Source organism: Eumetopias jubatus, unplaced genomic scaffold (assembly GCF_037043125.1).
Source record: "Eumetopias jubatus isolate StellerSeaLion01/CBP00866 unplaced genomic scaffold, mEumJub1_p1.0 scaffold_12, whole genome shotgun sequence".
NCBI classification, from domain to species: Eukaryota; Metazoa; Chordata; class Mammalia; order Carnivora; family Otariidae; genus Eumetopias; species Eumetopias jubatus.
Window position 1 is genome coordinate 103877759 of NW_028274818.1, and position 134911 is coordinate 104012669.

General features: G+C 52.0%; 9 protein-coding genes and 2 long non-coding RNA genes across 20 annotated transcripts; 6 read left to right on the forward strand and 5 right to left on the reverse strand.

The window, feature by feature from the left end:
- The first annotated feature begins 1750 nt into the window (after positions 1–1750).
- ACTL6B (actin like 6B) lies at positions 1751–13429 on the forward strand. Of its 2 annotated transcripts, none has more exons than XM_088017179.1 (14): positions 1751–1775; positions 2241–2317; positions 2522–2687; positions 2967–3067; positions 7896–7993; positions 8681–8775; positions 8852–8958; positions 9607–9696; positions 9852–9913; positions 10030–10144; positions 10287–10367; positions 10464–10565; positions 10634–10837; positions 13349–13429. In XM_088017179.1, the coding sequence occupies exons 1-14, from the start codon at positions 1751–1753 to the stop codon at positions 13427–13429; spliced, it is 1404 nt and encodes a 467-aa protein (XP_087873305.1). The 2 variants fall into 2 exon arrangements, with proteins under 2 accessions (XP_087873305.1, XP_027966103.1); XM_028110302.1 differs by having other exon boundaries at positions 10464–10559; positions 10751–10837.
- A 1927-nt stretch (positions 13430–15356) lies between these two features.
- On the forward strand, positions 15357–29554 carry TFR2 (transferrin receptor 2). The gene is made up of 18 exons (XM_028110085.2): positions 15357–15389; positions 15635–15884; positions 15986–16172; positions 21211–21351; positions 21429–21540; positions 21647–21769; positions 22167–22283; positions 22416–22555; positions 22834–22997; positions 23810–23929; positions 24455–24537; positions 24616–24679; positions 24778–24845; positions 24929–25005; positions 25092–25176; positions 25265–25492; positions 25798–25938; positions 28796–29554. The coding sequence occupies exons 1-18, from the start codon at positions 15357–15359 to the stop codon at positions 29078–29080; spliced, it is 2418 nt and encodes an 805-aa protein (XP_027965886.1). The 3' UTR covers positions 29081–29554.
- Positions 29555–32009: 2455 nt separating this feature from the next.
- Positions 32010–34636, reverse strand: MOSPD3 (motile sperm domain containing 3). 4 transcript variants are annotated; one of them, XM_028110150.2, is made up of 6 exons: positions 34553–34636; positions 33811–34074; positions 33508–33583; positions 33044–33273; positions 32330–32405; positions 32010–32228 (listed from the first exon to the last, which is right to left on the reverse strand). In XM_028110150.2, exons 2-6 carry the CDS (start codon positions 34010–34012, stop codon positions 32030–32032), a joined length of 783 nt encoding a protein of 260 aa, XP_027965951.2. In that variant the 5' UTR covers positions 34013–34074; positions 34553–34636; the 3' UTR covers positions 32010–32029. The 4 variants fall into 4 exon arrangements, with proteins under 4 accessions (XP_027965951.2, XP_027965948.2, XP_087872794.1 ...); XM_028110147.2 differs by having other exon boundaries at positions 32330–32494; XM_088016668.1 differs by lacking the exon at positions 34553–34636 and adding an exon at positions 34462–34542.
- A 2315-nt stretch (positions 34637–36951) lies between these two features.
- On the reverse strand, positions 36952–42026 carry PCOLCE (procollagen C-endopeptidase enhancer). Its single transcript, XM_088017180.1, is given in 13 exon segments — positions 36952–37193; positions 37328–37345; positions 37348–37374; positions 37377–37464; positions 37466–37497; positions 37617–37694; positions 37955–38185; positions 38494–38629; positions 39144–39268; positions 39888–39962; positions 40181–40439; positions 40878–40986; positions 41833–42026. Coding segments are annotated over 13 exon segments (1437 nt in total). The 5' UTR covers positions 41925–42026; the 3' UTR covers positions 36952–37026.
- Positions 42027–42999: 973 nt separating this feature from the next.
- FBXO24 (F-box protein 24) lies at positions 43000–50357 on the reverse strand. Its single transcript, XM_028110006.2, has 10 exons — positions 50301–50357; positions 50099–50197; positions 49816–49999; positions 48638–48876; positions 48149–48383; positions 47156–47314; positions 46765–46886; positions 46358–46489; positions 43965–44135; positions 43000–43629 (listed from the first exon to the last, which is right to left on the reverse strand). Exons 1-10 carry the CDS (start codon positions 50355–50357, stop codon positions 43267–43269), a joined length of 1761 nt encoding a protein of 586 aa, XP_027965807.1. The 3' UTR covers positions 43000–43266.
- Positions 50358–52908: 2551 nt separating this feature from the next.
- Positions 52909–63973, forward strand: LRCH4 (leucine rich repeats and calponin homology domain containing 4). 3 transcript variants are annotated; one of them, XM_028110138.2, is made up of 18 exons: positions 52909–53178; positions 56728–56872; positions 57013–57139; positions 57303–57408; positions 59211–59347; positions 59493–59608; positions 59750–59849; positions 60082–60172; positions 60263–60339; positions 60450–60511; positions 60621–60755; positions 60891–60959; positions 61053–61156; positions 61290–61373; positions 61820–61905; positions 62081–62218; positions 62317–62394; positions 62697–63713. In XM_028110138.2, the coding sequence occupies exons 1-18, from the start codon at positions 52959–52961 to the stop codon at positions 62892–62894; spliced, it is 2073 nt and encodes a 690-aa protein (XP_027965939.1). In that variant the 5' UTR covers positions 52909–52958; the 3' UTR covers positions 62895–63713. The 3 variants fall into 3 exon arrangements, with proteins under 3 accessions (XP_027965939.1, XP_027965940.1, XP_087872795.1); XM_028110139.2 differs by lacking the exon at positions 62697–63713 and adding an exon at positions 63720–63973 and having other exon boundaries at positions 52910–53178; XM_088016669.1 differs by lacking the exon at positions 52909–53178 and adding an exon at positions 53966–54101.
- Positions 63967–68250, forward strand: SAP25 (Sin3A associated protein 25). 3 transcript variants are annotated; one of them, XM_088016671.1, is made up of 7 exons: positions 63967–64374; positions 64693–64973; positions 65080–65186; positions 65284–65437; positions 65558–65655; positions 66381–66475; positions 66992–68250. In XM_088016671.1, the coding sequence occupies exons 1-6, from the start codon at positions 64160–64162 to the stop codon at positions 66471–66473; spliced, it is 948 nt and encodes a 315-aa protein (XP_087872797.1). In that variant the 5' UTR covers positions 63967–64159; the 3' UTR covers positions 66474–66475; positions 66992–68250. The 3 variants fall into 3 exon arrangements, with proteins under 3 accessions (XP_087872797.1, XP_027965947.1, XP_027965946.1); XM_028110146.2 differs by lacking the exons at positions 66381–66475; positions 66992–68250 and adding an exon at positions 65739–66332 and having other exon boundaries at positions 64545–64697; positions 64873–64973; XM_028110145.2 differs by lacking the exons at positions 66381–66475; positions 66992–68250 and adding an exon at positions 65739–66323.
- Positions 66207–69081, reverse strand: LOC114214389 (uncharacterized). The gene is made up of 3 exons (XM_088016670.1): positions 68386–69081; positions 67025–68163; positions 66207–66669 (listed from the first exon to the last, which is right to left on the reverse strand). The coding sequence occupies exons 1-3, from the start codon at positions 68780–68782 to the stop codon at positions 66607–66609; spliced, it is 1599 nt and encodes a 532-aa protein (XP_087872796.1). The 5' UTR covers positions 68783–69081; the 3' UTR covers positions 66207–66606.
- Positions 69082–70027: 946 nt separating this feature from the next.
- Positions 70028–88931, forward strand: LOC114214474 (uncharacterized). Its single transcript, XR_003610425.2, has 7 exons — positions 70028–70853; positions 71322–71596; positions 72414–72623; positions 76536–77991; positions 83439–83528; positions 83807–85594; positions 87622–88931. It is a non-coding gene; the product is annotated as an uncharacterized LOC114214474 (long non-coding RNA).
- Positions 72899–95410, reverse strand: AGFG2 (ArfGAP with FG repeats 2). Of its 2 annotated transcripts, XM_028110140.2 has the most exons (13): positions 95049–95410; positions 86601–86694; positions 85461–85576; positions 84206–84359; positions 83450–83615; positions 82621–82746; positions 81864–81896; positions 76850–76970; positions 76596–76678; positions 76330–76413; positions 74873–75001; positions 74412–74497; positions 72899–74104 (listed from the first exon to the last, which is right to left on the reverse strand). In XM_028110140.2, the coding sequence occupies exons 1-13, from the start codon at positions 95267–95269 to the stop codon at positions 74045–74047; spliced, it is 1473 nt and encodes a 490-aa protein (XP_027965941.1). In that variant the 5' UTR covers positions 95270–95410; the 3' UTR covers positions 72899–74044. The 2 variants fall into 2 exon arrangements, with proteins under 2 accessions (XP_027965941.1, XP_027965943.1); XM_028110142.2 differs by lacking the exon at positions 81864–81896.
- Positions 94985–96213, forward strand: LOC114214476 (uncharacterized). The gene is made up of 3 exons (XR_003610428.2): positions 94985–95449; positions 95570–95661; positions 96156–96213. It is a non-coding gene; the product is annotated as an uncharacterized LOC114214476 (long non-coding RNA).
- The last annotated feature ends 38698 nt before the right edge of the window (positions 96214–134911 follow it).

Consider the following 134911-nt stretch of genomic DNA (forward strand, 5'->3'; position numbering starts at 1 on the left):
GGAAACCCCTGTGAAATCTAGGGTCCGGATCCATGATCAGTAAGGTTTCTCCTGGCTTGGGGCAGTCTCTGAATCTGAGACCCTTGACTGGGTAAAGGGATGGGTGATGGAGAAGTGAAGTTTTGTCATTAAATGTCAACAAAAGGAAAGATGCAGGCCACGAATAGAATCACTTTCCACTCCAGTGTCCCTGTGAGCCTCACCTCAGCAATAATAATAATAACAATAATAATTGTGTAAGATAAAGAAATGCAGGTGCCAAGAGGTCAAGGGGCTCATCTGGTCATCCAGGTCTCATCTATAGAGGCCATGACTAAGTCACTCAGGAATATTTCAGTTTCCCAGTAGAGTCAGCTCTCTCCCCTACAGCTCACCTCTCCCACTTAAGCCCGGAGGCCTCCAGTCTGAGGTGCTAGGCCTGGACTCCCAACCAACCTTGGGCATGTGAAATGCCAATGGTGCCAATGGGTAATCAATGAGCCACCTTAAACCATCCGTCCTTTGGGTGGGGACAGGTGAAGTCTCTTCCAGAGTCGGCATCTGGTGAGCAAACTACTGGAGCATTGGCTGTCACAAGGTACCCTCTTCCTTTGCCATCCATGGTCTTTTTGGGGGGGGGCGGGGCTGAAACCAGCCATCCATGGTCTTAACGCTCCCCCCACCCTCAGCAAGTAGGTGGGAGTGCCCTCAAAACAAACATATTCATATGCATATACGTACACACACGCACACATGCACACGCACACATATCCTGACACACATAAGCCCATACATACAGGCACACACCTATGCACATGCTCACAAAGGAGTCTCTCAGCTAAGCCAGGCTGTCAGAGATGCTCCTTCCCCTTTGCTATTAAAACTGCTGTGGAGGTGGTGGCAGGCCAGGAAAAGAGCTGGGGAGAAATAATGAGGAAAGGAAGCTAAAGATGGGTTAGCTGAGCACAAGTACACGCGTATGTATAGGACCCACGCACCGGGGATGGGAGAGGAAAAGAGGGGCCATTAGAAAGACAAGGGTGGTTGGGGCGCCTGGGTGGCTCAGTCGTTAAGCGTCTACCTTCCGCTCGGGTCATGATCGAGCCCCGCATCGGGCTCCCTGCTAGGCGGACAGCCTGCTTCTCCCCCTACCACTCCCCCTGCTTGTTCTCCCTCTCTCACTGTCTCTCTCTCCGTCAAATAAATAAAATGTTAAAAAAAAAAAAAAGCGGTGGAAAGAAACAGGGAGAAGATGGAGACACACCCCCTCCTGTACTTCTTCTTCCCTTCTTCCTTTCCCTCCTTCGCCCGGTGATTTCATTCAGGCTTCAGTATGGCAGAACCTTGCTCAGGAGCCTGAGCATGGACAACTCCAGGGCTATGGTGCCCTCTCCTCGACCCCATTTAAAAAAGTAAGGGAGCAGGGGCCCCATCAGCCATCCTGCGGCGTCCTGGTCTCCAGATGGGCAAGGTTTCCATCTCTTTTGTACGCCTGCTCTCCACCTGGCTATCCCTGAGGGTCAGTCTCAAAGTCCTTGCTATCCTCCCCCAAATCTTAAAGTTGCGGTGTCTGCCCCTTTAAAGCAGCAGCCCCCGGTCAGGTTATTGTCTAGCCTTGCAGCCAATCGGCGGCGCCATTGGGGGCGGGGGATCCGGCCTCCTGATTGGCCACCGCGCGCCCCGCCCCGCTCGGGATCCCCGGAGCTGTCCGGCCGCCTCGGTGCTGATCCCGCCGCCGCCCACGGGCCGTGAGCAGAGCTGAGAGGGCATTATGAGCGGGGGCGTCTACGGCGGAGGTGAGCTAGCCTCGGGCTTCAGGCTCCCCAGCCTGTAGCGGCCTCACCGGCAGCCCTGCACCCCGAACCCGCGCGACCTAAGCTCTGGGCACCCCAGGGCCTGTCACCCCGGCGCTCGAACGGGTTTGGGTCCTGCGCCACTCCTACCTTGGTCCTCCCAGGTCGGTCGGTCGCTTGCGCGCCCTGGGCTCACTCTCCACCATCCAACTCACCTCCTCCCGCCCCCCCCCCACCGGCCCCTTCTTTCCCGGCAAGGAGAGTGGCCTGAATAAGGCCACCGGGCAAGAAGGGACGCTGGAGGCTTGATCCCCACTCCCAGAACCCCGGACTCCAGGCCGAGCTCCCACCTGCCCCGGCAAGCGTTGAAGGTGGCGAGACTGTGGCTCTGCCCTGACCTCCTCTTGGAGCTATCCAGGGGGAGAGAGTTTGGGAGAAGTCCCCTCACACACCTGTCTCCCCGCACAGATGAGGTGGGGGCGCTGGTCTTTGACATTGGCTCCTTCTCTGTCCGCGCTGGGTACGCTGGGGAGGACTGCCCCAAGGTGAGCCTTCCAGCCCCGACCCCAAGTCCTAGGGGCTCCGGACTCCTCTCAAGGCTTCCCAGTGACCCAGGGTTCTCACAACACAGAGAGCAGCTCTGCAGAGCGGGAATGTGGGAGTAAACCCAGGGGCGGGCTGAGGGCCTTGCTATGGGCCTGGACAGGGGCAGGAGGTTGATCCCTCTTCCTGCCCGTGCCCCCCTCCAGGCTGACTTCCCCACCACGGTGGGGCTGCTGGCCGCGGAGGAGGGGGGCGGGCTGGAGTTGGAGGGGGAGAAAGAGAAGAAAGGGAAGATCTTCCACATCGACACCAACGCCCTGCATGTGCCTCGGGATGGAGCAGAGGTCATGTCGCCCCTCAAGAATGGCATGAGTAAGGAGCCCCCACCCACCGTCTCCCGCCACAGACCCGGAGCCCACACACCACAACCCGGGACACATCACCCCACACCCATGGAGTCTACCTTGCAGCTGCCCACAGCTGCCTGGTTCCCAGCCCAGGGTCCCGACAGATACCTAGGAAGGGGGGATTTCTGCTGGAACTGATCTCACTTCCCCTCCCCTGGACTTGGCCTCCCTCCTTGCTTTGCTTCCTGTCCCTGGACCCCTGCCGGCCCACCCTCATCTCTCCATGCTTGTCTCCTGGCCCCAGTTGAGGACTGGGAATGCTTCCGTGCCATCCTGGATCACACCTACAGTAAACACGTCAAGTCCGAGCCCAACCTGCACCCAGTGCTCATGTCTGAGGCCCCGGTAAGTGCCTCACCCAAACCCTAGTCCTGCCCCAGGGGCTCCCTGCCTCCTTTCTGCCATTCACTTCTCCCCTGAAAGCATCTGCCATCCATCACTCCAACTTAACTTTTCAGACTTTTCTTCCAACTCCACCATCTTCAAGCACTTTTTTTTCCTCCCTGGCTTTAGTCTCTCTCCCTCTCCCTCCTCCTGTTTTATCCATTCATATCTTTTGCCCATTCGGGCTTACCCACTGCTGTCCCCCCCCGCCCCCAAAGTCCTTTTTGGACCTTTTAACTTAAAATTTTTGTCAATGTTATATATGCACATAACCAATTTGCTTTATAAAGTATGTTAACAAAAAACTGCCATTCATATTCTCTTCCTTCCATTCCCCTTTTCCAGAGGCAACTGCTTTTCTTTTAGATAAGTTTTGTCATGTTCTTCCATATCTCTGAATATCATACTCAAAATGCTACTTATGGATTTTTGGGGTTTAGGCATTGATTTCCCACCGTAGAAAATAAACATTGAGGGGCACCTGGGTGGCTCACTCGGTAGAATGTTGGGACTCTTGATTTCAGCTGAGGTCATGATCTCAGGGTCATGAGATGGAGCCCCACCTGGGGCTTCATGCTGAACTGGAGCCTGCTTGGGATTCTCTCTCTCCCTTACCCTCTGCTCCTCCCCTGCCTCGTGCACGTACACTCTCTGAAAGAAAGAAAGAAAGAAAACATTGAGCTCTCTTTCCTCCTGCAGCTCACACCACACACTTCCCTCATTCCCCAACTTTAAATACAGTTGTATTTTAGATTTTTAAAAAAATCATTATTCAGTATTTACACTCTTATGTTTATATATGCTAATCAGGTCTGAGGCAGGCAATAAACTACAGTCACTTTTCTTTCCTGCACAGCTGTTTTCCCTAGAACTGAAAATTGTGCTGGTTTTTATTTTGCTTAGCTTTCTATTTACTTAATAATATGACCCTAAGTTATTCATCTGTTTATTACTCATCTGCTTATGTTAGCTATATCCTTTCTCAAAACATTAACTCCATTAGGTATTCTGTCAATTTCATCTTCTTGAAGAAATCTCTCCAAAGACCCACTGATTTGCTCCACTTTGGACTTTTTGCCTTCTACACAGAGGACACAGCTCTCATCCTGACATCTCTCTTCACCATCATCTTAAAGCATCCCTTCACCTCTCTCCTATGCTGGAAGTCCTATTTCTTGTATCTCATTACTCCTTTTCTTGATGTACTCCCTTGTTTTCCTGGAGCACATCCTCCAGTAACTTTCTTAGAAAGCTCATGAGAAGTAAACATTTTTAAGACCTTGCATGGCTGACCCTGATCGATAACTTAGCTAGGTATAACATTCCAGATTGGAAATCGTTTTTCTTTAAAATCTTGAAGGTACTTTTCCATTGTCTTCCAGCATCTACTGTTGCCATCTAGAAGGCAGAGCTATCTAATTCCTGATCTTTTGGTGTAATGTTTTTCTTTGTGAAAGTTTATAGAATTTTCACTTTGTCCGGGGCACCTGGGTGGCTCAGTCGTTAAGCGTCTGCCTTCGGCTCGGGTCATGATCCCAGGGTCCTGGGATCAAGCCCCACATTGGGTTCCCTGCTCGGCAGGAAGCCTGCTTCTCCCTCTCCCACTCCCCCTGCTTGTGTTCCCTCTCTCGCTGTGTCTCTCTCTGTCAAATAAATAAATAAATAATCTTTAAAAAAAAAAAGAATTTTCACTTTGTCCTCAGTGTTATATAATTTCTGAATATTGTATTGTTTAATATTCATCCATTGCTCTAGACACTCAATATGTCCCTTCAATCTGAAAACCTATGTCTTTCAATTCTGTGAAAAAATAAGTCAGTAATTATTTGATTAAATAGTTTTAATTACTTATTTGATGATTTATTTCTCTCAATAATCTGTTCTCTCTTTTGGAAAATATTATTTGGGTTTTGCACCTCCTGAACAGGTCCTCTCATTTTCTTATTTTTTTCTTATGTTTTCCTTCCTTTTCTCTTTTCCTCTAATTACCAAGATTTTCCCTCAACTTAATTTTTCAACCCTTCTATTGAGTTTTTCATCTCTCCTCCTGTATTTTCAATTTCCAAGAGCTCTTTTTTGTTCCATGAATGTTACTTTTTAGGACATCCAATCCTTTCTTCATGGGTGCAATATCATCCGTTATCTCACTCAGAATATTATTAGTTTTGTTTCTGTTTTTGGAAGTTTTCATGTCCCTGCATGATCTCTGTTCTTCCAAATTGCCTTTTTCCCCCCTGCCCTTTTTTGGGGGAGTCTCTATCTCCTTTTTGAGGCTTTTCTCAGATTTCTGAGGAATCCTTGTTGTCTGCTTATGTTTGCAAGTGGTGGACTGAAACACTGTTTGGAAGCTGTGTGGGACGGGGCACTCGTTGACTGTGGTGGTAAAGGATGTTGCTATAGGATGACCTGCCTGGGATGATTGTTAGGCAGCCTCTGATAATTGGCATCTTTAGATCTCTGATGTAACCCACAGGGAAGACTTGTACCCTACATAGAGGCCTGGTCACCCCCTTTCTGGGAGCCAAGTGAGGGAATAGGGCTGAGGTTCTCACCATTTAATATGCATGGAATCACTTACTTCTCCTGTTTTAAGTATAGTGTCTTCACTCCTGACAGTGTCAAGTGTCCCACCAGTCCAGAGACCCTCAGTTTTACTCTAGGGAATAAACTTCCCGTCTTCTGCAGAGGTTGGGGTGGGTAATAACCCAGTGACATGGAACTGGGAGTTTCAGGAGCCGTCACCTGAATAGCTTTAAACAATCTTATTTTAGCTTTCCCTTAACCTTAACTGCCAGAGGTACCCGAAACTACCAGTTGCTGAGCCCTCTGAGGATTCTGCAGTTTGACACAGGCTGTTCCTGGCTTTTTCCACTACCAGCTTAGAAGTCAGTGTTTTTGAATCTGTTAAGTCGGTTACCACTCAACTATCTGATTTCCAACCTTCAAAACTATGTTACTGTTTTCTCCTTCCTTATTATTCCCAAACCTTGAGGGTGTCTGTCTATCTCTCCCTCTCTCTCTTTTTTGAGTTAAAATTCACACAACATAAAATTTAACTTTTTTAATGTTAACAATGTGGTGGCGTGTAATACATTCAGTGTTGTGTAGCCATCATCTTTATCTAGTTCCCCAACATTTTCATCACCTCAAAAGAAAGTACGTTTTCATTAACCAGTTTCTTTCTACTCTCCCTGCCCTTGGCAACCATCAGTCTGCTTTCTGTCTCAATGAATGTATCTATTCTGGATCTTTCTTATAAGTGGAATCATACAACATGTGACTTATGTCTGTATTCTTTCACTTAGCATATTTTCAAGGTTCATCCATGCTGTAGCATTTATCAATATTTTATTCTGTTTCATGGCTGAGTAACATTCCATTGTATGGATATACCACAATTTGTTTTTCCAATTTATCCATTCATGGATTTTTGGGTTGTTTCCATGTTTGGCTATTGTGGATAGTGCTGTTATGAATAGTTGTGTATATGGATTTATTTCAGTACCTGTTTTCAGTTCTTTTGGTTATATAACTAGGAGTGGAATTGCTGGGTCATATGGTAATTCTATGTTTAACTTTTTGAGGAACTACTGATTGTTTTCCACAGTGGCTGAACAATTTCACCTTCCCACCAGCAATGTACAAGGGTTTCAGTTTTTCTATATCCTTTTTTTTCTTGATTATTATCAACACTCTAGTGAGTATGAAGTGGTATCTCATTGTGCTTTCGAATTGCCTATCCCTAATGGCTAACAATGTTGAGCATCTTCTCATGTGCTGGTTGGCTTTTGTGGCTTTATGTCTTTTTTTTTTTTTTAAGATTTACTTATTTATTTTAGAGAGACAGAGAGAGCACAAGCAGGAGGGGCAGAGAGAGAGGGAGAAAGAATCTCAAGCTGACTCTGTGCTGATTACAGAGCCTGATGAGGGGCTCAATCTCACAACCATATCACGACCTGAGCCAAAACCAAGAGTCAGACGCTTAACCGACTGCACCACCCTGGAGCCACCCCCTGTTTTAAAAAAGTAACCTCTGTGCCCAATGTGGGGCTCGAACTCTTGACTCCAAGATGAAGAGTTGCATGCTCTTCCAACTGAGCCAGCCAGGCATCATGGGTTTATGTCTTCTTTTGATTGCCATCCTTTTTTAAAGATTTTATTTATTTATTTGAGAGAGAGAGAGACAGAGAAAGAGAGAGCACGAGTTGGGGGGAGACGCAGAGGAAGAAGCAGATTCCCCACTGAGCGGGGAGCCTGATGCAGGGCTCAATCCCAGGACTCTGAGATCATGACCTGAGCTAAAGGCAGACGCTTAACCAACGGAGCCACCCAGGTGCTCCTAAATTACCCCTTTATTATACTTTTGCTGGGATCTTGGAAGAGGATAAAATTGGATGTTTGTATTCAATCCACAATTTCTACCAGAAATCCTCTTCCCAGCTTTCTTGCCTTTGAGATGATTAAAATGAGGAAGAGGGATAAACTCCTTTCAGTAGCCCGAAGTATATACTGTACAATAAAGAACGGTGGGCCAGCAGTCAAGAGACTGTGACTCTACCAAGCTCTACCAAGGGCTTTGTGTGTGAATGTGGTCAAGTCACTCTCCCTCTCTGAGTTTGGATTTCCTTAGCTGGGTTTGGATTGTAATCTTTAACGTTCTTCATAGTTCTCACATTCTTAAGGTCTGTGTGGATCAAGAGACCTGACCTCTGTCCCCAGTCCAAGTTGTGTGTGTGTGTGTCTGTGCCTCTCCCTTTTTGAATCCTCCCCTCCTGCACTTTCTCCCCAGTGGAACACACGGGCCAAGCGGGAGAAGCTGACAGAGCTGATGTTCGAGCAGTACAACATTCCTGCCTTCTTCTTATGCAAGACAGCCGTGCTCACCGCGTATGCTCTGGCTTGAGCAGCTCTGGCTGGGTGGAGGGCCAGGGTGGGGTTTGTGGTGTGCCAAGCTGGAGGCTGGACCTGATTCTGTAGAGATCACTGTCCTGGATGGGTAGACACCCACCCTGTGCCCCATTAGTGCAGAGGGGCCCCTGTGGGCTAAGTGCTTTTGACCCTGGGGTGGCCAGATCAGCAGCTCTTTCCTAGTCCTTGGATCAGGATGAACGGGATGGGGGGTGGGAGGGGTGGGTGGGGGGGGAGAGTAGAACCATGTAGATAGCAGGGGCTGGGACGGGAGAGAACAGGGAGGAATATAGAACACTGAGGAGTTTCCTCCCCAAGCAGCCAATCAGCATTCATTTTTTAAGGATCTGCCTTGCATTGACCCCTGTGCTAGGCTCTCGGGCAATATGGCCCCTCATTTCAAGGGGCCCACAGAGCACTGAACCAAGACTAAAGAGAAACTGGGAGCTCAGAAGGAAGGAAAAAGAGGAAGAAGCTGTGATTCAGACAGGGAAGAAGAGACAGGGGTCTCAGGAACCTTTCTCCAGTGATGGGTCATAAACCAGAATGAGAGATCAGCAGACTGTGGATAGGCTGGACCAGGAGAGCAGAGTGACCGGGCCAGACCCCAGTCCCAGTCCCCTCACTTGCTGCCGCTGTCTCTTTGACCTACCCATCCCACGCCAGCTTTGCAAACGGACGTTCCACGGGCCTGGTGCTGGACAGTGGGGCCACCCACACCACAGCCATCCCAGTACATGACGGCTACGTCCTGCAGCAAGGTGGGGCCTCGACCGGGGTCCCGGATGCCTTGGGGGGAGGGGAGGGACCAGCCCCTAACGCCCTGTCCCTTTCCAGGCATTGTCAAGTCACCCCTGGCAGGAGATTTCATCTCTATGCAGTGCCGGGAACTCTTCCAGGAAATGGCCATTGACATCATCCCGCCTTACATGATTGCAGCCAAGGTGGGGCTTCCAGGGAGTCTTGGGCACTCACCCTATGACTATTGACCCACGGACCCTCTAGATATCAGAGAGGGGAGCAGCAGGGTCCCCAGAGGACCCTCGGTCCAGTTCCTTAATTTACAATCGGACAGGCTGAAGGACGTGGCCAAGGTCATATGGGCAGCTGGTAGGAGGATGTATGGGGGCCAGTGCGATAGACCCAGGTTCAAGGTCTGCCTCTGCTATGTGAGAGCTGTGTGACCTAGAGCAGGAGATCGAAGCTCCCCGCACCTCAGTTTCTTCCCCTGCAAAGTGGAAAAACAGCATACAGGGTTGCTGTGAGTGTTGAGACACTGCATGCAAGCGTCCACCCTGGACCCCCATGTGGAACATGGCTGCTTCTTTAAGGTTCTCGTCTCCCAGTGTATTCCCTATGCCCTCCGCTTCCTCTGGCTGGGGCCTTTCAGATCAGCTGTACCTGCTGCATGAGTGGTGGACATAGGGACAGGCTCTCCCCATTCTCTCCTTTGACAGGGAAGGAGAGACCCCTTTTGTGGGCAACAGAGCAGAGAACCCAGTGCCTGTTAGCTGCAGGAGCACAGGTGTGGTCAGGGTGGGCTGGGCAGGGGTGGAGTGGGGAAGGGTGCTCATAGGCTTTGTGCCCCACAGGAACCTGTTCGGGAGGGCGCCCCTCCAAACTGGAAGAAGAAGGAGAAGCTACCCCAGGTTTCCAAGTCCTGGCATAACTACATGTGCAATGTGAGGAGAGAGTCCCCCGAAACAGCCTCGGCCCCTCCCCAGCTCCTAGTCCCCTGCCATGAGTAGAGGGGAAGGGACAGAGAGGCCCTGCAGGTGCGCAGCTTGGGGGTGCTGTGGAGGGAGCCCAGGCCCTCACTAGCTCCCTGGGTCCTCAGGAGGTGATTCAGGACTTCCAGGCCTCGGTGCTGCAGGTCTCAGACTCTCCCTACGATGAGCAGTAAGTGGAGCCCACGGCCCAGGGGTGGGAAAGAGGGCAGGCCTGGGACTCTGGGGGTAGCTCTGGCCCTCTGTGAGCACCCCCAGGCAGAGTCTCTCTCTCTCTCTCCTGGGCAGGGTGGCCGCGCAGATGCCCACAGTGCACTACGAAATGCCCAACGGCTACAACACAGACTATGGGGCTGAGCGGCTCCGCATTCCTGAGGGCCTGTTTGACCCCTCCAATGTCAAGGTTGGCCTGCGTGGAGGGTATCGAGGTGGGGGCTGGTTGGATTTCCCAGATGCCAGCGTGTGGGGGTGGGGGGCTGGGAAGGATCCCTGGGGTCTGGGGAGAGAGGGCAGAGGCCCACAACCCAGGTCACCTTTCTCGGCAGGGCCTGTCGGGGAACACCATGCTTGGTGTGGGCCACGTGGTGACCACCAGCATCGGCATGTGTGACATCGACATCCGCCCGGTGAGGCCCGAGCCTGTGTCTGGGCAAAGGGGCCCAGGAGCAGTGGGGAGATGGGGAGGGGCTGTGCCCTGAAGGCACACTCCTCTCTGCTGTCAGGGCTTGTATGGCAGTGTCATTGTCACGGGCGGGAACACGCTGCTCCAGGGCTTCACGGACAGGCTCAATCGAGAGCTTTCCCAGAAGACCCCGCCGGTAGGAGCCCACCCCGACCAGGGTCCTGGCTTAGCTCTTCAGGACCCAGTCCTTCCTCCTTCCCCAACGGCAAGCCTTCGGGCCACCAGAGCAGACCCCTCCCCCTGTGGCTTCCCAGTCTTCCCCACTTCCAGCCCTGTCCCTTCCCAGAACCCAGGTGTCTGCTTCCCCCAGCCCCTCTTTCCCCCCAGAGCATGCGGCTGAAGCTCATCGCCAGCAACAGCACCATGGAGCGCAAGTTCAGCCCCTGGATCGGGGGCTCCATCTTGGCCTCACTGGTGAGAGGGAAGGGGCCTTGGCCTGGCACTGACTGTGGGAAAGAGGCAGACCCACACAGCCCCATCCCCTTGCCCGCCGCCTCCTTATTCATTCATTCAACAAACATTTATTTTTGAGAAAGAGCAGTCAGTGCTTCCAGAAGGGTGAATAAGCCATCGGGACAAATCAGGGGGCAGGAGGACAGGAAGCTGGAGAGATTGGTTGGGTGAGGCACCCGCTGTGCTTAGCAGAGGGGAGACACTGAAGGTTTGGGGCGAGGAAGTGATGTGACAGTCCCAGACATGTTTGGGAAGCCTACGTCAGGAACGAGTCTTTGGAGATCAGGGTGTGAGCTGGACACGGGAGGACCTTGGGAGGAGGCTCCTTCCATTGTCCCAGAGTCCCAGAGTGAGCAGCAGTGAGGATGGGGTGGTGGGCAAGAGGCAGATAGAGAAGGAGGCAGGCTCTTTCTGGAGCAGTAGCTGGAGTTTTGTCTGGGCCTGCTGCTGGGCACAGGCAAGATGCTGAGCAGGGAACTGGAGATGCAAACTTTATCTCACAGGTGTAGGTCACACGGAGGGAACAGTGGGGCTATGACAGAGCAGGAAGGTCATCTCCTAGAAGGACAGCCCCCGAGGAGACAGAAACAAGGGTCAGAAATGCAGGAAGCTGACGGTGTGAAGTTAGCTGGGGGCTGGGAACCTGTCAGCCGCCCAGTTCCTGTGGGCCCACCTGCATGCCCGACATAGTCCCCGCTCCAGGAGCAGGCCCAGTCCAGAGGCTGAGAGCATTAAACAGGAAGTCACCACAAAGTGTGGGGGGTGTTCCTTCAAGGGAGGACCTGATCTAGTTCAAGGGTCACGAAGGGCCTCCTAAGGAGCATTCAAGCTGAGATGGAAGACTGAGTAAGAACTCTTGAGGCAAAGAGGGAGGGAAGGTGCCTGGGCCATGGAGAGAGGCAGGCGAGACCAAAGGCAATGGACAGACGTGGACCCGAGGTCAGGAAGCTCACTGGGGCGGTAGAGTGGAGGGTGGCTTGACCGGGGCTGCTGTGGTCTCCACTGTGACTGGGGCTTGACAGAGGAGTGGGTATCAGGCTGTGGAACCGGGAGCTCATCAGGGGCCCAACGGACAGAATGTGGACAGCTTTTGGCTACAAGAAGTTAGAGAGGAGTCCAGGACAATGCCCAGGATGTTAGCTCCTGGCAGCTATATCCAACAGGAATGTAATGCGAGCCACATATACAACTTTAAATTTTCTAGTAGCTGTATTTTAAAAGAGCCCCAAGAATCAGGTGAAATTAAGTTTAAAGAATATACTTCATTTGGGGCGCCTGGCTGGCTCAGTTGGTAGGGCATGAGACTCTTGACCTCGGGGTTGTGAGTTCGAGCCCCATATTGGGTGTAGAGATTACTTAAAAATTGAGTCAGCCAGACGCCCCTACTTAAAAATAAAATCATAAAAAAAAGAATGCACTTTATTTAATTCAATATATCCAAAATATTATCATTTCAATGTGTGATCAATATAAAAATGAGATTTTTACATTCTCTTTCCTGGACTTAGTCTTCAGTATCCGTTGTGTGTTTTTTAACTGTAGAGCACATCTCAGTTCCGACTAGCCACACTTCAAGTGCTCTAGGACCACTATATTGGCCAGTGCTAATATAGAAGGTAAGAAAGACCACCGAAGCAGCTTTGGGCTAGGCCTGGGGGAGCTCAGTGGTGGACATGCTGAGTTTGCGGTCCTGAGGGACTCCGAAGGCTGTGTCCAAAAGACAGCTGAGTATTTGGGTCTAGTATTCAGCTTCAGAAACGGGAGATTGAGGGAGGAGTAGGGTTTTAGTGCATGAGCAAAAGTCCCAGGAGTGGATGAGCTGGTTCAGGAAGGCTTGAACTGTGAGCCCAGGAGACAAACAGGGACAGTACCAGGGGCACAGGCACTAGCTTTCAGGCAGAGATTAAGCAACCATCAAAGAAAAGGGAAAGTCTGAGATGCCCAGCACAAGAGACCCTCAAGGGGCAAGGTTCAAGGTGGGGAGTGGCGTGCAGAGTGAAGACAACTCCCATCCAGAAGTTAGGTGGTACAGGAATGGTGAGGGTAGAGGAAAGATTCTTCTTGGGAATGTGGGAGACTGGACAAGTTTATAAGGTCTGATGGAGTGATAGGTGCAGGAGGAATTGGGGGAGGGAGGTTGGGAGGCCAGGCTGGCTGGCCTGAGGCTGTAAGCTCCACTACCCAGCTCTAGCCCAGCGCCTGGCCCAGGGCAGACAGATGTGCAATAAATACTTGTTGAATGAATGAATCAACGTCGTGATTGAACGACTGGAGCAGGGGTATTCACCCTCTGAATATGACGGAGGGCTGGGAGGCTCCGGGAGGTCGCTGCGGAAGGGATTGGGCGAGGGTCGGAGGGCAGGGGGAGGTTTTCCGAGGGGCTGGGCCTGCACGGGTGGAATGTGGGGAGGCGCGACCACCCCGCTTCCTCCAGGACCCTCCTGATGGCCTCTGTCGTGCCCCCGCCCCCAGGGCACTTTCCAGCAGATGTGGATCTCCAAGCAGGAATATGAGGAGGGAGGGAAGCAGTGCGTGGAGCGGAAGTGCCCCTGAGGGCACCCCTCAGCACCCACACGCCAGGCCGCCGCGCTGGGGTAGGGGACGCCAAAAGGCGGGGAGAGGGTTTCCCGGCTCGGCCTCGGCTCGGCCTCCGCCAGCGCAGATCGAAGCCCCCACCCCCATGCCCTCGTGTCTCCCCCTCCCCTCTCGTCCGCTTAGATTGTGATGTTTCTGGGTTGAAAGGAGTAAAAATGTTTTAAGGAAAAAAAAGTTTGGCCTCCTTGGTGGGGGGCGGGAGTGGGGCAGGGGCCTGGGGGGAGGCGAGGGGAGGGCCACACCTACGTCCCTGGGTGATCCCACGGTGGACGCCGGGGCAAAGTCTGCGGGCCGGGGCAGAGCCACAGAAGCCTCAGGTTTCAAAGGGGCGGCGACCCGGGGAGGATCACGCAGCGAGGATCCGGCAGAGGCCCGCGAGAAGGCCCCCCGCTAGGAGCGGAGTTGGGGCGGGAAGGGGGTGCTGGAGACCCGATCCCCGGGCAGGGGTGGGCGGGGCCTCAGGTGGGAGGCGGTGCCTAAGCCTCAGCGAAACGGCTCTCAGGTGAGCCCGGCTGCGCCGCGTCTTCTTTCTTTGGGTTCTTGGCACTGGCGAGAATGGGGCGGGGACTGGGGCACTGGTGCGCCCCAGCAGCTCTGAGTTTCTCTCCCAATTTGGGTAGGAGCTGAGGTTTCCCAAGGGAGACCTGACATGGGGCCCCTGAGCCCTTCTCTTTCAGAGCTACTCGTCTGGGCGTCCTCCGTAGGGCTTGGGGACCTGCACCCCCGCTTAGTAAAACTTAGCCGTTTGTGCCTGTGATGTGTTCCTGGGGTGCCCAGACCCAAGAGAGGTGGAAGTCAAGTCGTCCCGTCACCAAAGGGACGCAGGTGCCCAGAGAAGACCATGAGTTGTTTTTTTTTTTTCTTTTAAAGATTTTATTTATTTATTTGAGAGGGAGAGAATGAGAGACAGAGAGCCCAAGAGGGAAGAGGGTCAGAGGGAGAAGCAGACTCCCCGCCGAGCAGGGAGCCCGATGCGGGACTCGATCCCGGGACTCCAGGATCATGACCTGAGCCGAAGGCAGTCGCTCAACCAACTGAGCCACCCAGGCGCCCAGACCATGAGTTGTTGAAGGTCATCCGACTCTGGCCAGGCCTTGACCAGGGCTCTTTCCGTCAATGCCTGGTGGGCCTCGACCCCGCAGCTCCAGGAGAACCCCAACATGGAGCACTCGCTGGTCCCGCTTAACCATATGCTTCCACCCAATGCCCCTCCCTCCCCAGAAGTTAATAGGAGCCTGAGACCCACTTTTCGTCCTGATTGCAATGAGACAGGCATCTACATGGCCAGACCAACCCGCCCCGCCCCCCCCGCCCCCCCCCCCCAGGTCACACCACTGTGGCAACTTCAGTTTAGGATCGCTTGGGGGCAGGTGTCAGAACCAGGAACCAATGTGTTACAAGGCCTGGCTGGGCACTCACTGGTGGGCCTGCAAGCCGGATGACTTGAGGGGGGGCGAGGTTTTTGTGGTGCGGAGCTGAGGAAGGGGTCCCCAAGGACACTGGGAGGGGTGGAAGCAGGAGAGGGCATCCTTATCTTTTGCCCTCCCCGGCCGTCAGCCCCCCTCCCCCACCCATGACGGGAACTGGGAGGCCAAAGTCTGCCCCAAGGTCAAAAAATTGATTGTTTTGCAGGGAGGGGACAGGAGTGAGACTGCAGAGGGATTTGCAAGGGAGGGCACAGCCCCTCGTCCTCCAGCCTGGGCTGGGGGTTCCTACCGGGAAGGCTGGACTGAGGCCAGGACTGTGCCCCCACCCTTTCGGGGGGAGAAGAACGGCCTGGGCTCAGGCTGCCTGCCAGGGCTGATAAGGGGCCCTCCTGGGGCTCCCACAAACGGTTTATCACTGTGGGGGGAACAGCCTGCAGGGCTCAGGAGGGGGCACGAGCATGGAGCGACTTTGGGGTCTACTTCAGAGAACGGTAAGACCAAGTGGGGTCGGGGGGACACTTTAGGCCTTCTCTCTGGGTCCTTCAGCCCCCTCCCAAACCCCAAGGCTGGCCCCTCCGCTTCCCACCTCCATCTCTCCCCTCCAGCTTGCCTCTCAGGACCCTTTCTTTCTCTTGCCTGGTGCTCCTTTGGCACTCCAGAGTCACCGTTGTGCCCAGATCCTGCCCCATCCCCCATGCCTCTTTCCCCAGTCTCATGCCCACCGTGCCCCCCGCAGCAAAGGTTGTCCCCACGACCCTCTCAGACCATCTACAAGCGTGTGGAGGGCACCCAGCAGTGGCGGCTGGAGGAGGAAGAGGAAGACAGGGAGGAGGGGGCTGAGCCAGCAGCCCACTTCTGCCCCATGGAGCTGAGGGGCCCTGACCTGGGCTCTCGAGCAGGGAGGCAAAACCTCGGACTCTGGGCAGCAACAGGACGAAGGGCTGCCCCTTACCTGGTCCTGACGGCCCTGCTGATCTTCACTGGGGGTGAGAGTCTTCCCACCCCCACCAGTGGAAGGCCTGGGTTGGGGGGATTTATGGAGTCCAGAGTGGGGCACAAGGAGAATCTCCACCTTGCCATCCCTCAGCTTTCCTTCTGGGCTATGTGGCCTTCCGAGGGTCCTGCCAGGCATGTGGGGATGACGTGTTGGTGGTCAGTGAAGACATAAACTATGAGCCGGGCCCGGACTCCCACCAGGGCACATTGTACTGGAGCGACCTCCAGGCCATGTTCCTGCGGCTCCTGGGGGAGGGGCACCTGGAGGACACCATCAGGTAAGGATCAGCCTGCCCCCTTGCCGGCCCTTGAAAACCCTCATCCACTCGCTTGGACTCAGAGTCCTTTCCTCTCCTCCCAGGACCCTGATGTGGGGTCCCTTCTGAGTCCTTCCACTTGCCTCCCTGGCCTCCCTGTTTGATGGTCCTGGGAAGGATGTCAGGCATTTGGACCTGAGGGGAGGGAGGGTGTTCCAGAGATAAGACAGCAGAGGGCTTGGGGTCTGAACGTGGCACTTGGGAGATGCGGGAGCTGACTGTCTTGAGTGAGAGCAGAGGGGTCCAGTATCCAGACAGGAGGTGGGATGGATCCAGAAAAGTCCTGAATGCCACATCACGGAGCTTGGATTTTGACGTGCGACTGCGGTGAGATTGGGGGGGTGGGGGGGTGGGCACTGAGAAGGGACATTTTAAGAAATCAGAAAAAGAACAAGCAAGCAAATGCATTTGTGAGCACAGACCACCCCCCTCCATCTGCATTATGAGAGATGCCAGCCAGACACAGACCTGCAGGCCCAGAGCCTGGAGCACAGCACAAGCAGGTCGGGGTTTCTCTTGTTTTACTGAGGTCACTTTCCCCATTGGGAAGCAGCTACCCAGGTAGGTCCAGAGAAGAGGTGGGGCCACCAGTAGCCCTCTCTTGGGTCAGGAATAGTGTCTCAGTGGATTCCCCTGGGTTTTCTAAGTAGAAGGTCACATAAGTTATAGACAGTGAGAGATACGTAGCTTCTTTCTCAGTGCTTAGACCCTTTATGTCATTTTCATTGCTTTATATTATTAGAGAGGACATGAATTAAAAAAAAATGTAAAAGGTAATGATGACAGCAGATAGGCCTATCTCCTGACTTGCGTAGGAATGTTTTTTTTTTTTTTTAAAGATTTTATTTATTTATTTGAGAGACAGAGAGAATGAGAGAAAGCACATGAGATGGGGGGAGGGTCAGAGGGAGAAGCAGACTCCCTGCTGAGCAGGGAGCCCGATGTGGGACTCGATCCAGGGACTCCAGGATCATGACCTGAGCTGAAGGCAGTCGCTTAACCAACTGAGCCACCCAGGCGCCCGCGTAGGAATGTTTTTATACAGCTTTGTTATTGAGTGTGAACTTTGCTATAGACTCTGGATAGTTTTTTTTTTTTAAGATTTTATTTATTTATTTGAGAGAGAGAGAATGAGAGATAGAGAGCACGAGAGGGAAGAAAAGAGGGTCAGAGGGAGAAGCAGACTCCCTGCTGAGCAGGGAGCCCGACGCGGGACTCGATCCCGGGACTCCAGGATCATGACCTGAGCCGAAGGCAGCCGCTCAACCAACTGAGCCACCCACGCGCCCCTGTCACCTGATTTTTCTGCTTTAATTTGTGTCTGTATGTTTTTAGTTTTGTTTCTGTAGTAATTGGTATTGATAGATTTTCTTGTCTTCGTGGGATCGATTCGAAACTTGATCGAGGCGTATTATTACTCTTTGGCTACACTGCTGGGTCCACCTTGCCCAAAGACCTTACATCTGTGGCATCAACAACATGCTGGCCTTCTTATTTTCTTGAGCCACACTCGGTCATCTGGGTACAGGCTGAGCAGGTGGATGGTTTGTCAGGTCCCACGGTGAGGTGCGGCACTGGGGATGCCATCAGAGGGCAGGGAGGCAAGAGGGTGATGGTGGGGGGAGTGAGCAGTGAAGTGATGCACGACTCCAGGGTGGATGGAGAAGGAAGGAATGGAACTGTCAGGAGCACTCAGTGTGGTTGAAGAGCAGGCGTAGTGGGGGGTCAAGAAGCAAGCTGGAACCTGGAAAGATCTAGTCAGAGAGTGGGATATTGGAACTTTTAAGATTTATCTGATCAGCTGTGTCCTTTTTATCTGGATGTGTCCAGCACCTAGCACAGTGCCTGGCATTTAGTTGGTGTTCAATAAATCCCCAGTGGATAAAGATTCCGGAGATGGGGGCACCTGGGTGGCTCAGATGGTTGAATGTCTGCCTTCGGCTCAGGTCATGGTCCCAGGGTCCTGGGATTGAGTCCCGCGTCGGGCTCCCTGCTCCTTGGGAGCCTGCTTCTCCCTCTGCCTCTCTCTCTCTCTCTCTCTTTCTGTCTTTCATGAATAAATAAAATCTTTAAAAAAAAAAAAAGATTCCGGAGATGGAATTCTGGGTAACGCCAAGACCAGTGGGGGTGTGGTGAGGGAAGTGAGCAGCTGGACTCAGTGACACTGATGAGGTCATTCATTCATTTATCCACCAAATACCTTTGAGCACCTACTATGTGGCAGGTGCTTGGCTAGGTAGGTGGGGGCGATAGGGCAGAGAACAAAAGTCTGGGCCTTGTCCTTATAGAGCTTACAGTCTATGGGGAGAATCAATATTGAACTAATAATCACATTCACGACACATATTTATTACTAGGAACACTGTTTTGAAGGAAAAGTAAAAGATGTGGGGAATGAGTATAACCAGGGGGACCTGACTTAGATTGGGGGCCAGGGAAGGCTTCCTTGATGAAGTGATGAACTGAAGGCTGAGGGGTGAGTCGTTCACAGGCAAAGAGAAGGTGGAAAAGCATTTCAGGTCAGAGAACAGCAAGGGCAAATGGTCTGGGGTGGGAAATGGTGGCCTATTGGAGGAAGAGAGGCAGGTCCATGTGGTTGTCTGAAGGAGAGCAGAGGGGTCCAGTATCCAGATAGGCAGTGGAACAGACCCAGAGAAGTCTTGAATGCCACATGATGGAGCTTGGATTTTGACCCATGACCCCGGGGAGCTGTAGTGTCAAGGTGGATACGGCCGAGGCCATAAAAGGCCTTAATGGCTACACAAACTGCTTTGGATTTTATTCTAAGAGGGAAGAGAGAAATGAAGAATTTAAAACAATAGAGAATCATGATCAGATGTAGGGGGAGGGTTTTGTTTTGTTTTTTAAGTTTGGTGCAAAGAACAGAGTTTATGATACTCCTGACGCGGTAGTTCAGTGTCTCAGTTGAAGGGCTTTTTTTTTTTTTTTTTTTAAGATTTTATTTATTTATTTGAGAGAGAGAGAGAGCATATGAGGGGGGGGTCAGAGGGAGAAGCAGACTCCCTGCTGAGCAGGGAGCCCGATGTGGGACTCGATCCCGGGACTCCAGGATCATGACCTGAGCCGAAGGCAGTCGCCCAACCAACTGAGCCACCCAGGTGCCCCTGGTTTTGTTTTTTAAAGATTTTATTTTCAAGTTATCTCTACACCCAAAGTGAGGCTCAAACTTACAACCCTGAGATCAGGAGTCACATGCTCCACTGACTGAGCCAGCCAGGCGCCCCAGTGAAGGGCTTTTTTATTTAATTTCCCTCCCTAGCCCTGAGCACTTTTTCCCATCCCCTCCCCCAGAAGCACATCAAATGTATTGTCAGGGGGCGCCTGGGTGGCTCAGTCAGTTAAACGTCTGCCTTCGGCTCAGGTCATGATCCCATAGTCCTGGGATCGAGTCCCGCATCGGGCTCCCTGCTCCGCGGGAAGCCTGCTTCTCCCTCTCCCACTCCCCCTGCTTGTGTTCCCTCTCTTGCTGTGTCTCTCTCTGTCAAATAAATAAATAAAATCTTAAAAAAAAATGTATTGTCAGGCACAGGAATCCACAGTGTGCATCATCCATTTTACGAACACACTGACACATGCAGTTTCTTTTTTTTTTTAGATTTTATTTATTAATTTATTTTTAAAGATTTTATTTATTTATTTGAGAGAGAGAGGGAGAGCATGAGCATGGGCATGGGCAGAGGGAGAGGGAAAAGCAGACTCCCCACTGAGCAGGGAGCTCGAGGAGGGGCTCAATCCCAGGACCCCAGGACCCCAGGATCATGACCTGAGCCAAAGGCAGCAGCTTAACGGACTGAGCCACCCAGGCACCCGGACAGGTGCAGTTTCAAATAAATGCTCACTCTCCTGGATCGGGACAGGAGAGGGCCACAGGAACGGTACTGAGAAAGCCACAGTGACCATGGAGTACTGGGGTGCAGGGGTCTTCTTGAGAGCTGAGGGGTGGAGGCTGAGACTAAGGCGCACCCTGCACTTGGATTTTGAAGTGGTGACACAGTGAGGGGACCATGGTGTGGAGAGGAAAATGCTAAACCAGATGCCAAAGTCCTTGATGACAGCAGACAAGTGACCAACTGGCTGGAAAAGGGGCAGAGGAGGGGAGAGCTGGATGGCACAGGCTTCAACGGAAGTGAGGTTTACCGGAGGAGAAAAGGGCAGGAATTCCAACAGTGGAGCCGGGAGCCTTCCCCCGCTCCAAGCCCAGGTAGTATGAGAACCTGAGTTCTCTCCTGAGCTCGAGAGCCCCATAGGAGACCTGGCCTCTCAAGGGACATCTTGGGTTTCCGCCAAGGCAAAAGGTGGAGGGGTATTCAATGAGGATGTGGAGGAGGGAGGAGTCTGCCTTGGAGAGGGCACAAGTGAAGCCCTTTGGCAGGGAGGCCATGTGGGTGCAGCCTGTGGCGGGGTGAGATGGAAGAACAGGGGGAGCTCAGGGGACAAAAGGCTCAGTTAGGTGGTGACTATGGAAGAAGACAGGGTGAGGTCTCCAAGACAAGGGACCCCGCGATCATATCAGTAACCATAGTGTAAGATGTCTCCGTGAGGCGCAGCTGCAGGACGGGGCAGATGGAGGGCCGCCTCTGCCCACTTAGTCCTGTGGAAGAAAAGCGCTTCCATGCGTGGGGCAGAGCACAGGCCTGGGTGCGTGCGTGTGTGTGTGTGTGTGTGTGTGTGTGTGTGTGCGCGCGCGCGTGTGCGCGCGCGCGCAGGCAGTAGATAGATTGGTGAGTTGGGCCTGGACCAGGAAAAACCTAAGGGATGGTGGGCAGGATACCGCGCTATCGGAAACTAAGGCTTTAAGCAGGAGGCGGCGGCCTTAGTGACAGCCCGGGTGGTGACTGGATGGATGGTGATGGCAGGGGTCAGGGAGAGACTTAGGAGCCCCTCACCGTCCAGGGCCCAGGGCGACCCCTCCCTCTTCTCCAGGCGCCCAGAAGTCCCTCTCGCCTTCCGCGCCCCAATCCCACCTCTTCCCGTTCAGGCAAACCAGCCTTCGGAAAAGGATGGCCGGCTCAGCCGGGATGGCCGCTCTGGCTCAGGACGTCCGGGGGGCGCTCTCGAGCCAAAAGCTGGACCACGTGTGGATGGACACGCACTACGTGGGGCTGCAGTTTCCGGACCCGTGAGTGCGCGGGGGGCGCGCTAGGGGCGCGCGGGGGGCGCGCGGGGTGGGGGGCGCTCACCACCTCTGTTCCTCAGGGCTCATCCCAATACCCTGCACTGGGTCGGTGAGGCTGGGAAGCTCGGGGAGCCCCTGCCGCTGGAGGACCACGACGTCTACTGTCCCTACAGCGCCACGGGCAACGCCACGGTGAGAGCCCCCTGTCCCGCCCCCAGGACGGGGGCAGCGAGCGCCCTTTCCCGGGTGGCGGAGGAGGGACCCGGAGGGCACGCCTCACCGGTCTCTCCATCCCCAGGGAGAGCTGGTGTACGCCCACTACGGGCGGCCGGAGGACCTGCAGGACCTGCGGGCCCGGGGCGTGGAGCCGGCGGGGCGCCTCCTGCTGGTGCGCTTGGGGGAGATCAGCTTCGCCCAAAAGGTGAGGGTCCCTGGATGGGGGGGTGGCGTGGAACCGGGAGGGTGCGGGGCCGGGGAATGCGAGGATAGGATAGCGGCAGATGGGAAGCGTCTAGGAGGCTGTCGGAGAGAGAAGAGAAAGAACCAAGTGGGTCGTGAGAAAATGCTGGCGGGAAACAAAATCGGGAGGTTGGGATGGGGGACGAACACGGAGGAATGCAGAGGACGGTGGGGTTTGAGGGATGCCAAGGCACTGGGGGAAGGCGGGAAGATGGGGGTCAGGTGGTGCCCACAGCCTTGCTGTGACTCCATGAAAGCGGAGTGGAAGTAAGTGCGACTTCACTTTTCCTTGCTTCTCCTGCCCTTACAAATCAGTTTTCTCTGGGAAAAGGAGTCTGTTAGCCACTTCCCTTCCCCAGGTGGCCAGTGCCCAGGACTTTGGGGCCCGAGGAGTGCTCATATACCCCGATCCAGCCGACTTCTCCCAGGATCCACACAAGCTTGGCCTGTCCAGCCACAGAGCTGTGTACGGACATGTGAGTCTGGGAGCAGCCAGCAGTGGATTCTTGGGGGCCCCAGAATTGGACCTCCTTGTCTGGGATGGGGCCGGTAAGCTAGTCTTCGGAGCCCAGCTCACAGCTTCGGTGTGGACACCCCTTTCCTCACAGGTGCACCTGGGAACTGGGGACCCCTACACGCCTGGCTTCCCTTCCTTTAATCAAACCCAGTTCCCTCCAGTCCAGTCCTCCGGCCTCCCTAACATCCCCGCCCAGCCTATCAGTGCGGACATTGCCTCCCTCCTGCTGAGGTGAGGGGCCTGTGGGGGCCGGGGGGGGGGGGGAAGGGAGATGTAGCTAGCCTGTAAAGTGCTTTTGGGTGAACTAGGAAAAGACGGATCTTCTGAATGGGCCCAGCCTCACTTTGAGCAGGACACAACCTGCACAACTGTCCAAGGCAGCAGGCAGAGTGCAGAAGTAGACCTGGAGCCAGAAGGTGGGAGGGAAAGAGCAAAGAGGGATCTCTGGGCTCTTTTATAGCCTGGGCCTCTCTGCCACTTCTGACCCTTTCTGCCCCACCTCTCTCCAGGAAGCTCCAAGGCCCTGTGGCTCCCCAGGAATGGCAGGGGCGCCTCCCAGGCTCCCCTTATCGCCTGGGCCCTGGGCCAGGCTTGCACCTTGGGGTCAACAACCACAGGGTCTCCACCCCCATCAGCAACATCTTTGGCTGCATCGAGGGCCGCTCAGAGCCAGGTGTGCCAGCTTGCCCAGCGTCACCCGCAGCCAGCAGGAGGGGAGCCGCCACTCATGAACCCTGGCTAGAGATGGGGCTGGAGCAGGAGGCCCGGGGGAGTGGGCAAGAGTGGTGCCCAGTGGAGGGGGTGGCAGGGCTGAGCCAGGGAGGGAGGCTGGCAAGTTGAGGCTGATCTGGGACTGAGGGGGGATGGCAGTGAGTAGATCCCATGGTCAGATCTGTCCAGAGACAGGATGGGTGGTTTGGCACAGTAGTGAGTTCCCTAGCACCGGAGGTGAGCAAGCATGAGTTGGGTGATACAGCATGAATGGGAGTTCTGATGAGATAGATGAACCTTTCAAGCCTAACTAGACACGGATAGCAGTGGGCAGTCAAGGTGGGTTCTTGAGCCGAAGAGTGTGGTACCTAGAAGCACTGAGGGAGAGACACGGGGGGGCCCGTGATGCAGCTCAGAGGAGAATGCTGGAGAAGGGGTGGGGGTGGATTAGAGAGAAGCATGAAGGAGGAAAACCTGTCAGGACTTGTGCGGGACATGGCTGACCAGAGAGGTGATGGAATCCAGCATGAGGCCAGGCACCCCGCTGAAGGAGCAGGCCATCCAGGCAGGGCCGAGGGGAAGAGGGGCACCCTCCTGCAGGACAGCAAGGATCGCAGGGCTGGGGCTGCAGAGATGGGAGGGGCTGGAAGGTGGAGAGTGGTGGGGGCGGGGCTGGGAAATGGAGGTGAGGCCCCGGGAGCACGCAGCCTCCCAGGTGGTCTCTAGGTACTGCCAGTGTAAGAACATGGACCCCAAGAACCTCCCCTCCCGCAGATCACTATGTTGTCATCGGGGCGCAGAGGGATGCGTGGGGCCCAGGAGCGGCCAAGTCCGCTGTGGGGACGGCCATATTGCTGGAGCTGGTGCGGACCTTTTCCTCCATGGTGAGCAATGGTAAGGTCAGGGCCTGGGCCGGGCAGCTGGGGCTGTGGCCCGAGCCAGCACAGGGCACAGAGGCGGTCAAGAGCGCAGGCTAGCGGGCGGCCACGCAGACCTGGGCTCCAGACCCGGCTTCCTCGTGTCCCAGCTGCACGGCCCCGGGCAAGTCGCTTTATCTCTGTTTCCTCATCCAAATATGAGAGTAGAGTTGGCCCTTGAGCAGCGCCAGGGTTAGGGGCGCCGACTTCTCTGCTCAGTTGAAAATCTGCATGTAAGTGGACCCCAGCAGTTCAAACCCACGTTCAAGGGTCAGCTGTAGTAATAAGTCCTTGGTCTGAGTGCAGCATTAAGCAGGAGACTCCATGTGAAAGCAAGCTCCATCACTGTGATAGTGGAGTCAGGGCAGACCGGGTGAGCTGGGCCGGGCCGGGGGCTTGGTGGGAAGGACGGAGAGAGCCCAGGGCCGCAGAACAGAAGACAAAGATGGGTCTTTGCTTGGCCTCCAGAGGAGCCCATCCTCCTGACCCTCTCTGCTTCCAGGCTTCCAGCCCCGAAGGAGTCTTCTCTTCATCAGCTGGGACGGAGGTGACTTTGGGAGTGTGGGCTCCACAGAGTGGCTGGAGGTAATGTGGGGTCCAGGGCAGGGAGTCAGGCAGTGGGAAGAGGTGGGGGGTTTTAAACTCCACATCTCTCACCTACAGGGCTACCTCAGCGTGCTGCACCTCAAAGCCGTGGTCTATGTGAGCCTGGACAATGCAGTGCTGGGTGAGTGCGGGTGGTGCCACCTGCTGGGGCCCCTCTGGTGCACCCTGGCCGCGGGGCCCAGCTTTGAGTCTGGCATCCCTTCTCCTCCCCCTCTGCAGGAGACGACAAGTTCCATGCCAAGACCAGCCCCCTTCTAATCAGCCTCATAGAGAACATCCTGAAGCAGGCAAGAGGCTGGCCAGGGGCAGGGGATGAAGGGAAGCTGGTGGCGGCCAGAGCCTGACTGGTGCCCCCTACCCTGTCCCCCAGGTGGATTCTCCTAACCGCAGTGGGCAGACCCTCTATGAGCAGGTGGTGTTCAACAATCACAGCTGGGATGCTGAAGTGTAAGTTGGGGCCAGGAGGGAGGGAGGGAGGACAGCTGTGGGGGGGGAGCCGAACCCACAGAGCCCTCCCACCTGCCCACTCCCAGGATCCGGCCACTGCCCATGGACAGCAGTGCCTATTCCTTCACGGCCTTTGCGGGGGTCCCTGCCGTTGAGTTCTCCTTCTTGGAGGTGAGACTTCCTGGCCCTGCCCCAGAGCAGCAGCCCCTCCGCCTGTCTGCACCGCGCCCCTGCGCCAGCCTGCGCCCTGTCCCGGCAGGATGGACAGGCGTACCCGTTCCTGCACACGAAGGACGACACATACGAGAACCTACACAGGGTGCTGCGGGGCCGCCTGCCCGCCGTGGCCCAGGCTGTGGCCCAGCTTGCTGGGCAGATCCTCATCCGGCTCAGCCACGATCACCTGCTGCCTCTGGACTTCGGCCGCTACGGGGACGTGGTCCTCAGGCACATCGGCAGCCTCAACGAGTTCTCTGGGGACCTGAAGGTCCAAGATACCAACCCTGCTCCTGGCTCCTGGGGGTGGGGGGCGCTATATCCCCTCAAAGTGTCGCCCAGTCCAGAGGTCTGGCCCCTCCTCCCCACAGTCCTTAGGGTCTAGTCCCCTCTGGCAACCTGGCCCCTTGACTTCTGCCTTAGGACCCAGCTGGTACCCTCCCAAACGCCCAGGTCTTCTTCCCTCTCCCAGCATCCCGTCCCCCTATAGCCCCTCCTCCTGCCAGCCCTGGGCTCCCAGCCTCGGCCGGGGTCCTGGCCCCTGTGACCGGCCCCAGCCTGCATCTCCACCCCCAGGCCCGCGGGCTGACCCTCCAGTGGGTGTACTCGGCGCGGGGGGACTATATCCGGGCGGCGGAGAAGCTGCGAAAGGAGATCTACAGCTCGGAGGAGAGCGACGAGCGGCTGATGCGCATGTACAACGTGCGCATCATGCGGGTGAGGCCCCGCCCCCTAACCCGCGTCCTCCTCCGGTGGCTGAAGCCGCCAGGCCTGTCCCGGGCGCTGTACCCTGTCTCCGCCTTTACTTCGCCCCTGTCCTCCGGCTCCCTGTCCTGGACTCAGCGCGCACACACCGGCTAGGCTGGAGCGACCACTGAGACAGGCCCCGCAAAGTGATAAAACTGACAGGGAGGGCCCGCTGCTGGGCCGACCGCCTGGCAGACCACGTGGCAGAGCTGGGACACCCTCCCCCCCCCACAGAGCCCTCCACTGCCTCCTCACCCTTCTGGAGGGGAAAAGCTTGTACACGATTGTCCACAGTACAAGAGGCCCAAGCTTATGGCCCAGGAGGGGCAAAGGCTTAAGAAATTCAGAGCAAGGAGAGCTCTCTTCCTTGTAATAAGGTGGTTGAAACCCAGAGAAGCTGCCTGGGGGAGGTGTCATGTAAAGTTGTATACAAGACCTTAGTCCTTGGCCCATTCCTCCTGCTTATTTTTTTTTTTTTCCTCCTGCTTAGTTTCGAATACTTTGCAACCCACATTCCATCTCCTGTTCCAAGCCCTCCACTTCCTTCCAATTCTTTCCTCCAAGGACTCAACCTGGCCACTGATTTTGGGAAATGGGCTAAGTAGGGACTGTGGGTGTGGGGATAAGTCTACAGGGCGAAATTAGAAACAGGACCATCCTCTGTGAGTGTAGGCTGGACAGGGAACCCATAGTGTATGCACGAGCATGGTTTTGGAACATGTCTGCCCCCTTTTTTTTCCTCCTTGAGTCCCTGCCTGTTTCCCTTGGCATCGCTCATTCCTACTTTCTGTTCACAAACCCCCCCCCCTTGCTCTTTCATCCTTGCTCCTTTTTCCTGATCCCCCTCATTCTCCTCTCTCTGCAGTTCCCTCTTCCTCCCCCACTTCCTGACCTCTCCATCTCTCCCTCCCTTTGCCCCCTCCACTGAGACACCGGTGATCCTGCAGGTGAGACAAGAGGTTGGGCCTGGTTCATTCTCATTCACAGATCTTGCTTTAAGCCCTGCTGTCCCAGACTCCAGGAACACAAAAATGTACTCCCCTCACCCAACCCCCTAAGTTGCCACATGCCTCCCCCCACCACCCCCAGGGAATAAAGGGCATCTGTGCGTAAGGGGCATGATTCAGACTCAGGGCTGGAGAGTAAAAGATTCCAGACTTCAGAACCAGCAGCACAGCGCTGGGCCAGACCCAGGGAACTTTGTGGCTCTAGACCAGGGGTTGGCAAACGATAGCCAGTGGGCCAAACTTGGCCTGCTGCCTGTTTCTGCGAATGAAGTTTTATGGAAACACGGCCATGCTCATTGATTTTCATATTGTCTATGGCTGCTTTGGGGCCAGCTGTGGCGACCAAGTTGTGTTTGCAACAGAAAAAAAGACAAAAATATTTACTACCTGGCTTTTTGCAGAAAAAGTTTGCTAACCCCAGCTTTAGACCATGACGTTGGTCTTGAAGAATGGACAGAACTTGGGCTGGTGCAAAGAAAAGACATTTCAGAGTGGAGAGACCCAGAGTAAGGGTGTGGTGGGAAGTAGGCGTGGCTGTCCTTGGGAGTAGGGTGTGGACCCGCAGAGCCAGAGCAGAAGCCTGGGGAGAAGCAGAGGGGAGAGGGGCACCAAACAGTGGGCTAGAGATCACCTATGGGGAGCCCTGAATGCCAGGATGAGAAGTTTGGATTTTTAGGGTCTGGGCATCAAGGAAATTAGGAAGGTGTTTGAGCAGGGAGGTGGTGTGGGCGAAGTGGAGTTTTAGGAAGGATTTGGCCAGAGTGTGAATGGTGAAGAGGGAATTGAAGTTAGCGAAGACCGAGCTCTGGATGAGAGTGGCAGAGGCCACCTGTGGATGAGGGGACTGGAATGAAGTGAGACATTTGGAAGGAAAATGGACAGACGGGGTGTTGAGGGAAGAGGAGGAGGAAAACCATAGCAGCTGCCATTTACCAAGGGCTGTGTGTGAGGCTGGTAAGATGCCCTCTTACCCAGTGGGGAGGTTCGGAAGGGTGGAGAGCAAGATTCCAGTGGATAATTTGTCAAGCAGGCTTGGCAGTCATCCCCACGAGGTCCTGACTGCAGCCAGGGACATGGATGAGCCTTTGGAGTGAAAGATGGAGGACTGGAAAAGATACGAGCCTAGAGATTCCAGTGTTGCCGGGGAGGCACCCCCACACAACGGTCATTAAAAAGTTCCCCAAGTGATTCTAATACGCAGCCAGGCTTGAAAACAACTGGAGTGTAGGTGAGGAGAACAGAGGGTGGAGGTCGAGCCTTGGGCCTGCCCAAAGGTGGGAGCAGAAGGAACCAGAGAGGGTGGAAGGAAGGTGGGAGAATCGGGCTAGTAGAGTTGCCATCTCAGGAAAGATGAACAGCATCTGAGTTATGCAGGGAGGACAGAGAGTCAGGCACTTCATTAGGACTGGCCGGTCCCTTTGACCTTTGACTCCGGGCTGTGGACATTGGTGGTGGTGAGGGGGGGTGCGTGGGGGTGTAGGAGAGTGAGGAACAGCAGGACCATAGACTGTTCTTTGAGGCTTCAGCCGGGTAAGTGACTAGGTGAAGAGGGAAGACTGGGGAGACGTGGTTGCAGGCTTGGAGGCTCAAAGCTTAGAAAGAACGGGATGGAACCCAGAACACAGCAGGAGGACGCATCCTACCCAGCTGCTGGTGACGTCAAACAATGGCGGCTCCCGATTGGGTAGCCGAAGGGAGGTGGGGCTTAAGGCAGCTGCTCTGCAATGGACGCTAGGCGAGGACCAGGTAAGGAATTGCAGTTCCGGCCCGCGCTCCCGGCGGAGCCCCCCCACCCCGACCTGATCCCCTTTTTGGCGCAGGTGGAGTTCTACTTCCTGTCCCAGTACGTGTCGCCGGCCGACTCCCCGTTCCGCCACATTTTCCTGGGCCGCGGAGACCACACGCTGGGCGCGCTGCTCGACCACGTGCGGCTGCTGCGCTCGGGCGGCTCGGGAGACCCAGGGGCCGCCGCCTCCCGGGTGGCTCCCGGCCTGGGCTTCCAGGAGGGCCGCTTCCGACGCCAGCTGGCCCTTCTCACCTGGACGCTGCAGGGGGCCGCCAACGCACTTAGCGGGGATGTCTGGAACATCGATAACAACTTCTGAGGTCCGCGGGGCGGGGGGGGCGGGTGTTGGCATATGCCCGGAGCTCCTGTTCTCCCGTTAGAGTGATTTCTGGGTGATGGAGGTGCCTAGTACCAACCTGTCGTTGCTGACCGATCTCTCATTAGCCCTTCCCATCTCTGCAAGGGGCCCAGCCAAGAAGCCAGCGCAGACATCCACACCCGGGCCCTGCAGTGTAGGTGTAGGTGAGCGGTGTCTTCCACAGTGGGCCGGCCATACTGTCAGCCAATCTGAGAGCACCCGCTTCCTCATCACACAGCCCCTTACCCTTCGGGAAAGGGGTGCCCCACACCTAGTGATGCCTCTGGAAGGTTTCCTAGGCCCTGGGACGTGGCCAGCCCCCTTGGTGGGAGAATGGCTGGAACCATAGCCTATAGCCCCAACAGGTGGTCTGTGGCGGGAGGGCCTGGGGTTTGGACCTCAATAAACCACCTGGTGGCATCTGTTGTTTATAAACACCTTTATGCTTCTTCCTTACCCTCAGTCATCCCTCCCTTAAGAGGGGCAGAAGGGCCAGAGAAGATACAAGTAGCAATGCTGTCTCTCCACATCTGAGGGGGCTGCGGCCTCCTCACTCTCACTCCCAGGGCAACTGCATAAATCCTAGGGCTGGGCTTTGGGGTACTGGGTCCTCTTTTGCTCCCAATATGGCATGACAGGTCCTACCCTGGTTCCAGGATGAAACTCTGCCTCTCGCCCTGCCCCCTCCTTGAGGCCCCTCTGAGCCTGACTGGGTTCTCAGGAGCCCGGACCAGGGTCAGAAACCTCCTCAACTATTTCCTTCTCTGACATACTGTTCAGAACACATTTCCCAAAGTGGTTTCCCAAATTGGTTTCTCAGCCCTTCACTTTGTCCATTTGCTCCTTGTAGCACACAGAATAATGGTCTGGAAAAAGATGTTCACGCCCTAATCCCCGAAACCTGTGAGTGAATGTTACCTTACACAACAAAAAGGACATTTTGGATGTGATTAAATTGAGGATCTTGAGATGGGGAGTGTTTTGAGCTGAAATATACCGCGCCCCCCCCCCCAATCCATCTGTTGAAGCCTGACTGTCAGTACCTCAGAGTCTGTATCTGGAGATCGGGCCTTAAGTTCAGATGAGGCCAGTAGGGTGAGCCTAATCCAATCTGATCAGCGTCCTTCTAAGAAAATTCGACACAAGGGTGTCTGGCTGGCTCAGTCAGTTAGATGTCGGACTCGACCTCAGCTCAGGTCTTGATCTCAGGATCCTGAGTTCGAGCCCTACACTGGGCTCTGCACTGGGTGTGGAGCCTACTTAAAAAATAAATAAATAGGGGCACCTGGGTGGCTCAGTTTGTTAAGTGTCTGCCTTCGGCTCAGGTCATGGTCCCAGGGTCCTGGGATCGAGCCCCGCATCGGGCTCCCTGCTCCGCGGGAAGCCTGCTTCTCCCTCTCCCACTCCCCCTGCTTGTGTTCCTGCTCTCACTATGTCTCTCTCTGTCAAATAAATAAACAAAATCTTTAAAAAATAGTAATAAAATAAGTAAATAAGTAAGTAAATGGGGGCACCTGGGTGGCTCAGTCAGTTGAGCGTCTGCCTTCAGCTTATGATCTCAGGGTCCTGGGTTTGAGCCCCACATCAGGCTCCCTGCTCGGTGGGGGGCCTGCTTCTCCCTCTCCCTCTCTCTGCCACTCCCCCTGCTTGTGCTCTCTCTCTCAAGTAAATAAAATCTTAAAAAAAAAAAAAAAAAGGACAGAGAGAGACACCAGGGATGTGTATGCACAGGGCAGCCACAGAAGCTTCAGGGGAAATCCAATCTGTTGACACCTTAATCTTGAACATCTAGCTTCTAGAACTGTGAGAAAATTAATTTTGGCCATTTAAGCCTCCCCACCCTTCTGTGCAGCCCTACCAAACTAATAGGGAGATTATCCTGGACTGGGGGAGGGGGGACGTGTAATCACTAGGGTCCTTTCAAAAGGAGCAGAGGTGGATAATGGAGATGTGACAGCAGAAGCAGAGAACAGACTGAGTCTTATCTTGCTGATTTTTGTCCCCAGTCAACAACCTGCCAGTGTCACTGGCTGCCCCCTTCCTTTCTTCTCCCTTGCCCTGCATCTGAAAAAGGGCTGGACACATACCTTTCGAGGATCCTCTCCTTTTCCTGTGCCTTAGTTTCTCCTGCCTGGTTAAGTTGAGGTAATGTCAGGCAATGCCATTTCCCCCAATCTTGGCAGGGGACGTTGGTGTTTCTGATGCACTGGAGCTGAAGTCTTTTTTTCTTTTTTTAAAGATTTTATTTATTTATTTGAGAGAGAGAATGAGATAGAGAGCATGAGAGGGGGGAAGGTCAGAGGGAGAAGCAGACTCCTTGCCGAGCAGGGAGCCCGATGCGGGACTCGATCCCGGGACTCCAGGATCATGACCTGAGCCGAAGGCAGTCCGCCCAAACAACTGAGCCACCCAGGCGCCCGAGCTGAAGTCTTAAAGGCAGAGACAAAATAAGGCAGATAAAGGGCCAAAAAGCAGAAAAGGATTCTGGGTATTGGAAGCATCTAGGTAACCCTGGCAAGAGGCTCTGATGGCTCAAGACTATGAGACTGGATGTCTGCAGTAGGCGGGATCAGGCAGGATTTATTTGTTTCTCTGTGGTTTAAGTACATCAGTTTAGGGGTAGGACCCTATGTGGGGGGCTAAAGGGGCCCTTAAAAATCTGCTTGCCCAATTCCCTCATTTTAGAGGTGGAACTAGAACCTCAGAGAAATTCAGTGACTTGCTCAAGGTCACACAGTTTTCCTGGTGTGGCACCAGGACCAGAACCCAGGTCTTCTGTATCCTCACTGGGCCCCTTGACTGCCCCCCCATTCCTGGGTCCCCCTGCGGCTGGGAGGAGGAACTGGAGGAAAGAAGTGGGAAGAAAGGGGCTGCTCCCTCCATTTCTCAGTTTAATTTTAAAAATTTATTTTATTCAATTTGGAAAATGAATACAAATCCCTGGGTGCCTGGGGGAGGGCGGCTGGGCAGGAGGAAGAGGAGGAGGAACTGAGGTGAGGCATGAGCATCAGAGTGGCTGTCTTGTGTGCACGTCCAAGTCCCTGCCCCAGGAGGTGGGGGGAGGTTGAGCAGGGAGCTCAGGTCCGAAGGAACACCATGGTGAGGAGTCCTGGAGAGGGGAGAGAGGACAGCAAGCTGGTGGTGAGCAGCGCTGGGGCTCTGCTGGCCTTCCTCCTAGGCTCCCGCGCCCCTGGCCACTACTGTGCTCACCCAAGATGTACGCTGCCACCAACTTCTGTCCCAGGGAGACGTGCAGGATTTGGGGCAGCTGGCTGCCAAGCTCGTCCTGGAGTGGGAGCAGCAGGAAGGCCACAGAGACTATGCCCGTCAGCAAGAAGAGGAGGAAGGAGCTGGTGGCCAGTTGTGGGGGGTGGTCTGGGAAACAAGGCTCATCAGGAGCTCCACCCCCCTCCTGCCCAGCCCAGGGTCCTCCAGGGAGGAAGCTGAAGATGGGAGGTGTATTTTTATTGCCCTCCAGGGGGCATACTGCAAGTGTCCCCTCCTCCCTGGAGCCTCTGTCCCCACGGCCACGAGAGACCCTTCCCCCTCCGGTCCCTCAGCACTTTTTTCTCTTCACCCTGCCTTCAGTATTGGCTCCTGTGTACATGTCCATCGGGCAAGGGACTCTCTCTCCCATATGCAGCCCACAACTTGGTATGGGTTTCTTATGGAACTGAGCTGAGCTGGTACATGATGGGAAGTACTGAAGTTAGAGCTAAGGAAGAACTTTTCCCTCTAGGCAGAAGCCAGAAACCAGGGAAACTACAAAGTCTGCTTTTTTGCCTAACCTGATATAAAATCTGAACTCCTAGGAATGCTTCTACCAAAAAGCAAAAGACAGAACCAGAAGACCCCTTCATCTCCAACTGAGCGCATCTCTAGAGTAATGCTCAATAACTCAAGAATTCCCATCCCCCAACTCACTCTCTGGGAAGTGTCTGGCCGTGGGTGGTGCTGTCCAGGAAGGAGGCCCTGGGTGGGGCGTTGGGTCAGGCTGTCCCTGAAGCTCAAGGGGGTAGGCTGGGGCCCTCAGAACCGAGGTGATGTCCTTGCGCCCCACCACTCGACCCTCAGCTCCCTCCTCAGACAGCTCAATGCGGAAGCGGTCCTGGACGTCATAGTGGCTGGGAATGGGGGCCACGTGGCGAATCACACTGGTCCCAAAATAGGGGAGAGAGACCCATTGAGAGGAGGTGAGTAACAGGCAGTGATCCAAGTGGATCCAGGCCCCGCCTCCCAGGAGCCTTTCCCTTAGGGATGTAGACAGAGGTGGGGAAAAAGGTTGCCAAGAACCAGGTCTGAGCCCTGTTGACACGGGCATGGTAATTCAGAACAAAGGTGGCAGCGACCCCTGGCTTCCCGGAGTCCCCTCCACCCTCCTCACTCACATGTCAATGCAGGATTGAGGTTTCACATATCCTTCTGCGTCAAACACCGTGTATTTCGCAGGTGCTGTGCACAGGACTGAGGGGTAAAGGCACACACAGACCCGACTATTGCTTCAGAGACAAGTTTGCCGGTGGAGGGACATTAGACTCCCCCTTCCCTTCTACCCCAGGGCTGGACATGACTCTTCCAGTCCGCCAAGGTTGGCTATCTGACCCCACTCATCTCACTCCTCCAGCCCACACAGCCCCGCGGTGTCCTGCCGCCAGACCCAGATCCCTGGCATGAGGCACCCATCCCTTCACCTCGGAAGCGAAGCGCAGCTCCCGTGGGGTTATAGAGGGTCAGCAGCTGCCGGGGTCCGCTCCGCTGGTCCGCCCTGAATACTAGGTCCGGGGGAAAGACGAGGACCGGGACAAGTCCCGAGGGAGGAGGGGCGCCCCGGGACCCCCGCCCAGGAGCCCCCGGGCCCACCAGCTCCTGGTCCTCGGGCGCCCCACGGCGCATGCAGGCTGTGGACGGTGGACATACGAGGGCAGAGCTCAGGGGACAGGGCCTGGAGTCTAGAGCTGGGGGACGACAGGGGAGAAAGGGATCGGAATGAGATCGGGGGGCAGGGCCTGGTCTGATGCTGCCGCCGCTGCGTCGGAACCCCGCTAGATGAGGCTCCCGCAGACCAGGCCCAAGCCCCCCAAGCCCTTCCCTTCTCCAGCTCTGCCCGGGGTCCCTTTGGGCCCCGCCCCAAGCCCGACCTCATGGTCACGCCCACCCCATAAACCCTGCCCCTAGCTGCTCCCAACCCGGGCCTTGTCTCCAGGCCCGGCTCCCGATCTCCAAAAGCCCCGCCCGCCCCACCGCAGGGCCCGCCCCTTCCGGGCGTCCCTGCTCTCCGGCCAGACCCCGCCTGCCTCAGCGTCCCCCTCCGGAACCGCCCCTTCTCCAATCTCTCCAGAGACCTTTATCTGTGCCTCCAACCTCTCCCTGAGCTCGGCGAGCAGCTTCTTCGTGCCTCAGCCTGCGAACGGCCGCTCGCGCTGTGAGGCTTACCTTCTCGTCACTGCACCTGCCCATCAACTTTTGGCCGGACCGAGGCTGCCATCTTCCCGAGAGACCATTTCTACACTTCCGCCGTACGGCCTCTGTCATTGGCTAGGGCGGCCTCGTTTCCGCCGTCAGTTTACGCCGATTGGTGAGTTTAAAGACGTGATTGGCTTGATCCCAGTGGCGTAAAACTTTACGGGCGACTCCGGCCAGAAAGCTCTGCTCTGAGTAACTCCGGGGGACCGGCGGAGGCTGGGAGCTGGGTCTGTTCCTCCCCGCTCCCCACTGTTCCTCCCCACTCCAAGTCACTAGAATCACATCGCAAAGGGAAGCCCTCTTTCTCTATTTTAGTCCCAGGCTCTCCTAGAAGCCTCTGCAGCAATCATAGCAGTTTTCCATAGTACTAGTTGGGAGGTTGCTTCCAGTTGGACTAGGATTGAGGCAGGGAAACTGCAGGGACCCCATGAAAAAGAGCCGGGTTTTTTGTTTTGTTTTGTTTGTTTTTAAGATTTATTAGAGAGACAGCACGAGCGGGAGGGGCAAAGGGAGAGAGACTCCTGAAGCGTACTCCCCGCTGAGCGGAGAGCCTGTTGCCGGGTGAGGCGGGGCTCTATCCCAGGACTCAGATCATGGCCTGAGCCAAAATCAAAATCAGGCGCCCCCAAAGCCATTTTTTCCCCTTTGCTTCTTTTCCAGCTGCTTTTCTTGCTAGGACCTGCACCCCCCACCCCACTCTACACATGCCTCCTGATACAAAAAGCATATGTCCTCCTTGTGAGGAACAAAGAGGTAAGCCTCTTTGGAGGCTTCCAGTACAATAGGTGATACCTAGGGAATGACCTGACAGAACCACCATCATGTGCCTATTTCAGACCACTGGCACTGGATATCTCCAGGCCAAGACCCCCTGGCTTCAGGGAATGAGTGACTTATGAAGGACACCTGGACCCTATCCTTGTTCTGACTAGTTCCTGGATGCCTGAGAGGACACGTGCACCAGACCCCAAGAAAAGACGAGACTCATGCTCTTTTCCTCTCCAAGTCTCCAGAACGCTCAGTCCATCTCTCTCTCTCTCTCTGTATATATGTACATATTGGCTCTCCGCACCCAACCTGCCTGCATCAGGATCTCAGCCCACGGCTCCTCTCCTGAGTCTCCCTTTCCTGCATGGGACTCAGAAATCACTCACATTTGCACAAAGAAGTAGGAGTTACCAACCCTGCCACTTGCATCATCCCACTGAATCTTCGACTCCTTTCACAAAAGAAGTGGCCTCGGCAAGGTGAAGGATCTCACCCAAGCCACACAACTGGTTAGCAGTAGAGCAAAAACAAAGTTCATCTTATCCCAAAGCCCCCCCCAGCAAATGTAGAAACCCCTTTATCCTTTTAGGCTTTTGTTTTCTTGATAGCACAGCTTCATTTGACACCGTGTTTATTTTATTATTTACATGCTCCAGTAGAATGTACTTTCCTCCCCACAAGAGCAGAAACTTTGCTTTGTTTTCTGGTTCATTCCAAAGTGCCTGACATTTGGAATGAACAAATGAGTGACTAGGAGTGAACTTTGAGCTGAGATCCGATTGACGTTAGGAAGCAAGCCATTAAAAATCAGTGGAGAGCATCCTGGATGGAGGGGTAGCTAAGGCAAAGCCCCAAAGCAGGAGGGTCCTAGAAATGCCAAGGAGCCGCCGAGACGGGATGGAACGGCACTTGCACGGGAGACAACAGTGAGAGATGACATAAGGTGGGAAGGTTGGATGCAGGTCACCTAGAGCCTGAGTCTGCAGTAGGACTTTGGATTTTATTCTGAGACGGACGTGAAACTATGGGAGAGGTTTTCTTTATTTCTTTTTTTTTTAACAGCTTTATTGAGATATCTTAGACATATAAAAATTGTATATATTTAAGCTGTACAACTTGAGGGGCGCCTGGGTGGCTCGGTCAGTTAAGTGTTTGACTTCGGCGCAGGTGGTGATCTCAGGGTCCTGGGATCTAGCCCTGCATCGGGCTCCCCACTTGGGGGACGGGGGAGGGCAGTTTGCTTGTCCCTCTCCCTCTGCCCCTCCCCCTACTTGTGCTCTCTTTCTCAAAGAAAATCTTTAAAAAAACAAAAGGTGTACGATATTTGGATTTATGTACACATTGTGAAAAGATCACCACAGTCAAGCTAATTAACACATCTGACACCTCTACGTAGTTCGATTGTGTGTGTGTATGTGTGTGTGTGTGTGTGTGTGTGTGTGTGTGTGTGTTGAGAATAAGGGAGAGTTTTGAGTAAAGGGGTGACAAGGTCTTACATTCTTAAAAGATTGCTCTGTATACTAAACATCTGCTGAGTTTAACGAATGAATGAAATCTCCTAGATGGGCACCCCCAGACCATAGAAATGGAGATGTGACCCCTTCCTCAGTCAAGAAACATTTATTTGGATCAGAAAGGAGTCTCTAGGCTCTGGGCTGGGAAGGCCGGCAGGGGTTTCAGGCCTGGGACCCAGCAGCCCGAACAGGCTGGGAGGGGCACTTCCTCTTGCTGAGGTTGGTGAGGATCTGGTCCTGGTTGGACCGGTAGAGCACCACAAAGCTCTCTGCAGGAAGGACAGGCCCTCTGTTCTCTTCCACCTGGCCCATCATCAGATAACTGGCTCCTGGGGGAGGAGAAGGAGGGAGCGAGAGTGTGTTATGGAGACCTTGTAGACGCACCTACCTCCTTGTCAGAGTCCTTCAGATTCTATCATTTTCATGAGGCTACGTCCTCTCCCCATTTTGCCACATCCGTTACCTTTCTTCATGGGGGGCACTGCTTGCAGGGCACATAAAACTTCAGGGGGTGTCAGTGAGTGGAGACGGCAGGTCCAGGCCTCCGGTTTTATAAGCACCAATGAGACTGACAGTGACAGTGAGGCCCTCTCCTGGGCCCCCGAACCATGGACTTCACTGTTGCGGTCACCACTGTGAGAGAACGGGGGTGAGAGGTGAGGAGACAGGAGGCCAGCTCAGGGCTGGAGCCAGGAGGGGGACTTTGAGCACAGGAGAGGAGGTTGGAGCTGTTGGCAGGGGGGGCTTCTTACCCAGGCTGCTGGAACAGAAGTTGCTCTGCAAGGTGCCTGTGCGGCGGCATTGCTTAGGGCAGGACACAGCGGGCACGTCTAGGAGGGAGAGAAGGTGCTGTTTGTGGAGGGGGACCCACCCAGCAGGTAGGAAGGGCCACTTTCCTCATAACAACTTCACTGATTTCAATTCATTCAGAGCTCCATCCAGCGTTGGGCCCCAGCACCCAGTACCAGACCTCAGTACAGAGCACCAGTGAGTGATGTATGAATGAATGAATGAATGAGTTTGGAAAGGAGGTCTCTTTGAAACACTCTCTTCAGTCTGTGTTCCCCTTCCTTCCCCTTCCCAGACTCACTGGGGGCCCCCGGAGTTGCCTGGGCCTCAGAGGAGGCCTTCGGTTTTTCCGCAGACGGGAGTCCGGGCTTGGGGAGCGCGGTACCCGGCCGGGCATCCTCCCCCTGGCTCCGGGCCTGCCCTTCAGCACCTCGCGGCAGGGTCTTGTAGGAGGCGGAGAAGCCATCCGCCGTGACACTGAGGTCAGAGACGAACTGGACGAGGAGCTCGTTCCCTTCGGAGGAGATGGGACTGCAGGTGGCGGGGCACCGGGGGAAGCGTCAGGGGGGGCTTGTCATCTCCGCCCTGGCTTGGCTGTAGCAGCTTCCTGACTTTGCAGGACCTACTCGCCTCTCGATCCGTGGACCCGTCCTGGTGCCAAGCCAGGTCTCTTGCCTGGTCCCGTACTTGTTCCGCCCACCCGTTTGGGGCTCACGGGTTCAGATCCCGCCTCTTCAGCTAGGCCTGGCCTCTCCCCACCCCCACCCCCACTCCCTTCCCTAGAAAGGCGGAGACGCCCGGACCCACCAACCCCCCCCCCCCCGGTCTGTCCCCTCACCCCCGGGGCCGTGTCGCCGCAGAACTTCCCCAGCCTTTTGGCGTCATCGCTCACGGCTCCGTTGAACACGCTGACCGAGTCGTAGCGGCAGTAGGTGTCCGGCTCCAGGTCAAACTTCCCGAAGGTCAGCGAGATCACCTGTCCGCCGGAAGAGAGGAGGCTGCGCGGCGGGACCCCGGGCGGCTCGAGGGCGCGGAAGCCCTGCATCCCTGGCCTCCTCCGGAAGCCCGGAAGCTTGCGGCAGCCTCCTCTCCCCCCTCCCGTGTCCCCCGGAGCCCCCTCTTAAAGCATTCACACCACCGCTCCGAGGGTCACACGCCCAGGGGAACCCTTCGGCAGCATCTTCCGTCTTGGGCAAGGTCTAGTCCAGGCTCACGCTCGAGGAACAGACCCAGCATCACCTCCAGCGCCACCACATACACACACAAAACACCGTTTATAGATCAGCATTGTGTACCTCGCTCTCGTAAGACTCGTCACAGGTGTGATTTTACATTTTTTGTTTGAGTGCAAGCAGTTCTGGGTCTGTTTTTGCTCCCTAGCGCGAGCTCAATGGTCGGGACATTAGCAGATGGTCAGTAAATCTTTGCTGGCTGCATGCTGGAGAACGCCGCCTGGGTCCCCGAGGGCAGCCCGGGCAGGGGGTCGGTACCTGGTCCGGGGGCGCGATGATGTGCCAGGAACAGCTGATGCCCGGGGGGTAATCGGACTCGGGCCAGTTGGGCGTGGTCAGGGTTCCCTGGGCCTTCTCCAGCCGCCCCCCGCAAAATTGGTGCTCTGGGGAGGGGAGAAAGGAGTGGGGGTGGGAGGCGGTGGAGACCCTCCGTCAGCTCGAAGAGAGCTCTAGGCTGGAAGCCTGTGCTGGAAGCTCGGACGTCTGGGTCTCAGCATGAGGGGACGAGAAGAGGGGTAGGGAAGGGGGAGGTGTGGTTAGCAGAGAGGGGGCTTGGAGGAGCAGGGCTCAGGGGAGTCTTGGACCTCCGGCGCCCAGGCAGGCGGTGGAAGGGGGAGGAGGCATTGGCTGGACACGCTCCCTTCTCTCCCCTCCCCCTGACCCGCGACCACACCGCTCCTCTTCCCCTGGGAGATCCCATCTCCCCGGTCCGGCGGAAGAGTCCCCTTTGCAGGCTGGGGAAGCCCTCACGTTGTGAGGGTGCCCTCAAATTGGGGCACAGCCCCAGAGGCCTCTTTGGGGAGGTCTCTGCCTTAAACATTAAAATGTTTCATGGGGAGACTTCGGCCGCCAGGAGGGGGTGATGGGACCGCAATCGGGAGCCCCGGGCTGGGTGTAGGGTGCTCCGGGTCGGGGGAACCTAGTCCCCCAGCCCGGGGGTGCCCGCCCCCTCACGCCCGTCTGAGGGAGCCCGATTGCGGACGGGGGCGGGCAGTTACTCACCGTCCCAGTAACCCCAGGCCGCCCATTCCACCCGCGGGTCGGTGACCCATTTCCGCCTCGCGCCTGGGGGGGGGCCTGGAAGAGGGGGTGGGTGGGAGCGGGAGGGGGGGAGAGAAGACGGGGAGGAGGGACTGAAGGGGCAGTTAGTGAGGAAAAAGGGTAAGGGAGGTAATGGGGGCCCTAGGCTCTCGGGCGCGGGGTTTGGCTCGGGGTGGAGGTTAAGGCTGGGGGCGGGGCCTGCGCCGGGGGCGGGGCCAGGGGAGGGGGGAAGGCGGAGGTGAGGGAGGTCTCACCAGTGCCTGAGGTGGCCCTCCCGCTGTACCAGAGCAGGAAGCCTCGTCCTCCCGTGCCCTCGTCCGCCGTCATTCTTAGGGTCACCTGGTTGCCGGGGGCGACCAAGGGCGCAGGCCGGAAGGTCCCGCAGAAGCGTCCAAGCCGCTGGCCCGAGGTTCCAGACCCGACAAAGACCTCCAGGGCATCATAACGGCAGGCCGAGTGCTGCTCCAAGTCGAAGACGCGGAAGGAAAGGGACACAGTCTGGCCCTCAGGGACCTGAAGGCGGGGACAGCGAAGAGGACCTGCAAAGTCAGGCCACACAAAACCCAGGCGGAGGGTACTTCTCTTTCCCCAAGCATCTCATACAGAAACCCGGCCAGAACAGGAAGGGACCCCATCAGAGTGCAGAGCAGAGGGCCTGGGCCCCGCAGCAGCTTGTGGCTTGCGCAGGGGACAAGACCTGAGGGCAGGAATGGGGTTCGGAGTGGACGAGCGGGCCCTGAGTTAAGGAAGGTGTGAGGACACGTTGCCACGTGTTATTGTGGGCACTGCCGCCCTCAGTGACCAGAGGGGACGGGCTTGGACTTCCCTGGGAGAAGGGGTGGTGCAGGGACCGGAGTGGGGAGCAGGGGGTCGGTCGGCAGACTGGGTTCCCTTAGCAGTCAGGCCTGGGAGACTTCAACAAGGGGGTAGTGATCAGAAGGGCCTTCTCACCGTTATTGTCCAGATGCACTCCTTATTGGGGGGGTAGAGGTTGGGGAAACCCTCACTTGCCACGTAACCTGACTCCCCGGTCACATCCCCTCCACACAGGAACACGGGTCTGGAGAACAGGAGAGGGGTCAGCCATGAGTGAAGGAGAGCTTGGGAAGGATAGGGTACTGAGGATGGGGGGGGCAGGGAGGGAAGCCAGGGGGATGGAGGAGGAAGGCCTAGGGGATCTGGGGCAGCCTCAGCCAGCCAGACCTGGATTGAGAGGATTAGGAACAAGTGGGGCCAGCAATTTGGCTGTCTCCAACACCCCTAAATCCCCACCCCCACCCCAACAGGAATTCCCGGAATCCTCCCCGGGCTGTTCCTCACTCTCCCCCCTCGCCCTGCCTGGCAGTCGGGGACAGGAGCCGCCTAACTACTTCCAGATGTGGACACAGCCACGAGGCCATGGGGGGGGAGGGGGCGGAGAGATGAGCAGCAGCAATGATGGCCCTCACGTTGAACCTGGAGACCAGATTTCCCCAGCTCCCAACCTTTGCCCTGCTCCTGTTCCTGCTAAATACTTGAGTATCTGACTCCCAAGTCTCCCACTCGCTCCCCCCTCCCCCCCCACCTCTAATTCCCTCCTGGAATCCAGATGTCCAGCTACCAGGCAAGTTCAGGGTCTTGGTGCTCTCAGGTTCCACGGGGGGCCAAGGGTCTGGGTGGATGGGGAGACTTAGGGGACAGGGGACAAAGGGTGGAGGAACGGTGGGGGGGGGGCAGTGGTGACCCGCAGAAGATTGTGGTCTTGCAGTAGGGAGGGAGAACTTGGGGGCTAGGGAAGACTTGGGGCTGCAGGAGATCTGGGGGTGGTGTGTTAGTGAAGGAATCCACAGGATCCACAGGCAAAACCCCCAGGAATCAGGGCTTTTGACGCTCACTCAAGCTATCTGGAAGGTGCCAAGAGACCTACCTGGTATAGTTGGGGGTCTGGCCCTGGGCGAAAGGTAGCAGGGCCCAGGCAGTGAGGACCCCCAAGAGGGAGGCTGTGGCAGCAGGCAGCATGGCCGGGGGGGAGAGGCGCTGGGGTCCTCGAGGCGGCAGCTGAGTTTAGCGGCGGCAGCAGCCGGGATAATCAGTGCCAGATGAGGCGGCCTCGGGTGTGTGGGCGTGGGGACTGGCCAGTGGGGCGGGCGGTGGGGAAGGCGGGACAGGGAGAGTTTAGTCGGGACAGTGGTGAGTCCAGGGGCCTCTCTACATCCAGGACACATAAATATTGACCTAAGGAGGGGGTGGAGCAATGAAGGGCAGAGGGAGCATCGACCCTCAGCCATAATGCAGGCATCAAGTACTGTCATCTGGAAGCCCACTCTGCCGGGTGCCCGAACATCCTGCGAACAGCCTCTGGTCCTTCCTCATGATCATCCCCATGTCTGCCTCCTCAGCACCCACAGGAAGTCCTTCCTTGACCCCCCAACATCCAGTCACTCACCCCTTCCTAACTCCCCCCCCCCCCACCGCCACCGCTCCAGCTTATTTTCCACTTCAAGTTTCTACTGTCTTCTGCCCATCCCTGGGCCAGACCAGGCCAAGGAGAAAATTCTTTCTGCTCACCCATTTTTCTCTCCCAAATATTTGGAGGCATGGGAGTGGGCTAGGGAGGCATGGTATGTGGATAAAGGGAGCCTCCCCCTCATTGAGGAAGAAGAAGATGGAGGAGAAAGTGAGGGAAAGGGACAGCACGTGAGACTAGAGCTGGAAGGTAAATGGGAGGAGGGGAAGAGGGGGCTGACTCCGCAGGGACCGAGGGAAATGGGTAGGAAGCTCTGTGAGGTCAGAAGCAAGTGGCCTCCTCAGGATGGGAGTAAGTCTGAGGGACAGAGGATCCGAGTAAGAGAACCAAGTAGCGTATGTTGACTGCATTGTTCCAGAAGGTGGGGCTTGGACTTCCAAGTCTAGAAGCCTGGGCCAGTCTTGGGAGTGGGAGGGGAAAGCAAACAGAGATTTAGGGGGTCAGGTCCGCCGCAGCACCTGAATGCTTGAGCCGCTTCTGCCCCGCCCACCCCCGGCCCCTCTCCTGCCCTCTGTTGCCCACCGAGCCAGGCATTGGGCCCCCGTTCCCTGCCCCATTTTCCTCCCAGGCCCCAGGGCTCCAAACCGGGCCTCACTTCAGCCTTTTATTCTATTTGTCCATCAAATCTCTTGTCCATGATAGATTGGGGGCCCCTCCTGGGCAGCCCCCCGAACAATCTTACAAAACAGTTCCCGGTTCATCCTGGCACGTCTAGCAATCTCCACCCCACCCCCCCATGTGCACATGCAGTGTTTACTGCTACCACCCCATTTCTCCTTAGCTCCTGGCCCAGGGCCAGACTCTCCCTCCAGGGGTGAGATTAGGAGAGGGGGGTCAGCTCTCAGGGGTTGGGGGGCCTGAGCCAACCCCCGCAGCAGTCCTCTGCAGCAGGTCCAAGGCCTCCCAAAAGAAATCCTTCTGTGCGGCCATCAAGGGCATCCAGCCCACGATCTCCTTCATCTTTTCCATGCGATCCTGCAATGTGGGGCAACTGTGGATCTGGTTGAGGTACTCCTCACAGGCCTGGGCCGCCCCCCCAGGGTCCTGGGATGCTCCGGCCCCCAGGCTGGGCTCGGGGGTCCCCACCACCCTGCTGGCTGGAAGGTCCCGATAGGTGGGGTGGTGCTCGATGTCATGGCTGGACAGCATGTAGAGACACTCTCTGGTAGAGCAGAGGGAACAGGCACACAAAGGGACCTTGGAGGAGAGAAGGGGCGTGGCTGAGTGGGGCCTTTACTGAGGGGCTCCCAGGAAGCCCCAGCTGTTGTGTTCTTCCCTCTCAGACCAGCCCCGAGCCAGCAAATGAGCTCGGACTGGCCAAGCCCCAAGGTTGTGTGAGGTCAGAGAGGGCCAGCAGGGTCTGCTAAGGGAGAGAGCCAGGAGCCGTGGTGTGGGGCTGGGAAGGGAGGCAGGTGGTGCTGGGACGATGGGGCCCCCGGGTTCCTGCAGGAGCCCCGGCTACGTTGCTATGCCACCTCGCTCTAATTGCTCCTGCCCTCCCTGGTTGCCTGCTTGTCGGACAGTGCTCTGACCTTGACGTGGAGCTTCACGAAGGAGGCACTCCCCTTAGGCCAGCCAGGGAGGCGGCCCCCAGCCCCACAGCCGCAGCCCAGCAGCTCCTTGCTGAAGTCCGAGCCCTGGCTCAGCACCAGGGAGTGGTTGAGGCCACACCACAGGGCAATGGGGCGTTGCAGATAATGCACCTGAGGACACAGAGCCAGGATCCCTAAGGTGGGAACGCCAAGGACCTGGGGGCCCGGATAGGACAGGAAGGCCCAGGGAAGGATCTAGGGAAACGAGGAGAGGAAAGCGAAGGGACTCAGCACCCCCCCCACCCCACCTGCCACCCAGCCAGGAGGGAGACCAGCAGCAATCTCCCCCTCCTTGGTTCTCCTGCAGCCCCAGTCGGACTGCACGGGGTCTAGCACTTCTGCTGGTTCCTCGTCTTTGCTCCCCAGAAAACAGGCTACTGGTCTGAGCCCAGCGTCGGCTATCTGCTCCCTCATTGTCACCCCAGGCCTGTGCCAGGCCAGCCTCTCATCCTGCCTTCCAGCCCGGGGAGGAGGGCTATCCTTCCTCTTCCCAAAGCTGAAAGACCCCCTCCCTGTGCAATTCCAGGTCGGGCCCCAGGAAGGACTTTCCTTCCACTTACTCCTCCCTTCTCTCTCCAGCATGTTCAACTTGTCCTATCGCTCTCTTTCAAACTAGCGACCCTATTTTGAAAAACAACATTGCCACCTGATTCCTGCGGCTTCCGATGGCTGTCTTTTAGGCAGCAGAACTGGTTACATGACCAGTCTGGGGCTGACCCCATTCTTGTTCTCACCACAGCCGGGCTTTCTCTGCTTACTAAGCTACTGACATGTTCTCTCCAAATGCACTTGACCTCCCGGCTGCCAAATCCCAGGGCCTCTCCTGCACACTTCCTCCTGAGATCATGAGGGCTTTAATTTTGAAGATACAGGTTAAGTAATTTAGGGTCATCATAGAAAAATTATAAAATATTGGCGAGCAAAGATTAATTTAAAAATCACTGGCAAGGGGCGCCTGGGTGGCTCAGTCGGTTAAGCACCCAGACTCTTAATATTGGCTCAGGTGTTAATCTCAGGGTCGTGAGTTCGAGCTCCGTGTTGGGCTCCATGCTGGGTATGGAACCTACTAAAAAAAAAAAAAAAAAAAAAATCACTGGGAATCCCACCACCTACTGTGAATATCTTGCTGGATATTCTTCTTCACTGCTGCTTGTGTGTGTGTGTGTATGTGTACATATGTATAAATTGTATATATATATTTTTAAATTGTATATTTTTAAACAAAAATGGGATTGTATTATATAAAATAATTTCACACTTTTTTTTTCACCGAAAAATATGGCCTGACCATCTTTCTGTGTCAGTAAGTATAGTCCTGCATTATCTGTCACCATGAGTCACCCCCTCCTGTTTGAAACTCTCTGAGCCCACGGCTTCTGGGATTTGGCATCTGAGGGTGTGCCCCTCCGGTCTCAGAGACGGCCTTTTCATTCCCTCTGCCTACAACATCGGCTCCTGCCCGGGCTTTGCTCCTCTATCCCTACTTCTGTCCATGTCAGCCTTGTTCTGACATGGAATCTAATGGCAAGGAGACATTTCCACTTTAGAAAAAGTCCAAATTCATGCCCTGCCTCTTCCCTCAAGCCAGCCTCCCTTCCACATTCGTAGGCATGCCATCTTTCTTCAAGGGGTCTCGCGCCAGAGCCCCTTTTGTCCTCAGGGCCTTCTCCTCACATCTCAGCAGGGCCTGTTCATTTCCTTCCAAAACATCTCCGGGATCCATTCTTTTGGGCCCTCACTGCCCCCGGCTCTTGTCTCAAGTGCTGTTGGGGCTCCACAGTCTCCCAGTGGGCTTCTCATTCCGCAGCCTCCTGTTCTCAGTCATCCGTGGGGGTTACGTTCTGCTCCCGAAACCTGCAGTGACTCTTTCCCAAAGCTATGCTTCTCCGGGCTCACCCCCACCTGCACCGCCTCATATCTACCGGTTTCTGAAACACCGTCTCTGCTTTAGGTATGTGCCAGCTGCATTGTCGTCCCCACTATGCAGAATGCCTCTCCCTGTGCCCACCCGAATCCGATCTCAGCCACCAGGACCTGATCACATCTCACCTCTTCTGGTTAGACCAGCCCCCCCACCCCACCCCCCACCCCGGTCTCCCTGCTTCACTGAATTCCTATTGCACTTACAGCAAGCACTGCACAGAACGGACCTCATAGTGCCAACCCTGGGAAAGACATGCACCAGTAGTACCACAGGCCTTACGCACTGGTTGGCTTAACTTCCCCAGGGAGTAAGGAGTGGATTCTAAAGAGAGTGGAGAATCGGAGAGATCCGGGGGTTAGGGAATTGGAGGAAGGGGGTCCGGATGAGAGTAACTGAGAAACAGTCTCACCTGTGTGGGTTCCCCTCGGTCCATTCTGTCCCCTGTTCCCAGCTGCCCGTATCTGTTATTTCCCTGCATGAAGAGTCGGCCAAATTCATCCACCAGGCCAAGGTGATTGTAGCCAAGAGCGCAAAATAGGACCTAAGAAGTAAGAAAGAGGAGGTGGGCATTCAGTTCCCTCCAGAGGAACCCTGAGCTCCGGAATCTCCCAGGTGCTAACCTGCCATTCCCAGCTGACTTCTTTTGGCCTTGCTCGCTGGCCTTGCCCGCTGCCTCGCCCCTCTCTCTGGGTCCCCTGTCCCTCCCTGAGCAATCATTTGATCCCTGCTCATATTTCAGACCTCTGGTACCTTTCAAACCCTAACCCACCCCCCTCTGCCCACCCCCTGGTCTGCCCCATTCCTCCAGTATCCTACCTTGGCAGGCAGTGAGAGAGCAAGTGGCATCTGCTGGTCCAGGGGGTCAAAGGCTTGAAGGGTCCCAAAGAGATCACGATACACCCCTGGGGTATGCACCTCAAAATACACTCCCCCCTGGTCTGGGGGGTCAGGAGCCCTCAGCTCAGCAGCTTTGGGCACCTATTTCCTAGAGCTAAGGCCCTACCTGGGATAAAAGCTGTAAGACCCGGGGTGTCTCACACCCACTAGCAATACACCAGCTATGATATCTGGGGACCTAAACTCATCTTTTCACTAGGATGCCCGAGAGGGTCCACCACAGAGCTGGAGTAAGTATCAGGGGGCGCTGTCCATATCTGGAAGGTCTGTTTAAGACCAGGGTCTGGGGAAGAAGGAAGGTGGTCCTTACCTGTGATGTAGAGAGTACTGCTCTGGTTGGAAGCCATGCCGGCCACACGAAGGTGAGGCAGGCAACGGGACACCTTCCTCAGGGCCAGCTGAACTGTGTAGGAGCGCGGCTGGTCCAGCTGGGTTTCATTCACTACCAAAGAGTAGATCTTTCCTTCCTCTGGGAGATGGGGAGAGGCAGATAATTATGTGGGGGAGGGGACCCCCCCCAATATCCACATTAAGTTCCCAGTAGACCCTCTAAGCCATACGGATGAAACATTTACTGCCCTGGAGTGGGGCTGGAAGAAAAAGGGTAGAAATGGAATAAGGGAAGAGTGACCTTGAGTTGTCCAAACTCTAGCCCTTTACCACCAAAAATAAATCAGGGAAGTCCTTGGGTATGAAAGACGAGTGGAGAGAACACCTAATAGTCAGATTTGGCAGAATCCAATTGGAGTGTTAGGAAGAATGATGCTGACAAATCGGGGCCCTGCCTGGCATGAAGAAGTCCAGAGGGTCTCAAGCTTGGGAGTGTGGTCAAATAAGGGGGACAGGGGCACGAGTCTGGCTCAGTCAGAAGAGTTTGTGACTCTTGATCTCGGGGTTGTGAGTTTGAGCCCCACATTCGGTGTAGAGATTGCTTAAATAAATAAAACAAAAACTTAAATATATATATGTATATATATATATATATGACAATGAGCAAGTTGGGGGGGGAAATTTGGGGAATTAAGTGTAGTGTCTAACAGGGAGGTTACAAAAGTTAGAATTTTTAAAAACTGGCCTTCCACTAGAACAGTGGTTTCTAAACTATTTTTTGCAGCAGCGCCCTTTACTCATATGAAACACACAGAATCTTAGATGAGGAGACAGACAAAAAAGCAAAGCTCTTGGGTTTGAGAGCAGGATGAGTTGACTTGCAGAAACCCATGTGAGAGCCCTCCCCCTCCCCTGCAGCAGGTCCCGAAGAATCTGTAGAAAGCAATTTGCAAACCACTGCTCTGGGCCACACCTGTGAGAAGCAACAGAGCCCGCTGGGTCTCCTGACCGACCAGCACGATCTGTTTGAAGCTCATGGAGTGGTGGAAGGTCATCTTGAAGACCCGCTGCCCACTGGACTGCAGATAGACCTCGACACAGTCACAGGCCCGGCTGCCAGTTGTGCCTACCACACCTGGCTGCTCCCGAGTGGCCAATACATAGAGGTATTTACGGTAAACTGTGTCACATCTTGGGTCCGAGGCAAACTGTAGGAAGAGATGAAGGTGTCTGGGATCTAGGCCTTGGAGTGGAATGAGGCTGGGCCAACGGGATCCTGGGGTGAGAGATGAGGTACTTGGGTTCAGGGCTGGGAAACGAGGACTTGTTTCTCAGTTCCTGGGACAGGAGGGCAACTGTCCCAAGGAGAATATCTCAGGGCTGGTGTGGGCCCTGGGTCCCCCCCGCCCCCCCGCCTTCGCAGGAGGGGTGGGGTCTCGGCTGCCAGGGCTCTGCTACTCACATCCTTGGCTCCGCGACACAACACAACATAGCGGCAGGCTCGCTTCCACTGGATCTGGCCAAGGGTAGAGGAGACCAGGGCATTTTTGAGAAAGAAGAGGGTCCCCACGTAGTCAAGAATGAAGACGTGGTCCTTGGTGGGCAAGAAGCGGCGGTAGCCATGGGCTAGCAGGGGGGCTACACTCTTGCTGAGACAGCGGCGGCGGCCCCCAAATGCCTGGAAATACAGGCCCTTCGTGTCTGGAGAAGGGAAGGAGATGGAAGGCTCAAGGGGTCAGGATGGCACAAGGGAGAGGAATCAGAGCTTGGGCAGACTAGATTTCTTGGGTAGCATGGTATTTAGCAGCTCCCGTACCTAAGACTGGGGAACAGACCCCTTCTAAAGGACACTGGAAAGCTCAGAGGACATCTTTAATAATCCCCATGCCTGAACTTGAGTTCTCTGTCCCCCTCTGCCCCTCAGCCCAGGGCACTACACATGCTTTTAAGTGAGTGCTTCTTCAGTCCAACCTTGCATCAGAGACATCAGGGGGAAAATAATACATAGAAAAGCTGCAAAAAGAGGACTGAAAAAGGATGACTGAGAAAGGCCAGTAACCCCCCTCACCCCTTGCTCTGGATCTGCTATCTGGATCAGATCTGGATCTCCCTTAATCTCAAGTACTTGGATAGGGGCTCCCTGGGAATGGTTTAGAGCATGTTTCTCAGCCTGGGGTGATTCTGTCCCTCAGGTAACACTGACTGTCACAACTGGGGGGAGGTTTGCTCCTGGCATCCGGTGGGTGGAGGCCAGGGATGCTGCTAAATATCCTGCAATGCACAGGACAGCCCCCCCACTCCAAATAACTATTTGGCCCCAAATGGCAACAGTGATGAGGTTGAGAAACCCTGGTTTAGAGGAGGAAAAACTCCAGGTTTGGGGAGTGGAGGAGGTGTCCGGGATTTGGACAGAGACTTTGAGTATGGAGGGAGGTTTGTCATGGATGCTAGTAATGCGGGTCCATCAGAGGGTGGAGCTAGAGGCTTGCAGGGGTGGAGGGCGTATGTTTTGAATCTCTTCCAGAGAAAGGGGCCCCGGAAGTTTGGCCGGGAATGCTGAGGCAACTCTAGGGAACTGGAGGGACCCCAGAATAAGGTAGGACAGAGGCAAAGAGAAGGGGAGTTTCTGGGGAGGTGTACAGTTAAGAATGGCAGCTCTCTTCCAGGGCCGGACCCCAGAACCCTGCTCTCGTAGGCGAGGACTGAGCCTGCGACAGATGCGTCTCCACACGCCCTCGGCATCGCACACTTCGTGGAAGTAGTGGCAGGTCTGGCCCAGAGCGACCACATCTCTGACTGGGAGGAATGAGATGATATGCTCCACCTGGGGGGCAGGAGGGAGGAAGCAGGGATCACCGGGGCCCCTCAGCGCTCTGGCCCCCTGTCTTTTACTCTTAATACCACCTCCCTGCGGAGGACTCACCAGCTCTGGGGGGAACAGCTGAACAGAAATAGGGTTCCCTCTCCCCTTCTTCTCTTCACCCCCAGGCTCTGGGCCACATGAAGGGCAGCTCCGCTTCACCTACCCAAGGAGAATGGGGAGCACAGGGGTTCCATGAGAGTCAGGCCTCTTTTGCTCCCTTCTCTCAGCCTGTGTTTCATTAGCTACTTTCTTGGGGGCTCACAGCTCTGTCTTCCAGCTCCGTGTCCTCAAATCCTCCCATCTTTCTCTCTAGGTCCATGGGACACCCCTCCCTATCTGCCGTGTTCCTTGGTCCACCGGCTCCAAAGAACCCCCCCCCCCCCCCCCCCCCCGCCGATCTCTGGCTGCCATCTTCTTGTCCTTCCCTTGGCTTGCTCGCCCCTCACCCGGAGCCCCTCCTCCCGTCCGCACAGCCCGGTGACTTTTTGCAGCTTTTGTCTCCGGCTTCTCCTCACCATCCTGACTGCCCCCTCCCTGCTCCTGCCCTCATCTCTCCGGGCCCCTTGGCCCCCCCGTAGTCAGCTCCCTGGCCCCCGTCCCTGCTGCCTTCCCCACACCATGTCCCCCGCCTGGGCTTGGGGGACCTCTGGGGCCCCTCTGCCTCCTAGGCCCCTCCCCCATGGAGTCTGGGAAGACAAACCTCTCTGTGACCTCACTGCCCAGCCACTGTGACCTATTTTCCCCAACCTGGCCTGGGATTTTCTCTTAGACAGCTCCTGGGTTCTAGCTCAGCTCTAGCCACCCAATGGCTCATGGGATATGCATTTTACAGGAGAGAGAAAGTGTGAACTACTGGTAGATGAGGCCTTTCCTTTTGGGGAGTAGTTGTGAGGTTCCTCCAGTTGAGGCCCTTTTAGCACTAACTCTACTAGAGAAACACTGGTGAATTCTTCTATCTCAGCAGGCTAGGGTCTCCAGGGGATTTGTAGTCCACGAGTATAAACTCAAAAAAAAAAAAAAAGTATAAACTCAGTTTGACAGGTGAGGGGGGGAATGGTGACCCTGCTAGACTCTCCTACAGGAGAGCATGCACCAGATGAAAGTGGGAATAATTCACAAATTCTTTAGTCTCATAAAGCACACTCAAAAGCAGATTTCCTGGACAGTAACATCAATGCCTGTATGAAGGACAACCTATCAAGGTGGCAGAAAGGGACAGAATTACTCTGAACCTTGGGGTATCTCCCAGAGTCTAAGCTTTTAACGTAGTCTTATGGGGGGAGAGGGGTGCCACGTACGAGCAACAGCAGGATTTGGGAGTGTGTCTGTCTAGGTAGGACCAAAGGATCTACACCAATAAATCCAAGGAGTAACCGGGTCTTCCAGGAGCTCAAAGCTATCCAGTCCTGGACAACCAGCACTCAGCTGCCTAGTACTACTGAATTTATAGCGCTAGCTAATCGTCAACCACCCAAACTCCCTTATTCATGGTGAGTAGTAAACAACTAGTTTGAGACACCGTGGATGGAATTTTAATCATTCAGTAAATGTTTAGGAATGTCAACATTTGAGATGTGATTTGTAAGAAACTTAAAGTGGTTTGCGTTCAGGCAACTCTGACCATAGTACATGGACTATGTTATGCCACCTAAGAGGATGCTGAGATCTCTCAGCAGACAGAAAAAGGATCGTCGGCTTCCTCTGGTGTCTGGGTCCCCTTTGATCCACTCCATTTCAGCTCAGGAGGCGAAGAAAAGGGTGCAGATAGAAAAAGCCCACCACAGAAGCTGCTGGGAAACGGTGGGAAACCGGGCTTCTAGAGCAAGCGGTCAGTAACTTGCGGTTTGCTCTTGCCAACCCATCAACTTCTCTCCGCCTCAGTTTCCTCATTCGTAAAACGGAGGGCTTCTTCTGGAGGGCACGGTCCCTTCTGGACTAACACCCACCCCCACCCACCCCCCCGGCTCGTCATCACAGTTCCCGTCCAGGCGCGCTCTTCGGGGCGGGCTGGCCAGCCGGGCGGCAGCTCTGAGGGCTCTCCGGTCTCCCGTAACCCTTCCTCCAGGAGCTGAGCTGCGCATCTCCGGTCTCTGGGAAGCCCCCCGCCCGCCGGGGCTCCGGACACCGCCGCAGGGCCTCAGCCTCCGCAGCCGGAAAGGCCTCCACGGTCCCTTCGGATGTCAACGACCCGCTGCGCACTGGCCTCAGGCGTCGCCTGGCCCCCACCCCGGCCTCCCTCGCGCCCTCAAAGCGGGCTCGCTCCCTAACATTTCCAGGTCGTACGCGCCACTCCAGCCCCTACGCTGTTCCACCGGCGCGCAGCGCTCACATTCTTTACCTCAAAGTTCTAGCTCACCCGCCTGCTCCTAGGCGAAGGGACCGCCTTCTCGCCCATGCTATTGGTAGGTACAGCCGTCCCTCAGAGAAGAGGCCGGGCCAGGTTCCCTCCGGAGGATCTAATTGGCCTTCTCGACAGTCACTCGCCTGTATCTGGCTTGCGATTGGCCTCCGTTGGAAGAAAACCAGGAGCCCCGGCTTGCGGTCACTCGGCCTCTATCCCTTCTAGCGGAGGGCTGGCGTCCCCGTCTCCTAGTTAGACCTGATTGGCTCCATCCCCAGCCCTAAGCATTGCGATTGGATGCGGCTGCGCGGGGCGGGCCGGCCTGAAGCGTCGGCCGTTGGCGAGCGCTCCATTCTAGCCCCCTCCCTTCTGTCGCCTCACTCCGGCGCTGGAGTCTCCACCCCCCCCGGCGGGTTCTGATTAGCCACTTCCGACGCGTCTCGGGGCCGCGATTGGTCCGCCGGGTCCCTGAGCCCGTCTCCCCCCCCGTTGAAGCGACTACGGCGGCTCCAAGGAGGGGGAGGGGGTGGGAGGGACGGCCGGTCCCGTCAGTCAGGCAGCGGGAGCCGCCGGGAGCGGATGGCGGCGGCGGTAGCGGCCCCACTCGCCGCCGGGGGTGAGGAGGCGGCGGCCACGACCTCTGTTCCAGGGTCTCCGGGTCTGCCCGGGAGCCGCAGTGCAGAGAGGGCCCTAGAGGAGGCCGTGGCCACCGGGACCCTGAACCTATCTAACCGGCGCTTGAAGCACTTCCCCCGGGGCGCGGCCCGCAGCTACGACCTGTCAGACATCACCCAGGCTGGTGAGTGCACCCGGCCCGGTACCCGGCAGGGACCCTCATTTGCATAGCCCCGCCCCTGGCTCGTTTCTCGCCGGGCTCGAGAGTCTAGCCCGCCCCTTCACCTGACCGTCGGGGTTCTCGACCCCGCCGATTTGCATAAGCCTGCTACCTCCCCCTCCCCACTTTGAGAACTACCAGACAATGAACACATTTCTCGTTTGCACGGAATGCCCGGCGCCCCGGCCGCGCGTTGTGAGAATTCCCCGTCTTCTGCTTCTCTTTATTTGCATATCTGCGCACCTGTAGAATGGTCCCGCCCCTCACCTGGTTGACTCATTTGCGTGACCTCTTCAACCTCGGTTCTGATCGTTCCTTAAAGCAGCCCCCACGATCCCCTCTGAGGACTCCTTTCTCTTCCTCCACTTCGTCTCCCAGCTCTTTCCTCCCCGTTCCACCGAGACCCGAGCAGCCTTAGGCCCCCCCCCCTTCCCTAGGATTTGCCCCTAACAACCTGGTGTTTCTGTTTACTGGGCTTGTTGTCCCGCCCCCTAAGGTCGCTGGCCCTCTCCACTCTTCACTCAGCTAGCCTATGGGAAAGAAGCAAATCTTCCCCCTCCCCTAACGCTGTTCTCCTCGAGCTCTTCCACCTATTACCCTTGACCCCCGTATCCGAGACTCCTCCTCCTCCTTGCGTCTGTGAGGTCACTATGGAGCCTGTGACCTCATAGGGACCCTAGAATTCCCATTTCCGCTTCTGCTTTCCCAAGGGGGAGGGACTTGAGGCAGTTGCTGAAAGGAAGGAAATCTTATCTCCTGGCTAGGAGTGCTGGGAAGCTAGAGACTGTCCCACTGCCTGTCCACTCCCCCACTCACAGATCCCTCTAAGCATGCTCCCTCCTTCCTGGCGTCTTGCTGCCAGGGTGTGGGGGACTCTACCATGACAGGTGAGTCAGGCCTCAGCTGCTCAGGAGGCAACAACCTATGACCTTGGGCTGGCAGCTGGGGGGTGGAGATTGGGAGTGAGGAGGAGGACTGCATTCCCGAAGCCCCACCCTAGCCTAGCCCAGCGTGGGACTTGGGGCTGGGTGAGCGTCCTCCCGTCCTCCGGATGACACTGCTCTGCGACAGCCTGTATTTCTTCTCCAGCAGGTGCCCCCTCACCTGCAAACACTCAAGTGGGCACAGGCACTCTCTTTCCTCCACTGTTCTGGGGAGGACCAGTTTAAACCTCTCCACTTTTCTTGGGCTGCTGGGTAAACGCACTTGCCCACCATGCAGTGAGTGATTTCAGGGAACGGGTGAGCCCCAGGAGCCATTCGTCTCCCTCTCAGTCTCCCCCAGCCGCCTAACCCCCAAGCTCCAGATTGACCTCAGCAGCTGTGTGACACTCGCCCGTCTGTTCCTTTCCCCTCCCCCTTGCTTGTTTTTTGACAAAGACCAAATGTTATTCTTTACTTCCTTAGGGCTCTGCCTCTGTGAGTGGACTCCTGGGGGAAACTACCAAGAACTCCCTGGCCCCTCCCAGCTCCTGCCCCCTCCCACCCCCCTCCACCAGCATTCCGGCTCAGGGTGCAGGCAGTTCTGAGTGAGCTTGTGTGTTGAGGCGGGAAAATCCCAGCTTCCTGAGGACCTCTTCCTGTCCTGCTCTCCACGCAGAAACCCTGAGTCCTTTCTGGGCCCAGGTTGTAGGCCAGGTGGAATCTGTCTCATCCAGAACGTTCTCCTCTGACCCCTCTCCCCAAGCAGAATGCTTATAGTTTGGGGTGGAAAAGGGAAGTGACAGTCAGTGTTGCCCATACCCTGTGCTCTACACCTCCTTGCCCTCCAACCCAGACTAAACACTTCAACACTCTGCCACATTATTTTGAGCCCTATCCTGCTTTCCCAACTCTTTCTGACCCATTGTTTGCCCTGCATATTTCCTATTGCACAGGTCTCTGATATCCCCTGGACTCTGTTCCTTGGGGCCCCTGAAAGTAGGATGAATCCTGAGATGGCGGGGAGGGGCGGCTCTCGCAAAGGAGAAGTGCAGCTCATTCTCTTACAGACCACATCCTGTGCCTCCTGTGCCCTGCCTCCTCCAGCCTGGGCTCCCTTCCGCTCCTAGCTTTTGCCCCCACCACTGCTTAGCCCATCTTGTCCTCCACCCCCTTCATCCACAGCACGCGCGCGCGCACACACACACACACGCACATTTGTAGATGCCGGGAGAGCAGGCAGGTGGAGGGCCAACGTAGGAGGACTGCATCTGGCCGTCTCACCCTCTCCGGAACTTGGTCTTCTCCCTTGACTGGTCTTCTCTCTCTGCATACCAGGGCTGTGAGCAGAGAGGGAGATAAAAGGAGGCCTGGTACATCAGGCTATCATCCGCCCTGGTAAACATAGGGCCCACCAGAGACGGAACCTGACAGATCGTTTCTACTCCGTTTCCTGTCATGAGACTCATTTCCTTTGGGGATATACCCCAGCTTCCCTCCCATCAGCTTTTGCTCACCCCTTCCTGGGGAGGGCTGCCTAAGAAGCTCACCCAAGTTCTATTGCCAGGGACATCCCCCTGCAGGCCCTGGGCCCCTCCCAGTGCAGGCGAGGAGAGAAAACAGAGACCCAGGCTTGCAGAGCTCTGAGCGGTTAGTGTCCCCAGACTGGCGGAAACCCCAGAGGCCTGACTCCTTTCACTGGAGTGGCAAGCGACCGCTTGAGATAAGGGGTGGTCATAGGCTTTACCCTCCCTACTTCCCTCCCCGCTTCTCACCCACACCAAGACACCGGCAAAAGAGCTGAGTGCCTAAAGCCCGGGTCAGTAAGAGAGGAAGGAGAGAAAGGCCGGTGGGGCTGGAAAAGGGTGGGAAGGAGGCTGGTCCTGAAGAAGGTGTATCCGGATGGGAGGGACCTGAGGACTCCAGCTTCCACCTCCAGCTTGGTCAGCTCGCCTTCCCCTCCTGGTCCTTGGGAGTCTATTCCTTCACAGACCCTTGGACCTGGCTTGCTGATCCCAGGGGCTGATGAAGAACCGTTGTCCAGTGTGTCAGGAGCCTCACTTATTCTCGAGAGCCAGACTCTAATGACCCTTGGCTTCTTCCCTGTGTTGAAAAGAGGTTGAGGCTGGGGACAAGGCCCCCAAGGAGGGACGGAAGAGGGATGAGCTATTTCAGTGGTCTCCCCGGGGGGCTTACCACATTCTTATCTCGAGCCTCCCGGCCCATTACTTTGCTGTTTTCTTTGGAGCCCCAGCCTTCTCCATAGAACAGCAGTAAGCACAAGAGTTCTAGAAGCCAGTCACCCTTTCCAGGGTAGTCCTTCATTTGTGTATTTGAAGGTGGTGGTCATGGTTTGTCCTCCTAAGTCTGAGCTTCTCCAGCCCAGTGACCCTACGGCCTTTGCTGTCCTGGTAATGCTTGGAATGTGCTCGGTTTTGCAGAAAGCTTCTCTCCAAGGAGCCCAGGTTTATAGGCCTGATTCTTTAGGTCCAGTGGGGAGGCGGACAGCTGGGCAGCTGGCTCTAGGAAAGTTCAGGGCCCTGCTGTCCAGGGCTGGGCCTGTCCACAGCTCTCCCCTGACACTTGCTTCTAGACCTGTCCCGGAACCGGTTCCCTGAGGTGCCGGAGGCAGCATGCCAGCTGGTGTCCCTGGAGGGCCTGAGCCTCTACCACAATTGCCTGAGATGCCTGAACCCAGCCTTGGGGAATCTCACAGCCCTTACCTACCTCAACCTCAGGTAGGGAGGCACGGCCAGGCAGGGGCAGGGAGGGGTGGGAGCCCCAAGTCCCAGCACACGGTACCCCGAGTGCTCCTCCCAGAACCCTGAAAAGAGGAGTGCCCTGGGGACTGAGCCCCATGCTTTTCTCCCTTCCATAGCCGAAACCAGCTGTCATCACTGCCACCCTACATCTGCCAGCTGCCCCTGAGGGTGCTCATTGTCAGCAACAACAAACTGGGAGCCCTGCCTCCCGACATCAGCGCCTTGGGAAGCCTGCGGCAGCTTGTGAGCACAGGGAGCAGAGCAAGAAGAGGGGCTGTTGAGCCAGGCACCAGGGGCCTTTGGGGAGTTTGGGGAGGGGGGGACCAAAGGAGGTGGCCAGAGACCGGAGGCAGTTTCTGATGCCCCTGGTCTCGTGGCTCCTGCCCTACTTCTTTCCTCATTGCAGGATGTGAGCGGCAATGAGTTGCAGGCCCTCCCGGCAGAGCTGTGTAGCCTCCCTTCCCTGCGGGACCTCAGTGTGCGCAGGAACCAGCTCAGCACCCTGCCCGATGGTGAGGAGAATGAAGATCTGGGGGTGTGTGTGTGTGGGGGGGGGAGTGTGTATGTCTACACTGGAGAAGTCGCAAAGACTCTTCACAGAACATCACTGTCCAGGTGCCCAGGGTTTTGCAGTGTATAAAACAAACTAAATTATTTGTGCTTGACCAGCAACCCTCTGAGGCTGGCAAGTCATAGGTTATTAGCTCTATTTTCACAAATGAGGAGCAAGGCACAGAAAGGAGAGTGGGTAAGTGTGTTGGCACCCTGTAGAATTCCAAGGTTGCAAGGGGCCTTTGGGATCACCCAGGGTCATCACTCACCCAGTGGGAGCTCTCGGGCACCTGAGTCAGATGATGCCCTATGCCTCCTCCCCCAAAGATTCTGAGTCAGTGGAGCCATGAGCTGGAGCCCAAGCAGCCCCCAACCCCATTTTAACGAGGTAATTGTGATCTACTCCGACATTTGATAGTCTCTGCTCCAAAGTGGGCCCCCCCTTCCCTTATTCAGCCAGCACCGTTGTGTGCGTCCTGTGTTTTAGGTGGGGGTCAGGTAGATGTGAGTGATGTCACTCCCACCAGGGGCCAACTCTGAAAATGTATGGGCTTCATGGGGAGAGACAAGTGGAGGGACGTGCTAGAACGGGGCACGGGAAGAGCTGCGGGAGCCGGAGGGAGGCATCTGCTCGGGGAGCTTGAGGAAGACTTTGCCCCAGAGGCGTGGCAGGCGCTGACCTGTGAAGGAAAGTTCTCCTTCCTTCTGCATCCCAGGCAGAGGAAGCCCATGTGCAAAAAAGCATGTGGGTGGGAGCCAGGGCCAGGTGGGAAGAACCGGAGCCATGCTCATCTCGGTTTTAAAGAACAAGAGAGGGGAGTCAGGTGGTCACCCATTTTCTCTGGGCTCCCCCTAGTCCTACTTTGGCCCCTTTTCCTTCTAAGTCGGTAGCAGTGTAAACAAGCATTTGATCAGGGTGCTCTCTGGGCCATAAGAGAGACCCTAGCAAAATGCCCTGGGGACACAGAGGAAGGAGCAGTGAATTCCAACCTGAGTGTCTGCAAAGATTTCGTGGAGGAGGCAACACTTGAGCTGAACTTTGAAAGATGGTCACAAAAATGAGTGTCCCAGCTGAGCAAACAGCATGTGGAAAGGTCCAGAAGCCGAGGGGTTGGAGGTTGTCTGATGTGGTGTGAGGGTGGGTAGTGAGATGGGAAATGTGGATCAAGCCAGATCATGAACACCTTGACCGTGCTGGGCCAGGGAGTGGTGAGTGTTATTCTGTGTCTCTAGTCATCACTCATCCAACTGTGCATGTTTGAGAAGTAGAAAAAGGCACCCTTTCCTGTGGGTGGGCACAACCTTGCCTGGGGTGGGAAGGGCTCAGCTAGTAAAGTTCGGGCGGGATTGCAGGCCCCTCCTGCCTAGGTGCCTTTGTGCAGGGCACAGTCCGCTCACCCTCAGCAGCCTCGGCTGCAAGTCATGGAGGGTGTTTGAGCCGTGCAATGTCGCAGTTTGGTTTGGGTCTCGTGATAGTCACTTGGGCATGAAGGAACGGTTGAAGTATGGAGTGGGCAGGGTGGGGCAGGGGAGAGAAGCACATGAGATGGGCAGGAGCTCAGGGAGGGGAGGCCTGGAGGTGGGCCCGATTTGAGCAGGAAGGGAAGCGGGGAGGTTGTTCCTGGGGAGTGCCCTCAGCCAGCCAGGCCAGAGAATGTGGTGGACCCAAGGGTGGCAAGTGGGCCAGAACAGAGGGCAGAGGAAGTGAGCACAAGGCCCCACCCTTGGGCAGGTTCCTGACTCTTACCTCACCCACCCCCAGAGCTGGGGGATCTTCCTCTTGTCCGCCTGGATTTCTCCTGTAACCGTGTCTCCCGCATCCCGGTCTCCTTCTGCCGCCTCAGGCACCTGCAGGTCATTCTGCTGGACAGCAACCCCCTGCAGAGCCCACCGGCTCAGGTGAGGGGTGGATTTGGGCTGGACCATGGGGACAGGGCTGAGAATGGGTAGGAGTTGGGAGGTGAGTCCCTTTAGTAGCCAAGCAGGATCTGGGGAAGCCCCCTTCGCTTCCCTTAACCCCTACCATGTGCCTCCTTATACCTAGATCTGCCTGAAGGGAAAACTTCACATCTTCAAGTACTTGTCAACAGAAGCTGGGCGGCGCGGGGCGTCTGCACTGGGGGACCTGGCCCCTTCCCGCCCCCCGAGTTTCAGTCCCTGGTAAGTCCCAAGTGGGAAGGAAGGAAGCCCCTGGTTACTGACTGCCCCTTCCTGGCAGCACGGACTCCATGGTTTTCGGTGGGAAGATGAGAGGGGTTGCTGCCCGGTACTGGACTGACCAGCTCTCCCTGGCGGCACCAGCCCTGCTGAGGACTTGTTTCCGGGACGTCGGTACGATGGCGGGCTAGACTCGGGCTTCCACAGCGTTGACAGTGGCAGCAAGAGGTGGTCTGGAAATGAGGTAAGGGCCTCCTTTCCACGAGACATTGGGGGGTCTCGGCCCCCGGGGGGAGAACCTCTGAGTCAGGTGCTTGGTGCCACTGAATATCAGAGTGACATTGGTGTCTAGAGTGGTCTTCTTCCCTTGCCCGGGTATCTCAGGGAGGGGCTGGCTCAGCAGCAGACCCCAAGGGCATGAACCCCATGAACCCCCAGCACCACAGAGCAGCTCTCTCCCATTTTTGCATTTCTAGTCAACAGATGAATTTTCGGAGTTGTCCTTCCGGATCTCGGAGCTGGCCCGGGAGCCTCGGGGGCCCAGGGAGCGGAGGGAGGATGGCTCTGGTGAGTGGTGGGGTCAGGGTAAGGGGGCTGGGGTCATGGACGAGTGCCTGGAGGCCCCCAGTGCTTGCTGACATGCCCTGGCCTCCCCAGCTGACGGAGACCCTGAGCAGATTGACTTCATTGACAGCCACGTGCCTGCGGAGGACGAGGAGCGAGGCGCTGCTGAGGTGAGGGTCCCAGGGCCGCTGCACATGCCCTGGGGGGGGGGGGGGAGCCAGCGCAGGCTTGGGGGCGGGGGGGGGACCCTCCCTCGACCCCTCTGCTGCTCTTCCCTTAGGAGCAGCGCCCGCCAGAATTAAGCCCTGCGGCAGGGGACGCCGAGAAGGCATCCAGCAGCAGGTACCCCAGAGCCCCCTGAGCCAGCACCTCCTCCCGCCACGCCATCCCCCTGGACCCTCCCTCCTCTCCCGGACCTCCCTCTGCTTCACGGTCCTGCCTCTCCCCTCAGGCGGGAGGAGCCCGCGGGGGAGGAGCGGCGGCGCCCCGACACCTTGCAGCTGTGGCAGGAGCGGGAGCGGCGGCAGCAGCAGCAGCAGCAGCAGCAGCAGCACAGTGGGGTGTGGGGGGCCTCCAGGAAGGACAGGTGTGAGCAAAGGGGCAGGGTTGAGGGGGGGGGCCTGGAAATGAGTGGGAATGAGCCCTCGTAAGCTCCTCTGCCCCTCGGGGTTGGCGGGTCCCCTGCCTGTGCTGCTGGCCCCACATCGCCTGCATTTTCCAGTTTTCTGAAGCTGGGGATCAGGGCTGCTGGCGGAGGTGCTGCTGCCTCGTCCACTCAGGCCTCCTACAAGTATGTGCCCTCCCATATCCACCTCCCCGAGCTCTGTCCCCGCACCCCGTGCCCCTGCCCCTCCTCTCTGATTCACTTTCTGTCCGTCCTCAGCGGCATGCCTAAGTCCAGTGGCACCCAGCTGGGAGCTTCAGGAGGGCAGGGAGTCCCCGCCCCCGCCCCCGCCCCCCAGGAGCCCCTTCCTGCAGCTGGACCAGGTGGGACACGGACTGGGGGACGAGGAGGGGGGACTGCGTAGGTGAGGGGGTGGCTGGGGCCTGCTGGCCTGAGGGAAGGGGCTGGGACTCTGAGGGGTGTCTTTTCTCACCCGTCCCTGGCTCTGGCCCCCAGCAACAGTGCCTGCTCCCCGGCCACTCGGCTCCATTCAGAGACCAAACAGCTTCCTCTTCCGTTCTTCCTCTCAGAGTGGTTCAGGTGGGTTTCCCCTGTCCCCAGTGCTAACCCAGCCCTCACCCCTGGGCTGCGGACACCCCTTCTGGCCTGGCAGTTCTCTAGTCTATTGTCCCTTTGTGTTGAAAATCCCATAAGCACAGGGGCGCCTGGGTGGCTCAGTTGGTTGGGTGACTGCCTGCGGCTCAGGTCATGATCCTGGAGTCCCGGGATCGAGTCCCGCGTCGGGCTCCCCACTCGGCGGGGAGTCTGCTTCTCCCTCTGACCCTCCCCCCTCTCATGCTCTCTCTCTCTCTCTCTCTCTCTCTCTCTCTCTCATTCTCCCTCTCAAATAAATAAATAAATCTTAAAAAAAAAAAAAAATCCCATAAGCACAAAGGCAGGAGATGTGGGTGCCAGACACTGCGACCCAGCTAGGAAGTCGGCGGGGCGGGTGGTAGAGACGGCCCACATTCCTCCTCCTTCTCCAGGCCCTTCCTCACCAGACTCTGTCTTGAGACCTCGGCGATCCCCCCAGCTTCTGGATGAGAAGGAGCTGATGGCACAGCTGCGCCAGGTAAGAGCGGTGGGGCCTGTGGGGCAGGGCGGGGTGGGGCCTTGGCGGCTGCGCTAGGCCTCCTCGAGTTTCCTGGCTTCCCGCCGCATCCTTTGGGTGCTTCCACTGAGGACACAAGGGGCAGGCGGGAGTCCCCACCGACCCCTCCCCCTGCCCCCACCCTCCTGCCTCCCAGGTCCTCGAGTCAAGGCTGCAGCGGCCCCTGCCCGAGGACCTGGCGGAGGCTCTGGCCAATGGGGTCATCCTGTGTCAGCTGGCCAACCAGCTGCGGCCCCGCTCCGTGCCCTTCATCCACGTGCCCTCACCTGCCGTGGTCAGTTGGGTCCCAGGGCGGGAGGTAGGGGGTGGGACAGAGGACTGCCGGGCCTCGCCCTTACGCTCTTCTCTTTTTCCTTTCTCGCCCTCCCCCAGCCAAAACTTAGTGCTCTCAAGTCTCGGAAAAATGTGGAGAGTTTCTTAGAAGCCTGTCGAAAAATGGGGGTGCCCGAGGTATGGGGGGGTATGTTCTCGGGAGCCCAGGGCTGGTCCCTACTATAGAGAGTGGCGACGTCCTGGGCTCAGCTGAGCACTCCGCACGGGTGGCAGGGTTCCATTCACAGGGGTGTCTGCTCCCCAGAAGGAAGCATGTCCGCGCGTCCCTGCCCTGCACGCCTCCCTTCCCTGCACTGCGCATGTTGGCGCGGCTCAGGCCCCGGCACGTGAGGGCAGGGGCGGGCGGGACTGTGTCGCTGCTGCTGCTGCTGACGTCTGCTCTTTGTCCTTGTCCGTCTGCCCCTACTCTCCCTTCCCAGGCCGACCTGTGCTCGCCCTCGGACCTCCTCCAGGGCACCGCCCAGGGGCTGTGGACCACCCTGGAGGCTGTGAAGCGGGTGGGGGGCAGGCCCCCCCCGCCCCTCTGGCCCCCCTCTGGTCTGGGCGGCTTCATCTTCTTCTACGTGGCCCTCATGCTGCTGCTCTATGTCGTCTACACTCGGCTCCTGGGTTCCTAGGACCTGAAGTCACCCTTTCTCCCCGCCCCCGTCGCCCTGTTTCTATTTATGACTCCTTTGCGACCCCCGTCCCTACCAGTGGTGCCTTCAGCCCCTACCAAAGACACTAGTGAACCCCCTCCCCTCACAGACACTGACCTCAGAGGCCCCACTCTGGTGCACCCAGACCCTGGGCCCCCAGCCTCTGGCCACCCTCCTGTAGCCCCTTCCCTTCCCTCGCCTCCCAGTGCTGATGGTGCCTTCATTCCCTCCAGGCCCTGCTCCCTCAGAGGGTAGATCTCAACCTTCCTCCTTGTGCCGTCCCCCCGCCGTCCCCCCACTGTTATGGGGAGCTAAATTATCTATATTTTGTAGAGAGAACTCTATATTTGTAGGGGATGCAGGGGCCCAGGCTGGGTCCCTGTCTCTGTGTATAAATTGTACAGACCGTGGCCGCCTCTGTGTGTGTGTGTATGTGTGTGTGTGTGTGTTTGCGTCTGCTCCTGCTGTGGCCAGGCCCAGCCCTGGCCGTGCCCCTGAGGCTCTATTTGTCACCCTGCCTGTTCCAGCATTTCCCTCTGGAAATGACAGGTCTCTCCTCCCCTGAGCCTTGGTCCCCTGTGTCATCGCCCTTCTGTTACCTGCTGGCAGCTTCCTTGCATCTCCTTTGCCCCCAAGCCGTGTCTGGGGTGCCCCTGACCTTTGCCACCTCCACCCGAGGGGCCATCCTGTCAGCCCTGTTTGCCCAGGCTTCTTTAGGGTTTCTCCCACCCTGCCCTCTGAGAAGGGCAGGGAAGCCAGAGAACAAGGTGACATGGGGAACTTAACCTGGGCCCCTCCCCCCAGGAGTCCCTGTGCCAGCCCCACCACATCTTGGAAGAGGAGGGGGCCCCGGGAAGGGGCCTCACCTACATCGCTGCTGTCGTCCACGCACTGCTGGAACGGCCATAGAGGTCCAGGCCGGGGCGCAGGGCTCCGACCCGGGCCGGGAACCCAGGAACAGAGAAGACAGCCGCCCCCGGCCTCTGCTCCCTAGCAAGGACTCTGGCGAGGGCGGCCTCGGGCCTGGCCCTGTTCCTTGGGCGCCCCCCCCCCCCCCCCCCCCCGGCCCGCCCGAGGGGTTGGAAGCCGGGCCGGCCCGGCGAGGCGCCTGGCCGCATCTGGGTGTGGCCAAGGGTCTGGGATAGAAGACGCGCGGCGGATGTTGTGTCAAGTGCAATAAAGAAGAAGCCGGGCCCTCCAGGCTGCCCTTCGGGGTGTGTTAGTGTGTGTCGGTCTGCGGATGAATGCGGTGCGTCGCGGGGCAGGAGGCGCCAACACGCCGGCGCCGGGGTTCTGCAGCTGGCCGCGGCGGGGCGCCACTCCTCCGTGCGGGACGGCCGGCGGCGCGCGGACCGCGCCGACCCCGCCGCCAGGGGGCGCCCGCGAGACCCCGGCGGGAGCGCGCGCCACGTGGCCCGGAAGCGCGCTGGGCGGTGCCGTGGTCGCGAGGCCCTGAGAGGTGGGCCGGCGACGTGGGCTCGTGGGGCGAGAGGGCGGGCCGCTGCGGGAGGTGGGGGCCGCGAGGGGCCGCGTGGGGCCGCGAGGGGCGAGGTGGGAGGCGCGGGCGGCGGGGACGGCGCGGACGCGGGGCGCAGAGGTGCTGCCCGGCGCTGCCCTCCCCTCCCCCAGACGCGGCATGTTGCCCCGGCCGCCTCGGCTGTGGGACGCGGGCAAAGAGCAGGCGCCCACGGAACAAGGCCCCTCGGCGGGCGGTGACCCCGGCGGGGCATGGACCTCTGGAGAGGAAGCACTGGGGCAGCCAGGGACTCCCCCACAGGACAGGTGAGGGGCTCCGCCGCAGGGAAATGCGACACGGGGCCCACCGTGTGAGGAAATCTCAGTCGCCCACGTTGAGGAACGGGTGTGCTGCGACTCCCGGCCCCAGGCACCCGTGGCCCTGCCTCAGAAATAGCCGGGGAGGCCGTGAGGGCTGCAGCTCAGTCCCCCCGCCTCCCAGCCCGCAGCCCCGCTCCCGAAGGCCTTCCTGCACCCGGAGAGCGCAGCTGCTGCCCTGGGCCCCCCCAGGCCTGGCTGCCGTGCAGTCCCCGGGAGCCCCAGGTAGGTGCAGGCCTCGCCGCCTCTACCCCGCCCCCCCCCCCAACCTAGACCCCTTTCCACCGACTCCTGAGCCTGTTTTAATCTCTTCAAGTGTTCCCTCCCCCAGGCGCCCTTCCCCCCCACGTGGCCTGGGAGGTGGCCCCCTCAAGGATGACCGTGCTAGCCCCGTGGGACCCCCGCTACAAGGCTAAAGCAGGACCGCGGCTGGTGTGGGTGAGTTGGGAGTGTCTCCGGCTCTGGCCTTGGGATGGGGCAGGGGTGCCCTGGGAGGGGACCGAAGCTCCAGCGGTCTTTCCTGCCCCTTCCACAGGGGCCCAGCTGTGCGTCAGGCGCCTCCTTCTCAGGCCGGACCTTGAGTCACCCCTCGTTCTGGCCGCTGGGTGAGGCAGCCCCAGGCCGGGACCTCAGGCCCCTGGCCCCAGCCGCAGGGTATCAGAACGGAGAGCATGCGCCCAGGGATGCAGGTACTTTGCTTGGCCGCCCCCGGCTCTGGCGGTGCCCTGCATGAGCTCGTCGGGGCACCAGTGCGGCCCTCGCTGGTGTGGGAAGCGCCGCCTGCTGCCCTACCGGCTTCTCTTCTCCAGGGTTCCCGGCGGTGTGCCGTGAAGCTGTCTTTCTGTCAGACCCGCTGCTGCCCTGTGGGCAGCGGGTCCCCCTGTACCTGTCGGAGGCCTCTCAGCAGGTGAGTGCAGTTCCTGCCCTGGCCTCGCGCTAGTCCTTCTGCAGGGCTTGGGAGGAGACCACTTCTCCCTTCTCTCTCCTCAGGTCACGGGCTCTCTGAAGCTGCTGCTCCCACCCCCTGTCATGTCTCCCTGGGTCCTCCACACCCCATCCCCGGGCTGCTCCACTGCCTGGCTCAGTGGGCCTGAGCTGATCGCCCTCACTGGCCTCCTGCAGATGAGCCAGGGGGCCCCGAGACCTGCCTCCCCGGGGGCTCCCACGCCCCCTGCTGGCCCCCCAGATCCTGTGGCTGATCACCCAGGCCCCAGGGGCAGCCCCAGCTGTTCTCATTGCACCGACCCATCTGTCCCACGAACCCCAGACGCCCGTTGAACGTAGATAGCTCTTTTGTGGGTTGAGTGGGATCCCCTACTCCCCCAGGCAGGTTCTGTTGACAATAAAGCAGTGTTTTGGTTTGCAAAGAGGCTTCTTGTAGCAAATGAGTAGCGGAGTGGGGCATGGAAACAGGGATGGGGGTCTCTTCTTCTACATGGCTTAGGCTGTCCTCCCCTCAAATTTTTGTTACTCATTGGTCACCCCTGCACCGGGGCAGGGGAAGCCATGGACCTCAGACCTTTCCAGACCAAGCAGGACCACTTTAATAGGGCGTGGGGTGGGGGTGCGGGTCCACAGTACAGTATGTGGAAGACAAACATACGGAAGCAAGAAGTCCATCAACTCCACCAGGCTCCAGAGAAGGGAGGATTGTGTGAACACATGGCTGGCACTGGAAGAGGGAAATTAGGAAGGGAGCGGCACAGCACTCTTGGGAGGCAGTAGAGGTAAGACACCTGGTACTTCAGCCCTCTTGCTCTGGCGCCCTGGGGCGGGGGACTGGTTCTTAGGCCGGGAGGAGACACAAGGCAGGCCCTGCAGGTGCGGGGTGGGGAGGAGCAGGTCCATGTGGGACAAGTCATTGGAGGCAGGGTCCGGGGCCAAGGCTGACCTGAGACTCTGGCGTGATGCTGTGGGAACTCTGCCAGGAAAGAAAGGATCGGGGCTTTGGCTGAGGAGGCCTGGCGTTCGTAGGGGTTTGTGGGTGGGAAGAGGGGAGGAGGGTGGTTCTAAAATTTTCTCCCTTAAAAGAATCCAGCTTCTTGGGGAGCCTTTCCTGAAGAATTTCCAGGTACCACATCTGGAAGGGGTGGAGTGGGCAGCAGGCCCTAAGGGGGCAGCTCAGAGCTTCTGCAAGTTGCAGGTCCTAGGGGGCCTGCGAGCCCCTCTACTTTGGGAACAGGTCCGGGAAGGCGTTCATAACTCTGCCCTGTTTTCTCCCCTCCTCCCCATCCATCCCTCAGCTAGACGGGGCGGGGCTGCCCACATCTCCTCACCGGAGCCTCTCTGAGGTTCTGGAACTCGATGCAGGCATAGCTGTGCTGGCGGTTCCTGACGGACCCGGGGGCGTCACCTCGAGCCTCCAGCGGAGGGATCAGGTCCAGGTCCACGTAGTTGAGGTGGCCGTTGGGGGCTTCTTGTATGGCACTGCCCATTCCTAAGTAGTCCGGGGCCACGTACTTGATGCACACGTACTCCCCTGCCAGCTCTGAGGGCGGCTGCAAGGAGGAATGAGCCGCTGCGGGTCCCCAACGTTCCCCGATGCTGCGGCGGGGGCCTTGGAAGGAAGGTCCAGGCCCCCCGGCCCCGAGCTCATAGGAACGGGGCGGAGAGCTCGAGGGCGAGGACCCTGGCAGAGAGCGGCTCATGGGCACGTATTCGCTGCCCCCGCAACCTTGGAGCGGGTGGTGGGGAGCTGCGGGGGCAGAGGCCGCAAGGCGAGCGGGTGCCATCACCATGTAGCCACCTGCTTCGCCACCCCCCATGGGCTCATAGTCGCTCTGGGCTCCCATGGCTATGTAGCCCCCTCCCCGCTCCAAGCCCTCGGGCTGCGAGGCTGCGGTAGCCGGCGTCTGGAGGGTTGCTTTCCCCCTTCTCTCCCCCAGGCCCCTGCAATGGCTCGGGCCACTTGACTGGGCTGCCGAGGCCAGGGTCGCATAAGGTTGGGAGGTGGAGGGTCTGTAAGCGCTCGTCAGGGGATCCCTTGGCAGTGGCTCAGCCCTGCCACCGGCACTGCCATCCCCGAGTCGCTTCATGGCGGCCAGTACGGTCTCGTGAATGCTTTGGGCCACCACAGCATCGGGGGCCTGTAGCCACAGCTCCCCGGGACCTGTGGGCGCCGAGCGGCCGAGCTCCAGGAAGAAGAAAGAGTCTGCGTGGCCGCAGCGGCGCACACTGAGCAGGGACAGGCGCAGGGCGGGCGGCGGCGGCGACGACGACGAAGCCTGGGTGTCCCCAGAGCCTCTGCCCTTGGGCTTCCGCAGCAGGCTCAGCACCCCCGAACCCAGGCACAGGCGGTAGCAGCCGCTGCCCAGGCCTCGTGTTCGCCCCAGTCCCTTGGGCCGCAGTGTCACGGGCCAGACGTCCTGAAATGGAGCGAGAATCCAGGCGGCGGGGTCCTCGTGGAAGCTGGGACCTGAAGAGACGGGGCTGGTCACAGGGGGCTCCTGGACCCGGGGGGTTGGAGTCACTGTGCCGTGAGAACTAAACGCGTGTAAACGCCTCATGTTTGAACTTGATTTCAGAGACTTACGGGGAGGGACAACCCACGATAAACTAAACTCGCCATCACCCAAGCCCCGGCCCCCGCCCCCCACCCCCTTCCCCGGCTCCGGGCCGCCCGGGGCTCAGGCCTCACCGGCGGCCGCGCGCGCCTCGAGCAGGGCGCTGTACCACGCCTGCTGCTCCGCTTCGCAGGCCGCCGCCACGCCCAGGCTGCGGTCGCGCGTGTAGAGGACGATCAGGTGGCGCTGGCGCGCGTCCACGCGCTTGCTGATGGTGCACGCACCCGCCAGGCTCACGCTGAGCTTGGGCGGCGCTCGGCCGGCGCGGAACTTTTTCTCGCTCTCGTAGCACTCGAGGCGCGGCGGGTCGGCGCGGAGCACGAAGAAGCGGCGGCGCTGGGACTTCTGCTTGCGCAGGTGGCCGCAGAGCCGCACGTCAGCGGGACAGCCCCAGGGCCGCGGCAGAACCAGGGGCAGGCCGGCCGGCTCGGACTCCGGGGCCGCCGGCGGGCCACCGCCTCCGGGCTTCATCCCGGGCCAAAGGCAATGTGGTGGCCAGAGTAGGGGCTGAGACTCAGCAGAGGTGGGGTGGAGGCGGCGGTTTCCGGGGAGGGGGACAGCGTCCTGACAGGTTGCCACCCGTCTTGATGGCCAGCGTCTCACCCCTGCTCCGGACTTGAAGTTTGGGGCCGAGGGTCTGCGGTGGCCCCTCGCCGCGTGCAGCGTGTGCCCCAGTGACTACCCGGTGGCCGGCGACACGCGGGGCTCCAGCGGCCTCCTGCGAGGCTCGACCCCGGCCGGCTCCCCGCGCCTCGGATCGCCTCCTGCCCCCTCCCTCCCTCTGCCTCTGCCGACTGCTGCAGAGTCCCCACCCCCGCGGGGTTAACCCTTTGCGCGCCCCGGGCGCTGGACGTCGGGCCGTGGGAGTGAAGTCTGATTGGGAAAGTCCGGGAGAGGCGGCCTCCTCCCCACCCCAAACACCCTTGGGCTGGGATCGCAGGGCGGGGAGTGTGTGGGCGTCTCCACGGATCCGAGCTGACTGCTAAGGGAGCAGCGAAGTGAGGCCAACGTGAGTGGAACTGGGTCGGGAGTGCGCAGTCCTGGCGATTAGGGGACGGCCCTTACAGCGGCGCCACTTCCCACTCTAGGCGTCCAGCACCTGTGTTCCCAGCCCCCTTTCCCCCAGTGGTTCTATACTCTTCCTTCCCAAGCCAGCCTAGTTGCCAGGGCCACCAAGCATTGGGCTGTGCTGATTTCAGAAGAGCTGGAGGTTCGGGTTCTCTCTGGGTTGAGGGTGATAGGAGGGCTCTTCAGATAAGTTAGCCACCAGAATTCCAGTCAAGAGGCCACTGAAGGAGAACCCGTGACAAAACCATCTCTCAGGGGCACTTCCCTGCCACTGCCCTCAGCCCCTTCTCACCACCACTGTCCAAAAAGGCTCTGATTAGAGGTGCAGACTCTCTGGCGGAGGTACCCCTTGCCTCTTACATCCTAAGATTTTGAGATAGGTTTGGGATTCAGACATTTTACACCCCTCTTACACCACAGACTCCTGCTGGGGGGGATGGCACTGGTCACCGCACACTCTGCAAGACACACCAGGCGTTGACGCATGGGTGGGAGCCTTAGAGGACCTTGTGCTATCACTGTCGTGGCAAGTAAGAGCTAAAGCAGGGGGAGGGGGGCGAGGGTTGAGGAGGGGAAGTGGGCAACCGAGGACCGTGTTAAAGATGGCATATGGGGGCGGGGGAGGAGATATAACAAGAGTACTGAAGCCAGGGAAGCCTGTTCTCTGCCTCAGACCCGTCCAAAGGCCACGACAACCTGAGCTGGGAGGGCTGGCCTTCCCACCTACGCTTCTCCATTTCCCCAGGCCTGTGAGGAAGGGACTCTTCTGGAATACTGGGGAAGCCAGTGGTGCAGTGTGCGTGCAAGCTAGGGTCCTCGAACATCTTTTCAAGGATCATGTTGAGAGTGAGATGCATGGAACCAACCAGCATGGTGAGGATGGGCGTCTGGCTAGTAGGCAGGTGGTGCCCAGGGCCCCCACCAGGTGCATCTGGGTCAGCCGTAGCTTCCCAAAGTGTGGGGGAGGCGTCGGCAGCTCATGCGTGCCCCGGGGCTAGTGGCAGCCTCTGCTCCTGGTGGGTATTGGCCAGGGAGAGGCAGGTATGTGATAGGTCTATAAGCGGCCACCAAAACAGAAGTATGTTCAAGGCCACTGCCTCCAGTGTGGTCTCGACAGATGTACGGTGTGCAAAGGAGCGAGCAAGAGATCTGCAGGACCCTCCCCTTCCCACGCTTGGTGCTGCTCGGCTGTGCTCCTGGCCTGGAGCCTTCCTCTCCAGGTTTGATTTGAAGCTACCCACAGGAGGGGCTCTTCATCCTTACTCCTTCCCAATCCCCATCAACCAGGCCACCATGCAGCACCCCAATCCTCATGAAATCACGGCTGCCTCAGAGAGACCAGCTCCTGCCTCAGAGACCTTGTGTAACTGAACCCCGAAGAGCTGGGTATGGACGGAGCAGGAAGGAGCTGGGATCTGAGTACCTGGGCTCTGGGCAAGCAGCAGCGGCACAGTGGGCTGGCAATCAGCACCAGGTGATTAAGCGTGCCGGGTACCAGGAAAAAGCTGGAGCCAAACAACTGGCCTAATCAGTTGCCCTAGCAACAACGTTGCCCTTGGCCCTACCCAGATGAGATCTATTTTAGCCTGTTGCCCTGGTAACTCCAGCTGCTCCCCAGGGACAGGAAGTGGCAGAACCTCAGCTCTGCTGGGTGAGAACACCTCCCCCAACCCGAGGGGTCTCCCTGTGCATCCCTCTGTTGGGTGCAGGGTAGCCGTGGGATGGAATCTCCCCATTCTAAATCCCTATGGAAGAATCTTTTTACCAGTGACAGGAGCCTACGGGGAGGAGGCTGGGGTACTAAGGCTGTTCCTGTCAGCCCCTCCCTCCTCCATCTGGAGTTTTCCCCAATCTGTGGAGGGGGATGCAGGGACAGCCTCCATCTCTTTCCTTCACCAACGCCTCCCCCCCCCGCCCCCCCCCCCCCCGCCATGGCTCCCAGGCTCCAATGTGGAGGGAATGGAGTTCTTCATGGCCGTCCTGGGGACTGGCTCCTGCGTTGTCACCCACGGGGGGCAGGTGACCTGCTGAAGGCTGGGGCCAAGCCAGAGGACTCTCCATCTGCAGAGCATGGCCACAGCATTGGCCGCTTGGTCGGAAGCCCAGTGGGAGCCTGGGCGAGCTCCATACCGTGCCTGTGGCCCCACGGTTTGTCTGCAGCCGGGGTCGGATGTGTAACCACCGGACAGGGCCGTGCAACGACATGCTGGGGGCGAGGTAAGGGGAACACAGCCCAGTCATTTAAACATTTTCTAGGAGGCCAGGGATTTTCCCATTCTTTGCTGCTCGCCTGGATACCGGAGGCCCCATGGAGGCGGCCCTTGTGGCTGCTCCGTGCTGGGATTGGCAGCTGCGGTCCTCGCCTTGGCCTGTGCCCAGGGAACTCGGGTTTTCTGTCCTGGAGTTGGAGGCCGACCCAGCGTAACTTCTCTGATTGGTCATCCTGCCCTGGCCAGCAAGCTGGCGAGAGTCCAGGTTGGACAGAGTGCCCTGGGGTGCAGGGAGGGGGACCGCACCGAGCAGTAAGGAGATCCTTGGGAAACAGCTGGAGTGTGACTGAAACTCACAGCAAGGGCCCTTGCAATTTCACCTCCAAACCTCAGTGCTTTTGGTTACGGAAGGGAGTTGGGGGTGGCTGGGGAAAAATAAGAAAAGGCTCCTTCTCCTCCTACACAACAGGCCAGCCTCCTCCCCTTCCTGGTTCTAAGCAGAGAAAATGGGAAACACAGACAGGGACGGGGACAGAGAGGTAATCAAGTGTGACAGAGACAAATACAGGGAGAAGGGGATAGAACGTGAAAAACCCAGGGATGGTGGTCCACCCTAGGAGATCCACCAGGTGAAGGAAGGAGGGAAGGGGCTGGGAGCATGGAAACACAGACCCAAGACAGGATGGGTTCTGAGCCTTGCAAAGGTGGGGAGGCCACGCCTGGCTGGGCAAACAGCAGCAGCTAGAAATATTTCTAGAGAAGTCCTCAAGGTAAATAAAGTGATAATACAGTCCCCACCTCTCCTTGCTGTCCTGCTGTTAAAGGTCATTGGGCGGAAAGACCCAGAGAATCCCAGGAATGAACAGCTGAAGGGCCAGAGTCCCTGCGCAATGTGGAAAAGGGAGGAACGTCTCTTGATAGCAAGGCGGAACGCTGGGCCTCTCCTCTGCCACGGGAGGTGTTTAACCCACACTGGCCACCTTGTCACCACACAAACAGCCCGGACACCATGGCTGTTGACACAACATCCTCAGGTAAAAACAGTCTGGGGAGGGGCCAAGGATGCCCCGGCCTGGGAGCGGTCTACTCCTGTACTCAGGTCCCACCATCTCCATCTTGGAGTGTCACTGGCACCCCCCGGGGGAGTCACCCCCTCACTGCAGCCACCTAACTCCCACTGCACTGGCTCCCACTGCTAACATGGCCGGCAAGGAATTCCTGTCCTTGGCCAACAGCATCAGCATCTTCACTGACCCATCAGTCACGCTGGGGTCCCTGGAACTAACCCAAAGTGAGACCAGGAGAGCCATTTCCTTTTTCTTTCAAATGCAGTTCTTTTCCAACATTGCCTGCAACAGCTTTGGTGCAGAGATTTCGGGGGGTGGGGGAGGCACATGGGGAAAAAGAAAGGAAAAAAACCAGCCAATTGCACAAAGCCTTTCCCTGGAAAAGCCCAGGCTCTGGGGTGGTCAGGACTTGTGACTGCCCTCCCCACCACCCTCTGGAGCTCCGGCTTTGCTGGTCGAGGCACAGATGGGGATCCATTCCACTCCCCATGTGAAAGAGCTGTCTGGGAGCAGGAGAATGGCGGCATGTGTATATATATCTCTGTGTGCACGTGTGTGTGTATATATAATAGGCTATATTAGAAAATTCTCTATGTATAAATATAAAACACTGGTATCCAAACATGACACCACAGCAAACTAAAGTGCTTGACAGGAGTTGGGCATGTCTAAGTATGTAGGTAAAACTATTATTCATCCTGAGTACCCAGGATGAGGGAGGGAGCTGGGGAAGCAAAATCATGGAGGGCCTTCTGCCCTGGTAGGGGTGGGAAGAAAAGGGGGATGCTGGCCCAAGCGCCCCCCCAGCCCCTCCTCAGCCTTCTCAGCCTGTCTGATCACTGTCCCAGGTCAACACCATGCCTCAACTCCACCTTGACCCTAATTTTCCCACTGTGCTTCTGTCCACAAGGAGACCAGTGTTGGAAAATTGGGGATGGGGGAAGGCTTGCTCCCACAGGGGAATGTGGGTCAGTCTGTGCCCACAGCTTCCTCTGCCCACACTGTTGGGAGTGAAGGGACCACCAAGTATGCTGAGGGCAGGAGAGGAGGATTATTGTCATTATAATTAATAATTTGAGAAATCAAACATCATCACTCCTCTAGGCCACGCCCTGCCTTCTCTCCTCCTGGGCCTCCTGCCTGGGTAGGGGCTGGAGGGAGGATGGGAGGAAGCCTTGGGGGCAGCTGATCCAGGAAGCTGCCCTTTTATCTGCAAGCCCCAAGCAAAGCATTAGCATCTCCACCATCCCCAAAGAGCCCTTCCCTACAAAACAAAGCCCATTCTGGTCTCAGACCCACAGAAATGCCACAGGCAAATGGTCACCAGAGCTCCTGGGAGTAGAGGGGCCCCAGAGGGCAGGGAAGAGCCCCCCCCCCAGGACAAAGTGCTACAAGAATGGGTTGGTGGTTGGAGGTTTGGAGGCAAACGGGCTTGACGAGGATCCAGTCTGGAAAGAAACAACCACAAATTAGGGGATTAGGGGAGAAGAGCTGGAGGCCAGAGAAAAGATGCAGTCCAGGATTCCTTTCTCCCCCAGAATTCCTGTGCTGAGGGTTGTGGGAAAGTCAGTGGGCTGAGGCAAGTAGGGGGCGGGGGGGTGTGGGAGACAACGGGGCCCACTGACTAACCCACGCACCCTGCGTGGCCAAGGCAGGGCTTCACGAGGGAGGGGCACAGCTTCCGGCCCACATTGCCCCGTTCTCCTCGAAGGATTCTGTCCCCGACCCCCAGAGAGAGGCCATACCCGCACTCACCATGAAGGGGTTGGTAGAGGTCCCAGCTGGCTGGCTCAGTTGCCTCTGCCCCAACTTGGCTGATCCTAAGTCGCTGAAGGAAGAACCTGGAAGCAAGAGCAGAAACTCAGCTGACATAAGCCCTCCCCTCATGCTGATGCTGACCACTCCGCTGGGCCTCCCTGCAGGGCAGGGACCGCTCCATCCTACAGCGGCAGCAAGAACGGACCTTTCTAAAGTCGGGGATTAAAAAAAATAGTAATAAAAAAATAAAGTCGCGGAATAACGGTATGGAGCAGAGTCAGAGAACACAGGCGGGTCTGTGGCTTCTCTGCCCCCCCCCCTACTGGTCCAAAAGGGAACTAGCTCAGATGTCTGGCTCCCTAAGAGTCCTAATATTCATTGCCACCCCCCTGCATCCCCGCAGGCCCTGGGGGTGGGGAATGGGGGTAAGAAAGGAAGGTGTGGTCTGAATCCCTTACCATTCTGCTGCTGAGTCATCGAGGTCTGTGGGGGGAACAGTGGCGGTGGGAAGGTGCTGACAAAGGCCCTGGTGGGTGGCACTGTCTGGGGGAAGCCAGGCCCCGCACTGCTCATCCCAAAGCTGGGCCCTGTAGAACGAGGACATGAAGTTCAGGCGAGGTTCTGGAAGGCAAGCTGGAGAACGGTTCTTCCTAGATCTCTCCATGATAGGGACATGGGATAGAGTGTGACCCTAACCAGAGGTACCCAGTAAAAGTACCCTGAGTGAGCCTTGGAAGTCTTCAGCTTCCATGCAACCTAGCAAACCTGCCCTCTTCCTGTCCACGGTGGCCTGTGGCACGGAGGGCACAGCGGTGCCAAGCAGGGGCGTGGCCCAGAACTGGGGTCAGCTGCCTGCTTCTATTAACCTGCACCAATGAAAGCAAAGTACTGGCCCTCTATGTATGTGCCTCAGTGGTCTCATCTCTAAAAGTGGGCCGGGCCCCTTTCCTAGGGCTGCTGGGCAAAGCAAATAAGGGCTGCAAGCTCTCAGCAGTGGAGTTTGCCACACCGGTCAGCGGTCAGTGGTGCTAGCTGCTACCAGTCTCTCCTTCCGGCCTCAAGGTTTTTAAGAACAACAACAACAACAAAGGCAGGGGTGGGGGCGGAGGAGAGCATGCCTCTGAAGAGAGAAGAGCTGAGGCTGCGGAGGAACAGGGAGCGAGGAGATCACAACACTCCGGCTGATGAGAGCAGGGACCAGGGGCAAGGCTGCAGGTGGGACACAGAAGGGGGGTGCGCACTGCCAAGGGGCAGGAAGGGAGAGTCACTGCCACGTCAGCCGCAGAATCGGCTCGGGTCGGTAGTAGCCTGCTTTTCGTAATTCTGAAATTCTGATTCTGGGACTTGGGTGCTTCTACTCTTTGCCCACTAGGCAGCCCGGAAATTCAACCTGGTCTGGCCCGGTGAAGAGAGGACTGAGGCTGTCTGCCACTCCTCCTGACAGAGACAGAGAGAGAGAGAGAGAGAGAGAGAGAGAGAGAGAGAGAGAGAGAGAGAGAGTGTGTGTGTGTGTGAGAGAGAGAGAGAGAGAGTGTGTGTGTGTGAGAGAGAGAGAGAGAGAGTGTGTGTGTGAGAGAGAGAGAGAGAGAGAGAGAGAGTGTGTGTGTGTGTGTGAGAGAGAGAGAGAGTGTGTGTGTGAGAGAGAGAGAGAGAGAGTGTGTGTGTGTGTGTGAGAGAGAGAGAGTGTGTGTGTGTGAGAGAGAGAGAGAGACATGGAGAGAGACAGAGAGAGAGAGAGAGAGAGAGACATGGAGAGAGACAGAGAGAGAGAGAGAGAGAGAGAGAGAGAGTGTGTGTGTGTGAGAGAGAGACATGGAGAGAGACAGAGGGACAGAGAGAAGGGAAAGAGAGAGGGAGGCAGAGGGAATTTGCGCCCTGGAGAGAGTTAAGGCCAGGGCAGAGTCTGGAGGCTTACCTGTGGCCAGGCCATTGGGCTGGAACGGGTTGGTGGAAGGCAGCTGAGGGTGGGCGGCAGGAACTGTGAAAGGGTTGGTGAAAGCTGCTCAGGGTGGAATGGGGTAGAGGCGGGAGAAAGAGAGGGTTACTCTTTTCTCATCTGGTTAATACTCGGATGACAGCATTCCTCTCAACCTTGCTCCTTCTCCCCTCCCCTCCCTGCAGAGTCCCCAGGTTCCTCTTGGCCTTGGATCTCCTCCCTGGGTCTCCACAGGCAAGACTCACCTCCAAAGGCAAGCCCCGTGCTGCCGCCTCCACCAGCTGTGGCCGACTGGAGCGTGGGGACCTGGCCGGCCACCCCGAAGATGCTGTGATGTGGGAAGAGAAGTCAGCATGCAGGGCAACCGGGATCAAGCGGAGAAGCAATGCAAGGGACCAGGGGACGGCAAACCTTGTCCTGCCCGACAGGAGGAGCCGAGCAGGCTGGGAAAAGCAAGGCTCTGCGGCCCCAAGGCAGATTCCCGGACGTCTGCACGTACCTGCTAGGGATACCTCCAGGTGATGCTCCGGGCGCCAGGAGGCTACCCATATCTGCGACGCTGTTGGGCTGACTGGCAGGTGCGAGAGGAGAGGCCGCAAATGGAGTCACCTGGCTGCTCCCTGGGCAGTCACAGGAAACAGAACAGGGAGTGCTGGGGTGAGGCAGTGGGGAAGGGGTAGAAGAAGAGATGGAGGTGGGGGGGGCAGGGGAGACGGAGCAGAGTGATGGCATGAGTGTACCCACTGGGTTCTCTGAGCCCATTTCCCCCTGGGTCGTCCGGTTCCGAGGGCCTTGACTCCCGCCAAGAATTCTAGGTAACATGATACTCAGCCTTTGTCAATCTCCTTAGCGCTCAAAGCTGCTGCTGCTGAGAGAAAGCAGCCTGCCCTGGCGTCGGGTCAGTGTCCCTCCTGCTCTAGTCTGACAGTTCCCATTTTTTCCTCAAGATGTGGAAATGTCTGTCCTTTCCTCAAACCAGCATTTCCATTTATGGATAAATCCTAGGAAGGGGCAGGTAGAGGGAATGGAGGAGGGCAGAAAGGCCCAGACACTCGGGAGCCTCTTATGGAAGGTGGAGCCCACACCGGGGCACGGATAGCTCAGTTCCCACTCCCACCGGAGCTGCCCCCTCTCGGGAGGCCACCCTAAGCCAGGAGCTTAGATCAGGATTCCTCTGCCCTCTCTGGTCATCACATCTCAAAAGAAAAAGCCCAGAGGGCGAGCCCATGTGGGAGGTGTACGAAACAGCCTGAGCAGCAAGTCCAGGAAATCCCTGTCCTTTGGAGAAAGCTTCTTTATCTGCGTGTCTCAGCCTCATCTCTATGGTGGGATCCAGTCAACCACTCTGGGCTGTTGTGAGGGTAAAATGAAGCTACAAACGGAAAAGGCTTGATTTTTATGAGTGCTGGAAGACTCATACCGAAGGGAAACACACTTTGCCTGGTGTCTGCCACATGCCAGTGCTCAGAAATTGTTTGCTGAATGACTATGTGAGAGGAAGAGTGAGAAGGACTGGACTCCAGTCAGGGCCCTCCCCCCGCTACTGCTGTGACCTGCGCAAACCATCTTACTCTCCTGGGCCCATATTTTTGCTTGCCCTCTCATAGGCTGGCTGTACAACACCGCCCCACCTCGGCTGAGGTAAGTATTTTCAATTAAGTATTCTGCAGTCTGTAAAGCGTGCATAAATGTGAGCTATCATCATAGCCTATGATATAAGAAACTACTTCCGGGGTCAGAGAAACAAGACAAGGTCTCGAAGGAAAGGTGATGGTTGGCTCAGGTGGTAAACATAAGTGAACGAGAGCCTCGCCTGGACGCTCAGCTCCAGTCTTCCCACGTGCTCTGCCTTGTACAGGAGGCCCCACCCACGGTCCTGCCCACCCTTCGGGCTTTAACAGAACCTTCAGATGGGCCTGCCTTGGCCTCAGTCTGCATTAGAGCCTGGTTTTCCTCTCCTAACACCTTGTTCTTCGCCCTCGTGGCACTTGACATCCTTGTAGTGACATATTTTTGTTTTTCTATCAACTGTGTCCCCCTCTAGACCAACTCCCTTGCCGGGTTTCTCACAGATAATCAGTTGCAAATGTGCTAAACGTGACACATGCAGGATGATTCACAGCAGCGCTGTTTGTAGGCAAAAGGCTAAATATTCATCATTCGTTCTACATAGTCATCAACTGGGGATGGATTAAATAAATTATAGTATATACATAAGCAGGACTATTGTGCAGCCATAAAAAAACAATGAGGAAGCACTTCATGTGCTGATTAAAAAAAAAAAATCTAGCAATACTGTTCAGTTAGAACGTAAATCAACGTACAGAACGGTATGTCTATTATGCCATCAAGTGTGTTTAAAAAAAAAAAAAAGAGAGGGGCGCCTGGGGGGCTCAGTCAGTTAAGCGTCTGCCTTCGGCTCAGGTCATGATCCCAGGGTCCTGGGATCGAGCCCCGCATCGGGCTCCCTGCTCAGCGGGAAGCCTGCTTCTCCCTCTCCCGCTCCCCCTGCTTGTGTTCCCTTTCTCGCTGTCTCTCTCTCTGTCAAATAAATAAATAAAATCTTAAAAAAAAGAGAGAGAGAGACAAAGAGAAAGAAAATAGGATGATAAAAAAGTAAGTGAAGGCCACAGGCTCCTCTTCCCAGGGGCATGGCGATGGAGAGGCGGTAGGACAGCAGCTGAGCGGGGAGTTGGGGGGAGCTGCAGAAACATTTGGAGGCTGGATAACCTGAAGCCTGTTTGTGGGGAAGGGGGAATGTGGTGGCAGAGGTGGACAGAGTGGAGGGGAGACTCAGCTAAGAAAACTGATGGGAAAAACCCTGTAGAGAGAGAGTGGGAAGGATGAGCAGGTAACTGTCACAAGGGAAGAGACGATATCCCCCCCCCCCCGCCCAGAGATGAGAGGAAGAAGGGCAAGGAAAAGATAAAGACACAAGGCAAGGGACGAACGGCCAAGCCAGGCTGGTTCTCAAATCTGTGTTGCTCCCTGGTCCCCTCAAACTTCAGCCTGGTTTCTCCTAAGTTTGGGGCTTTTTTTCTGAAGATCCCAGAACGATCATTTGAAGCTTGATGCTCTTCCTTCCCTAAAGGGTAAGGCTGTATTTACCCAAAGCCCTTTGGTAGGGGGGATCTTCCCGGTGCTAGGCATCTCGGCTCGGACTTGGAGAAGCGGAGTCCAGCAGGGAAGGCAGGTGCCCAGGGCTGGCTGGGCTCCAAGGTTCCACGGGTGGGCTGCTTCCCGAGTGCCTGTGCTCGCCTTGGCCACCCTCCCTCTCAGCCCCTGGCCTTTCTACAGGAACAAGTGCCAGGCTACCACGCCATTGAGCACACTTGGTCTCTGTCCTCTCCACGCCCCAGGCGTCAGGAAGACTGGAAGCCAGCAGCCTAGTGTTGAATCTTCTGATTCTCAGGGGCCCCTGGCCTTTCCTGGGCTATGACTTGGGGTATGTGGAATTTCTGAGTGAACACAGCTCCCGTCCTCACTTAGGTCAGACTCTTCAGTCCTGCTCTGGGCCTTTCCGTCAGGTCAGGGAGCTCCCAGGCTGTGTGTCTCCTGGCGGACACTAGAGGGCAGAGCCCACCCTCGCCACAGCGGGGTCGACCCCCGCCCTTTCCACCCTTTCCGCCTTTCTCGGGGAACCTAGGAATACCTGCGCTCTTGTTGGTTTCTTCCGCACTTGCAGAGCCCCATTCCCTGTGGCTGGATTGGTATACATGCCTTCTAGCAGTTTCAGGGGAAACTGCAGTTTTAGAAACGTCCCCTCTCCAGGCTCCCCCTCAGAAATACAAAAATACAACCAGGCTTGTCAGAAAAGACACCCACCTCTCACCCAATTCTCCCTACTTCATCCCCAGTAGTTCTTTATGTCACACTCGGAGAACCACCCTCTCGTGATCCCGGTGCGGTGGGAAGTGAATGGGAGCTGCCATTCATCAGCCATTCGGGTTTGGCCAAGTCACTGGCCAAGCGGAGCTGGTTTTGTCAACTGCAAAATGGAGATCTTTCCTTCTTCATGGAGAGCATACGAGGATGCTCCTAGCAGTGGCATGAGCCTCACAAGGGCTGGTTGGCTCTGGCTGGCTACAGAGTCTGCTTTTGGAGATGACCAGACACTGGACAAAAGTTCAGCCCAGGTTCGGCCAAGGAGGGCTCCTGACACCTTCCTTCTCTCCTTTAAAGGTTGGCCCTTTAGGCAAGGGATTGTGACAAGCATGCATTTCTCTTTTATTGTTTTTTAGATTATTTGAGAGGGAGAGCGTGAGCACAAGTGAGGGGAGGAGCAGAAGGAGAGGGAAAAGCAGACTCCCTGCTGAGCAGGGAGCCCAACGGGTGGCCGGGACCATAACCTGAGCCCAAGGCAGACACTTAACTCACTGAGCCACCCAGGCCCCAACAGGCATGCATTTCTGACCGGACCAATTTATAACCGCCTTGTACAAGCGGCTTCCTTTCAAGCTCTCATTCTGTGGAGCACCTCCCTCTTGCTACACTGGATATTCCTGTGCCAACTTACATTCTTACTGATAGCATGCAAAAGGGCCAGTTTCCCCACACAGTACTGGCCATTACCAATCTTTAAAACTTTTGTGAATACAATGTGTGAAGTTATTATCTTACTCTTAATTTGTGTTTTCCCTGATTAGGTTGAGAACATTTTCATCATTTTTTTCTGGGTATTAGCTGCTTGTATCCATTGCCTGTTATCCTATTCTGTCTTATTTATAGGGGTTTTAAAAAAACACATGATGGCTATTAGCTTTTTGTCTGTTTTCCATATTGTAATTATCTTTTCCTTGTTTCAGGCCTTCAAGGACAATGAAACATTGTTATGGGGACATCTTTTGGGACACCTTTTATCATATAGAATGTGACCTAAGCAATTTCTATTTGTTAGAAATTGATATGGTGTCTCCTGGTCTGTGGTCAAATTATAAAAGCGTTCCGTGTTTGAAAATCCTGTCTTTTGATTACAAAGTTCTACTTAGATATATTAGGTCAAACTTGTTCAAGTGTTACTCAAATGGCCTCTTTTCCTCCTTATTTTTCTATCTACTTCATCTGCTGTTAATCTTGTGAGTCCAGTCTCACCCCCTCTCTGTTGCTGTTACATTTGCATTGTGCCTAACAGTTTTTGCTTTATGACTTTCAAGGCTACCCTGTCGGGTACTTGAAGTTGGTAACGTGAGAACTTTTTTGTGAATTTTAACTTTTTATCAGTATAAAATGTCCCTCCTTGTCCCGTTCAAAAAAAAGAAAAATAAAATAAAAAGGAAAGCACGCAGACAGTTTGCGGTGGCACAGTGGGAAGGCTGTGGGCCGAGCGAGAGTCGGGGAATCTGGGCTCTGGGCCGAGCTCTGCCATGCTGTGGGTTGCACGACAGGGAAACTGCCTAACTGTTGGGAGATGGCTACATTTGAAGGGTTCCTTCCAGACCTCAAAGCTCTTGGCTCAGAGGACCTGAGATAGGCTTCTACGTTGGGTGGGCTGTGGAGTCAGAAGAATAACTCACCAAAGCTGTAACTTCCAGTTAGCATCCGACTGGCTGGCAGTGAGGGTGGAGAAGGGGAAGGGTGTGGGGGGGGGGGAGGAAGAAAGAGAGAGCGTGTAAGTCACTGGCTTTCCCCAGACATCGGGTCTTTAGGGCACTCGGGCTGCCCTCCCATGTGTCCAGGACGGGCAAAGGTAGAGGACCAGCCCCAAGGCTGTGAAGACTTGATGTCTGGGGACTCAGGGAGGAACTAGATGCTTTACGGCAGCGGCCTTTAGGGTCTCCTTTTTGCGGGGGAGGTTGTCTCAATTGCTAAACAACACAACACTGAGTTTACAGTGTTCTGCTCTAACAGCGGTGAGTGAGGACTTCCAGAGACTATCTTGGACTCTGACCCAGCCCTCGCCCTTTGGGCAGTGCACAATACGGACCATCAGAGCACTCCAGAGGAAAGGTCACGTCCACTCTTGATTTTTCGAGGACTGGGGTCTCCCCAACTTGCCGGTCAGAGATCTCCTATGCACACCCTGCACAACTCCTGCTGCAATTGAGCTGTTTTCCTTCCATGACAAAATGGAGCAGGAGGCCGCCTCTTCCTGCCAAGAATCTCCTCAGACCCCTCTCTCCCTTTCCCGGGCCTGCTTCTCTTCCTTCTCTGTCTCCTTTGCCCAGCTCTCTAGGTTGGTGCAGATGTGAATGAAGGGCGATGTATGGACGTGGGAAACTGAACGCAGCTGGGAGAGAGAAGGGGAGCAGAAGAGAGCAGGGCAGACTTTACCTGTGGGTGTTGGCTGGGCCTGGAACGGGCCTTGGCCAGCTGGAGGAATGCTTCCAAATGCAGAGGAGCTGGGGCTACTGCCAAAGGCATCGAAGTTGGCAAATCCTCCATGGGAAGGTGTCTGGCCTACAGGTGGAGGGAATGCAAAGGTCAAATATATAAAATGGACATATAATTGATATAATATGCACTAATTCTGAAGGCCAAAGGCCACTGATGGGACACTGCCTTTCCACAGGGTCCTGTTCAGGGAGAGATGGCAGGGGCCTGGGCAGAAGGCCAGACACCCGCTGGGGGACAGGGAGTGTCAGAGGCCTCCAAGTTCACTCCCCACCATCTTTTATCCTTACTCCATGAGGAATTTGCATTTTTGCAAATGGGCCTACTTTGGGCTGAATCATGTGGGAAAAAAAAAAAAGTTGTTTTTGGTGGGGGAAGGGGCTTAAAAGGAAAAAAGGAAACTAGATACCATTTTATTCAACTGCTGATCTTTGGGAGGAGAGCAGGGGAAATGGAACACATGACAAGCCCCCACCCCCATTTTAACGGAAAAAGAAGGTAATAAAAAGGCAATTTCCAGTGTTCTGAAAGGAAGCGTGGATAGTCCCTGACTGTAATGTTTTCTGGTCAAATTTGCAGACATAATCCGGGCTGCTCTCATTTGACCCCAGCCCTTCCAACCTTGATGCTTCAGGATTAGCATCACATTCATTTGTGGGATGGGAGCTAGAGACGGCGGGGGGGTTGGAACTGGTCACCCCAAGGGCGTGAATGGCCTTCTGTCAGGGGTAATACATCGTGGAATGTTCTCCTCCCAGGTCCCACTTACCCCCAAAGGCTGGGAATGCAGCGAAAGCTGGTGCCACCTGGGGAGCGGCAAAGGGGTCTCCACCTATGTCGGCCAGCAGGTCAGTACTGGCTTTCTTGACTGAGGAGTGGGGAGGTGGCTGAGAGCTCCGGGGCTGGGACGTCCGAGGCTGAGACTGACTGACAGACTTGAGAGGAGAAGGCATGACATAGAGCACTTGGGAGTCCCAGACATGACCCGGCCCCTGCATGGCTCCCTAGGCTGCCCCCAGATAGGCAAGGGGAGAGAGAAGAGAGGGAGAAACTGCCCTCAACTGAGAGATTTCCTGGGCAGCAGCTGCCTGAGCCCCTCTCATATCTAACTTCTCTGTCTTCTCAGCACACCATCTCCCAGAAGCAGACATTTTAGAGCCCGTTGGTGAAAGTAACCCTGAGCTACAAGGGATATTGCCAAGAGCCCCCCGCTCCCGAGCTGTTACTTCCTCATCTTTCCCGGGTGCTAGAGGCAGTGTCCGGGCCCCTCCTGCGTTTCCTTGGAGCAATGTTCAGGTTTGAAGTCGATACTCCGACTTCCCTAAATACCACTTCCTGTTGGGTTCTTTTCTTCCAAAAAGATAGGAGGCCAAGGTGAGTCCAAGACATAGGTAACAGCAGGGCCGAGAACCAACTCACACCAGCCATACTGTCGTCTGCTAAGTACGGGGCGTTGGATTTAGGAAACTGACATCCCTGTCTCCCAAATCCCCAACTAGTCTCTAAGGGCAGGTCTGAGAGTTACCTGGCTAGAGGTGGAGGCAGCAGCTGAGAGAGACGGCACAGGATCCCCCAGAAGAGTCCGCAGGGGCTTCCCTTCCGGGACGGAGCCCTGGATGGGGGTGGAGGCACTGCCTTTGGTATAAGCGGGCCCCTTGACTTGGTCTGGGGGGACATACCTTTGAGAAAGAATAGTCAGGCTGAAAAGAGGGGGTAACACCGTGGGCTGTGCTCAGTGTAGGCACCTGGGAAGCACAGGTGACGGCAGTCCGGGTCCCTTGGACTTTGCCCACTGATTCTCTTTTTTGAACTAAAGGCAATTTTGTAACTCAGCAAAGCTCTGCCCATCTTGAGCATCCCCTTTACTGTCAGATGCTCGTTCTTTTCTGCGGGAATGTTCACGTCGCTCTGACTTGGGCCTGTTTTTCTCTCCTCTCTCCTTTCTCTGACATCAACCCATTTCAAGTAATAACCCGTCAATAATGCTGCTGGACAGGTGATCCTATTTTCCAACTTCCTTTTCCTTTTCTAGGTGTTTCTGCAGGTTTCTCCTTTTCAGTCCCACAGAAAGTTTCTGCCACCTCCTCTTCTAAGTGCTCACAGTCTATCCTGTCAGCTTCTGCGACTTCTGATAAAATGCCCTCCACTCCAGTGTATGTATGTGGTCCCTACTCCAGAAGTATTCTCTTTTTCTGAGGGACACCCCCAGGAAGGGCTCCAAAATGCTGTTTTGTCCACATCGATCTCCTTGCTGTCTGCATTCTCTTCTCCAGCCTAGAGCTACCCACCCCCCCAACATGCACACACCCCTGAGATCAAGCCATAGAAAGTGCCACCTGGGGAGAGAAAAGGCAAGGGAGAGCAGAGATGCTGTTCTCATCACCAGGAAAAGAGAACACACATAAATCGTGGAAAAACGATGGGTTAAAAGCACAGAGCTCTGGGACATGTGCTTCCAGCTGCCTGCCTCTCTGCATGTATCGGCCCAGCTGAGCTTTGACCTGCCCCACGCTCCCACAGGCCCAACCCCTCTCCAAGCAGTCTAATTTCTCTCCAAAAGAACGGCATCAAATCTGCAGGGTTAGTGACTGGGAGTAAGTCCTTTTGGTAGTTTTATAATTCTGAAGTCAGAATTGAGCCCTAACTGAATCTGGGTGGAATCCATTCAACCCAAGTCTGGCCTTTGAGAAAAGCCCCAATTCAAGTCTAGACACCGGACTGTCAGATGAAGCATTTTTTGGGACATGGGTCTCCGTAGCAATCTCTTTCCTCCTCCTTACCATCTCTTTTTCTCATATTTTTCCTGGAGAAACTCCTTCACTTTCTGAGGATCCCTGGAATCTGGTATTAAAGATGTCCGAGCATCAAAAAGACCCAGCCAAATCTTCCTGCAAACCTAAAGGAAGGGAATCAGGTAACAGAGGAGTTCAGACAGAAAGCATGGGATGGGAATGATACCACTTCCAGTTTATTTGTCAATACATATTTACTGAGCAGAGACACAGCTGAGGGTCTGGGTATACCTACAAAGCAGACACAATCCCTGGCTTCACAGAGTTGACCATCTAATGGGGAGGCCGTGCCTTAGGTAAGTAAAAGTAGATTTATAAGTACATATTATGAATCAACTTAGAAAAGAGAGGGCCATGAGAATTATGGGGAACTAAATCTCTATGGGGGTGGGGTCAGGGACAAGTGTAAGAGCTGTGTCTTCCAGAACACCCTCCAGAGGCCTTCCTTCATTGGCGCCCTCCAAGTAAGCCAATTCCTGCAAGCTAGGAGGACTGCTAACACCAAGGACAGCGTCCTTCCACCGCCCGCAGATTTAGCTGGGGAAGGGGTTTAACCCACGTTTGCGTGCATGGCATGGGCTTAATCCCACGGTGCTGAGGGTCGGGTGGGTAGAGCTGGCTCCAGGAGATTTTACTCCTGAGGCACCGGCCCAGTCAACTCTGAATGCTAGCATAGTCTCATTAAAAGCCTCCAGGGGCTGGGCGCCTGGGTGGCTCAGTCGTTAAGCGTCTGCCTTCGGCTCAGGTCATGGTCTCAGGGTCCTGGGATCGAGCCCTGCATCGGGCTCCCCGCTCAGTGGGAGGCCTGGGTATACCTACAAAGCAGACACAATCCCTGGCTTCACAGAGTTGACCATCTAATGGGACCCCTGCAGGAGTCACCCACTGCAGAGATTTTGCTCCTTCCCCTCATTCCTCTAACAAAGGCCTAGACAAACCACAATTTGTATAAATAAGATTCCGCAGATATACAAATATACATAAGACAAGATATGCTATATACTGAAAAAAATAAAAGAAACTCAACCAAAAAAGAAAGCTGTAGGGTTTTTCTGTAGTCTTGAGGCAAAGCTCCCCCGGCCAATAGGGCAACTACAGCCAGTAGCCATTCCATGGGTGGTGGCTCACCTCGTTTCCACGGGATTGCAGGAATACTACTTCAGGCTCAGTGAAAGTTGTCATGGAGATAGACTTGACGCGATGAGGGGGGTTCAGGCCTCTCCTGTGGGAGAGAAACAGGAAGAGAAGTACAAGGCAGTTAGCACCGCAGGTCTGTTTACGGGAGGAGGGGGAGGGAGAAAGGATAAAACAACACAAATTAAGCTCAGGTAGAATTCCCTGACTGAAGCTACTTCTTAATTCAAGGAGAGAAGGGAAGCGAGAATGTTTTGGAGGCTTTTTTTTTTTTTTTAAGATTTTATTTATTTATTTGAGAGAGAGACAGCGAGAAAGGGAACACAAGCAGGGGGAGTGGGAGAGGGAGAAGCAGGCCTCCCACTGAGCGGGGAGCCCGATGCAGGGCTCGATCCCAGGACCCTGAGACCATGACCTGAGCCGAAGGCAGACGCTTAACGACTGAGCCACCCAGGCGCCCAGCCCCTGGAGGCTTTTAATGAGACTCAAGAATGTGTCGTGTTCCCTGTCATTCTCGAGAGGAAGGCAGAGCCTGCCCATCCAGAAGCCTTCTTGCCCTTGCCTCAGTTCCGTGTTCAGCCTGCAGGCTGGGGGGTACTTCCGGGAACTCAAGAGATGTGCCCACTTGCCATTTCCTATTTTACCACTGTTTGACACCTGCCTGCCCCTCTTCGTCTCGACAGAAGGTGTGGTGGTAGGGATGGAGAGGGCCCCTCTCTTTCAGGAAGAGATCTCTGGGAAAAGAGATAATCCAGGTTTTCTCAGCTCTAGATCTTTTGAGGAAGCAGGAGGAAGTCAGGCTCAACAATGAATCTGAGATTGGCATGAGTCAGGAACATCTATCCTGACCAGCTGTGTGTTGTTAACTCTCTGGGAGTCTAGTTGTGCCCCCAGAAGCCCCGTGGAGATTACAGTAGACAAGAAGGCTTCCTTGCCCCCACTCAGCTGCTCTCTGGAGTGTTCTCACAAGGGAAACCTGGCGCTAAGCCAGGTTCCCCTTTCCTTTTCCCTTAAGTTTTACTCTGGTCTAGACCAACTGCACTCATCGGATGAAAACAAAACTGGCCAAACCACAACGAATAAACGAGCGCCTGGGACCAGCACGTGCAAGAGCGTATAGGCATATGCAGGAAAGACAGTCTCAGCTGATGAGGCTCTTCAGACTTTTATGCCCCTGAAAAAAAAATGGGCAAATCAAGATATGAAAATAAAAGTAACTCCAGAAGAAGAGGGTCCTGGTTGATGCCATCAGGAAAGCAAAGAAGGAAGGCGGAGATCACAGTTTACCAAATGGAAACCCTAGAGAAAATTCAGGCTCACAGGTGCACCCACAAAATGAAGGTGTCCCTGCGAGTCTAGAAGAACGGCAGTGTCGCGTTAGTGTACGTGCCCGTGCACGCCACGGCAGTGGGGGTGAGGGAGGGGGACAGGTGCCACAGCACAGCGTGAACAGTGAAGAGCGGCAGCCCCTTTAGATGACAAATGACCAATTGTGGGATTCTAACAAAGGACAGGACACCAAAGGCTACAATTGACGGCATTGTCAGCAATTCTGCCGCTAGCCTTTTAAGTAAAGGGTCTCCAAACACTCCTTTAAAAGACAGTATCAAAGACGACTGATGCCCCAAGGAAAGATTAGAGCAGTGAAATCCAAAAGCAAGGCTTTGTAACTACATGGCAAACAACAGCTCCTAAACCTGATCTGCCCTGAAGACTCTCTTCTAATCGCATTTCAGAGATATTCCAGTTTTCTCTCCTAAAGCCTCTCTTACTAATGGCCTTGTTTTGTTTTGAAGTCCAGACAGCCTTTTATATTCTTTCCCTAGATCTTGCTCACCTTAATCCCTAGGCCCTTCCCCCTCAAAAGGCCAGGCCTTCCGAGGTCTAGCCAGAGCCGACCTCTCCGTCTCTATGACCCCAGTCCTTATCTTCACCTCCCGCGAACAAATGGTTCCTTTACCAAAATACAAGGCATGATGGTAGGCACTTTGGGGGATACAACAGACAGTTGCTTATCACTCCGTATTATATATATCACTTGTCATGTAGGACCTAGTTCTTGATCACCCGGTGATTTCTTACAATGACCCCAGGAGCCTGGACAAAGATAATTGCCCGCACAGTTGGGTGCCATGTAGGCACACACAGAGCCGGATCAGGGAGAATGTGGCACCAGGATGCAGCAGTGGGGGAAGGAAGAGACATGGTCATGGCAAACGTAAAATGTATTATGTTGACACTAGAAAAACAGATTCAAAGTCTATCGTAAAAAGGGCATTGACATTTCCTGACGGGACAACCAGGAACTGTGAGCAAAGTGTAAACAAGGAGGTGTGCTTCCTCGTAGGGGGAGGGGGGGGGACTTGACCCACTCATCAGTCTAGAGGGGATGATTAGAACAACAGAACTTTCTACGGCTGGGCTTGGACTGGAGGGGTTTTTTTGGGGGAGGGGAGGGGGTGTGGAAGATAGGATGAAGGGAAAGCAGAGAAAACAAGTGATTTAGGTGCTTTGGGACAAATGAATCTGAGGGAACAGGATGTTTCCATAGCACAGTACAAAAAGCATTGCTCTGACCTTGATGTCTGTAGACTGGATTATGTATAACTAGAGCCACAGTTTGGGGGCAGGGAAAATTCTCTACAAGGCAACATTCTGCAGCCCAGGAAGAGGACCTAGTTACATGGCCTATGAGTCAGAGCGTTTTGTTTCTGAATCAGAGAGAGGCCATTGCTGGCTGACAGGAGCAATTTAGAAACAAGAGCCCCTCTCCTTCCAGTAGCTGAAATCTAATGGTCGAGGGGTACTGAGGCTAGCTGGGGACATAGCAGGGTCATGCGAGGGGCCAGATCTGAGTTACTGGCCTGGAATCAAACAAACCCAAGTCTCCAAGCTGCACCCAGTCTCCCCAACACGACTCGCAGGTTCTCCCCCAAAGAAGTGAGAGCTAGAAGGAGACACTGCCCTTAGGTTATCACAGCAAATGTTATTTCTAACCAGGAGGTGCTGGGGAAACGCAGAGAGATAAATGTATTTGCCCAGAATAGGGCAAGTGTTTCCAACTGAAAGCAAGTTCATTACTAGGACTCGGGCCTCAGCCCAAGTCGGGAGGGGTTCCGACTTCGGTTTCTGTTTCCAGGAGCACCTGACTGGCATTTGAAGTACTCTGCATCCCTCTTGGAAGTGCCCTGAATTACTGGCAGTGCAGCGACCTGCAGGGCCCCTAAAGCCCGCCCAATTCACTCTCCCTGCCTCTCTCCCCCCTGCCTTTGATGCTATCAAGTGTAGGACTATTTTTACAAATACCACACCTTTTGTTTTTCTGTGGTCATCACCCTCACAACGGCCCATATTTTGCTTCTATCTTGCTTCATGAAAGTCTCAAACCTGCTCAGCGGCTCAGATAAGAAAGTTGTCAGGTCAACAATGGAAAAAAACAGTTTTACCCGGCACCCAAGTTCTTTCCTTTGTGCCAAACTTGGACTTGGGAATTCCTGACTTCTGAATATTTCGTGTTCGGATTCATACCCCCCACGTGGGGTTTCTTTGCTCCTGGGATTCCAGTCCTCTGCCTTTGAGTGGGGTTCAGCTAAGTAAGCCACGTTGGCTCTTATCTTGGATCCAAACATCACCAAAATAGTCCCTATTAGAGACTCTTTCTAGTCCCTAATAGGAGAGCTCACCGCTTACCCTGCTCGAGGCTCAATTTCACTAAATTTAGTGAAACAAGAGCCCCTTGTTTTTAATTTTCTTCCTCATCGATAATCCCTGCTTCAACCCATTTCCTGTAGTTCTTCCTTAGTGACAATGATAAACTGCTGTCCTCTGCCTTCCTCTTCAGGCTCATTCTCAATCCTTTTACATTTTTTCCCCTTCTTCTCATGTCTTTGGATAAAAGGTGAGGTGGGAGGGGACGGAGGGCCGAGACTAACATAGGGCCAAGGGACACATCTACTTCTCTAACCCAGACAGATGGAAGAGTACTGAATTACTGAACAACACACTATGCCTTTTCTCCCATGGAGATAAAAGTGCTTAATGAGGAACCGCTACGAGCAAAGCCAGATGGGGAAACTAAGGCACCGGGAGGTTAGGAACTTGTCACAAAGAAAGAGCTGTCAAGCACATCTCCTGGCACCCAGCCCAGAGCTCTGTCCACCCGAATCCTGACTTAATCCCACTATTGGAATAAAGTTGTGCAGAAGTAGAGGAGACAAGTATCTATTACTGAGTCCCAAAGGACAATGGATTAAAGATGGACCCAAACAGGGCGCCTGGGTGGCTCAGATGGTTAAGCGTCTGCCTTCAGCTCAGGTCATGATCCCAGGGTCCTGGGATCGAGTCCCACGTCGGGCTCCCTGCCTCTTGGGAGCCTGCTTCTCCCTCTGCCTCTCTCTCTCTCTCTCTCTCTCTGTCTTTCATGAATAAATAAATAAAATCTTAAAAAAAAAAAAAAAAAGATGGACCCAAACAGCCAGGTTAGGGAAGCATGCCACAGACTTTACTGAAAAAACAACAAACAAAAAACACCAAAAACTGGGTGTCAAAGACAGTGCCCATCCCTGATGTCAACGACATTTCAGGCCTCAAGATCTATTTTCTTACTAAAGAAACTTGGTTTATCCATTGAGGCATCCAGGCAAACCAGAAGAAGAAAAAACACTGAAGGCACTGCTTTGGAAAAAGCACTTTTTAGCAGCAATCTTTACCCTGCCCTAGCTTTGCTCTCTAGTAGAAGAGTCAGACACAACCAAACAGGCGGATATATATGCTGGGGAAATGAAAAGGACCTATATCCGGGTTAAGGAAACTAGGTATTGGACGAAAACCAAATGAATAAAACTAGGTCAAATTTGGGACCTACAATTGTGGCAGCATGTATATAAATTTAGAAACAGCCAAAACTAGCAGCTTCTCTCTCAGTCCCTCACACCAACGCTGTGGTTTTCTGCTAGAGCTGAGAAAATATTTCTCATGAAAAAAGAAAATGAGAATGAGCTCTCACATGTAGTGATGAACCCATAGTCACACGCACCCACCAGTATTAAAATTGAAAATTTTCTCCAGATCTTGGGAAATTCAACTTTGGCTACAACAGTCAACTTTGCAGTATCAGCCTGTGCAGCCAGCTGGGAACTCTGGTAATTGTGCTCACTGCCCCCAGAACACCCCACTCCCGAGAGGTGGACATATTTGTAACATCCTCAGCAGAAAGCTGGCTTTCAAAATAAAGCCAGTCTCGCTGTCTCCTTTCTCTGGCTATGGTGCTAAGTGTGGTACTTGAATTCTTGCCCCCCTCAATACCCTCATCCTTTTTTTTTTTAAGATAGATTTTTTTTTATTTTTAAGGATTTTATTTATTTATTTGACAGAGGGAGATAGCGAGAGCAGGAGCATAAGCAGGGGGAGCAGCAAGCAGAGGGAGAAGCAGGCTTCCCACTGAGCAGAGAGCCCGATGCGGGGCTCGATCACCCTGAGATCATGACCTGAGCCGAAGGCAGACGCTTAACTGACTGAGCCACCCAGGCGCCCCACGTCTTTTTTTTTTTTTTTAAGGTTTTATTTATTGATTTGAGAGAGAGAGCACAAGCAGGGGGGAACGGCAGAGGGAGAGGGAGAAGCAGGCTCCCTGATGAAGCAGGGAGCCCAACACGGGGTTCGGTCCCAGGACTCAGGGATCATAACTGAGCCAAAGGCAGATGCTTAACTGACTGAGCCACCCAGGCGCCCCAATACCCTCGTCCTTTAAACAAAGAATATTTCTTCTTTTCATCATCATACCTCAACATGAGTTCCCATCACTCTCCAGCCCATGCTAAGCTTTATTTTACTTCTCAGCACTTATAATCACCGGCAATTATATATTTAATGATTGATTTAAGGTCCATGGCTTCCACTATGGTGTAAGCTACATGCAGATGGGTACAATTTTGTGCACTGCCATATCTCCAGTGCCTAAGACCGTGTCTGGAGCTTGAGAGACACTCAATAAATATATGTTGACAGATTGACTGAATGAAAGTAGAGCCTCTTGGCCTACCGTGATTTTCACTTCCCAGTACCACGAAATCCTAATCTGTGGGCAATCAACCATGCGGATTTAAGATGTTACTTGGTCCATGTGTCACCCTGAGCCATGCCCCTCCATTGCCTGCTGAACTGTGTGTGCTCCCCCTTTACTCTGCAGCCAGCAGTAAGCCACCCTCACCTCACACCCTCTGTTTACGGCCCACCCGCCGGCTCCCAGACTTTCCCAAGGTCCATCAGAGGACACAGGCAATACTTTGTGAAGACCCTTTTGTAAGGTTCCTATGCCTTGCCCTACTTAGCTCATGCTAATTAGAACTTCAATTAGCACATGAGAAGTACCACCAGAATTTAGGCAGACAAACACAGCCAGGGAAACTACAGCTTTCTTCTAGAGTTTCCTCTGGTATTTCTCTCCTTATAATGTCAACATGCCTTCAGTTCAGCTTCATTTAGTGGCCCGGCCTTTTGATCCTTCACTAAAGACCAACAATAATGAGCATGGGGAAAAAGTGGTCAAGTTCTGTAAACTGTGCCCTGATATTTAAGGAGTTAACTGTTCTAGCAAAAGAAATCAGGTTTTTAATGTGTGCCAGATCCCTTGACCCTCCTTTTGTCCTGATTGAGGGATATTCATTATAGAAGGGAAATGTTATCTATGGGATACTTCAAACCAAGATCTATAAAATAATAATAATAGTGTCAGCCCTCCCATTTAGTCAGTGTTTTATCTTTTGTGCTGTGCAGCTAACCATGGGGATGAATTAACACTGTTTCCAAGCATTTTCTTCCTAGGACCTAGACTGATACGCCATCAATTTTATCCCCCTGCTCCCAGACTCTGGGAGCAATAATCAGATTTTCCTCGTCATAACAGGATCCTCAGGAATCTGTTCTTTCTCTTTCTGCTATAAACAGTCCTAAACTTTGCTCCTTTTCTCCTCAGAGTATTTGTCCCAGTCTCAGTTCTACCCTTTTGCTTTATTTAAGTCTCTACCTTTTGACACATTCCTGTTTGGGTTCTAATCATTGTCCCAAGAGCCATAATAGCTTTTACTTGGGCCGAAGTCGTAACACACAAGTGAGGTTGATCAGAACACAAGACGTTTGGCAAAGGAGGTAAAAATCTCGTAGAGAGATAATCCTACACTGTATCTTAGGAGACCTGGATCTTCATTTCTGGTCTGACGTGATCATAACTAATATCCAATAACAAATGCTGAAAATAGCAAACCCCATATGGCACTGGTAAACCTCTCTTTGCTTCTGTTCTCCCATCTGTCATGTAAGAACAATACTGCTCCCTCCTTGGCTCCTAAAGGTGTAAGAAGAAACAAGGAAAGCACCTCTTGTTAAATACAAAACCAACCAACCAGACAAACCAACATGTTAAAACAATACTGAAGTCAAAATAAAATCTCTTGATGAACTTATACAGAATAGAGATACAGGGTTGGTAGCGAATGTTAATCAGGCATCTAACCAAATAATTCCCTACAGGGAAAAAGAACCTTACTCTATCACCAGAAATCTGGCCTAGAACTGTGGCTCTAAATTAGCTCAGGCATGACCAAATACAGTGCCAGTGCCAAGTGTAGCATTGCAGATTATACAACAAAACTCCCCCAAATCTAGAAAGAGCTGCCAGATGCTACTACCAGGACCAAGCCATGGCAACAAGAAGCTTAAAGGTGTAAACTATTACACTTAAGGATGGCTCATCCAGATCCCCAAACCTTTGGAAAAGTTAAGCTCTCTAACACGGTAACCCATCAGCTCTCATCTCTTAAGATTTGTAAGAAATCTACCTCTGGGTTACACTCCAAAGCCCTGCAACATTAGGACCTGCACCCGAACGCTGGAACAGGGCTCCTTACCTGTCACAATCTCTATGCTGTCAGCCTGGGTTAACTTACCTATTTTAAATTGGTTTCTCTATGTCACACTCTAGGATGGGCACAAGCCAGAAGAAGTACACCTTCATCTAGAGCCCAGTTTACTCTACCCCTTTCCTATTTGCCCCTCAGCTACATACAGTTCCCTTTCAAGGTATGTGTCATTCTCCGGCCCTTTAAATCTTAACCCCCACCCCGTTCCCTTCAACTCTCCCCCACTTTCGGTTCGGTTCGTTTTGCCTCCCTTCCCTTCGGGAGTTTCTCCCTTCTTCCCCGGTGCCCTTCCTTTCCCCTGCAACGCGACTCCAATCGCGTCTTGTCTCCTCTGCCAAATTCCCTTCCCCATGACGGCTCTGCAGCAGACGACCCTGTCAGCGCATCAGGGGCGTCCCCAGGCCTCCCCGCCGCCCCTACCTCGGCTCCGTTCCCTTCGCCCCGGATCCCCGCTGTCCCCAACGCCGATACTCCGCAGCCCCTTCCCGGTCCTCCCCCGTCTCCTACCCCGCGCCAGTCCACTCACAGGAGGCCGGAGCAGGTGGTGCAGACGAAGCTGCCCACGGTGATATCCACGTAGGTGACCCCGCGCTGGGCGCACTCGAAGCAGTGGCGGTTCCCCGCCTGGCTGCAGCCGCCCAGCTCCCGCACCCGGCGACACCACACCTCCGAGGCCGCCTCCGCCTCCGCCTTGCCCCCGCTGACCCCGCCACCCGGGCCTGGACCCTTCTTCGCCGCCATCACCATGGTTGCCCGCTCCCTCGGACCTCCTCCCCGCAAGTCAGCAATTGTCCCTTCAACCACAGCCGCCTTCCCGCCTCCTCTGCCTCCTCCGCACGCCGGGCTCCCCTGACAGAAGCTAGGAAGCCGGCGACGTCCGCGAGAGACTCCTCAACCCCTTGCCTTGCCTATTCTGCACGCTGATTGGTTAGTCTCCTCCCACCTCCCCACTCTGATTGGCTCGACATTGGACGGCCTTGGGTTGCGGGAGCCGCCAATGCCACGCCCCACCGCCTTCACCCTCAGGCCTCTCCCATTGGCCCGCAGAGACACTGCCGCGAGAACTGTGCGTGCCCTCTCCCTGTCACCGCCCCCTCTCGCCACTGCCTCCATGGCGGCCCGCCTCCCAGATTCGATTGGTGAGTCCTCGGAACACGGGCTCCGACGCTAACTCTGATTGGCTGTCTGGGCTGCAAAGTTAGCGCGCGAGAAAGAGTAGGTGTCTCGCGCGTGCGCAGCCCTTGTCCTCCTGAATGATGACGTTAATTCCCGCCAAATTTCAAAGGCCCAGTCTTCGCTAGACTGTGCAGAGAGGTACGAAAAGCAGAAGAGAAGTGGCCACAGGAGGGACGGGGCGGGGGGAAGAGGGAAAGAAGGGAGCTCTCAGAGGAAGGGAGGAAGGAGAGGGAGTGCTTTATAAATGCTATTTCGTTTACTCCTACCCTATGCCACAGGAAATTTCATTCTACAGAGAGTTTAGGTTATACGACTTGTGGTAGGTCACACCACGAGTACATGGCTCAGCCAGGATTCTGATGTGGGTCGTCTGACTTTAGAAACCCTGCTTTTAACCACCACACTATCCGTGGAATAGTATTTGACAAACACGTGTTGAATTTCTAATTGGTTTCAGGCACTGTTCTAGAGAGGGGAAGTCCAGCAGTAAACCAAACAGTCAAAAAGTCCTATCCTCGGGGCGCCTGGGTGGCTCAGTCGTTAAGCGTCTGCCTTCGGCTCAGGTCATGATCCCAGGGTCCTGGGATCGAGCCCCACATCGGGCTCCCTGCTCCGCGGGAAGCCTGCTTCTCCCTCTCCCACTCCCCCTGCTTGTGTTCCCTCTCTCGCTGTGTCTCTCTCTGTCAAATGAATAAATAAAATCTTTAAAAAAAAAAAGTCCTATCCTCGTGGAGCTTACAAGCTAGGAGGGGGAGGCAGACGATAAAAGAGAGAATCATCAGTTAGTGATAAGTCCTACGCAGAGAATTAAAATAAGGTATTGTAAAGGAGAGTGACTTGTTGGGTATTTCAGATTGGTCAGGGTAACCATCTCTAATGAGGTCTCTCAGTGATATTTAAGGTGAGACCTGAATAACTAAAAGGAGTCAGCCGTGAGAAGATCTGAGGAGGAGCAACCCAAACGGAGGGAAAAGCAAGTGCAAAGTCCCTAGAGCATGAAGAAACTTGGTGTTTTGAAGCAGCAAAAAAGAAAGCCAGAGTGACTGGAGCATGGTGAGTGAGGGGAGAATGGAGGGGATTGTACTGGAGTGGGAACCGATCGTGTAGAACCTTCCAGGCTTTCGTAAGGAGTTTGGGTTTTCTTCTAAGTGTGATGGAAAGCTGTATTAGTTAGAATTAGGTCCTACTATGACAGAAAACCTCAAGTAATTGGGGCTTAAACAAAATGAAGTTTATTTCTCTCTCATGTAAAAATCTAGGTAGGCGTTTCAGGGCTGGTGGGTTTCCCCACTATCTCAGGGAACCAGGCTCCTTCTATCTTGTTGCTCACAGGGCATTACCTCCGCTCCCAAGTTCACCTTGTGATCTATTCCAGCTTCAGCCATCATGCCTGTTACAGCAGCAGGAGGAGCCTGCTCTTTTTAAAGACATGCCAGGAGACTGCACACAACCTCATTGGCTCTCTCTGGTCAGAACTCAGTCACATGACCACACCTAAGTGCAAGGAGGGACTCTGGAAAATGTGTTCTTTATTTTGGGCTTCTGTGTGCTCACCTAAACTTCAGAGGTTCTGTCGTTGAGGCAGAAGGAAAGAAAGGACATAAAGGTAAAACTACAGTCTCTGCCACAGAAGTCATTGGAAGAATTGTAGCAGGGGCAAGGCATGATCTCTGATTTTCGGTTCTGAAAAACAAATTATTCTGTCTGCTATAGGGGAAATGGTTATAGGTGGGGAAGATTGGAACTAGGGCAACCAAGAAGTGAGTTCAGCAGTCCAGGTGGAAGGTGATGGTGGCATAGACCAGGGTGGTAGGAATGGGTTGGAGAGAGTTGGATTGATTCAGGGAATGTTTTGGAGATAAAATCCATAGGATTTGTTAATGGATTACATGTGGCGGTGAGGGAAAGAGGAATCACTGGCAACCTTGCTAGAGAAGCACTGTCCAACAAAACACTCTGTGATCGTGGAAATGCTCTGTATCTGACTGTCCAATATGGTAGCTACTGGCTACTGAGCACTTGAAATATGGCTACTACAACTGCAAACCCGAAATTTTAATTTAATTTTAATTAACTTAAATTTAAATTTAGAGGCGCCTGGGTGGCTCAGTCGTTAAGCATCTGCCTTCGGCTCTGGTCATGATCCCAGAGTCCTGGGATCGAGCCCCGCATCCGGCTCCCTGCTCCTCAGGAAGCCTGCTTCTCCTTCTCCTACTCCCCCCTGCTTGTGTTCCCTCTGTCGCTGTCTCACTCTGTCAAATAAATAAATAAAATCTTTAAAAATAATAATAAATTTAAATTTAAATAGCCATATGTGGTTAAGGGCTACCATATTGGACAAGGGTAGCTTTAGATTTTTGTTTTGAGCAACTGGGTCGCTTATGGGGCCATTTATTTAAAAAAGAGGGAGACTGTAGCAGGAGCAGCTAAGTGGATGCTGATAGCCAGAAATCAGTAGTTTTGCCTTGGACATGTTGATTTGAGATCCTTATGAGGCCTCCAAAGGGCTGATCAAGGAGGCAGGTGGATATATAGTCTGGATTTGTAGGCGAGGCTCAAGCTGGACATGTCTGTTTTGGAGTTAATAACCAGGAGTTATTTAAAGCTATGGGACTGGATGAGGTTGCTTAGGTGCAGCATGTAGACAGAAGAGGGCCCAGAACTAAGCCCTGGGCACCCCCATGCGTTACTTTGTTCCACCTCTCTACTTATCACAGCCACAGATGTACTTTGGTGTCCTAAAAGGAGGCAACATCAAACCACATCCAGATAAAACGGATGTGACATCACACCTTAAACGTTCCTTCTAAGTTTCAGAATTCACTGTTGCAACGTGCTGCCCATTCCTCCTATATTTCTCGGTCGCCCAGGGTTAGTTCTTACTATTCTGAAACCTCGAACAAATTGGTAGACTTAGCTCCCACCAAACTCTGATGTATACAATAGTGGGAGAGGAAAGTTAGTACATTTATATGGATTGTGATGGTTTTCTGTTAATTTGTGCCACTGGGTGTGGTGGTACAAGGAGGCAACAACCTCCCTCCCAGGCCCTATCAGAGAGTAACAACCCCACTTCCCCTTCGTAATCAGGGTAGCAGGCTAGCACAGGAACACCCTTTCATGCCATTGCCCTAATGGGGGGAGGAGTCCCAAATGGCCAGGTGGAAACCTTATTAGGTTCCCTGGTGACACCTCACCTTGGACCATTATGTCTACAGAGCATGAGTGACTTTGGTATTGGGAAGCAAATATTTTTAAAGAGAAAAGTAATAGTGAGAGCGGCCACCCTCTACCCCCCCCACCCCCCCCACCCCCACCCCCAGTCCTTGGTTTCTGGACCTTTGTATTGGCCGAGGGAGAGCTGACACTGCATTTTGGTCACTGTTTGGGATCACATATCACTTTCTACAAGAAAGTGTCCCAGCTTCACAGGTGCGGTCTCCTGGATACTGCTAGATCTGTTTTCAGAACACCATTTCATTGTTCTGTAAGGCCAGCTGCTTCTGGTGGATGGGAAATATGATAATGGCCCATGGCTTGCCAATTGTCTCATTTCTCTCCCCAGGAAGTGAGTTTCTTGGTTGGAGACAATTTTATCTGGACCACCCTGTGTTATGCAAAGTCAGAAGTTCCAAGAATGGTAAAGTGGAGGCATAACCTGCAGGGAAAGCAAACCCAAATACAGAATAAGTGTTTCTTCCAGAGTGCATTATTCACCACACCCTCTGTGACACAAGGGACCTGACAGAGTTGACTTGCCACGAGATTCCTGACAGGTCCTCAAGAAGCCTGGTGCTCTGTTAGGGCTTCAGGACTGTATCCAGCTTCCTTCTGAATTAACTTACTGTTTATAATACTTTATTTTTTTTTTCATTTGCTTTTCTTCATTTTTCTAGGTAGAGATCATGTTGAATTCAAATAATGATAGTTTTAACTTCTCTTGATTGTTTTCGTCCCTTAGACAGGGAATGTTCTAGAGAGTGTCTTCTGTCATTAAGTTGTTGGAACATCTAGAACTAGTTAGATAATAGTGCATATCTTTTCTTCTCCTCTAAAGAGAGAAATATCAGAAGAAACTCTAGAAGAAAGCTGTAGTTTCACTGGCTGTGTCCGGCTGCCTGGGTTCTGGTGGTACCTCTCATGTGCTAATGGGCGTTTTAATTAGTATGAACTAGGGCAAGGCGTAGGAGCCTTGCAAGAGGGTCTTAACAAAATATTATCTAGGCCCTTTGTTGTACCATGGGAAAGGCTGGGAACTGGCAGGTGGCTCATAAGCAGAACATGTGAGGTGAGGGATGCTTACTGCTGGCTGCAGATTGAGGAGGGAGCACACACTGTCCAGCGGGCAGCGGAGAGGCAAGGCCCATGTTGACACATACACCAGTTCACATTTTAAAATTCTTTACTGTAATGGGGGTATCTTTATTTCCCTATAAATCTTGATGTTGACTTTTTGGCTAACATAAATGTATTTTATTATATATATTAATACATATGAAAGATTTTATTTATTTTTTTGAAAGAGAGACAAAGGCAGTGAGAGAGCATGAGCAGGTGGCAGGGGGAGCAGGGGGAGGGAAGAGCAGAAGAGCCCCCGTCCAGGCTCAATCCCAGGACCCTGGGATCGTGACTTGAGCCGAAGGCAGACGCTTAACAGATTGAGCAACCCAGATGCCTCATATTTTATCATGTTAAAGAAGCATCCAGGGGCGCCTGGCTGGCTCAGTCGGTAAAGCATAGGACTCTTGATCTCCGGATTGTAGGTTCACGCCCCATATTGGGTGTAGCGATTACTTAAAAAATAAATAAAATCTTTAAAAAAAATAAAGAAGCATTCATCTTTTCCCATTTAATCTAGTAGTTTGACAGTGTTTATTTTCTAACTTAATTTCTGATTGTTTCTGTTAATTTATTTATTCTGCCCCTCTTTGGTTTATTTTATTCTTTGTCTAATTTCTTTTTTTTTATTTTTTTAAAGATTTATTATTTATTTTGAGAGAGTGAGAATGAGAGAGAGAGAGAGAGTACATGAGAGGGGGGAGGGTCAGAGGGAGAAGCAGACTCCCTGCTGAGCAGGGAGCCGGATGCAGGACTCGATCCCGGGACTCCAGGATCATGACCTGAGCCGAAGGCAGTCACTTAACCAACTGATCCACCCAGGCGCCCTCTTTGTCTAATTTCTTAAGCTGTATGCTTACTTATTGTAATTTTTTATTAAGGACAAAAACATTTCTACATGAGTACTGTTTTAGCTGTGTCTTATAGATTCCAGGATGTTGTAGTTGTTACTGTTATGTTTAAAATATTCTGGGGGCACCTGGGTGGCTCAGTCCGTTAAGCATCTGCTTTCGGCTCAGGTCATGATCTCAGCGTCCTCGGATTGAGCCCCAAGTCGGGCTCCCTGCTCAGCAGAGAGCCTGCTTCTCCCTCTCCCTCTGCTGCTCCCCCTGCTTCTGCTCTCTCTCTCTCTCTCTGTCAGGTAAATAAATACAATCTTTAGAAAAAAAAAATGCTGTACTTTTATTTGTATTTTCTATTGGCTCAAGAGTTTCTTTTATTGGGCGCCTGGGTGGCTCAGTTGGTTAAGTGACTGCCTTCGGCTCAGGTCATGATCCTGGAGTCCCAGGATCGAGTCCCGCATCGGGCTCCCTGCTCAGGGGGGAGTCTGCTTCTCCCTCTGACCTTCCCCCCTCTCCTGCTCTCTCTCTCTCTCAAATAAACAAATAAAATCTTTTAAAAAAATTAAAAAGAGTTTCTTTTATTTTTCTTTTTTTTAAAAAAAATATTTATTTATTTATTTATTTATTTATTTATGTAGTCTCTACACCCCAATGTGGGGCTCGAACTCACGACCCTGAGATCAAGAGTCATGTGCTCCACCAGCTGAGTCAGCCAGGTGCCCTTCAAGAGTTTCTTTTAAAAAAGAATAATAAAAAATATTCAGGTGATAGGGACATTTCCCCCCTTTGTTTTAATATTAATGTTTAGTTATATTACATAGTGATCAGAGAATGATGCATATATTCATTCTTATTTCTTCCTAACTTAATGAGACTTTCTTTGAAGCCTAATATATTGCCAACTTCTATGAATTTTCTCATTGGGTACCTGAAACTGGGCATGTTTAATAACATGAGATCTACCATATTAATTATGCTGTCAAGTTCATCCACCTTCTTACTTGTGGAGTTTTTCATAGTGGAAAGTCCTTCTTTTCCCTTCCTACCAGAGAGACACTTCCCCTTGCAGTGGGTTGCCTGTCCCATTGTCATTTACCCCACCTCTTCTGCTTCACAGAGCTAAACTAGGTCCAAGAAGCTTCTGCCCCTCTGCCTACTCAGTTCCCCCATCCCAACCATCTGAGACTCATTCTGAAGGGGTTTTTGTGCTCCATGGTTTGCCCCTTCACCATTGGAGCAATGTATTGCTGGCCCTTTTTGAGATCGGCAATAGTAGTGACTTGCCATGCTTCCTTCCACATACACCTCTTCTAGAACTCCTCTACTTTTGGCAGTGTTTCCACCTGAACTGTGGGTTGGGGTTTTAGCTAGTTCAGGATTGTGCTGAAATTCGAATGTGTGTTTCTGTTTCTTATTCTCCGTATTGCTCTTGGATTGTTGCAAGAAGATAAAAGGGGAAATACTGCCTTTATGCTGCCATCTTCCAAGTGGGACTTTCCTGGGCTTTTAACATAATAATGCTGAGGCAGTCCCCTTCTGGATGGTACAGCATACCACATAGAACCATCTGTAAATTGGCCAGCGCCATTTACCTTTGCTTAATTAATCATAGAGGGGCTCCCTCCAATGGGCTAATGTTGAGGGTGAGGAACAATGGGGCAAGTGAAAACCAACTTGACAGGGTAGGGGAGGAGGATATAAAGACATAAACAACATGCTCAAGTAACTTACTTAGGCCTTCAGGATCTGGAGTTGACATAATAAAGGAAAGCCCAGTTCTGGGTTGCCCAATTTTGAGGCGAGATGGAGTTCAGGTCTCATGGTAACTTTTCATCCCAGATATTTACACCAGACTTCAGAAGCAGCAAGCTAGGGGATGTTTCCTGAAAGGAGAATAAGTTATATGCTGAAATGTGGTCTTGCTTCAAAACCCCAGGGGCCCCAGCTGTGACTCTCTGTTAGGCATGCTAATGGTTTGGTCAACACCTCCAGCACCATTGGCTTAGCAAGGCCACAAGGGCATCTTGCTCTGCAGCCTGGACTACTTTCAAAACTTCCTTTTTTCTTCTTCTCCTCACTCAAATGGACATATTTTCAGGGCAACCAATCAAGAGTCAAAGAAGGTCTCTTCTCCCTCCCCCTCTGCCTGCCGCTCTGCCTACTTGTGCTCTCTATCTCTCTGTTAAATAAATAAATAAAATCTTTAAAAAAGAATGAGGTCAGTCCTACCATTGCTCCAGCTTGTGCCTGGAGAGAGTTCCCAGTCTCAGGACAAAGAGGGGAACCCACACAGAACCACCTGGAATTGAGAAGACAGAGCTGAGGCCAAGAGAGCTTGAGTTTATAGGACAAAATATTGGAGGGAGAGGTGCAGAGACAGAGGAAGAGTTCCTAAGATCTTCAGAGCATCCATCTCAAGTCTTGAGCTGAGTACCTACCATTTTATATATATGTGTGTATGTGTATATACATACACATATATATATATTTCTTCATATATATATATATATATATATATATATATGAAGAAACTACTCAAGGCTTGATAATGAACTATCAGAAAGGAACAAGTGAAATGATTTCTGGAGATCACACAAGTCTGGGAATAGTTCACATTCTTAACAGCCAGAATAGAGAAATCTCATAATACACAAGACATTCTGAGTACTCTGAAGGATACTGCCTTAGTAGAAGAGCTAAAGTAGCCCTAGACCAAATGCTGCTTTGGTCCTCACTAACAAAATTTAAAAGCAAGACTTGAAAAAAAAAGTCACAGTGGTATCTGGGTGGCTCAGTCCATTAAGCGTCTGCCTTCAGCTCAGGTCATGATCTCCACGTCCTGGGATCCAGCCCAGTGTCAGGCTTCCTGCTGACAGTCTGACAGGGAGTCTGCTCCTCCCTACCCCTGCTCCTGCTCACTCTCTCTTGCTCTCTACCCTCCCCCTCAAATAAATAAATAAAATCTTAAAAAAAAAAAAAGAAAGTCACAAACTATTTCCAAATAGCTTGGCTACATCCCAAAAGAAAGGTCAAAATATTTAAAGGAACACAAAGAAATCCAGCACCCAAATGTAAAATTCACAATGTCTGGCATCCAAAAAACAAACAAACAAACCAACAAACCAGAGATGCAAAGAAGCAGGAAAATATGACCCATGGTGTGGTGAGAAAATCTTGGAAATTAAAATATGAAAACCTAAGAAGAATGGTTCAGAGATAAAGTTAAGGAAATCTCCCAAAAAGCAGTTCAAGATGAGATACAAAGAAAATATGAAGTAATTAAAGGAACAGTCCAAGAGATCCAATATATAAATAGAAGTTATAGAAAGAGAGAAGAGAAAAAAAGGAGGGAAAATATCACTGGAAAATTTTAAGAAAACTACCCAGAATGGAAGGAAAATTTAAGAAAATTTCCCAGAATGGAAGTTTCTAGATATAAAGGACCTAGGGCACCTGGGTGGATCAGTTAATTAAGCTGATTTGATTTCTTAATTTCGGCTCAGGTCATGATCTAAGGGTTGTGAGATCTGGTTCCCTGACTGGCCTGTGCTGGGTGTGGAGCCTGCTTAAGACTCTCTCTCCCTCTTCCCCTCCCCTCACCCTTGTGCAAGCACACAAATGTGTACGCATGCACTCTCTCTACAAAAAAAAAAAAAAAAAAAAAAAGATATAAAGGACCTATAAAGAGTTCTGATGCAATTGAGAAAAACTAAGAACCTCACCGAGGCACATCCTTGTGAACTTTATTTTTTTAAAGATTTTATTTATTTATTTGACAGCAAGAGAGAGACAGCACAAGCAAGGGGAGCAGCAGAGGGAGAGGGAGAAGCAGGCTCTCCACTGACCAAGGAGCCCAAAGAGGGGCTTGATCCCAGGACCCTGAGATCATGACATGAGCTGAAGGCAGATGCTTAACTGACTGAGCCACGCAGGCACCCCCATCCTTGTGAACTTTAGAATAGAGGAGATAAAAAAAAGAACTATGTAGGGCGCCTGGGTGGCTCAGTTGGTTGAGCGGCTGCCTTCGGCTCAGGTCATGATCCTGGAGTCCCTGGATTGAGTCCCGCATCGGGCTCCCTGCTCAGCGGGGAGTCTGCTTCTCCCTCTGACCCTCCCCCCATCTCATGTGCTTTCTCTCTCATTCTCTCTGTCTCTCAAATAAATAAATAAAATCTTTAAAAAAAAAAAAGAACTATGTAAGTTTTTAAAGGTACAGAAGATCCAAATTAGAATTTATAATAGAAACTCTGGAAGCTAGAAGGCAAAGGAGCAGTGCATTAAAATTCTGTAGGAAAATGACTTAACCTGCAATTTCAAACACAGCCAACCTACAATTATGATTACTCTAGAATAAAAATAGTTTCATTAAGTAAGTTTTAGATTCAAGTGACAGAAAACCTAAACAATAGTTATAATTTTTTTCCTGTTTCACATAAAAATCCAGGTCACTAGAGTGGCTTTGTTCCATGCAACCTAGTTTCATTCCGTCCCCACTCGGCCATGCCCAGGTTATGGCTCTCAACCTCATGGTCCAGGATGGCAGCATCCTCCAGATGGAAGAAGGGATGATGAAGAAGGAACAAGAGGTATTTGTCAGCTATTTCCTCAGGAAGTTTCTCAGAGGCTGCCAAGTAACACTTCTGCTTACATCCCATTGGTCAGAATTTGGTCACATGACCACCTAGCTTCAAGGGAAGCTAGAAAATGTAGAAATACAGACTTTATTTTGGATGGTCTTGTGCCCAGCTAAAACCTTTATTACTATAGAAAAATAGAAGACAGGGCGCCTGGGTGGCTCAGTCGTTAAGCTTCTGCCTTCGGCTCAGGTCATGATCCCAGAGTCCTGGGATCGAGTCCCACATCGGGCTCCCTGCTTGGCAGGAAGCCTGCTTCTCCCTCTCCCACTCCCCCTGCTTGTGTGCCTGCTCGCTCTCTCTCTCTCTCTCTCTCTCTCTGTCGAATAAATAAATAAAAATCTTAAAAAAAAGTAAAAGAAAAATAGAAGACAGACATGGGTGGAATAAGTAGCAATCTCTGGTACACAGTCTTGAACGTTTTCTGAGCACTCTTTCTCAGAAGCTACTGGGAGAGTATACTACAAAATGAAGGGATTAAGTAAGAAGGAGGAAGACTTGGGATCCATGAATGAAGGTATCCAACACCGGAAAGATAAAAGGAATTCTTAGGGTACTGGTGAAAGGAGATTCCGAGATGACAGCTGAGTGGAAGCCTAGACAGCAGCCAGTTGAGAGTGGAGAAGGTCAGGAGGTTCTAGGAGGGATTTCTTTTCTTTTCTTTTTAAAGATTTTACCCATTTATTTGAGAGAGAGAGAGCAGGAGAGGGGGAAAGTCAGAAGGAGAAGCAGACTCCCCGCTGAGCAGGGAGCCCGATGTGGGACTCGATCCCGGGACTCCAGGATCATGACCTGAGCCGAAGGCAGCCGCCCAACCAATGAGCCACCCAGGCGCCCTAGGAGGGATTTCTTTAAGAAGGTGAAACTGATAGAAGACCTAATAATTTCCCTTCACCTGGCAAGCACAGCAACATACCTTTACTTCTGTGACAGTCTACTCCATATGTTTGAAAATAATGAGAAGACATTTATATGTCATTGTTTCTAGGAATATAGCTAGAAAACTATGCAAACAAAAAGACAAGGCAATTACTAATACCAAGGAAAACAAATGGAAAAACAATAACATTATAATCTATAGCTCAATCGTGAATGGCATTTATATAGTTATAAAAATATAACTCTAAATATCTTTCTAACTACATAACTTATATTTGGAGGGTGGTGGCATGAGAAGTGTGTGTGTGTGTGTGTGTGACTAGGAAGTGACAGAAAGCTAGATCTCACTGCGGATGGTGCTAAGTCAATAGATAATGGCTAAAACTGAAAAATATCAGGAATTCAAATTATAACCTAATTATTTGGAAATATGAGGTTAAATACCAAATATCAAAATAATCAGCTACAAGAACTGAAAAGGTCCTTGCTTCAGAGGAGCTGGAAATAGAGAAGGATTGAAAGGGGTCTTCTATTTTTTTTTTTTTCTAACAAGCCTTTGGAAGTATTTAACTCTTTAAATTATGTACATGTCAAACTATATTAAAAATAAAACAAATTTAAAATAGAAAAGGCAGTTAGATTCTCTTTCTTGGGATTTTCAGGTGAGAAATGTGGAATCAGATGGAAGGAGATAGACAGTGGGGAAGCCACATAAATAATCTGGAATAGAAGAAAATCCATAAGAGCTCCTGGGTGGCTCAGTTGATTGAACATCTGATTGTGTCTGCCTTTGGCTTGGGTCATGGTCTCCAGGTCGTGTTTCTCCCTCTCCTTCTGACCCTTCCCCCGACCCCCGTCGCCCCACTCATGCTCTCTCTCACTATTTCTCTCTCAAATAAATAAATACAATCTTTTAAAATTAAGAAAAATTCATAAATTCTTATTCCTAGAGATTTCCTGGATCCAGAGCTTCCTTGAGTTTCAGTGTCTACATGAAGTCTGACCCCACTATAGCCTCAGATCCAGGACAGTTGGTCTCTCTCATCTGGTTCCCTTAGTTGAGCTTCGCTGAATGAACTTTTGTTTCCTACAGTGGAAAAAAACCCTGTTAGAATAGAGGTATGTGCTGCTTCCAAAACTTCTTATTAGTTGAAAGGGTATAAAATGTAGCAACTTGCCCTTCATTTCCTTCCGAAGGAGATATTCCATTACACTATTCCAGTGGTCTCCTAAGAACTTCACTCATGTGGCAGGTCCTCATACTTCTTCAAGTTTTTTTTTTTTTAAGATTTTATTTATTTATTTGAGAGAGAGAAAGAGAGACAGAGAACACGAGAGGGAAGAGGGTCAGAGGGAGAAGCAGACTCCCCGCTGAGCAGGGAGCCCGATGTGGGACTCGATCCCAGGACTCCAGGATCATGACCTGAGCCGAAGGCAGTCGCTTAACCAACTGAGCCACCCAGGCGCCCTACTTCTTCAAGTTTTACCTTACACCCCCATTACCTTCACGTCTCAGCAGGACATCAAAGAGACATGCTACTTCCTAATGTTCAAGGCTAATCAGCATGATATCACAATGTAGCTGCTTAAGGTGACATTCATGGAGGAGTAAATTAGTGTGGTCACTCATCCCTGTTTCCCAGTGGTTTCCTGGGATTTAGAACTTTCAGATCATCATGAGCAAACCCAATACTTAGTCACCCTAGGTCAAGTGGACTAGGTCCCTGTGAGGATATGCTACTACCCCAGCCAGCTGCCAGATGGTGTGGGTAAACAGAAACAGAAAGAATAGTTTTACCATATATCAATATACCTATTTTTTTTTTTTAAGATTTTGTTTATTTGACAGAGAAACAGCGAGAGAGGGAACACAAGCAGGGGAAGTGGGAGGGGGAGAAGCAGGCCTCCCGCGGACCAGGGAGCCCGATGTGGGGCTCGATCCCAGGACCCTGGGATCATGACCTGAGCCAAAGGCAGGCGCCTAACGACTGAGCCACCCAGGCGCCCCTCAATATACCTAATTAAGCTTTAGGTAACCCTCCATTATTTTTCAAGTCCTGTCAATCTTTTCTACCAACCAATCTGGAGAACTGAATGATTTTGAAGCAGACTTCCTACAAGGCTTCTGTCCTCCTCTTCAAGGAGCTCTGGGTCAATAACTCATTCAGGGATGGTAATGGCCAGAGGGACTCTGACTATGTAGTATGCTGGCTTGAGTTACATCTTTGTTCATTAAGCTAAGGAATTATTTTGCCGTACAAATCAAGCAGAACCCAGGCCTGCCCATCTGTTCTGTTCCTGCCAACACTTCAAGCAGAAGCCAAAACCTCAACTCAGTGTGCTGGGCCATTTCTTGCGCCGAAATTACCACACCTATCTGGCTTTTGCTTTTTTGTGGCCACAGCTAGGGGTGATATTCAAAATATTTAGCAGCTGGTTACCACATGGCCCCTAGTCAGTTAGAATAGACACTGACTTTAGTTAGCACTAAATCAGATTCCAGGAGGCCAACAGCTGTGCTGGGTGTTAACCCTCCAGTTGCCGAATGAAGGGAGGTCTGGTGGCCTGGAGGCAGGTTGACAGGGGTGAGGCATCAGGGGACTCTAGGTAGCAATTTACCGGCTGATAAGAAAGCATTTCAGTATTTCAACAACCTGCATGGTCATAGGCAGAATGTCAGCTTGGCTGTAGCAAAGTACAGAGACTGGATGGTCCACCCACTTTGCTTTTAAGACTTGTCTCCCCTTGGGTCTAACCACCTGGTTTCCTCCTTTCCCAATGTTATCAGTAATTTCATTTTGATTAACAACCTTTCTTCCTTGTTCCTCGCTGGGACAACTATTCCTGTGACCTGCCCCTTGCTCTGCATTCCCCATCCCCATCCCCCAAAAGAGGTTTTGCTAATAATTACTCTTTCATCAGTGGTGAATTTTTCTGAAGAAGATGACGTGTGGGTGGAGGGAGGCAGCCATAGCAGGTCAGTGGCGACCTGCTGTCATTCCCGTCTCCTTCATTCTTGGCTCTTCAGTGTCAGCTTGACAAAGTATAATCAGCCAAAATGTATTCAGGAAGAGAAGGAAAATGGGGGTGGGAGGAGGGAACAGAGACAGAGACAGACACAGAGAGAAATAAAGGAGGAAGGAAATAAAGTAACAGTCTACCGTGCTTTACTTCCTTGATTATGAACCCACGGGATTCAAGTCTACACAGTCACTCCTGCAACAATTCCTTAGAAAATTCCTGCAATTCATTTGCCTATAATTCCTCTTTCCCCTGCTCAGATTTTGCACACCATTCTTGGTTTCATGATATTTCCAAACTCCTATGACCACATGTTCCTTATTATGAGGTGACTCATCACATTTGCTTGGTAATCGTGAATGCAGTAGAAATTATTTGGAGGGGCCCAGGAGACTGGGGAGCTCCATTCTCTCAAGATACTGCTGTTCCAGCTGCCAAGATTTCAGTCTTTGATAATCAAGACCTTAATTTTAACCATGGAAAACCAGCATAGTTGTGAGCTTAACAAATGCTGTAATTTGGCAATTTACAGTATCCTTTCTTATTATAAAATATTTGGCAGAAAATTTTTGTGGTAACGTATTTGAAGACATACAAAGAATACATATTAAGCATATTAACTGTTGTGCGTAAAAATAAATGAACATTGGTAAACCTACCACTCAAGAAGTAGAATATAATCAGTATTCACTTTAGGGATCCAATTTTCAATGGTTTTCAACTGCTGGCTAATAGTAAAAGGTATTTCTTGTTGCAGGGCCACAGACTGGCCTTAAATACTGTTATCTACTCAGGTGCCCTGGGACTAATATTTGTTCTTTCTTGATGCAAATCACTTAATGCTGTAAAAAATGTCCATTTAACCCTACAGTCTTTATATTCCTTATTCCTTTAGAATGTCTCTCAAGCAGTGATTCTCAAATGCTGATGTACTTTAGGATCAACTGGAGAGATCTGAAAAATCCTGATACCCTAGCCCTGTCCTGGAACAATTAAATCAGAATCTCTAGGGATGCAATCCAGGCACCCATGCTTTTTAAAGAACTTCAGGTGATTTAATGTGCTCTAAAGGAATGGCAATAAAGTCCACCAAAGCTTTATTTTCAATGGATATAGCATCTGAATACCAAGACTTCATTAACAGTTTTATCAATTGATGAACTTCTAACTTCCCCTTCAGGGATGTCGAGATCATCTCTTCCTCTTTCTCCACTGTTATTATAGAAGGTTCCATACCTCTTCTGAGATTCTGTTGCTTACAACTCTACTCCTGGAATAAAATTCAATGTTTGTTAGGGTATTTTGGTATTTCATTTGCAAGAAACGGGGCTACCTCTGAAAATTTTAGGGAAAGAAAAGGGTGTGGGCTTAGTGTAAGGCTATAAGTGGGCTGGGACTAGAAATCTACTCAGAGTCTGAGGTTGGGCTGGGGACTGGTTACTGTCTCTTCTGTCTCTTATGACCCACATACCCTCTCTCATGTCATCCTTCTTTTCTCTCTCGTCACGTCCCTAAGCAGTGGGAATCTCATTAGTTTGGCTATTTTCAGACTCAGATTCTCTATTAGGGAGCCCCTGGTCCAATCACCTGTGGCCAGCATCCACTTAGGATCACTCAAAGCCCAGGGCTTCAAGTAAAAGGAAAATAGCATGAAAATAACAAAAAGAAGAAACCATACTAACATCAGACAAAAGACATTTTAAAAGAAAAAATGTTATTAGAGATAAAAAGGGGGGCACCTAGGTGGCTCAGTCGGTTAAACATTTTAAAGATTTTTAAGATTTTATTTTAAAGATTTTATTTATTTATTTGACAGAGAGAGACATAGCGAGAGAGGGAACACAAACAGGGAGAGTGAGAGAGGGAGAAACAGGCTTCCTGCTGAGCAGGGAGCCCAACGTGGGGCTCGATCCCAGGACCCTGGGATCATGACCTGAGCTAGAGGCAGACGCTTAATGACTGAGCCACCCAGGCGCCCCTAAATAAAATCTTTAAAAAAAAAACTTTGTTTGGGCGCCTGGGTGGCTCAGTTGGTTAAGTGACGGCCTTCGGCTCAGGTCATGATCCTGGAGTCCCGGGATCGAGTCCCACATCGGGCTCCCTGCTCAGCAGGGAGTCTGCTTCTCCCTCCGACCCTCTTCCCTCTCGTGCTATCTCTCATTCTCTCTCTCTCAAATAAAAATAAATAAAATCTTAAAAAAAAAAGATTAAAAAATTTAAAAAAACTTTGTTTAAAAAAAGAGATAAAAAGGGACATTTTATAATGATAAAAGGGTTAATCCATCAGGAAGATGTAACAATTACAAACACATACACAACTAACAATAGAGCCCCCAAATACATACAGTAAAACTGATAGAATCACAGGGAGAAATAGACAATTCAGTAAAATAGTAGGAGACTTCAGTACCCCACTTTCAGTAATAGGGAGAACTACTAGGTAAAAAAAGACCAACAAAGAAATAGAAGCTGTGGACAACGGTAAACTAACTAGACCCAACAAACAGAGTAGAAGACTTTAGTAGACCCAACAAAGTAGAAGACTACAACCACCAACCACAGAATATATATTCTTGTTAAGTGCACTTGGAGCATTCTGCAGGCTATGTTATGCCATAAAACAAATCTCAATAAGTTTAAAAAGACTGAAATCATGCAAAGCATGTTCTTCAACTTTAATAAAATGAAATCAAGAATCAATAAGAGAAAAAATTGGGGAAATTCACAAATATGTGGAAGTTAAACAACACAGTCCTAAATAATCCTGGGTCAAAGAAGAAATCACAAATGAAATTAGAAAGTACTTTGAGATGAATGAAAATGAAAAACATACCACAACTTATGAGATGCAGCTAAAAGCAGTACTCAGAGAGGGAAATCTATAGTTGTTAATGCCTATGTTACAAAAGGAGAAAGACTTCAAATCACTAATCAATCTTCCACCTTAAGACACTGGTAAAGGAAGAGCAAACTAAACCTAAAGCAAGAAGAAGGAAGGAAATGATGAAGATTAGAGTGAAAATTAATGAAATAGGGGATAAGAAGACAGTAGAGAAAATCAATAAAACCAAAATCTTGAAATCAAAATTTACTTATTTGAAAAGATGAACAAAAGTGATAAGCCTTTAGCTAGACTGAGTAAGAAAAATGAGGGAAGACTCAAATTACTAAAATTAGGAATGAAGGAGAGGCATTACTACTGACCTTACAGGAAAAAAAAAAGGGGGGGGAGGGAATATTATGAACAATTATATGCCAATAAATTAAATAACTTACATGAAATAGATCCCTAGAAACACACAAAGCATGGAAACTGACTCAAGAAAAAAATGTAAAATCTGAATAGACCTATAATAAGAGATTGAATTACAAAACAAAACAAACTATACATAAAGAAAAGCCCAGCCCATATGTCTTCACTGGTGAATTCTACCAACATTAAAGAAGAATTAATGCCAGTTCTTCACAGACTCTCTTCCAAAAAAACAGAGTAGGAGGGAATGCTTCCCAGCTCATTCTATGAGACCAGTATTACCCTGATACCAAAACCAGACAAAGACATCAAAGAAAAGAAAACTATTAGAACAATATGCATATGGACACAAAAATCATCAACAAAATATGAGCAAAATGAATCCAGAAACATAAAAAGGGTTATATACCATGGCTAAGTGGGATTTATCTCTGGAATGCTTGATCAGCTTAACATTCAAAAGTCAATTAATGTAATGCTCCTTATCAGTAGGATAAAACCCAAAAACCATATGATCATCTCAATAGATGCAGAAAAAGCATTTGATAAAATCCAACATCCCTTTATGATAAGAATACTACACAAACTAAGACTGAAGGGAACTTCCCCAGTCTGATAAAGGGAATCTACAAAAAACCTACAGAAAAATCTACAAAAAAACCTTGATCATGCTTAACAGTGAAAGACGGAATACTTTCCCCTTCAGGAACAAGACAAGGATGTCCTCTCTCAGCACTTCTATTAACATTGTCCTGGAGGTCTAGCCAGGGAAATTAGGCAAGAAAATTAAATAAGAGGCATCTTGATTGGAAAGGAAGAAGTAAAACTATTTCTATTCACAGATGACATGATCTTGTATATAAACACCTTAGGAATCCACTAAAAATTTATTAAAACATGAGTTCAGCAAAGTTGCAGGATACAAGACCAACAGACAAAAATCAATTTAATTTTTATGCACTAGCAATGAATAGTCTGAAAGTGAAATTAAGAAAGCTCAATTTATAATAGCATCAAAAATAATAAAGTACTTAGGAATAAATTTAACAAAAGAAGTATAAAACGTATACTCTGAAAATGACAAAAAGCATTGTTGAAAGAAATTAAAGATGAGTGAAATAAGTGGAAAGACATCCTCTTACTGGGTTGGAAGATTAATATTATTAAGATGGGAATACTTCCCAAATTGATCTATAGGTTCAGTGCAATCCCTATCAAAATCCCAGGTGGATTCTTTGCAGAACTTGACAAACTGATCCTAAAATTCATATGGAAATTCAAGGGACTCAGGGAGCCAAAACAATCTTGGAAAAGAACAAAGTTGGAAGACTCACACTTTCTGATTTCAAAATTTATGACAAGTCTACAACACAGTTGTGATATTGGCGTAAGGATAGACATACAGATCAACTGAATAGAATTGAAAGTCCAGGAATAAACCTTTATGTTTATGGTAAATCAATTTTTGACAATGATGCCAAAAAAAACCAATGGGGAAAGAATAGTATTTTCAACAAACATTGATGGGACAACTGCATAGTTATATATGAAAAAATGTAGTTGAACCTCTAACTCACACCATACACAAAAATTAATTCAAAATGGACCAAACAGGGACACCTGGGTGGCTCAGGCGTTAAGCGTCTGCCTTCGGCTCAGGTCATGATCCCAGGGTCCTGGGATCGAGCCCCGCATCGGGCTCCCTGCTCAACGGGAAGCCTGCTTCTCCCTCTCCCACTCCACCTGCTTGTGTTCACTCTCTCGCTGTGTCTCTCTCTGTCAAACAAATAAATAAAAATCTTTAAAAACAAAACAAAACAAAAAAAAATGGACCAAACACCTAAAAGCAAGAGTTAAAAGTACAAAACACCAAGATTAAAATGTAGGCATAAATCTTCATGACCTTGCATTTGGGAAAGTTTCTTTGATATGACACCAAAAGCATAAACAAACAAAGGGAAAATAAATTAGGCCTCATCAAAATTAAGAATTTTTGTGTTTCAAAGGACATCATCAAAAAACAAAAAGACTGGGTGCCTGGGTGGCTCAGTCGTTGAGCATCTGCCTTTGGCTCGGGTCCTGAGCCCAAGGTCCTGGGATCGAGCCCTGCGTCAGGCTCCCTGCTCAGTGGGGAGTCTGCTTCTCCCTTTCCCACTCCCCCTGCTTGTATTCCCTCTCTCGCTGTGTCTCTCTCTGTCAAATAAATAAATAAAATCTTAAAGAAAAAAAATAAGGCAAAAAGACTGGAGTACCTGGCTGGCTCAGTTGGTGGAGTGTGCGAATGTTGATCTTGGGGTGGTGAGTTCAAGCCCCGTGTTGGGTGGAGAGATTACTTAAAATCTTAAAGGGGTGCCTGGGTGACTCAGTTGATTAAGCATCCAACTCTTGATTTTGGCTCAGGTCATGATCTCAGAGTCGTGAGATCGAGCCCCTTGCTGGACTCCGGCCTGGGCATGGAGCTTGCTTAAAATTTTCTCTCCCTGGGTGCCTGGGAGGCTCAGATGGTTAAGCGTCTGCCTTCGGCTCAGGTCATGATCTCAGGGTCCTGGGATCGAGCCCCGCATCGGGCTCCCTGCTCAACGGGAAGCCTGCTTCTCTCTCTGCCTCTCTCTCTCTGTCTCTCTTTCTCTCATGAATAAAAAAAAAACTTCTGTCCCTCCCCACTCCGTCTTTAAAGCAAAAGACAGGGCACCTGGGTGGCTCAGTTGGTTAAGCGACTGCCTTCGGCTCAGGTCATGATCCCAGGGTCCTGGGATCGAGCCCTGCGTCCGGCTCCCTGCTCAGCAGGAAGCCTGCTTCTCCCTCTCCCACTCCCCCTGCTTGTGTTCCCTCTCTCACTGTCTCTCTCTCTCTGTGTCAATTAAATAAAATCTTTAAAAATAAATAAATAAATAAATAAAGCAAAAGACAGCATACAGAATGGGAATATATTTTTAAAATGAGCAAAGGATCTGCATAGACATTTCTCTAAAGAAGATATACAAATGTCCAATAAACACATAAGATGCTCAATATCATTAGTCATTAGGGAAATGCAAAACAATCCCCCAAATCAATGAGATACCCCTTCACACCCAGGAGGATAGCTTTAATACAAAAAAAGTAGAGTATAAATGTTGGTGAGGATGCAGAGAAATGGAAACCTTCATATGCTGCAAGCGGGAATGCAAAATGGTACAGCTGTTTTGGATAGAGTCTGGCAGTTACTCAAATAGGATGCAATTCCACTTCTAGGTGTATACCCGTGAGAACTGAAAACATATGTCCACTCAAAAACCTGTACGTGAATGTTCATAGCAGCATTATGCATAACGTTAAAGAAGTGGGTGAGGGCACCTGGGTGGCTCAGATGGTTAAGCGTCTGCCTTCGGCTCAGGTCATGATCCCAGGGTCCTGGGATCAAGTAACGCATTGGGCTCCCTGTTCCTTGGGAGCCTGCTTCTCCCTCTGCTTCTCTCTCTCCCTCTCTCTCTCCGTCTCTCATGAATAAATAAATAAAATCTTAAAAAAAAAAAAAAGTGGGTGAAATGGTAAAGGAGATGAAGAGTACACTTACCGTGATGAACACTGAGTAATGTATAGAATTGATGAATCATTGGGGCGCCTGGGTGGTTCAGTCCATTAAGTGTCTGTGTTCTGCTCAGGTCATGATCAGGGTCCTGGGATTGAGCCCCACATCAGGCTCTCTGCTCAGTGGGGAGGCTGCTTCTCCCTCTCCCTCTGCTTGCTGCTCTGCCTACTCGTGTGGTCTCTCTCTCTCTCTGTGTGTTAAATTAAAAAAAAAAAAAAAAGTTGAGGCACCTGGGTGGCTCAGTTGGTTAAGCGACTACCTTCGGCTCAGGTCATGATCCTGGAGTCCCGGGATCAAGGCCCACATCGGGCTCCCTGCTCAGCGAGGAGCCTGCTTCTCCCTCTAACCCTACCCCCTCTCATGTACTCTCTGTCTCTCTCATTCTCGATCTCTCAAATAAACAAATAAATCTTAAAAAAAAAAAAGAATTGTTGAATCATTGTATTGTATGCCTGAAACTAATATAACACTGTATGTTCATTGTACTTCAATTAAAAAAAAAAGTGGAAACAATCCAAATTTCCACCAACTGATGAACAGGTAAACAAAATGCAGTATATCCATACAATGGGATATTATCTGGCAGTATGGATGACCCTTGAAAACATTATGCTAAGTGAAAGAATCCACGCCCTAAAAAGACCACATGGTGTATGACTTCATTTATATGAAGTTTCAGAATAGACAGATCTGTGGAGGGGCATCTGGGTGGCTCAGTCGTTAAGTGTCTGCCTTCGGCTCAGGTCATGATCCCGGGGTCCTGGGATCGAGCCCCGCATCGGGCTCCCTGCTCCGCGGGAGGCCTGCTTCTCCCTCTCCCACTCCCCCTGCTTGTGTTCCTGCCCTTGCTATTTCTCTCTGTCAAATAAATAAATAAAATCTTAAAAAAAAAAAAAAAAGGATCTGTGGAGACAAAAAGTAAATGAGTAGTTGTCTAGGACTGGGCAGAATGGCAGCATTGAGGATTGACAGCTAAAAGGTAGGGGGTTTCTTTTGGGGATCATGAAAATGTTCTAAAACCGATTGTGGTGTGGTTGCACAACTCTGAATACACTGAAAACCACTGAAATGTATACTTTAAATGGGTGAATTGTAGAGTATGTGAATTATATCTTGATAAAACTATATATGTATATATATAATATGTTATAATATATATATCATTATATCTTGATAAAGCTGCTATGTATATTATATATATATACATAAAACCAGGGCTGCTTTTCTTTAGCAGTGTAAGCAGTGTAAGTGGAAAGCATGAAGTTTTACAGCCTGCCCTAGGCAGGAGGCCAAAATGGGGAAGACTGAGCTAAGGCAGTGGCAGTCGAGGTGTTAAAATCAATAGCAGGTGGGGCGCCTGGGTGGCTCAGTCGGTTAAACCGCTGCCTTCAGCTCAGGCCATGATCCCAGGGTCCTGGGATCGAGCCCCACATCGGGCTCCCTGCTCATGCAGGAAGCCTGCTTCTCCCTCTGCCTGCCGCTCCCCCTGCTTGCGCTCTCTCCCTCTCTCTGTCTCTCTCTCTCTCTCTCGCTCTCTGTGTGTCAAATAAATAAATAAAATCTTTAAAAAAAAATAAAATAAAATCAATAGCAGGTGACTGATGCACATGGGGACTGAGGGAAGGGAAGGTCCAGGAAGACTCTCCCCCACTTTCCATGTTCAATTAGTTACAAGTCCTGCTGACCCCTAACCGATCTCCCTGTTGCCTATCTCTTCCCCTACAATAGACTGAATTTTGTGTCCCTCCAAAATTTAGGAGTTGAAATCCAACCCTCAGCGTGATGGTGGTTGAAGGCGAGTCCTTTGGGAAGTGATTCCTTACGGCAGAACCTTCATGAATGCAATAGTGCCCTTATAGAAGAGGCTCCAGAGAGCTCCCTTGTCCCTTCTGGCACGTGAGGATAACGAAAAGACAGCTGTCTGTGAACCAGGAAGCGGGTTCTCACTAGACACCTAATCTGCCAGCCAGCACCTTGATCTTGGACTTTTTAGTTCCCAGAACTGTGAGAAATAAATGTTTGGATTTTTTTGTTTTGCTTTTTTTTTTTTAGATTTTATTTATTTATTTGACAGAGAGACACAGCGAGACAGGGAACACAAGCCGGGGGAGTGGGAGAGGGAGAAGCAGGCTTCCCGTGGAGCAGGGAGCCCAATGCAGGGCTCGATCCCAGAACCCTGGGATCGTGACCTGAGCCGAAGGCAGACGCTTAACGACTGAGCCACCCAGGTGCCCCAACGTCTGTTGTTTATAACCCCCCCCAGTCTACTGTATTCTGCCATAGCAGTGCAACTAAGACCCCACATTCAGTCCATCTTCTAAACCACCACCATAGTTTCCTTCCTAAAACTCAGATCTGATTGTACCACTTTCTCAAGATCTTTCAAATAATCTAAACCCAGTTTATCTCCCACAGCCCCCTCCTCCATATGCGAGCACCTGCACATACACTCATCCTTCATCACAGCCACAGGGAACCATGTGTCTTCTTTGAATTTGCCACGTCTCTCCTTTGCTCACCTGTTCCCTCAAGCTGGAATGTCCCTCCGCCTCCACATCTACCAGGGTGGAAATTATCTCCATTCTTTAAGACCTGATTATAATTCCACCGACTTCATGCAACCCTCTTTTTTTTCTCCTTTTTTTATGCCCCACTACTCTTGGAGCCCACAATCTGGTGGAGGAGATAAACGAGACAATTGAGTTCTGTACTACCACGTGGTTAATACTCTGGCTGTCGTGTGCGCAGTGTCCTAGGAGGGCCGGGGAGGAAGGCAGAAATAGGCAATATGGTCAAAACATTAAAAATCCAAAAGGTCGGGGAGCCTAGGTGGCTCAATTGTTAAGTGTCTGCCTTCAGCTCAGGTCATGATCCCAGGATCCTGGGATCGAGCCCCGCATCAGGCTCCCTGCTCCGTGGGAAGCCTGCTTCTCCCTCTCCCACTCCCCCTGCTTGTGCTCCCCCTCTCGCTGTGTCTCTCTCTGTCAAATAAATAAATAAAATCTTTAAAAAAAAATCCAAAAGGTCTAAGGAGATAATGTGAAAAATCTCTCTTCCTAATTTCCAGACTGTGTGGTCCACAGCTTCACCTCCAGCTCCCTTATCTGGGAGAAATCATGTGTACCAGAGGCTCCAGTCTTGTCATGGACATATACAGGCATACCTCATTTTATAGTGCTTTGCTTTATTGTGCTTTGCAGATAGTGCTTTTTTCACGAATTGAAGATTTATGGTAACTGCATGTTGATCAAGTCTGTCGGTTCCATTTTTCTAACAGCATATGCTCACTTTGTATCTCTGCATCACATTTTGTTAATTCTTGCAATATTTCAAACTTTTTCATTATTATTATATTTGTTGTGGTCATCTGTGATTAGTGATTATGACTCGCTAAAAGTTCCAATGTTGGGACACCTGGGTGGCTCAGTCGGTTAAGCGGCTGCCTTTGGCCCGGGTCATGATCCCAGGGTCCTGGGATCGAGTCCCACACCGGGCTCCTTGCTCAGCAGGGAGCCTGCTTCTCCCTCTCTCTCCCTCTGCTTGTGCTCTCTCTGTCAAATAAGTAAATAAAATCTTTAAAAAATAAAAAAATAAGAGTTCCAATGTTGGTTAGCATTTTTTAGCAATAAGGTATTTTTGATTTAAGGTATATACGTTGTTTGTTAAGACATAATGCTATCGCACACTTAAGAGACTACAGTATAGTGTAAACATAACTTTTATACGCACTGGGAAACCAAAAAATTCACTTGAATCACTTTATTGCAATATTTGCTTTATTACAGTGGTCTGGAACCAAGCCCACAATATCTCTGAGGTATGACTGTATACAACTTGCAGCCCACTGCTTTTTCAACTCGCTTTTTTCACTAACTATATATCTTGGGGGCGCCTGCATCGCTCAGTGGGTTGGGCATCTGCCTTTGGCTCAGGGGCTCAGGTCATGATCCCAGGGTCCTGGGATTGAGCCCCGCATTGGGCTCCCTCCTCAGTGGAGAACTTGCTTCTCTCTCTCCTCACCGCTCATGCTCTCTCTCGCTATTTCTGTCTCTTGAGCTCAAATGAATAAATGAAATATTTAGGGACACTTGGGTGACTCAGTCAGTTAAGCGTCTGCTTTAGGCTTGGGTCATGACTCCAGGATCCTGGGACTGAGCCCCTTGGCGGGCTGTCTGCTCAGCGGGAAGCCTGCTTCTCCCTCTCCCACTCCCCCTGCTTGTGTTCCCTCTCTTGCTGTGTCTCTCTCTGTCTCAAATAAATAAATAAAATCTTTTAAAAAATAACAAACAAACCCAGTATATCTTGGAGATCTTTCCATATCAGTCCCTAAAGAGCTTCTTCATTCTTTTTCGTGGCTATTATTCCATTGTATGGATATTCCTTAATTTATTTACATTTTGCATATGTACAAGTATATCTGTGGCACTAATTTTATTTTATTTTTTTAAGATTTATTTATTTATTTATTTGATAGAGAGAGACACAGCGAGAGAGGGAACACAAGCAGGGGGAGTGGGAGAGGGAAAAGCAGGCTCCCCGCGGAGCAGGGAGCCCGATGCGGGGCTCGATCCCAGGACCCTGGGACCCTGACCTGAGCTGAAGGCAGACGCTTAACGACTGAGCCACCCAGGTGCCCCATCTGTGGCACTAATTTTAGAGATTTCTCTTTAACACCTAGAGAAGGTTTCATTGGTCTCCATGCAGATAGTTGTACTGCTTGCTGATAGAAAAAATACATATTACAAAAGCTGAATTAAGGAATACTTTTACGTGAATTTGTACTTTTACGTGTTGTATAAATTTGAAACTCGGCATGGGTATATGAAATATATCATTTATCCAGTCCGCAGATGATATTTGGTGTGCATGTGGATCCACACACCCGCCTGCCCTAACTGGGTATTGCCCCTGGGTGCCTGCCCCTCATTACAAGACTTAGTGTCTTAGTGGTTTGGGGGGGAAAGCAGAGGTAGAAATACAGAATGGTGCCTAGGCTTTTGATGTCCTTCACTGGAATGAGGACACCAGGGGAACAGCAGGTTTGGGAAAGGGACAGGCACACAATTTGGGCATGTTGAATTTACTGTGCCTCTAGAACACATATGTGGGATTTTCAGCTCTGCAACGTTGTACTAATATCCCATCCTAAACCAAGCCTGAGGGATTTGCTAGGAGAACATATAGGGCATTCATGGAGGAGAGGTTGGACGGCCTGGACCACTGCATCTGAGTATCTTGAGCCCATTCTCAGAGGCCAGAGAAGGTTCAACTGCCCCATAGTCAGGGTGATTAAATTCTCTGACATCCAAGAAATAGTTAAATAATCTTTCAGCACTCCCTCATTACCAAGCCCTGTGTCAGACAGAGCCCTGGTATGGGGGTGCCTATAGACTAGTAGGGGATACACGGAGAAACATGTAATTAAATATTATGTAATACAAAATGGTTGTGTTGGTCCTAAAATATGTCCCCATTTCTATGATACTGCCCCCTCCAGACAGTAGAATCCAATTCCCCTCCCCTTGAATGTTTGCTTGGCTTAGGGACTCACTTCCAACAAATAGAATGTGATGGAAGTGATAGTGCATGACTTTTGAGGAGGTTATAGAAGACATTATGCTTCTACCTTGCTCTCTCTTGGATTCCCCCTTTCGGGGGAAGCCAGCTGCATATCATAGGGCCATTCAAGCATCCTGTGGAGATACTCATGCAGAGAGGATCTGAGACATGTGCCAATAGCCAGCACCAACTTGCCTGCCATGGGTCTGAGCCATCTGGGAAACAGATTCTCTAAGCTCAGTCAAGTCCTCCAGCTTTCTCATCTTCCAGCTGAGGCCCCAAACACTGTGGAGCTGACACAAGCCAATCGCCTCATGTCCTGAATTTCTGACTCATGGACGCTGTGAAATAATAAGTGATCATTGCTGTTTTCAGTCACTCTGTTTTGAGGTAATTTGGTATGCAGCAACAGCTAACTAGTATAATGGTGGCAGGTGAACATAGAGCACTAAGGGAACACAAAGAATGGATAATTAGCTCAATATGAGAGGTCTAGAAGGCTTTCTGGAGAAAAGGAAACTTGACCTGAGTCTTGAAGGGTGCATAAGAATTGTCCAGAAACGCTGGGTGTTATGAACAAACAATGAATCATGGAACACTGCACCAAAAACTAATGATGTAATATATGGTGATTAACATAACAATAAAAAATTTTAAAAAAATAAATAAAAATTAAAAAAAAAAAAAAGAATTGTCCAGAAACGGGGCGCCTGGGTGGCCCAGTCATAAAGATCTGCCTTCAGCTCAGGTGCTGGGATCAAGTCCCGCATCAGGCTCCCTGCTCAGCAGGAAGCCTGCTTCTCCCTCTCCCACTCCCCCTGCTTGTGTTCCCTCTCTCGCTGTGTCTCTCTCTGTCAAATAAATAAAATCTTTTTTTTTTTTATTTATTTGTAAGAGAGAGAATGAGAGACAGAGAGCACGAGAGGGAAGAGGGTCAGAGGGAGAAGCAGACCCCCTGCTGAGCAGGGAGCCCGATGTGGGACTCGATCCCGGGACTCCAGGATCACGACCCGAGCCGAAGGCAGGCGCTTAACCAACTGAGCCACCCAGGCGCCCAAATAAATAAAATCTTAAAAAAAAAAAAAAAAGAATTGTCCAGAAAGATTGGAAGGGTATTCCAAGAATAGGGAACAGGACAGGTAAAGGCAGGGAGGCTTAAAACAGCATGGAGTATGGGCATGAGCTACATATATAAGTTACCCCCTTTGAATAGGGGCCCAAATAAATGGGCTTGATACCCAGTTCTCTCTAGAAAAACTCTGTTTGCTACATGTTTCCTACTGGCAAATACACTTAGCATATGACAAAGTGTTTGAGCTTGTTCATGTGTTGACCTTTCACAAAGAGGATTGCAGAAGTTCAAGAGTCTCAGACCACACACGGTTTGAGTTTTGTTTTGTTTTTTAACCATCAGAACACTGCATTTTCTGAAAAGAGATATCCAAACTTAGATGAGCATCAGAATCCCCTGGGAACTTTAAAAAACAACAACAGCAGATTTCTGGAGTCCAGTGCAAAGCTAGAGATCTTACCTGGATAGGGCTCAGGATTTAATCCAACCTTCTCGCTTTACAGATGAGAACAAGAGACACATGGACAGAGTTGAGACTAGAACCGTAGCTTTTTTCATTTCTTTGTGTGGTATTTCCTCCTTCTTCCTCTACTGCCTACCAGAGCACCTTCCTTTCTTAGCATCATGGCCAATCCCAGCCATGTGATGGTTAAATATTGTGTGAGCTACAGAGGTTTGGCCTATAATGTAGATCCCACTCTACATTTCGCCTCTCCACAGTCCGTGACTAAAAGAGAATTTAATGTACTATTGAAGTTTTACGTCCCTTACTTAATTTTTTTTGTCCTAGCTTTTACTCCTATTCCTAACCACAAACGTCAAAAAAAATTGAGATATAATTAACGTATCATAAAATTCACCTTCTTAAAGCGTACAGTTCAGTGGTTTCTAGCATATTCACAGTGTTAATGCAATCATCATCACCATCTAATTCCAGAACATTTTCACCACCAAAAAGAAATTCTGTACCCATTCACAGTCATTCCCCATTCCTCCCTCCTTCCTATCCCCTAGCAGCCACTAATTTACTTGTCTACATTCTGTCTGTATAGATTTGCAAATTCTGGACATTTTGGATAAATGGAATCATACACTATGTGATCTCTTGTGTCCAACTTCTTTCACATAGCATGATGTTTTCAAGATTCATCTATGTTATATACATCAGTACTTCATACATTGTTGTGGCTGTATAATATTCCATTGTATGGATCTATACAACATTCTGTTTTTTCTTTTTTTTTTAAGATTTTTATTTTTTTTAAAGATTTTATTTATTTGAGAGAGAGAGAATGAGAGATAGAGAGCATGGGAGGGAAGAGGGTCAGAGGGAGAAGCAGACTCCCCGCCGAGCAGGGAGCCCAATGTGGGACTCGATCCTGGGACTCCAGGATCATGACCTGAGCCGAAGGCAGTCGTTTAACCAACTGAGCCACCCAGGCGCCCAACATTCTGTTTTTTCAGTCATCTGCCAAAGAACATTTGAATTGTTTCTACTTTTTGGATATTATGAATAATGCTGCTATGAACACTAACGTATACATTTTGTGTGGACGTATGTTTATACTCCTTTGCCCTGGGAGTGTAATCATTGGGTGATATGGTCACTCTGTGTTCAACTTTTTGAGGAACTGCCAAACTGTTTTTCATAACCACATCTATATTTACACTAAGGAAATAATATTTAAAAAATTGAAAGCCACTTACCCACAAGGGGAAAAATATCAGAAATCATGTCACTCAGAAGTAACACAATTTAGGGACTTTGAGTAAATATGGAGGTACACTCATGTTTACCTCTTCTCCCTCCTGAAACCCCACTAAAATGGTAGTAAATGATTTTCTTTTAAGATATAAACCTTCAGGGGCAAAGAAGATAGAAAGGAGAAAATGGCAACAAAATGTCTTGAAGTTAAAAAACAAAAGGGCTGTGGTAGCTGATTCACAGCGGACCAGAGAAAGCTCAGTCCTAATGAGCAGGGGGGAAGGGCAGTAGAAAGCTGACTGGCATCACAGCACCCCAGAAAGCCTCCCTTGTTAGAGATACCAGATATCCCTGAAAGTGGGAGTGCAAATGGGGGTGAACAAAGCGATCAGATAAAAATTCATAAGAAATTTGCACACCCATGCTCATAGCAGCATTATTCACAATAGCCAAAAGATAGAAGCAACCCAAATATCCATCAACAGATCATGGATAAACAAAACGCAGTACATACATACAATGGAATATTATTCCACCTTAAAAAGGAAGGAAATCCTGACACCTGCTATGGCATGGATGAACCTTTAGGACATTATGGTAGTGAAATAAAGCAATCCCCAAAGAACAAATACTACATGATTCCATTTCTTTTTTTTTTTAAGACTTTATTTATTTATTTGACAGAGAGAGAGAGAGACAGTGAGAGAGGGAACACAAGCAGGGAGAGTGGAAGAGGGAGAAGCAGGCCTCCCGCCGAGCTGGGAGCCCGATGCAGGGCTTGATCCCAGGACCCTGGGATCATGACCCACGCCAAAGGCAGACACTTAACAACTGAGCCAACCAGGTGCCCCTACATGATTCCATTTCTATGAGGTCCCTAGAGTAGTCAAATAGAGACAAAAAGTAAAATGGTGATTGCAGGGGCTGGGGGTAGGGGGGATGGGGAATTACTGTTTGTTGGGTACAGTTTGGTTTTGCAAGCTGAAGAGTTCTGGAGATTGGTTGCACAACAGTGTGAATATACTTGACACCACTAAGCTGTACCCTTAAAGACAGTTAACATGATAGATTTTATGTTAAGTACATTTTACCACAATGAAAACAAAGTTGATAAAGAAACAGGTTCTTGGGGTGCCTGGGTGGCTCAGTCGTTAAGCGTCTGCCTTCGGCTCAGGTCGTGATCCCAGGGTCCTGGGATTGAGCCCCACATCAGGCTCCCTGCTCCTTGGGAAGCCTGCTTCTCCCTCTCCCACTCCCCCTGCTTGTGTTCCCTCTCTCACTGTCTCTCTCTCTCTCTCTGTTGAAAAATAAATAAAATCTTTAAAAAAAAAAAAAGAAAAAGAAACAGGTCTTGGCTCCCCTTCACTACCCCTGAGCAAGATAACAGTTTCTCCTCAAATCCAAGCTGAAGATGTGATGTTGACTTTCTGGGGAAGTTTAAACAAGAGGAACTCTGAGCCAGAGGATGTAACACAGCTGAGGGCAGGGGGCTTAACAGGGTAAGTGAGCTCTCTAGCCAGCCCCTCTCTCTTTGATCTCCTCTTCCCCCACTTCCATGGATGATTGGTGGAGTCCTCTCTGGAGTAACCGATTTGCTCAAGAGAAAGTCCTTCAGATATTGATACATAAATAGAGAGCTGAAGGTCACACCAGCCTGTGACATGAAAGATAGAAACCAAAGCAACAAAGAAAAAAATGACCTTGGAAGAAGCAGGAGCAGAAAACCTTAAAGAAAAAATTAATATTGCTAGTTGTTGGAAAGATAAGATTAGATATGTCATCCTTGAAGCAAATACAAAAGGCCATTAAAAAAGGAACATTCAGAACCAAAAAAGGCTCTTAAAAGTTTTAAATATGGTATTGAATATGAAAAATTCAGTAGAAGGGTTTGAAAAAAAAGGTGAAAAAAAATCCCCTGGATAGTAGAACAAATGACAAAGATACAAAACATAAGAGAGAAAAAATTAAGAAAATTCAAGAATCCATTTAGGAGATTGATCCAACATCAAAAACATTAGTTTTAAAGGGAAAACTATATGGGAAGAAATTATCCAAAATAACAATAATAATAACAACAACTAGGAGAATTGCCAGAATTGAGAAATTTAATCTCTAGGTTGAGAGACCCCATACCGCATATGTATTAAATATAATGGATTAAAAGAAATCTATATTAAGATGGAAAATCTTGAAATTTCAGAACATAGAAGCCAAACCAAAGATCCTGAAAGTTGATAGAAATAATAGGGAATCAGAATGACTTGAGACTTCTCAACAATATTATTGAAAAGTAGAAGACCAATTTTTATTTTTATTTATTTATTTATTTTTAAAGATTTTATTTATTTATTTGACAGAGAGACACAGTGAGAGAGGGAAAACAAGCAGGGGAAGTGGGAGAGGGAGAAGCGGGCTTCCCATTGAGCAGGGAGCCTGATGCGGGACTTGATCCCAGGACCCTGGGATCATGACCTGAGCCAAAGGCAGACACTTAACAACTGAGCCACCCAGGCACCCCAAGACCAATTTTTAAAAAGAAAGAAAAGTAGAAGACCATCAAGCAATGCCTGAGGAAATATAGATACATTAAATCATTATATTGTACACCTAAAACTCATACAATGGTTTATGTCAAGGGGCGCCTGGGTGGCTCAGTCGCTAAGCGTCTGCCTTCGGCTCAGGTCGTGATCCTAGGGTCCTGGGATCGAGCCCCATGTCGGGCTCCCTGCTCTGCGGGAAGCCTGCTTCTCCCTCTCCTGCTCCCCCTGCTTGTGTTCCCTCTCTCGCTGTGTCTCTCTGTCAAATAAATAAAATCTTAAAAAAACAAAACAAAACAATGGTTTATGTCAATTCTAGCTCAATTCTTAAAAAGCAAACCTTCCATGGAGAAGCACAATATTAGTACTTTTTTTGTTGTTTAAAGATTTTATTTATTTATTTGACAGAGAGAGACACAGCGAGAGAGGGAACACAAGCAGGGGGAGTGGGAGAGGGAAAAGCAGGCTTCCCGCGGAGCAGAGAGCCCCAGGCAGGACTCGATTTCAGGACCCTGGACCATGACCAGAGCAGAAGGCAGATGCTTAATGACTGAGCCACCCAGGTGCCCCCACAATATCAGTATTAATACATTTTTGTTGAAGACTATTGTTAAAAGAGACTGATTACTAAATTTAAAAAAAATTCTGAGGAAAGATTATTGCAAACCTAGAATTCTGTACCTACCCAAACTATCAATCCAGTTAGGGTAGGACATTTTCAGGTATGTGAAGTCTCAAAAAAAAAAAAAAAAAAAAAGGAAGATCTCCTGGCATGCTTTTCCAAGGCGGGAATAGGCCCCCATGAAACGAGGGACTAATCCAAGAAAGAGGAACCATGGAACTCAGGAACAGGAGCAGGGAGAGAGGTGAGCTATGTCCCAGGATGACAGCTGTGTCACAGCCGACAGCGGGCATTGTAGAGTGTAACAGAGATGAAGAGCTACAGGACAGAGGTCTCCAAGAAAAAGCTTCAGCTGATGGATCACCTGCTGGGGTTGAATTTGTGTTAGGCACCTGGAAACGAGACAAACAAAAACTTGAGACAATTAACTCCAGGGAAAGAAAACTCCAAGAAAGAAAATACAACCATAGTCTATCACATGGCTGGAAATAATATGTACATAATAATATTACAAACACTGAATTCTGCTCTGATCAAAAACTAGGATATAACTTTTTTAAAAGAATTTTTATTTTGGGGGCACCTGGGTGGCTCAGTCAGTTGGGTGTCTGCCTTCAGCTCAGGTCATGATCCCAGGGTCCTGGAGTTGAGCCCCACATCAGACTTCCTGCTCATCAGGGAGTCTGCTTCTCCCTCTCCTTCTGCCCCTCACCCTGCTCATTCTCTCTCTCTCTCAAATAAATAAATAAAATATTTAAAAAATATTTTAAGTACTGGGCACCTGGGTGGCTCAGTTGGTTAGGCGCCCCTAGTTTGTATTATTTCTTGTTAACGATTGGCTGTTGACCCCTGGTTGCATGCACAATGTAAGCTTTAAAATCGTATTTCTGGGGGGCGCCTGGGTGGCTCAGTTGTTAAGCGTCTGCCTTCGGCTCACGTCATGATCCCAGGGTCCTGGGATCGAGCCCCACATTGGACTCCCTGCTCCGCGGGAAGCCTGCTTCTCCCTCTCCCACTCCCCCTGCCTGTGTTCCCTCTCTCGCTGTGTCTCTCTGTCAAATAAATAAAATCTTAAAAAAAAAAAAAAACTTAAAGTGCTAGCAAGTAATGAAGGTTGGAACTTGAAGGTTTTTTTTTATGATTTTACTTATTTGACAGAGAAAGACATCGCGAGAGAGGGAACACAAGCAGGGGGAGTGGGAGAGAGAGAAGCAGGCTTCCTGCAGAGCAGGGAGCCCAATGCGGGGCTCCATCCCAGGACCCTGGGATCATGACCTGAGCCAAAGGCAGATGTTTAACGACTGAGCCACGCAGACGCCCCTAAAGGAAGGTTTTGTGTATTTACCCACCCCCACCAGTCTGAATTAGTAGTAAGAAGTCTTACTGGCATACTCAAAAACAAAAACACACAGACTTGTGGACGGAGGAAAGCTGTTAGGTTTTAAAATAGGAATCTCAAGGTACCATGTTCAATTTTATATATTTTTTAAGTAAGCTCTATGTTCAACGTGAGGTCTGAATCCAAGACCCTAAGATGAAGAGTCTCATGCTCTGCAGACTGAGCCAGGCAGGCTCCCCCTGTCAAAGTACCATGTTCTAAGTATTAAGATACTCTAACTCAAACTTTCTTGACCTCAACATTCAAGGTTTATCCACCTCGATGTTATTGACATTTCAGACCATATACTTTATTGTGGCGGGGGAGGGGCTGTCCTGTGCACTGTGGGATGTTTAGCAGCCTCTCTGGCCTCTACCTGCTAGATACCAGGAGCAACCCCATCCTTAGTTGTGACAGTGAATAATATTGCCAGAAGGGCGCCTGGGTGGCTCAGTTGGTTAAGAGACTGCCTTCGGCTCAGGTCATGATCCTGGAGTCCCGGGATCGAGTCCCACATCGGGCTCCCTGCTTGGCGGGGAGTCTGCTGCTCCCTCTGACCCTCTTCCCTCTCGTGCTCTCTATCTCTCATTCTCTCTCTCTCAAATAAATAAAATCTTTAAAAAAAAAAAAAGAAGAATATTGCCAGAAGTTCCCTGGGGGGCAAAATCACCAGGTGGAGAACCATGCTCTAACTACTGATTAGCACATCACCTGAGTGGTAGAATTTTCTCTTGAGCTGCAATACCACCAGGGTCGGGGACTCATGTCTCCTGGGCCCACCCAGGGCACCAAGCATCCCTAGATCACTTTCTAGTCACCTAGGCTCATCCCACTCACCCTTCTGGGAAGGATCACCGCTTGCTTCCTTGGTGGGGCACCTCCATCACGGCACCCTGTCCGTCCTCTCCCTGAGCCTGGTCGGTGGTTCTGTGCTGTGTCCTCATCTGCACCTCTGGGAGCAATGGCCAGCCTCCGGAGCTGCTGTCCTCTTGTACCTCCCCCACCCGACACTGTCAATGCAGAGTGGTCTCTCCCTCCAAGGTATAAAGAGCGGTGGTCTGTTGGTGGACAGGGCAATGCCCCCTCCCTCTCCTTCAGAATGGCAAAGGAAGGGAAATCATCCACCCCAGAAAGGGTGGGCTGGGGGCAGGTCTCTTTCAGAGCAATGATTGAAGGTGGCAAGGTTAGGTGGGAAGGAGGTAGATAACCTACACACCCCAGGAGGGAATTCTAGAATCTAACTGTCCCTCCCCAGGTCTCTTTTGTTGTCAGGGTCCCCTCCCACCGTGGGCGTGTGGGTTTGCCTCTGGGAAAAGTTCCTGTTAGGACCATCTTTATTCCCTTATTTTAGGGCCTCCTAGGTGGGAAAGGTAGACCGAAACATGGAGAAGGAGGGGAAAACTTTTCCCCCATAGATTTCCTCACTCAGCCCCAACCTCAAAATGGGGGGGAATGTTCTCCATTTTTAGATTTCCATATCTCTAAGTAGATCAACCATGACAGTTTTATGACCCATATACAAGGATACATTTTATGTTACTGAACGAACAAAATGCCTTCAGATCTGAATGGGCAGGGAAATAAATACTACATATAATTAAAATTTTCCGTCTAGTTTCTAATTTTCCAAAAGGTTTCCCCTCATTACTCTGAAATTTCTGGAATGTGTACATCTCGCTGTCCCACCCATCCCTGGGCTTTAAGGCAGGAATGTCAAACACAATAAGCATAAGGTCACCACTTGGTCAGTGGAAATTTTTTAGATGGTGGTGACATCATTTCTGGTACTTCCAGCCTAGGGTTTCTGACTTGAAGCCATTTTTGGTGGCAAAAGATTGCCCTGGGGTGGTGGCAGAGGCCAGTAGATGGCCTGGATGAGTCCCCAGCCAACGTGCTCCTCACTCCATCCTATGGGCAGTTTGGAGATGGCAGAGGTGCAATGGAACCTAGACCCTCAGAATGGGCTGCCACTCTGAGGGCACATGCATCAGGGGCACCTGGGTCTGAACAGCAAGTGACAAGAGGCTCCAATTTCCCAGTACCTGTAAACTGTAGAGGTACCTTGAGGAAGCAACCAAGCATATGTGGGGAGTGTGACATTCTTTGAGACAAACGGCCTAGGCTATTCCACAAGTCAGAGTTATGGGAGCAAAAGAAGCAAAGATAGTGTGCCAAACTAGAAGAGACAAGAAACATAACAACCAGATGCAATTCCTGGTTCCAGATAGAATGTTGGTCCATAAATCACATGTTGATGCCTTAACCTCCAAAGTGATAGTATTTGGAAGTAAGACTTGGAGAGGTGATTAGGTGTAGGTGAGGTCAGGAAGGTGGGGCCCTAATGATGGGATTAGTGTTCTCCTAAGAAGAGAAAGACCAGACCATCCCCCGACATCCTTCTCTGTCACTCTTTTTGCACTTTCTCGCTCACCGCTATGTAAGGATACAGCAAGAAGGTACCTGTCTGCAAGCCAGGAAGAGGGCTTTAACCAGGAACCAAATTGGCCAACACGCTGTTTTGGATTTCCTGGCCTCCAGAGCTGTGAGAAATAAATGTCTGTTGTTTGAGCCACCTAGTCTATGGTATTTTGTTATGGCAGCTGAGCTAAGACTCCAGAACACTTTGGGACAGATTAGGGAAATGTACATATAGCCTGGATATTAGATAAGATGAAAATCTATTGATATGGGGAGGCGGAGACCATCAATGGAGAAAAGCAGCTTTCAAAACATCATGTGCAGGATGATCTTGTTTTGTTAAAAAACATATGCATAGAAAAAGTCCTGTGATGTTATAAGGTAAGTTTTTAAATTGTAACCTCTAGGTGGTAGAAATGTGGTGTTTTATTTTTGCTTTTCAGTATTCGATAACTTTCTACAATGAATATATATTGCTTCCATAAAAATAAAAGGTTATTTTTAATTGGAGAGAGAGTATGTTCTGGGAGGGGTTTCCTAGAACATTTGCTCCCAACCCTCATTTTTTTCAAAGGAGGAAATTTTTTGATTCATCACATTGACTTAAAAAAAAAACAAAACACTTTTTATTGTGGAAAATTTCAAATAGACCCAAGTGCAGACAGAACATTCATCCAGCCTGACAATGATCAACACATGACCATTCTTATTTTGTCTTTTCTGGCATGTACTTTCTCTTTTTCTGTTTTATTTTAAAGCAAATACCAGGGGCACCTGGGTGGCGCAGTTGTTAAGCGTCTGCCTTCAGCTCAGGTCATGATCCCGGGGTCCTGGGTTCGAGCCCCGCATCAGGCTCCCTGCTCAGCAAGGGGCTTGCTTCTCCCTCTCACACTCCCCCTACTTGTGTTTCCTCTCTTGCTTTGTCTCTCTGTCAAATAAATAAATAAAATCTTAAAAAAAAAATAAAGCAAATACCAGACCTCAAATGATTTATCCCATTAATATTTCAGTATTATTTCTCTAAGGACTCTAAAAATATATAACTGCAATACACTATCACACCTAAAAAGTTAATAATAGTTCCTTAATATCCTCAAATATCCAGTCAGTGGTCATATTCCCAATTGTCTCATAAATGCAAGAAGCAAAGGTTTTTTAAAGTTTGTTTGAGGGGCACCTGGGTGGCTCAGTTGGTTAAGCATCCGCCTTCGGCTCAGGTCATGATTCCAGGACCCTGGGATCAAGCCCCACATCGGGCTCCCTGCTCACAGGGAGTCTGCTTCTCCCTCTCCTCCCTACTGGTGCTCCCTCTCTCTCTCAAATAAATAAATGAAATAAAAAATCTTAAAAAAAATAATCAAGATCCAAATACGGTCCATGGATTGCAATGAACGATATGTCTGTTTTAGTTTCTTTTAATCAATAGGTTGCCTCTCCGTCTCTTTATTTCCCCTAGCAATACATTTGTTGAAGAACCCAGGGAGTTGGCCCTGAGGTGTTTCCCACAGTCTTGATTTTGCTGTTTGCGTTCACTGGTGTTCAATGCATTCCTGTCTCTGTATTTCCTGTAATTGATGGCAGCATCTAAAGGCTTGATGATATCTCTAGGTTCAATTTTGTGGGGGCAAGAACACTTCATAGATGATGGTACATTCTTTCATCAGGAGGCACATAAGGTCTGGTTGTCTCTTACAATGTGATATGGGATATTTGTCTTTGTTGGAACTCAATACCTGGATCCATTACTTCATGGTAATATTCTTTTTTTTTTTAAAGATTTTATTTATTTATTTGACAGAGAGAGACACAGCGAGAGAGGGAACAGAAGCAGGGGGAGTGGGAGAGGGAGAGCAGGCTTCCCACCGAGGACGGAGCCCGATGTGGGGCTCGATCCCAGGACCCTGGGATCATGACCTAAGCCGAAGGCAGACGCTTAACGACTGAGCCACCCAGGCGCCCATTCATGGTAATATTCTAATTCTAAAATTCTGTCGTCATTTATTAGCCAGAATGTTTCTTTAGAGAGAAGCTTTATAATTTAAAATAATGAATTTATTCTCTAGCAACCTCCAAAGGTGAGTACATTTTTTTGTCAGTATGAAGTAATGAATTTAACCACATTTCTTCTCAATCCATTGTAGTTTTTACCTTGATGCTTAAATTATCCTATCCTTTGGTTATTAGGAGCCTCTTCAAGTTTGCTCCCAAGACTTTTTGATATGACTCTAGTTACCTTTGACTGAAATCTCTCTTCAGAGCTGAAATATCTCAATGGGTGATATGGGCCATGAGAAATAAGGCAGAATATTATTTCTGAAGTATTTCTTTTCTCTCCCCTGTAGTTTGAATGTGTTACCTCCCCAATGGGGGTCTCTCCATGCTGCTCCTATCTCCCTCTTGACTTGAAGGCTCCCAGCCCCTCTCACTTCTAGCTGAACTGCCCGAGAGTCCTCTGCTGTGCTGGGGTCTAGAAAGGTAGAAAGTCAGTGTTGGAGATGGCTTTGTGACCCTAGGAGGGGACACAGGTGTAGTCCTAGGTGAGTTTTACCAGATGCCGGGCAGGGAGGGCTGCGTCTGGGCTGACTTCCCCAGGGGTGCTCATCCTTCCATCCTTCATGTGTAGTTTATAAATTTCCAGCACAGCTTAAGTTCTTGAAACTGCAAACTCTTCATAGGTCTCCAATCTCAGGTAGCCTGAGGGCTCACATCAACCTCAAGCATCTGCCTAACCTGAGCCCTTCCTACACTAACTCTGTTCGTTCCTGACTCTCACTCCATCTCTGCAGAGGTTCTAGTGTCTGTCCCTACTCCTCAAAGGAGTCGTTGCGCTATCTGAAAGCGAGAAACTTGGCTTTATGTGCCAATCTGGGATTTGAACCCTCACATGCCAACTCCTTGGTGCTGACACTTCATGCCTGCCTTGCTTTTTGTCATGGAGCACAACCCCTGTCTTTATCCTTCCTGAACACAGAACTACTTATTTTTCTTTTAAAAAAATTTTTTCTGGGGTGCCTGGGTGGCTCAGTTGGTTAAGCATCTGCCTTCGGCTCAGGTCATGATCTCAGGGTCCTGGGATCGAGCCCTGTGTGGGGCTCCCTGCTCATCAGGGAATCTGCTTCTCCCTCTCACTCTGCCCCTCCCCCCAACTCGTGCTTGCTTGCTTGTGTGTGATCTCTCTTGAATAGATAAAATCTTTAAAAAAATTTAAAAATATATTCTCTGATCTCAGAATAAAGATCTACACATAAAAATTCAAGCAATATAGATTTTTTAAAAGAAAATTAAGCCCCCTCTCTTCTCAGACCTCAAATAATCACCATCAAATATTTAGTTTATTTTCTTTCAGACCTACATAAAAATTTATGAATAAATGATTTTTTTAAA

What these genes read in the sequence shown, in the direction of transcription:
- ACTL6B (XM_088017179.1), top strand. Translation starts at nt 1,751, where the DNA reads ATGAGCGGGGGCGTCTACGGCGGAG. An exon ending in CTTACATGATTGCAGCCAAG is followed by an intron (nt 8,959 to 9,606) that starts GTGGGGCTTCCA and finishes TGTGCCCCACAG; the next exon opens with GAACCTGTTCGGGAGGGCGC. An exon ending in GTGACATCGACATCCGCCCG is followed by an intron (nt 10,368 to 10,463) that starts GTGAGGCCCGAG and finishes CTCTGCTGTCAG; the next exon opens with GGCTTGTATGGCAGTGTCAT.
- TFR2 (XM_028110085.2), top strand. Translation starts at nt 15,357, where the DNA reads ATGGAGCGACTTTGGGGTCTACTTCAGAGAACG. An exon ending in GGGCTGCAGTTTCCGGACCC is followed by an intron (nt 21,352 to 21,428) that starts GTGAGTGCGCGG and finishes TCTGTTCCTCAG; the next exon opens with GGCTCATCCCAATACCCTGC. An exon ending in GCTCCACAGAGTGGCTGGAG is followed by an intron (nt 24,538 to 24,615) that starts GTAATGTGGGGT and finishes TCTCACCTACAG; the next exon opens with GGCTACCTCAGCGTGCTGCA.
- MOSPD3 (XM_028110150.2), bottom strand. Translation starts at nt 34,012, where the DNA reads ATGCGCCGTGGGGCGCCCGAGGACCAGGAGCTGGTGGGCCCGGGGGCT. An exon ending in CCTCAATCCTGCATTGACAT is followed by an intron (nt 33,274 to 33,507) that starts GTGAGTGAGGAG and finishes TTTTGGGACCAG; the next exon opens with TGTGATTCGCCACGTGGCCC. An exon ending in GGCCAGACACTTCCCAGAGA is followed by an intron (nt 32,406 to 33,043) that starts GTGAGTTGGGGG and finishes CTCCCACTCCAG; the next exon opens with GACGAGCTTGGCAGCCAGCT.
- FBXO24 (XM_028110006.2), bottom strand. Translation starts at nt 50,357, where the DNA reads ATGGACCTAGAGAGAAAGATGGGAGGATTTGAGGACACGGAGCTGGAA. An exon ending in CGGAGCTGGAAGACAGAGCT is followed by an intron (nt 50,198 to 50,300) that starts GTGAGCCCCCAA and finishes CTCCTTGGGTAG; the next exon opens with GTGAAGCGGAGCTGCCCTTC. An exon ending in ACCGAGGGGAACCCACACAG is followed by an intron (nt 44,136 to 46,357) that starts GTGAGACTGTTT and finishes CTGTGTCCTCAG; the next exon opens with GTGCATTATCTGCAACGCCC.
- LRCH4 (XM_028110138.2), top strand. Translation starts at nt 52,959, where the DNA reads ATGGCGGCGGCGGTAGCGGCCCCACTCGCCGCCGGGGGTGAGGAGGCG. An exon ending in TGCAGAGCCCACCGGCTCAG is followed by an intron (nt 59,348 to 59,492) that starts GTGAGGGGTGGA and finishes CCTTATACCTAG; the next exon opens with ATCTGCCTGAAGGGAAAACT. An exon ending in TGATGGCACAGCTGCGCCAG is followed by an intron (nt 61,906 to 62,080) that starts GTAAGAGCGGTG and finishes CCTGCCTCCCAG; the next exon opens with GTCCTCGAGTCAAGGCTGCA.
- SAP25 (XM_028110145.2), top strand. Translation starts at nt 64,160, where the DNA reads ATGCGGTGCGTCGCGGGGCAGGAGGCGCCAACACGCCGGCGCCGGGGT. An exon ending in CAGGACCGCGGCTGGTGTGG is followed by an intron (nt 65,187 to 65,283) that starts GTGAGTTGGGAG and finishes CCCCTTCCACAG; the next exon opens with GGGCCCAGCTGTGCGTCAGG. An exon ending in GCATGCGCCCAGGGATGCAG is followed by an intron (nt 65,438 to 65,557) that starts GTACTTTGCTTG and finishes TCTCTTCTCCAG; the next exon opens with GGTTCCCGGCGGTGTGCCGT.
- LOC114214389 (XM_088016670.1), bottom strand. Translation starts at nt 68,782, where the DNA reads ATGAAGCCCGGAGGCGGTGGCCCGCCGGCGGCCCCGGAGTCCGAGCCG. An exon ending in CGAGGCGCGCGCGGCCGCCG is followed by an intron (nt 68,164 to 68,385) that starts GTGAGGCCTGAG and finishes CCGTCTCTTCAG; the next exon opens with GTCCCAGCTTCCACGAGGAC. An exon ending in AGAACCTCAGAGAGGCTCCG is followed by an intron (nt 66,670 to 67,024) that starts GTGAGGAGATGT and finishes CTTTCCTGGCAG; the next exon opens with AGTTCCCACAGCATCACGCC.
- AGFG2 (XM_028110140.2), bottom strand. Translation starts at nt 95,269, where the DNA reads ATGGTGATGGCGGCGAAGAAGGGTCCAGGCCCGGGTGGCGGGGTCAGC. An exon ending in ACCACCTGCTCCGGCCTCCT is followed by an intron (nt 86,695 to 95,048) that starts GTGAGTGGACTG and finishes TCTCTCCCACAG; the next exon opens with GAGAGGCCTGAACCCCCCTC. An exon ending in CCTCTACCAACCCCTTCATG is followed by an intron (nt 74,105 to 74,411) that starts GTGAGTGCGGGT and finishes GTTTCTTTCCAG; the next exon opens with ACTGGATCCTCGTCAAGCCC.